The sequence below is a fragment of the Vigna unguiculata genome, chromosome 8, assembly GCF_037176805.1.
Source record: "Vigna unguiculata cultivar grain cowpea cultivar isolate G323 ecotype 2 chromosome 8, ASM3717680v1, whole genome shotgun sequence".
NCBI classification, from domain to species: domain Eukaryota; kingdom Viridiplantae; phylum Streptophyta; class Magnoliopsida; order Fabales; family Fabaceae; genus Vigna; species Vigna unguiculata.
Window position 1 is genome coordinate 35,944,081 of NC_140799.1, and position 119,133 is coordinate 36,063,213.

Sequence of the window (119,133 nt, forward strand, 5' to 3'; positions counted from 1 at the left end):
TACATGAATTTGTTAATTAGAGTTAGTCACGATAAATATGAAAGTAAACTCAATTTAGATTACTAGTAACTTATAAAGGTAGATTCATTCATGCTACCCAAGTAAGTAATGAATTTATTAGAAAAAATGGAGGTTGATATGACAAAAATAGTGAAAAAAAATAAAACCACAAAGGTAAGAAAAAGAGATTGAGATTTACTATACGATATATGGATATAATGATATTGAAGTTGAAAGATTTCAATATCTTTTTAAAAACATATTTAGATGGTCCATATATATATATATATATATATATATATATATATATATATATATATATATATATATATTTACATGCATTCTACAAACAAGTTAATAAGTAACAAATAATAATAATACATATAAATTAATTTTAATAATTTAAATATTATTTTCATGTAAAAATTATTTAAAAAATAAATTAGTTACTTTTACATTTTTTTAAATATTCTAATATTAACACTTATAATTTGTTTTTATGGTTAACTATGTTTTTATTCCTCGAACTTTGACCCAAAATTGGAATTGGAATTTGATCCCTATTCGAAACTTCGATATATTTTGGTCCCTATAATTTCATAAATGAATACAGTCATTTTAACCAAAATACGTTAATTTTTGTTTACGTGTCGAATGTGTTTCCTATTAGTATTGAAGTTATTTACACCGTTTGACACATTCTCAGTTCAATATCTGTTGAAAAATACGTTCGACACTTTAAAAGTAAACGTAATTAGGTTGAAAGAATGTTTAATTACTTGGATGGTACCCACTTTGGTAGAGGTGTGTCAATCTGGTATCCGCTTTTAAAAAAGTGTCAATTGCATTCTAACTTTTGAAAAAGTGCTTCAATTAGGTCCTTTCAGACGGAATTGACTAACGTCGTTAAGGACGTTCCACGTGTCAGTATGTGGTTTTTTTAATTTTTTAATTTTTGGTATAAATATACATTTGGTACCCAAACTTTTTCGGAAAGTTCAATGTGGTACCCGAACTTTAGGAATGTTCAATTTGGTACCCCAATTTTCTAAAGAGGTTCAATTTGGTCATCTCCGTTAAGTTAGAGTTAACACTGTGTCCGTACAGGACACGTGTCAAGCCATGAAATTTTTATTTTTTTTTTAATTTTTTTTCAAAAAATTAATTTTTTTTTTCAAAAAATTTAAAAAATTGCCACGTGTCAGTTTATCATCGTGCCACGTGGCAGCTTACAAGCATGACACGTGGCAGTGTAATAGTTGTTTTCAATTTAGTACCCCAATTTAAATTTTTGGTTCAATTTAGTACCCAAATTTTTTAAAATGATCCAATTTCGTCATTTCCTATTTGAGACCAAATTAGTAAATAAGCTTAATTATAATTTATATAAACATGTTAAAATAATTGTTTTGAATTTATACATCAAATCACTACACCTAAATATTCAAATTATTTTATTTTTTACAAGTGTAAAAAATTTCATGTATAAAAAATTACAAATGTTAAAATGAAAAAATTAAAATAATTTAAGTATTTAGGTGAAATGATTTGATGTATATATATATTATAAAAAGTTATTGTAACATGTATATATAGATTGTAATTAAGCTTATTTACTAATTTGGTCTCAAATGGAAGATGACGAAATTGAATGATTTTAAAAAATTGGGTACTAAATTGAACCAAAAATTTAAATTGGGGTACTAAATTGAAAACAACTATTACACTGCCACTGTCATGCTTGTAAGTTGTCACGTGGCATGATGATAAACTGACACGTGACAATTTTTTAAATTTTTTGAAAAAAAATTTAAAAAAAAAATAAAATTCATGGCTTGACACGTGTCCTGTACGGACACGGTGTTAACTCCAACTTAACGGAGATGACCAAATTGAACCTCTTTAGAAAATTGGGGTACCAAATTGAACATTCCTAAAGTTCGGGTACCACATTGAATTTTCCGAAAAAGTTTGGGTACCAAATGTATATTTATACCTTAATTTTTTTAATTTTTTTAAATTTTTTTTAAAATCTTTTGAAAAATAAAAAAAAATGTTTTTTCTTAATTAATTTTTTATAAGATTAAAACTAATTAAGTATAAATATTTTTACAAAATTAAGTACTAATATTTATATTTTTTTGTTCTCAGTTTCAGACCAAATTTATTATTTGTATAAATGTTATACTAATCTTTTTTATTTATTGAAAATGATATTTACCACTAAATTTTAATATAAATATCTAATACTTAATTTCTATAAAAATTTTACACTTAATTACTTTTAATTTTATAAAAAATGATTTTTAATTATTTAAAAAAATTAGGTCAAAATTAAATCAAATGCACATAAGTAGGTATTAAAATGAAACAAAAAGACATATATGGGAGCTAAATCGAGATCAACACATCTAATAGTGACAATGTCACGTGACACTGACAATGCCACGTATCACACATGAGGACCTGTGACATTTTTTTTTCAAAAAATTAAATAAAATTAAAAAAATCACGGACTGACATGTGGCACGTCGTTAACAACGTTACTTAACTCTGTTTGAAAGAGACCTAATTGAAGCACTTCTTCAAAATGTGGGATGCAATTGACATTTTTTAAAAACGGGTACCAGATTGACATACCTCTACCAAAGTGGGTACTATCCGAGTAATTAAACTTGAAAGAATTATATTCATTCATTTTTAAAGTTTAGAGACCAAAATGTATTAATGTTTCAAACATAAACGAATTCCAACATTGAATCAAAGTTCAGGATTGAAAACATAATTAACCATTGATTTTATTATCTTATATATCAATTTTACTACCCATTTTTTTCTCATACATTTTGGCACATTTTACATATCAATCAATTTATCAATAAAAATATTAAAGAATGTAATTTATCTTAATACTTTCAATAGTATTAAAATATTAGTTTAGTTTCGAAAAATATTCTAAAAGTTAATTATTTTCTTTGAAAGTTTTCTGAAATTGATACGTGAGAAAACTTATTGTTTTATTACCAATATATATATATATATATATATATATATATATATATAATTGAAATAAGTTTTACGTTCCAATATATTATCTAATTTTCTTTCGTGTGTATAATAAATTATTTTCAAATTGTGTATCTAATAAATTTTAGTTTAAGTTCATAAAAAATATTTATTTGTATTTTAATTCTAATATTATATTATATTTTAACTAGTTCTTACGATTTTTTTTTTAATTTCTCTTTTTATCTATTAACTTATGTTTTTTTGGTAACTGAAATGCTTTTACCTTATATTATACTAGTGTAAACACAGGCGCTATCGCGCCTGCGTGTACGCATTTTTCGAATTATATTTATAATTGATGATATTGTAATGTTATTAAGTTAATGAACAAAATAAAAGTATATTTATAAAAATTAAAGTGAAATGTATGGAAAAAATATGAAAAAAATAATTGTTGATGAATAGTATGAGAAAAAAGAAAAAGGAGATAAATAAATATTTTTATAAAAACTTGTAAAATTAACCGTTAATTTTTAAAATTTTAATAAATAATTAAATTGTAAAGGGTAAAATTGGAATTATGAAATGTGGACACAAAAGAGGGAATCCCCTTTATATATAGTTATAGATGTGTATTATAGATAGATATATGTAACAGAAATAAGTTAATTTATTAACAATATAAATTACGTGATATATGTTTTAACTCAATTGATATATAAATAGTAAAAATTAAAAAGGAATTTAAATAAAATAATTTATTCTATTATATATCTAACTTTAGAAAAAAAAATATTGGGTACGTAAATATCAACTATATATTAGAAGTGAATCTTATTGAAGTGTTTATATATGTATTTTTATATTTATTGATTGATTTGTACACACATATATATATATATATATATATATATATTGATATTGATGATTAATTTTTTCACATTTACTTGTTCACAGACCTACTCCGTTGAAGTGGACCTGGTATCGGCCGAAAAGAAAACCTATTGACCCAAAGCACCGTGGGACGGTTAGTATAGAGCAAAAGTAAAACGCAAATTCAATTAAATTAAAGTAACTAACTCCCTGTGTCTAAAACCCAAACCCTCAATAGTGAATAGTAGTAATACTAAACCTTGTGCTGCCGCGCTTCCTCTTCTGCGCCGAACCATGGCGTCCGTGGATCCTCCAAGGAAGAAGAAGAAAGGACGATACGGCGTCGCAGAGTTGAAAACCCTAGGGAACCAGCTTCTCTCATCCGCCTCGCACATCAACAACCTCCCTCTTCTCCTCACATTCCTTTCCCCTTCTTCTCCTCCTCACCACGTCCTCGAATCCCTCCTCTCTCTCCACTCCTTCTTCCTCCCTCTTCTACCCAAGCTCCCTTCCTCCTCCGCCGTCGCTGCCTCCGCGGCTGCTCCCTCCGCCGCTGACCAGTCCGAGTTCATCTACCTCACCTGGCTCCGTTCCAAATTCGATGAGTTCCTCAAGTCACTCCTCGACATTCTTGCCTCGCCACAGTCCGACGAGACGCTCAAGGAACTCGTGCTAGACACGCTCATGGAGTTCGTGAAGGTGGCCAATGGCGGCGCCTTCCACTCTGCTTTGTACCACAAACTTCTCCTTAGCATTGTACGTTATGCCAATTTTGTTGATAAATTTTATTGTTGTTGTTGATGTTGTTGTTTCGATCTGATTTTGTTGGTTTTGGACTGTTGCTATCAGGTTCGCTCCACTAGTCCCGCTACGTTTTGTGTGGATCTTCTGGAGTCGAAGTATTTCAAATATATTGATGTCCGGTATGGTTGTTATGCTAACATTGTTTGTCTACTCTAACTATTCGTTCATTTCACTTTTTTTAGCATGGTTCTTTTATATTATTATGGTTTATGGAATATATTGTTTCGCTCTTGGCCCCTGTTATGGAAGGCTGGATTTATGTAGCTTGTGTTATGGGGATGAATTTGTTAGTCCTTAATTCACTGACACGATATTCTTGTTATTTTAACCTGCGCGAGTGTTTAGTGAATAACTTTGGTTGGTTATGGAGTTTTGTTTGTTTGCTGAAATATCAAGTTACTTGGTGCAGCTATTTTACATTTATAAGTCTAAAAAAGCTCGCTACTACTTTGGAAGGCAAAGATGACTCAGGTGCTTTTCTAGCCTTTCTTTTGTCTTAGTCGCCCAGATTTTAGCATATGAAATTGCAAACAGGAGACTTGTGTATTATATTTTCAATATCCCACCATTTGAATATTAGTCCATTGGATAATTTGTTTGCTTATCCCTGTCAGATGACAAAATTGCAAGCGCAGATGGCAACAATGAAAGTCAATTGAGCTCAAAGTTAGTAAGACCTATGACCATTGCTTTGAAGCTACTTCTATGGTTTTTTATTTCCTTCCTTATATGTTTGTAGATCATTGTTGTTTGTAGCCTAATATTAGTGCAAATTGATTTTTTCTTTCCTTTTTCCTTGGTCATAAACCATGCTTACAACATGCTATAGCCTATAGGCAATTTATTTAGCTTTGCAACTCGATGCTTTATAGTTCAAGTTAAAAGTTGTAATTATCTGAATTCTGCCAGGCAGTTTAGGTCCAAGTTATGAAACTAGGAGATGAATACTTTATTTTAAATAACTTGTTCTGATGATAAGTTGAAAATGTACCATTTTCAGCACGGAATGTTTCATCCGCAACATGTATTATACTATATCACACGTTCCCCCTCTCCAAGGTTCAGATGATACATCTGATTTGGAAATGTGGAGCAGCTCAGGTGAGTTCTCATTTACTTGTTTGACATTTTGTTTTTTAAAAAGCTATGTATCACAATATTTAGTGCCTTCTTGCCCCCTCCTCCTTTAATACTCTGTAGTTAATGCTATTTTATTTTAGAAAAAGGAACTATAAAAGTGTACCTGTATTTTTTATTTGGGTTTTTTGTCCATAGAAAGTGACCAAAAGCAGCATTCCGGAGATGTGAGTGTTGATGATAAGCTGCTGAAGTCCAAGAAGCCTAACAAAAATGTCAGTTATTATTCCATACTCTTTGCTAAGTTAAATCTTACTCCCCATTCTGTTTCTTTTTTTCATTATTGAGCATCTCGTATCCTCCAATTTCCTAGTAGTTTTGTTATCTTTATTTTTAGGATTTTATATATCATAGAACCTTCTCATTTAAGCACTCTTCATTATTTGTCTACTGTTTCTTACTCGTCATGTTTCACTTATAGGTATTGTCAGCAGCAAAAATTGCAAAGAAGATGAAGTTAAAATTTACAAAAGCTTGGATTGCATATCTTAGATTGCCACTTCCACTTGATGTTTACAAAGAGGTAATGTAAAAGTTATGCTTTTGAAATTTGAATATAGTTGAAACATGGTTAAAATTATATATTTAAGATATCTCAAGGCTTTCATGAGATTCAATGTAGGGGAACAAGTGGGAAGAAACACAAATGGTGGGATTGTGACATGGGTTGTATCATCCTAGTAGAAGTTTGAAATATGTGTCTGTGAAAAACTTTCTTTAAATCTCAACCAGTACTTAAGCATACAAATACTGATAGTAGTTCTCACTTTCCATATGCTTTCGTTGTTTAGATATATAACGAGTTAAAAAAGGAGAACTGTTAGTTGGATTAGTTAGAAGAGATTGGTCATAAACAGGGGAAATTGTATTGATTGGGGCATTCTATGAATTTGATAGTTTATGCTAGTAAAAGGAGAGATCCTTTTTGAAGGGAAATCCTAGGAGAGAATTCTAATTTTCATTTTCTGTTCCATTCTCCAATAATTTTCTGGGGACACAATTTCAAAAAGGAGGGGAGCTGCATTTGGATGGTGTTTCACATGCCAAGATGAATGATTAGGGCAAAATGATGATTTGTTCTTTTTTTTTTTTTTTTTTTTTTTTATAAAAGAAACCATTCTGGACTGGTTTGTAAAACTGGATCTTTGTGTTGAACTGAGAAGTGTGGATCCCTTGATTTCGCATGTTTACCTGATAATCTTGCAATGAGAACCAAAATGGATTTAAAGTCTTTGGCTCCTATATTCCTACAATTAACATTAAAGTTTTAACAGCAATGAAACATAATATTTGTAAATATAATGGCGTGGTAACGTTTTTACTTATATGCCATGCCTTGAAAATTCTAGTTTCCCTTCCATTTAAAAACTGGGACCTTACTTTATTGATAGGTATGCCAGTAAGTTTCTTTAACCAATAGAGTTGTGGTTCGTTAAGATGGTTTCTATATGTACTGTGTTTCCTTATTCCTAATACTCTCCAATTTTATTACAGTAAACGTCTGATAGCTACACATTAGTTGGGCAGTTACAACATGTTAGGTTAGTTGATCAAATAAATGACGCTTGTTGCCTATAAATAAGAAGGAAGGTTACGAAAGAGGACATCTTGTCATTTGTGAAGAAATTATGGCCTTTATAGTAACGATACCAACTTTCTATCTCTCCTTAATCATCAGTTCATACATTTTTGCTGTTTTCTGCAAGAGAACAGATTAATTCAGTTTGAGGCATTATTTTTTTCATTCAGAACCTTTATTAATCTAAGGATCATAAATATTCTTGTGGTTATGAACACCTTGGTTGCGATAAGATTATTAAATCAGCTTTATGTCATGGGTAATGTTAAATGAGCTACCCAATTAAATTGTAATCATGGATAGGTTGATAATAGCTTGTCTTTGTTATCCTAATACTAAAAACGCTGTTCTTCAAGTTCATCGAAGGTAAACTACTTCTGTACTTCATATATGGGATGGGCACTGGGAGCATATAGAATACTGTTATTTGGGTGTAATCTTGATTAGTTGAGGTTAGTATGTCCCAAGTTGGTTTGGAACACGGTTATATATACTCCTTATAAGACTCTTCTTTGAGCTAGCTTTTGAGATAGGCCTAGTCCTTTCTTATGTGGTACCATAGCCTGTGTAATTTTCATATTTTGTTTCTCGTTGTGAAAGTTTAGTCTTTTAAATTTCACTTCTTTGAATTTAGAAGTATAGTCTGGGGCATGAGGCTGTTGTATTGAAAGGTCTCACATTGACCAAGAATGTTACTAAAATACTCTTATCAGACTCGTGTTATCCTCCTCTTTTGAGTTAGCGTTTGGAAGTGAGTTGGGACCAGTACATTTCTAATATGGTACTAAGGCCTATCCAGATATGATACTGTGCCAACTACAAATGTCCAATCATGCAAATTTCACACTAGATATTCAGTCTTGAGTATGATAGGATGTGTTAGATATTGATTTTATTCATTATTATTGTATTTCTTCTTCATTGTAACTAGGAATACTAATATGTGTACACAACATACGAAATTCATTATATTCCTCTTCGACTTCTCCTTCCCCAACATGGTACTAGAGCAGTACTCTCTTCCGTGACTTTTTTTTTTGTCTCTAACCCTTTCAATAGCATTAATATGTGCGTAACTTTTATTTGCAGGTTCTTGTTAATCTTCACCAGGCTGTTATTCCTCATCTGTCTAATCCCATCATCTTATGGTAAGCATCTATTGTGCAACTAACTTAGCAATTTATTATGATAACAAGATGTTGAATCTGGCATCATGTTACTTTTTATTGTGTGCAGTGATTTCTTAACAAGGTCATATGATGTTGGTGGTGTAGTCAGTGTGATGGCTCTTAGCAGCCTTTTTGTCCTAATGACCCAGTATGGTTTGGAATACCCAAATTTCTATGAAAAACTATATGCCCTCTTAGTTCCATCCACCTTCATGGCAAAACATCGAGCAAGGTTTTTCCAGGTAGTTTTTTGTTAATTATTTTTACTTATGACAGGTAAAAATAGACAGTAGAATTTTGAATAAAAAGATGCTTTCTGTTGAGATGTTTGAAGGAGATATTAATATTCTATGAAATGTTATATTTTAATTATAATTTTTTGAGCTTTCAAATCTGGATGATGGAAATTAAGTGAGTTGGCAAGCCAAATTTGTAGAGATTAAGTGAATGATTAAAAAGGTTTTGTCCTATGCAAATTATATGCATGAGCTGTTTGCTAACAGTATGCAACTTCCTAATTGCAGCTTCTTGATTCTTGCCTCAAGTCACCTCTTCTTCCAGCTTACCTGGCTGCTTCATTTGCAAAGAAACTGAGTAGGTTGTTGCTTTCAGTTCCTCCTTCAGGGGCATTAGTTATTACGGCTCTGATTCACAATATTTTGCGTAGACATCCTTCAGTCAACTGTTTGGTGCACCGGGTAAATATAGTTTACTTTCATCTGAGTTTGTTGTATAATGCTTTAAATTTCGGTTTCTTGATTGCATCTTCAGTGTTAGAGACCATGTTGATAAAAACAAATTGGTCATTGAACAGCTGGAGACACTTATTTAAGACTTGATGGCTGTTAACACTAAATTAAAATAAAACAATTTATAGTTTCTTAACATTTAAAGTACACATTAAAGACCAAATAAAATATATCTCAATACTTAGGTTTATGTTTGATCAAAATACAGTAGTGTCCATTGACAATGACAAATTTACATCTAGAACAAAAAAAAAAGACCACAAATTACTATAATATAAATTTTAGAGAAAGGAAGATATAAAAAAATGTAAATTAACGAGTGACTAAATAATGTTTTATAAAATAAAAATTAATAATAATTGGTAAAATAATTTATTCGTATGTGTTATCCTTATTAAATGTGTTTTTATTTATTTTTAAAATGTTTTTTTAAATTAAAAAAAACATTTATTTTTAAAAATACTAATTCAAACCGGCTTTGGACCAGTTTTCATTAGTTGAGTAGAATGAGTTTTTTGGTCTAACTGAACTTGTTCCTAGTTGAACCAGCCTGTTCAGTTTTATAAACAGTGGTTTGAGATGTTTTTAAGGATCACATGAAAAATACTAGGGCGCTAGGGAAACGGAGTAGAGCAGGGATTTTGAAATCGTAGTCTGTTGGACTCATTATATCGCCGCTTCTTCATTTGAAAGGCAGTATATGACTATATGTCATGTTTTGGACTGACTTTTCTGTTTGTTTCAAGTTATTATTGCATTCAATGAGGTTGTTCAACTGTCGTGTTATGTTTGTGGATTGGATTGTAGCTTAATCATGCAATGGCTGAGATGTGGAAAAAAAAGTGTTAGCCGTGGCCTATAACGCATGATCATATGAAATTAGTTTTGGGTTGGCTTGCTTGGACAACCATATATTTTGATGAACTTTTTTTTTTCCAGATTGGTTGTAAATAGAGTAGATGATTGCCACTGTCCTTTTGTTTGCTCAATTCTTTTTCTTTTACGGGTAGCTAGGACACTGGATTCTTGGTTAAGAATGGTCTGACAAGGCTAGGTGACTGAATCTGGAGTTGGTCTTATATGGGACATTATAAGAGAAATGTAGAGGATTATGAACGAAGAGAGACTTTATAAAAAATGGTACTGCCTGATTTCTTTTAATATGTCAAGGGAGGAATTGCGTGAGGCTATGAATGTTTTGGGTTTTCTTTTACTTCAGCTGTCATAATTCGGCACTGGGTTTCCCTAGAAGACTAGACCTTTAGAGTGGAATTTGCAAAATTGTACATGTCAAGAAAGTAGTTAGGAACCTTAGTTTCATATTTTTTATCACACTCTTCTTCGGGTGTGTTTTTCATGTAAAATTTCAAAATCTCCTTCCTCTTGGAAGATGGTTAGGATATGTCTGTTAATGTGTTGAAAAATATTTCCTTGTTTCTATTTTGATTTGATTCATAATTTCTGATATATGAGCAGGAAGATGGTGTTGACGAAGGGAAAAGTGACCATAGAACAGATGAAGGAACAGCTGTCAACTCGGAGAGTGTTAAGACTAGTGCCGTACCCTGCCAGAAACCAGGAATTGACCATTTCAACAGTACTGAAATTGATCCCAAGAAGTCAGCTGCTATGAGTAAGTATCTTTGATATTTATTTTCCAATCTAACTTCAGTCTATTCTCCGCTCCAAGTCAGACCTTGCTTATGCTGGAAAACTGTGTGATTGTTTTATTGTATTGTGCATCACACGCACTAGACAAAAACACATAATGTTTCTTAGTTGTATACTAGAAGCAAGCATGACAACATGAATCACAGATTAAATTTTCTGTATCATTGGATTGATGATATATTCGGATTTCAATTAGCGTGAGTGTACGTAGTATTTATGGATTTGTTTGATTAGGGGGGGAGAGGAGAGAGAGTTGAAGTGGGATTTTAATTAGATATCTTGTTCGGTTCACAGGAAGCGGAGGGATGTTTTAAAAATTAAATTTTATATCATTATAATAAAATTTTAATTTTGAATTACAAAACATAAATAGGGTTATTGGGCAAAATATTTTAAATCTCACCCCCTTTACTCCAAAGCCTCCAATATTAGAGGAGAATGATAGAGATATTTTTCTCTCCTTTTGCCTTTTTGCCTCCCTTAATTAAATTGAACCAAACAAAGAAAAGTTAAACAAAACCTTCCCTCCATTTCCCTCCAATGAAAAGGTATGTCAAGTTTGAATTGTCTGCAGAGGATAATGTTTCTCACTTAAAAATTCTATTGCCATAATTTTATATTTGGTTTACCAGGAAAAATTCTGGGTTAGTCGGAACTTCATGACCTTTATAAATTTCTATATATATATATATTTTTTTTTTTTTTTTTCTTTTTTTAGTCTAAATTTATAAATCTGGACAGCCATAGATCTGAGTTTTTTGCATCGTGAGGGTGGATCAATTGCACTGGTCACATGATATTCTGCCTTAAATCCCTTAGTTTAGTAAGTATTTAAGGAAATGAAGTCAAGTAGTCAACTACTTTCTTGGTAAGAGTTACATGATATTTCCTGGTTTTATTGATGAGATCTGTTGGAGCAGGGAGTTCTCTTTGGGAAATTGACACTATTCTTCACCACTACTGTCCTCCTGTCTCAAGGTAAGTGTTTTGAACTTGTTACTTTATTAATATTTTTTTTTTCCTCTTTCGCCACTTTTATTTCAACTGTCGTATCTGGATCTTGACATACTAACCTTAAATGTTTGTACTTTGCCTGTGCTCTTAGGTTTTCTTTGTCTCTTGGGAATGATTTGACAGTGAGGGCCAAAACAAGTGAAGTTAATGTCGGCGATTTTAGTGCTGGTTCATATGCAACAATCCTTGGAGCAGAGGTGATATAATAATTGCTCTATTTTTCCTTTGCTTCTCATGACGTGCTTGTATTATTTGAGAATTGTAAGAGAAAGAAGAGAATGTGCCTATTGCTCGTTGTCTTATATTTGTCACATTGCACCATTGCAGATGACGCGGAGGGTAAAGCAGGTTCCCTTAGCATTCTACAAAGCAATTCCTTCCTCTTTGTTTTCAGAGACTGATTTTGCTGGTTGGACTTTCAAAAGTGAAGAAACCCCCGAAATGATCAATGAAAATAATGAGCGAAGTACTAAAGATCTATCGTAACCTGAACTTTGTTCTGTGAAACATCATAGAGAGTTTGCGATTCATTTTGTCCACTTCATTAATTTGCCTGCATTTTTGGCGAAGATTAGACTCGTTTGCTTTGTTTATGCTTGTTTATTCGAGGTAGCATAGAAAAGGGAGAAGGAGGGGTGGGCAGGGGAAATCTTGGGTTCGCTTGTGACCCACAACTAGGGCATAAGCTTAAATTACATTGAAGTGTTAGATGAAACAGTCGGAAGATAATTCTAGTGTCATTTATTATAATGTAGCATAATAATGTTTTGTTCACTCTGTAGCACATCATTTGGATCATTTTTTGACGTTTGTGGTAATGGCTTGTCAAGGCTGAGGCCAATTTTTACGCTGGAGTTCACGGTATTCTTGAAACATTACATTGCTACGTTATACTCCATAAATATGCTATCCAAATACTTGAAATTTTTTTTAGCGCCAATGCCATAACGTGCCAACTTTTTGGGAAGTTAATTTACTCATTATAAACTAGTTAAACGCAGGTATTAGGTTGGCATTCTATAAATAAATTATATCTGATGATTGTGTTTTATAGCTTTACAAAAATAAATGTAAGTAGGAATGCATATGAAATATATGCAAAAATAAAAAATTATACCTATAGGTATTGATATATATATATATTGAAATAATCAAAATTACATATAGTACTTTGAAGGCATTATTCTTTTATTAAATATTTCCTTATAGAATTTATATCTCAAATATGTATATATTAATAAAATATAAAATAAATTTATCTTATTCTATGATTATAAAAGGAAGTGCCTCATTGGAGTTTAATTTTTTTATGATTATTACTGGTTTTGGTACTAGTTTTTTTTTTTTTTATTAATCACACCGTGTCACTCACTTAAAACCAATATCATTCGTCTAAGATCATGCTGTTGTTGAACATATTTGTGACCAATTTACCTTTCTCTACTCCTTTAATTTTTTTTTTATCGACAATGTTAGAGAGTTTCATATAACCTATCAGAAAAATGTATTTTAGCCCACAATTAACAGAAGGATTGCCATAGACGAGACTAAGTATTGAGAAATCACGTCCACGACATTCAACATCTCACGGGATAAAACTCAGAAGGATTACGTGTAAGAGAAATATAAAATTAGTTTGGGTAGATTAATTGCACATACGGATTGTGATGAGCGGATTCGCAGGATTACTAAATGTTTGTTTTCAAATATTTTTTAGTGAGTAAATAAAAGAATTTGCTGATGCATATCTCACTAAAATGAAAAGATTTTTAGGATTAAATTAAATTTTTACCACAATATTTCTAATCCTAAATTCAGGTATCATAATATTCTAATTTATATTTGCTTCCAAACAATTTATTAGTTAAGTAAACTAGTTCCTTATAATCGATTAGATAATTAATGCAAGTCAAATATAAATTATGTTACCTCTTAAATATATAACTATATGTTTCTCTCCCCTTATTTATATATATATATATATATATATATATATATATATATTAATATATATATATATATATATATATAATAATAATATTATGATTAAATAATAGTAATAATAATATAATATAATAATAATGTTAAATAATAATAATATTTAATAATAATAATAATAATAATAATATTATGTTAATTTTAACTATGAGGGTAAAATAGTAATCATATATTTTAATTTATTAAAATATTTTATTTATTTATTATATCACTTACAAAATTTTATAAACTTCATCTTTAAATTCACTCATTTTACCTTTAAATTATTTTAAAAAGTAACTAAAATTCATTCGATCAAATTCATCCAAATTCACTCAGATATTTTTCGAATTTACCCTTAAAAAAAACCTAAGTCTCTATTTGAAGTTTGTCATTTACTGATGTAACATTTACATAGTTATATATTTTATTTAAACAATATTTCAACTTTTTTAGTTACGTTAGAGTTTGTCTCTGATTTTATTTATTTGGTAATTTAATTGTAGTTTCTTTTGTTAAAAAAGTGGTTGAGCACTAAACTCTAAGAAGGGACATTGTTGGAAAAAAAAAATAAAACAAAGCGCTGTGAACTCTGGAAACATCTTTGGATAAGATAGTAGAGACTGACGTGGCACGCTCTCTGACCATCTCATGCCTTACAATATTTAAGGCAATGATGTTAGCTTCTTCTTTTTATATGAATAAATTTTAGGTTCATAAACACATGAGTTCCGTTTTTTTTTTTTAATTTATTCTATTTTTGTAATTACAATGAACAATTTATCATGAGAATTTTAGCATGAGTATCATCATAATTGACTTAGATTTTTCATTTCTTTTGTTTAACTCATAAAATATAATATACTAATTATTTTTAAAATAAAGATCGAGAATAAATTCAATCGTAAAAAATCAATTTTGTAAAAGAATTGTTTTTCACTTGTATATATTTTTTAATTCTAGATTTGACACATAATAATACGATATGTAACTCTTTTTAATAGATCTAATAGATGTTGATACCATCTTTTATGTTTATCTCAAATTCATAAATTTGATTTATATAAATCATACCTTTTGTTTTAAAACTTTATTGGAAGTAAATTTGAGAGTCGAAGCTTTTATTGTACATATAAAAAAAAGGGCCTTCTTGTTTCTGGAACTAGATTTGCCATTTTTGTTGCTTGGTTGGTATTTTTTTTATTAATAGGGGGACGGCGTTTTCAGAGGAAGTGGTTGACAAAAGAGAAAACGATTGGTGACAGTTTGTAGCAATATGAAGTTGCTTTTCTAGTTAAAAATAATAAAATAATATTTTGCTTGCCACCTAATTAGGTCACCAATACTTTACTATAGTACTTTAATTATTCATTAACATATATTTTAATCTTCTAAGAATATCTCCAATGAAAAATTGAAAATGAAAAAGAGGATTGTAACTAGTAAGAATGTAGTGTTTGAGGAAGAGAAAAGTTGGGAGTATTGATGTTAGGAATGAAGAAATGATATTGATGATTTGACTTATATCAGTGATGATAAAGACATGATGGTTAATAGTAAGACATTCAGGGTTAAATATGTTTTTTTTTTTTTAATTCTCAGTAAAATTTGAAATTAGTCATGTTTCAAATTTTTGAGCCAATTTAATTCTTCATATTTAGAGATATATAGATTTAGTTTTCTTAATCAAATTTTGTTAAATTTATTTAATGTTTCAAACGTATTTCAAGATTGTATTTAAGTTGTTTATACTGTTTGACATATTTTTATTTTAATATTAAATCAAATACTATTATCAAACATGTTTGAAACATTAAATAAATTTAACAAAATTTGGTTAAAATGATTAAATTCACACATTTCGAAAGATAAATGACTAAATTGATTGAAATTCTTGAAGAAAGACTAAAAAATCAAGGGACCAAAAACATATTTAACCTATAAATTTAGGATGCAAGTTTTTAACATTTCTAACTTGGGAAAATGAGATTCTTCCTTAGTTTTAAAGTTAATCAGAACATGTGTAAAAGAATGTCATTGATATCTTGGAAAAGTTTAAAATATTTGGAGATTAAATATGTAAATTGTTTTAAGTTTTGAAATTAACAAAGATATCGATGTGCAGTTATTAATGACACTTATTTACAGCAAATTATTAGAAGTTTGATGCATTTTTACAACTACAAGCTTCAATGTAATGTTTTATGAGAGTTTATTGTTCGGTATAAGTCAAACCCAACTCAATTATTATAAGTTAAAAAAAAAAATTAAGGTATTTAAAGTTTGGAATTATAAGAAAGGAAATAAAAAATATTTACCTTCTAGTAAAGATTATGATTATGTAGGAGGATACGAAAAACATTCTAAAAATATATTTGGTTATGTTTTCATATTAAACTTTACATTATTGTGTAGACACTTAAAAGACAATCAATTGTTATTCTTTCAATTAGTGAAACATAACTTATAGTTATGTTTGTTTATATCAATCTTTATTGACGAAAAACTTATTAGAATATATTGAACTTAACACTTCATCTATCAAAAATAAAGAAACAAAACATAAAAGTATTTTTTCATAAGATCTTGTAAAAAAAAATAGAAGAACAAGTTAATGTATTCTATAATCTATACTATAATTAGACTTCAATTTTAAAACCTAAGATTTTTGTATCATAAAAAAATATGAATAGAAAAATATATTGCATAAAAAATAGTTAGTTGTTATTATTATGACAAATTAGGACATAAAGAACTTTTTTGAGATAATTTTTTTATATTATAAAATTAATAAAATAAATAAATTTATTACATCATAAAAAAATAATTTATTATTGTTATCTATAAATTTGAAGATAAAGAATTTTTTAGTGGTAGGTACAGAATAACTTGTTTTTTATGCAATTAGTAAAGCAGTACAATTACTTATTGTGCTATTGGATAAGGACGTTGGGAACAAAAAAAAAAAAACAGTGGTCCAAAATGTTTTGACTTTCCTCACTCATTTTTTACTAATATCCAAAGACACTATTACAGGGTTAAAAATTCAACCAATGTAAACCTGACTAAATAAAAAATAAGGACCCATTCAAATTTGATTGAATTTCAATATTTACTCTTTTTATTCAAACTTTATTTAATAAATTTTAAACAATATGATGATTCAATAGATAATTAATTATAAATTTTAAATTCATTTATATATTATAAATTTAAGTAGTTTGATAGACTTCACAAATAATTAGCTTTCTTAAAATAGATTTTAAATAACTTTAATAATGTAACAAATAAATTTTAAATATAATTTAATTTTATTAAATTGATTAATAAATAAAATTTAGAGTTCTTTATATATTTACTCAGTAAAAACATAACTAATTCTTATTTATTTAATTTTAAAAAATAATTAAGCAAAAAACGGTTATAAAGTTAAAAAAATAAATATGGACCTAAAAAGTTGAATTCATATGGAATAGTATAGATATATTAATATAATAGTATATACCAGGATTAAATATGTTTTTTAATAAAATTTAAAATTAGTTATTTTTTAAATTTTTGATTTTATTATTCATATTTAGAAATATATGAATTTAGTTATTTTAGTTAAATTTATCTAATGATCAAGTATATTTCATAAATTTCAAGCATATTTTATTATATTAATCAAATTATTTACTTTGATTGACATATTTTTATTTTTAATATTAATTTAAATATTATATAAAACATCAATTAAACATAACAGAATTTAATTAAAAAAATTAAATTTATATATTTAAATTAGGTTAAAATTAAAAAAAATTTTAATTTTTACCGAAAATTAATTAACTTAAAAACATAGTTAATGCAGTAGATTATACTTATGTAAAACCATCTTTTTGACCGTGGATATGTGATGGATAGGGTTGTTGCGTCGTTGTCCCAAGAAACAGGGCAATTATGAAGCATGTCTGAACCGAAATGACGTGGAGCTTCATTTCACTCTTCTCTTTCTCTCTCAAACACTCTTTGCTCCATCCCTTATGGTCTCTATAACACCATTCTCAGTTATTGTCTGTTACTTCGTTGTTGGCGTTTAAAGGACCACACCCTCACTTTGTGGTTCTCATTCCTCCTCCATTTTTTCTATGGTTTTTCTCTTTTCCTTCACTCCCCACTCTCCATCACTCACTCTGATATCATACATATAACATCATGCTGTACCTTCACCCACTATAATTCTTCCTTCCTGTTCCTCCTTTGTCTTTCTCCCACAAGTAAGTTACTACCTTTCCACGCATTCTACCATTTTTATCAATTGGGTATCGTCATTTACCCTGCTTCTTGGGGATGTGTTCAACAGTAAGTGCTTTTTTGTGTTTTGAAAAACAAGGGCGTCATAGGGGGGCGACTACGATGGTGTCGGAAATTTCCCTATTTTTTGGTGATCTGTCTGATTTTTCGATGTTGACGTGTTGAGGTTTCTCTTGCGTTGATGAAAATTGTTGCTGGGCATGCCAATTTTGGGCTGATTTCATTGAAGAGTGTGGGATTTGTATTTATGAAAATTAGTGATATAATCTGCATCTGTAGTTTTGAACTTTAAACCTGAAGTCTTTGTAATCAAAATAGTGGTGATATTGTTCGAGTATCAATATTTACTACTGGATATTGAAAAAGGGACGAACAACATTTTCATCTGCTGCAGGGTTTTGGTTATCAACTGACTTCAAGAGTTTTATGATTATATAAAAAATAGAAATTGCGCTCATTCAATTGTTTAGATCCGTGTATTTCAAACATTTGAATTTTCTTTCGTACTTTAAATTTGCAAGTATATGTGATCAGAACCAAAACTCTCCATCAATATGTTGCTTTGAAATAAGACGATTGATTAATGGGAATTGAGACTTGACCGTGGCACTTTATCGAATAGATGTGTTTATTGGAGTATAGGGTGCAGACTGTTGCATAAATTCTGATATTGTCGTGTTTGAAATAACTCTTACCACATGTGGATAGGCAGAATTAATTAGAATAACCATAGAAGGCATGCTTAGTTTTGATTACTCTTTATTGAGCTGTTATTTCTATAAATAATCCACTAGAAGGTGGTATTGACTTCACCAATACTTTAACCTGTCCAACATACTCTTAAGTATGTATGAAATGAAACTCTTTCATTTATACCAGCCTTGATTTGATGATGATGATGATCCAGTCATGATTAACGCTGATGGACTTCTGATTATTTTTTCTTTTTTTAAATCAATCCTCAATTGCATTTTTTAGAAGACAAAGCATACCTATTTTCCTTTTTCTTTTGATATTCCTGTGGCAGAGTGAAAATTTTGGTAAGATAAGTACTCATTGTAAAATGCTCTAGTTCTATGTTAATTCTGACTTCTTTCTTTCAATGTTTGTTACAGAATTGAAATATTTCAAGTGAAATGAACGCCGCGCCTATCTCATTCTTCCCTTGATCTTTCCAATGGCACTTGCTGCAAACAAAGTTTCAAGCAGTCCTATTTTGACTAAAAGAACAGCTCTCTGTAAATCACATGAAAAACATTATTTTTCCTCATCAACAAGGATCAATAGAATACAGTTTTCAAGGTATAGGCTGGAACATGGACATCTGAACCATAGATGTCTCCACACACAGAGATCAACCATATTCAGTGACTGGTTTTGGTTCATTAATGGAAAACCAGTTGGTTTTATCTCCAAGAAATCTTCTATCTCATGTAAATCAACAGGAGCAAATAATACTGAAGAGAAAGAATGTATTAGAACATATGATGACATCACTGATTTAACTAGGTAAGAAAATTAGATAAAGATGGTACATCTGTTGAAATTTTTTCTGCTTCCTAATTCTGAACCTGTACCCCTTTATTATTGTCTTTCAGTTGCCAATTTTATTTTATGTCAAACTAGAAGATATCTTTCATACCCTCACAATGAAATATCTGAGATTCCAATTTACATATTAGAGATCATTTCATGTGTACAGGCCACATACCAAAGACGATAAAAATGATCACACTCTTGTTGTTCATGGCTTGGCTGATGCATGTAGATTTGTTTGTAACGATGCAAAGTTTCTCTCACGGTACTGCCACTAACCTATTTTTGGCCATATACAAAAAATATGATTTTTATTGGAAATTTACTTCCACTACTTCTCATGATTCCGCTTTTTATGAATCATCACTATACATTCAATTACTTAAAAAAAATAACTTTTTTATCTGGTTTAGAAATTTTAGTAATCAAGACATGAGGAATTGTAGCATGGAATGGAATATCTAGCAGACTTAACCATGGGCTCTGATGTAATTGTCGGTTCCTGTAGTTGTATAATTTGCATCATTAACTATTTCTCATTCAAGAAATAACAGTAAAAATTAATTTGTCTTGATGCAAAAAATAATTGTTAAATACTTGTTTCGTCAGAGGCATAATGAGGCTTGATGCTCGTGCACGCCAAGATGTTGCTTTTCTTGGAACCGAATTTCTCAAACTGGATGGTTAGCTCTCTACCTAAACAATGTATTATTGTACTTTAATTTTTTATTTCACTTTTTCCATGCAATGAAACAATTTTTCTTAGTTAATGATGATGATTTTCCAAATATCTGCACTATAAGTCATTGCATTTCATATACAAGGACAGCAATATCCTCCCTGTCCTTCCCCTCTTTCCAACAAAAAGGAAGGGACAGAGAAGTTAAACGATATAGGCAGTTTATCAAACAAACATCTGTAGCTCAAGTATATAATTCGATCATAGTGAATGGTGATTACTTATTGTAATTCTTCTTTCACTGGATATGTGATGAATTTCTCTTCCAATGATTTCCTTTTCTTAAGTGGAAGGTTCAAGAGATGCAACTTTGTATATAATATATTCACAATGACCCATTATGAGGTCCACTAACATTTACTTTTAATTTGATGCACAGCTCGTGCTAGAGAGGATACTGAAAAAATTGACCGTGATGTGAAGGAAAAAGCTAGCTGGCTTAGTCGTATTGCTACTGTCCGTATCATCTAGATCTTTAAATTTGCTGGTTGAAGATGAGAGTAGAGACATGTGTTAAAGTTATTTTTTAATTTATAGTATTTGCTCTTCAGTTGTTGAAGGATAAAGCTCAGTCCAGATTGAAAAATGCTGCTGATGAGCATTGGAGTGATGGGGCTTTAGAGGTAAATTTGTTCATTTAATCGCTTAGTTTTCATCTATAAGATGCTATTTGTGATCAGTTTGGTAGTATACAATCATTAATGGTAAAAATTGCATAATTTGATATTTTTCTTTTCTATTATCTTGTTTGTACTATATAAGATAAGATTAAGAGTAAAGGCATTAAAGAGAAAATTAGATGGCATCTATTGTGGAAAAAATGGTTGAAGTATGCTTAGGGAAGATTTATAAAATTATTTGTCATGATTTTCATTAGAACATTTTGGTGCCGATAAAAGACAGAACATTTTGGCATTGTTTGATCTATGCAGTGTATGTATTGTAGCATACTCCATTGTTATTGTTTCCCTGGCACTATCATTGTTGTTGTTTTTGAAACATGTATTGGGTTTGTGATTGTCAATGTTTTTTCTTGCACTATTATTTGTGTTATCATTTAGAATTATTGTTGAAAACATTTTTTCTAAATATCTTAAACATGGACCTGTTTTTCTCTTCCGTTGACATTAGTATTTTTATTTAACAAAGAACTAAATTCATTTGTGGACATAAATGATAAATGTAAGACAAGGTCTTTTTCTATAAAATAAATGTGAAAATAAAATATGTTGATACTGTGCATAATGTATTAAGAAATAAAGTTCATCCATAGCAGTTATAGTAACTTGGGGCAACTATAGCCTTTTTCCACGCTCTCAACTTATAGTTCAAAATTATTTGAAAAGAGGAACATCAAACCATTTGATCTCTAACATATTTTTGTTTTAACTTATGTTTGCACTATCTACACGGAATTACTGTTAGTTCTTGTCGGATTGACCAAAATCAATATTTGAGGAGATTTTAGGGCCCAAATGTTTTAAAGTTTGCTCGAGTTGTTTTTGTTGGAGTAATTTTAAAACATTGAATGTAATTGAGATGTGTTCCCGAATTTTTTATGGGATTAATTTTAATCTCAATCATAGTCTTTACATTGGAAGGGGTGCCAAAGTGAGAGGAATTGATTGGGGCGTGTATCTTAAATTTTATATCATTATCATCTGATCCCAATTCTATGTAAAATATTTATATACACACACAATAATATATGTGTAATGCCATATGTTTCAGTTTAACCCTTCAAAACATATACTAAATAAAATGATGCTTTTATCTTTTTTAACTGAATATAGCAGAGCTGCTTAGTATAGAAACTCAGTTTGGTTTGCTTTCTATTGTATGGATATCTGGATCCTTTTGCAAATTTACACCATTAAAATTCAAGAGTGTTTGATTACACAAAATACGTATGAACAGCCAGGAAATACTAGACTTCTATTGACATAACTCTTGAACTGTCAGGCTGATTTACGTCTCGCGGACTTCCGTGCTAAGCAGCGTGCAATGGAAGATGCCTTTATGGCCTTGGAGGTGATAGTTTATGCTCCAAATGTTTTGTGTTGAACTTTCTTGTGTTTAATTTTTCCAAATTACGAGTTTGTGATCCCTGCTAGCAAGCATTATTCTGCATATGCTATAGTAGTTGATAAACGTTCTAATTCTTTGCTTATTTCTAAATATCATGCTCATTTTTTTATGCTCCGAAGGAATAACTCTACTTTCTACTGTTTGTAAATTTTGCAGCTTATCAAAAACATCCATGACAGGATGGTGAGCAAGATGTATAACTTGTAAGTCAAGAAACATTGAATTCTTGCTTATATATGCATAATAAGCTCTAAAATGTTTCATATGATGTTGGCATGTAGTCCACTTCGCAGAGATAAAGGCTCACTTTCAGAAAACAATGTAAGAGGTCGAATAATGCTTGAAAAGAATGGAAAAACCACAAATTCCTTTCCAGGGGATGTGACCACAGAAAGGATTGCTGCTCTTCAGGTCTTTGTCTTTTCCATTTTGTTCTAGTTCTGTTTATATGTAACGTGGTCCACATACATCAATCATATTCTAAATTTTTAAGGCGTGCAGGAAGCATACTGGAGTATGGCATCAGCACTTTCTGAAGCAGATGGAATAGATTACACTAATCCTGAAGAGGTTTGATTCTCCATTAAATTGCTTCTCTGATCTTAATGATTATTTAAGTAATTACATACTCTTTTGTACTGGGAGCAGCTTGAGTTGTTGATCAGAACTCTTATAGATCTGGATGCAATGGACGGTAAACAAAGTGTATCTTTGTTGGTAGAGTGCTCTAGTTCCCCTGATGTCAGCACTAGGTATGTTTAACATGATATTACAATCTTTCTAGGAATGGATTAAATTCTTTAATGTGCAGGCTTAAAAGTGAAAAGCCATGTTTTTCTGTGTCAAATTCTTTGTTTTTATGGTATGTTTGGAAGGCATGAAAGTGGAAGAAATAAAAAGGGGGATGGGAGGGAAATAACTAATTTTTCTTTTCTTCCATTGTTTGGTAGTACTTAAAAGGGTAATGATGAAAAATGTTGTGGGACCCACCTAAATATTCAATCCTTTGAAATTGGAAGGAAAAACAACTTTTGTAATTATAGGATATATATATATATATATATGTTTAACTTTCTATCTCACTAATCAAGATACAAAATCATTTCACTTTCTACTCCTTTTTTTTCTCTTTCTTCTTGGAAATTTTTGGCAATGTATAACTAATAGGAAGGTTATTTTGTTAGTGGTTCCATACACCGTGATGATTTGGTTGGCTTCATGATTGATTTTGTATTCTTCATGTTTAGCATCTTTTCACCGTTCTGTCTTAGCGCTGCAAACATTCTCAAATATTGAACTAAAATTTCGTTCACATTGAGTTATGCAATATTTGATTTAAATAAGATTGTAATGAAAAAAAGATGAATATATGATGCAAAGCTTCTCGCGAATTCTCTCTACTTCTAAAGATATATACGGTAATAAAATTCACTTGCAAAAGTAAAACTACCATAGAAAAAGAATGCAAGAATGCAACCTTAATCAATGCCTTAATCATGCTTTTCCTTGTTTATTTTCATTTTCCTGTTGCCTTTTTTCTTGACTATGTGCATGTGTGTCATGTGCATTTTCTAGGCGAGCTTTAGCCAATGCACTGGCAGCCGCACCATCCATGTGGACTCTTGGAAATGCAGGGATGGGAGCCCTACAGGTAAGTGATTATAATTTTATTGCAACAAGTACTTTTCACACCCAATATGGCTTCATTTTTTATTTTTTTCCTTTGGTTTCTATTGCAGAGACTGGCAGAAGATAGCAACCCAACTATTGCTGCTGCAGCATCCAAAGCTATCTATGAACTGAAAAAACAATGGGAAATAGATGAAGGTGATAGCTGGAGGTTTATGATGGATGAAAACACCACCATGGAAGAAAAAGGAAACAGAGAATCTGATAATAAAGAAGATAACAAATGAGAAATAATTGAAACACTGCACTGTACAGCATAGTTGCCTCCCAAATATACTAACTAGTATAGGATTAACCCTCGCAATCACTGGAAACAAAACTATTGCTAGTGCAAGATGGCAATGTGTTGGGTATGTGCATCATAAAATGCAGAGCTTTCCTCATATATTCATAGATCATAGATGCATATTTGTGATTATACTTGTTTGTATGAAGGAGGTTTCCGTACTCTACACATTGCTCAGTTGCTCTTTCATCTGCTACAGTACAGCACTGGGTTTAGGCCGTTCATTGTCATGATATTTATGATGGAGGCACCTTAAACGCTGCATAGTGGGGTTTTGTTTGTAGTAGTACAACAGTACCAAGGTTGTTTAAGCATTGCAGAGCAATTTCTTCCCTTGATGTTGATTATTTGAACATCATTAGATTGATGCTTGGGACAATCATTCTTGAAATAAATGTCTGTCAAAAACTGGGGTTTTGTATCACCCCTTTCATTATGTTACTGAATATTGAACATAATTCCCAAGAAAATTGTTGATCATACTGCCACCGTTGCTGATAAATCATAACCAGCCACTTCGGCTAATAGGGTAACAATCATATCAGGTTTTTGAGAATCTCTTCAACAAATTTCTGCAACCTAGAAAAAATAGTTTCTGAAAAGATTATGAATAACACCAGTAGGATATACTTTTTACTATTACTTGAAAGACAGCATGAAAGTTGACCACAGGATTACACATTCTATGAATGTTATGCAATTATCGTTATTTAGAATAGCTTAATTCATCTCACCCCCTGAATGAGTTGCTCTGGGTTCATGTGGGACAGGTATTGTTCTGCTATGTCATGGTTTTAACATAATCCTAATCATGGTTCCGGACTAGTAAACGTGGCCTAAAGTTGTCTTCACCATTCTTTAATTTCATTAAGGCATCAGTTGGTGAGATATGATTTGATTATTTCACTAACAATCTCTTTGCATCTTAAATCCAGGAATGAACTTTTCAAAAGCTAAAGAAAACCCGGACCTAAAAAGCAAAAGCTGTGCGAGGCATGACCCTGATCCCACATTACATTATTTCCAATCTTTATTCATACAAAAGACCTTAAATCACTGTCACAGCCTCCCAATTTGATTCAATCCCTTCCCTCCTTTCAACTCACTTTTTCTTTTCATTTTAGCCTTTTTATCATGACAACCACTGTTGCACCCTAGTTCCATCATTTCTGCCCTTCACTTTAAAATTTTCAATAGAAGAATCCCAAGTTACCCACGATTCCATATGATGTTTTTTTTTCCTCATTACAGAGAGTATTATGTATATTATCCTCAACAAAATGCTTACATAATCTTTCTTAGATAACTTCTGAGAAAAAATATTGCTTATAACTTTTAGTGTATCACTACCTTCTTTCTAACCATGTTTTTTACCGTCTATAATATGACTACAAGACTTAAGACTTTGCTTATACTCAAACCAACTATTTGTTTATCTTAACTTAATAATTTGAATTAAAAGTTGAATGAGTGTGTAGAGAGCCTAAACTGAAGAAACCTAATTAGGGCAATGATAGCAAACATGAAAAGGATGAAACATTAAGGAGAAAACAGCACACATTTTGTTTAGAAAATGATATTGAATAATGAATTGTAGAAGTTTATGCCGTTGGTAAGAGCGTATGTTTTATGAATAGCAATGGTTGTGGGGCAAAGTAACACATCACATATGTGTAAGACCTACCAGCCATTTTCATGGATGGTGGTGGGGACCATCTTGCGCGTGGTGTGGCCCAACCTAAATTCATCCAACAACAACCACTGTCTTCGCTTTGTTTAGTGTTTCTCTTTCTTCTCTTTTGCTTTTTGCAGTAATTAGTCGTGTCTTAAGAGACTGCGTGGACAACCAAAACATTCACCTACGTTGGATAATCAGATAGAAAAACAAATACCTTTCAGTGAAAAAATTAGATTAATCTAATTCTCCCATTTAATTTACACAATTTTCTCTTAAATTACTTTTATCATATCTATTTTCTTTACATAGAGATGTTAAGTTTATTCATATGTAATGAATAATGTTGATAGTTTAGGTGAGGATCTCGAGGTTAAACTTTACTTCTTTTTTTTACAATGATGTAAAATAAATTGCTGATTTTTATAAAAACTGTTATAAAACTCGTACACAAGATGATTTTTAATTTGCACACATGTTTACATAGACATTGTACGAGTCCATAGTTATTGCAAATTTAATTAAAATACACTAACAATGTCAAATTGTTTTATATTATCACTTACAGAAAAAAAAAACTATTTTAACAATTATGATTAAAGTGATAATTTTTTTATACCCAATGTATCAAAACCAGGATCTTGTTGAAGAAGGAGAATTTTTTTTGTTATATAATAGTACATTTTAAAAACATGAAGAACATATAGTTCCAACAATGACGAAGGGAAACACTGATTAACATTTGCATTAAATCTAAATTGCATAGTTTATTTTGGAAAGAGGCGTCATTGCTGTAATCTCACATCATATCCAGCAATTTCAGCACTGTGAAAGCGTGCATTAATTTTTGGATGGATAAATGAGCATAATAGAATATGGTGCTGACAGATGAAAAAGAGTATTTTTTTTTTTTATACATAAAACAGGTTATTATATCATGTCGGGTTGCCGCTGAAACAACCTCAGATAATAAAATATAATATTACGATCAAGGTCACTGCGAAGATCCACTTTAACGGTGCATATTACTGATACAGTGTGACAGAATCAAACCACTACTTGCACGTTTATCAGACTCTGCTTCTCTTGACAATTACTCATTCCTTGTTCTTCTCCAAACCAGAGAAACATACACTTTTTTTTTTATCTCAATCTTTTTTCGCTTCTATTTTCTACTTTTCATTCCCAATATCTGAATCTCTCAGTGTCACACACCACACAAGTCACAAAGGTTGGAAGAAAATCTATGGCTACTACCAGTAAGTTTGCAACCATGCTGCATAGAAACACCAACAAGATGGTGGTGATTCTAGTTTATGCAGTGCTTGAATGGGTCTTGATTGCACTCCTTCTTCTAAACTCTTTGTTCAGTTATCTCATCACAAAGTTTGCCAAATGGGTTGGCCTTCAACCACCGTGTGTTTGGTGTTCAAGGGTTGATCACGTGCTGCAGCAAGAAAATGGCGCCCACGTGCGCAAGGATCTCGTGTGTGAGGCTCATGCAGCTGAGATTTCCAAGCTTGGTTACTGCTCAAATCATCAAAGACTAGCGGAAACGAACAGCATGTGTGAGGATTGTTTGGCCTCTCGGCCAAACTATCATGAAAATTCCTTTCGAATGAGGCACAGAATCGCTTTCATTTCGTGGGTGAGTAGTGGTCAAGGCAAACATGAAAGTGGAGAAAGCTTGATAAGAAGGTGTTCTTGCTGCAATGAGAGCTTGAGCAGCGAGCTTTACCCTCCTTATTTGCTGTTGAAGCCTTCATGGGGCGATGAGAAATACACGAGCAAAGGGTCCCTGATTGTGGAAGAGGCAATAGATGATGAAAAAAGTGATAAAGACCTCGACTTTGAGAGAAACAACGAGGTGGGTCATGATGATGAAGGGGTGGCAGATGAACATCAGATACTTTCTGATATCGAGAGTTTTATCCTCAGAGAGGTTGCTGAGGATCGTTCGAGTTCTGTTTCAAACTTGCACTCGGATGAAAAGGATGCGGAAAAAGATGAGAAGGAAGATGATCTCACCATCACTGAGCTGGATCCAAGTGGTGATGACAATTTTGCTTCTCAATTCTCTTCCACTGTGCAGGGTTCAGTCTGGGAAGATACATCACTTGAACTCATCAATCTGCATTTTGAGAATTATATGGCTTGTGATAGCCACCGCTTGGTGCCTGTCAAGTTAATAGACTCTGTTACCTCTTTGAATTTTGAAACATGCAAACTGAAGGAGGATTTGGGGGAGAGGGAACAAAAGACTCAGACTCAGACCTTTGTTGATGATTCACCAGTTGAAGCACAATCAAGTATCTTAGAAAGGGAAGGATTACTCACATTGGATGAGATTAATGCAGAGGAAAAAAGTGTGAGAGAAGTTGAAAGCTTGGAAAATTCTGTAACTTGGGAATTTGAAGGGTTGAAATTGAAACCAAATTCAGAGATTACCACTACAGAAGCTCAGACTTCGCTGAATAATGACAACAGTGTTGCAGCAGCTACTGAAGAACTAGATGATACACAAGGTACAAGGAAGTGCATGATTTGTAGAACTTCTGCTTCTTTACTTATTAACACTAGTGTTGTTCACGTTTCCCATTTCTTCTTTTTCTTATTATTAAAGTCAGTCCTAAAAAACAAAAAGGCACTGTATGCTTCTGTTGAGTGATCTTATTATGTATTCTATGACTTTAAAAAATCACATTTTTTCGTCATGCAGTCGATCTGCCTCGATCTCAAGAACCAGTCTGCTCTAGTGACTGCACACAAGAAGATGAATCCTCGTCAAGTGAAGATGATGGTGAAATTCAAAATGCCTTTGATGAATTCATTTCTCAGAATCATCTTAGTGAGGCTCAAAGTTTATCTAATGATGACAACAGTGTGGAAGCATCTATGCAAGGACCAGAAAGTCCACCAGGAGGTATAAGGAAGCACATGAATTTTTAAAGATCAAACATTGTCCATTTGCAATTTTTTAGCTTCTTGTCTCATAGTTGGCTTGTTCATTAATAATGATAGCATATTTAGAAGAAAAAAGCCTTAGCATACTTAATCATACGTGTTTATGTGACTTCAACATTTTCTCACAGTTAAGTTGCCTCCGTCTCAAGAACCAGCCTGCTCTGTTCAATGCATATCAGAAGACGAATCTTCTTCATCAAGTGATGATGATATTGAAGTTCAAAATGCCTTTGATGCATTTATTGCTCAGAATCATCTAATTCAGCCTCAAAGTTTATCCAATGACTATAAAAGCATAGAAGCAGATATGGAAGAACAAGAAAATACACGAGGTACTTGAATGAATCTTGTTTCATGTCTCCTAGTTGGCAAGGTCGTTAATTATAACCTCATATGCAGTGGGAAAAAAAAAAGGAAATTAGTTGAACATAAGAGACAATGTCTAAACATTAATGTTTTCAGTATTTGCTCACACAGCTAATCATCCTCCGTCTGAAGAACCAGCTAGCTCATCTCAATGCATACCAGAAGAAGATCAATCTACCACACGTGAGGATAACCCTGAAGCTCCAAATGCCTTCGATGAATTCATTACACAGAATAATCCCTGTAAGTTTTGCTATCTATTGGCAACAAAAGAACTTTCTATTTATTGATTCATTGGTAAGCAATGGTTAATATAACAGTTTTCTCTTTACCTTCTCTAGTTCTCTGAAGCACTTAATTCTAAAAAATGCAAAGATTTTCCTTTTTCAATTCAATGTCTTTAAACTCTAATTGGACTATGACATTGTAGGTCCAGATAAAACAGGTGCAAATGATAACGAGAATACTAAGATGAATGAGAAAACAACAGCAGTTGAGAAAAATCATGAAGAAACAAACAATGAATCTTCCAAGTGCTCAGAGCAATATGAAGTAGAAGAAGATAAACTTCCCGAGACTCCTAGATCTGTAGATGGCCTTCAGTACCTGCTTAAAAGAGAACCAGTACCAGATGATTCTATGGATGGTATTGTTGCAAGTGAGGTAGAATGTGGCGATCCAGCATCAACAATTGATCGGCTAAAAACGGTTATAAAAGCTGAAAGAAGGGCCCTAACAGCTGTATATCAAGAACTAGAAGAAGAGAGAAGTGCATCAGCAATAGCAGCAAACCAGACAATGGCAATGATTACAAGGCTGCAGGAAGAAAAAGCAGCAATGCAGATGGAAGCATTGCAATACCAGAGAATGATGGAAGAACAATCAGAGTATGATCAGGAAGCTTTACAGCTTTTGAATGAGTTGATGATGAAAAGGGAGAAAGAGAAGCAAGAACTTGAGAGGGAGTTGGAAGAGTACAGGCAGAAGGTAGTGGAATATGAAGCAAAAGAGAAACTGAGAGTGCTGAGAAGAATGAAAGATGGAAGTGTAAGAAGTAGAGACTCCTCTTCTTCTTGCAGCAACATGAACTACAGTGATGATGTATCCATTGATCTTAATCGCGAGGTTCGCGACGAAGATAATAATGTTTTATTAAGCAGCCACAATAATGCATCTGAAGAAACAGTTTCTAATTTGGAGGAGATGGCACTAGACTGTGTAAAGCATGTGAGTAATCTTGATGAGACATTAGCAGAATTTGAGGAAGAAAGAGCTTCCATTCTAGAACAGCTGAAAGCATTAGAGGAAAAAATTATTTCGTTGGGAGATAACGAGGAACTCCTTGATGATATCAAATTGATTGAGCATTCATCAATATTGCATGGTGGTGACAGAGACTTGAGTGAGAATGGATATTTGAATGGGTTTTCAGATGATAAACACTCTCCAATAGGTTCCTTGGCGAAGAAGCTACTGCCATATTTAGATGCAGCTGAAAATGAGACTGAGGAAGAAGCTTACACAGTTGAGAGAGAAATGGAGTCTGAATCCTCTGATTTGCGAAACTCAGTTACTGTGCTTGAAATGGATAGCATGAAGACGTCGATTGAAGAGGAGGTTGATCGCGTTTATGAGAGGCTACAAGCTCTTGAAACAGATAAGGAGTTTCTGCAACACTGCATGGGTTCCATACAAAATGGTGGAGAGAAAGGAGTGGATTTGCTTCAAGAAATCTTACAGCATCTTCGTGATCTTAAGGATGTGGAACTCCGCCTCAAGACCTTGGGAAATGATCCACTATAGTTGTTATTGCAATCACCAACCAAAACATGCAGCCATAAGGTACTTATGATTGATGGAAAATTAAAAGTTGTTTATGTTCCAAACAGTTATTTGAACTTAAAAAAAAAATAGATATAATTTTCTTAACCTAATTCCATTAAATTGTTTTAACATGTTAAACACGTCTCAGAATAATATTTTAATTATTTACCCTATTTGAAACGTTCAAGTTCAAGTGTCGACCTGAAACACGGTTTAACAAGCTTTAAAATTGAATTAAAATGATTATATTTATTCATTCATTATTAAACTTTAGGAACTAAAATACATCAAAATTTGGGACAAGGACAAATAAATTGTTCTTGACATGTTAAACACATCTCAGAATGATATTTGAGTTATTTACACTGTTTGACATGTTTAAACTCAAATGTCGACTTAAAACACGATTTAACAAGCTTTAACTTTGAATTAAAAGAATTATAGCTATTCATTATTAAAATTTAGAAATTAAAATACATCAAAATTTGAGACAATAACACATTCCAATTTTGTATTCAAATTTAAGAATTAAAAACATATTTAATCCACTAAATAATCATCCCAAGTTCCCCCTCTGAATGTTGCAAAATACTGAAATGTTTCACTCCCTGTTCAATGCAGATGTTGTTGCTTCATGATGAATGTCCAGGTTTAGGGTTTGTGAGAAGCCATTGCTCACTCTGCACTGTGTAGACCTACCTTAACCAAATTTTGTTGGAAAAAGTCAGAAAATTTCTCCAATGGAGGGAGGAATTTCTGGTATGAAATGATGGTTTGTTAATTTGGTAAGAAGAGAGTTGAAGTCTGTTCATACATAAGGTGTCAGCTTGATGGGCTATCTGCAAAAAGTTGTGTGGCCCAAAATTTTGCAGGACTAAGGAGAACATCATTTGGTCTCCTCAACTTGGTCCTATTTCTCAATACATCACATCTGCATATTTTGTTTTTCTTTCATTTCCTTACCCTATTTTAGGTTTATTAGGTGGGAGAAGGAAAGTAGTGATGTTGTAGGTGAAGAATGGGGTGTTCAAAGTTTGGGTTTGTAAACTTCAAAGCAAAATCATGTATCCAGCATGATGTATAATCTGTATCTATTTCTTATGTTGTTTATGGTTTATTTATTTATTTTTTTGGTGTACATTTGTCGTCTGTGGTAAGCCATGTTTCATATTCTTTTAGATAAGTCATACTACTATAGAATAATTTGAATTATTGACACTGGCTTATCCAGTTAATTTAAATCTAAAAGAAGAGATTAGGTATATCAATTTTATTCTTAGATATTATATGTGATTGAATTGAACCGGAGAATAAAATAAATACAATTACTTAAATTAAACCATATTTTATGAAAGGAAACCTGATTAAATAGACCTAACTAAGAAATGCACAAAAGTCTACACTCCCTCAAGGCTTCATCAACAATATTTATTTCTAGTTTGTTTTTTTGTTTTCATTCTTTTGAAAAATTCTTAAGTGATTTTGCAGTCATGGACTATTTGTAATACTTCTATTCAATCTAAATTAGGGATGAAAAAATTTATGGCACTTGATTGAGTTAGCTTTTCATTAATTTGGCGAAGCATTTTAGTAGCATTAACTCACTGATCTTTGTTGACTGGTTGTCTCGTTTGTTAAAAATTAAAATTAGTTTAAATAATTAAAATGTTGGATTATATTATTTGAAAGATATAAATATACCATAATATTATAATTTAAATAATAAATAATTTATAAATTTATAAATTAAATTTTAATTATTAATTATAATTAAACAATTTAATATATGGAAGTGTCATCTTAATTGAAAATATTAATGAACTAGTTTAAGACTAACAGTATTACTCGAGTAAATTTATATATATATATATATATATATATATATATATATATATATATATATATATTTTATGGGAAAATAACTTGTATTACTATTAACTAATGCAGTGCATATATATATATATATATATTTTTTTTTATTTTCAAGAATCTATGAGAAGCAACTATCAAAGAACAACAATAATATATCACTACAATCATGAATAAAGACACCAAAATTTTGAATGTGAAAAACTCCTCAAAGTAAGAATAAAAGTCACGAGTCTTCCATATCTAAGAAATAGTTTCACTATGATCAACAATAGTACAAGTAAGTCTTAGTTAACAACACAAATTAGTGCTAACACCTAACCAAATAGCAAAGCAATAAAGCTTTGAAAAAAGAGAAGAATGAAAAACCTATAAAACATGACTGTAGTGTGAAATTAATTTATCCCAACTCGGATCTCATATCGACGATCCAACCAGTCAAAATAAAGAATAATGTGTTCCAAACCTGCTTTAAAATTTTCAGCACAATCTAACGGTGAACGAAACCGCAATGCTAACTTTACAATGGAATTTTATTGAAAAATGTGAATAGAATTTTTCATCGTCCTTCCTTTTACTGTGTGCTAAGGTTCTTAGTGGATTTTGACTCTATTTTTTCTATCTCACTTTTTAAACCCTAAATTCTAAATCCTAAACCCTCTCTCCACAAGTGAGACATGTGCTTTTCAAATTTTGTTGTGTTTTGTGGAGTCAAAATTTGACAAGTTTACTTAACTATTTTTATCATCTTTAATTTAAATTTCTTCTGCATCTAACCCACATGCCAACATTATCATTTCATCTTTTAGAAATCCATCCCATAAAATAAAAATTTCATCTATTAAAAATCCCCTTTTAAGAGTTTTACATATCTACCCATTCTAGAACCAAAAATCCTTTTACTTTTAAACATATATTAACACGATGATAAAGTCTAATTAATGATATTTTGCCCATTTTATTTTTAGCTACATAAATTAACACTAGCATAATTCAACCACTTTATTTTATTTTAATGAATATAAAAACAATCTATTCGTGTTAATCTAAATATATTTTAAATCCAATTAGAACATATCATATTAGAGAGTAAAATGAAATAAATTATATTTATTTTATAATTTTTTTTCTCTTATTTTACTTGTGATTTTGCCATCAATCTGGGTAGAGTCGATTGAAAAAAAATATCCTCTTAACTTGTTTTATACATATTGCAATTTTATTATATTTATTTATTTTATTGTAACTACCTAATTTTTGAGTAGCTTAATCATTAAGATTATAAAATTTTACTTTGAGGATAGACATTGCAAGTAAGGGAAACTATTTATGTTTTTAATAGAATTATGGGATAAATGATCTAGATTTGAAGGTGATGTAGTCACAATATTTCGAGTTGTGTGCAAGGTTATGTGTTGTTTGAACTTATTTTTAATGTTTGTGATAAAATTTGTATAATTAAATGAATTAAATTTGTTGTAAGTTGTCATTTGTGTGTTATATTACTACTTTTGAGACAAACTAGTTTGAGTTGTGATTATTTATAATAAGACTTAAGTACTCCCATGGTCCCTAGTTTGTTTGAAAAGTTTCAAGTGCGTCCTCACTTATATTTTTGTTTCAATTGAATCTCAAATTTTGTTAAAACGCTTCAATCAGATTCATTCCATTAGATTTGTAAAAAATGACGTTAAGAGGGTGGTGGTGTGGCAAAATGTAGCGGATATGTGTCAAAAATTTTAAATTTGATGTGCAAATGCAACTATCTACATGTCAAGTTTGACCTTTTTAGGAAGAAGATGATGTTTGCCCTGATGAATGGTGTGGGTTGTCCATCATGTGTCTTCTCCTTCCCAATTGTTGGTTGTTGAAGTCTAGTCCTTTCCATTTCTTGGTTATTGAAGTATGTTATGTCTTGCGGTTAGTCGTGTTCATCTTGTTCATGAGGAATAAAAAACCACAACGTCTCCTCTCATGGTAGTGGGTATAGGGGAATGGGTGTAACACCAATTTGCCACTATGGGAAGGTTGCAATGTTGAGAATTGTTAGAACTGTTAAGAATGGCATGACATAATTTTAGGGTTGCCCTAACTACAAGGTGAGATTTATGGATTTTTTTTTTGTTTGGTTTATGATTTCAAAAATAAAAGTTGTTGATGGTAACAAATTCTGATTGTTTTTTGTTTTATTTTTAAGAGCATAGTGGAAGTGAAGATTTTAAAAGATGCAATTACTTTAAATGATGTGGTGAATATAATGGGGATGAAAATGATGTTACTATTGTGAGAAAAATAAAGAAGACATATAATCTAGAGAAATCCCTTAAAGTTGTTGAAAAATGGATGAAGTTGTTAACCGAGATTATGTGTTTTGTTGGTTTGATTGACATAATCTTTGTGTCAATGTTGTTGAAAATTCCATGATATGTAAAAGTTAGATGGGTTGTAATTAGCATGGTATGTACACTAGTGGAAAAAGAAGAATTAATGACGACTTATTATGACAAGTGTAGTCCACTTGTCATAATAAGTTGACCAGTAACATTTTTGTAATAAAAGTAATAGTTATTATGACGCATAAACAAGAATAAATTATAGGGCATACCATTTATTGGTTTGATATAAAAGTACATGTTTAACACAATTCAACCCCACCAAGGTCTTCAATTAACCACTCAAAGAACAAAATCCATGTTTCCTTGTTCTTAACTTTAACAACAACATATGCCAAAGGCAACATATGGTCATTACCATCTCTTCCAATTATAGGTCGACATAACATAAAACTGTCTCTGCATGCCTTCAAACATACATACAATATCATGAATATTGGGTTACCTTTATTTTCTTCAACATTAGAACCAAGATTTGATTTCAACAACTCATTTGCATAGTCACATATTATTTTGTACTATTCTTGAAATGAACTATCAGCATGGATGGATGCCATTGTTTTTGCCCTAAAAGCAATAAACCTAAAGACACCAATGTTCCATTTCCTACCAACTTTGTTACGAATGTCTGCCATCTTGATATTTTGATCTTCTCTTATTGTCTTCTCTACCTTCCCACTTAACCACTTTAAATTCATTAAACTAACATCACATATAACTACATAACTACAATAAGCATACCACTGACATTTGCCTTTTGCCTCCAAGCATTTCACCCTCACTCTCCATTTATCATTCTTAAGAAATTCAAACTTTTTCCCATTTTGCACATTATATGTTCTTGTTGCTTGAATAAATTCTTCCTTTTATATGAAGTATGTTCCAACTTCCCATTTATAGTCATCCAGAGTTTTGAGCATTGAAAATGTCTCAAAGTGTCCACAACTATTTCTATATTCACCCATTGATTCATTATCTTCATCATTGTCCAAAATTTCAAATTCTCATTGTCAAATTGTCCTCTAGAATATATGTTGTATTGGACATTTTCATCATCAACTATGGCCTTTGACTTTCGAGTGGATGACTAAGATGGTTCAGTCACATATTCTTCATCAATTCCAACTTCAACTTTCAAATTATCTTTTCATAAATTATATTCCATTACATCAAAAATCAACTAATCATTCTTCATTGAAAACGTTACTCCAACTAGCATCATCAAAGTCAGCCTCACCCTCCTTTCCACCGCTCAAACTCACCTCACCCTCATCCTCATCTTCACTTTTATCAATATTTTATTTATTTATCTATATATATATATTATATTTATTTATTATTAATAATTTGTTTGAATATATTGTTTTGGGTGTTTATAATATAATATTAAGAGCGGTTTTAAACATTGAATATTTACTTTGATGATCAAACCGTTTTTAATATTTGCTACCTTTAATCTTTTTATGTAACTGAATTAAATAGTATTTAAGTTTGTAAAATAGATTTATTTAGTAATCAACAAGTCAATTAATTTAAATAAAATGTTTTTAAAATAAATAAATACTAACCTTGAAAAGTTAATAAAGTCTAATTATTTTAAAATCATGTAGGTTTCTAATAATTAAATTTTAATAATCCAAAAAATATATAAATTTCATTTATATAATGAAACCTACATGATTATATACCGGGTTAACTCTATAAAACATTTTTAATCAATTAGTAGTGAAAATTAATATATATACATAAACATATATATTTTATAACCGATGCAAACTATTAAATTTAGAATAATAAATACTGTAAACAGACAAACATATTCTGGTAGACTTTCAATTCTCAACTTTCCTAAAATTTAAATAAATAAAAAAATGAAAAATGAGTTAAAAGTTGAGATGGTCTCCATCAGAAAACATCATGGGTAACAAGAAGGAAGCAAAAGACAACGGGCTACCTTCAAATATTTCTGCGAACTAGCACATTCCTGCCACGTCATCGATCCGAGTGACCTTCCGCATAATATATCATCAGCCGTCGGATAATCATCTTTTGCGATATTCCTAACCGTCCATTTTCTAAAAAAGATGAACAAAGGAGAGTTGTAAAAGAGGCATGAAATTTTTTCCTTTATCTTTTTAATTAAATTTCTTTCCAATTTTTAATTTGTTTATCTTCCTTTAAATTCAATCCTCAGATCTTTGCAAGAGTCATCCATATCATACTCTTCACTTTCCTTTAAATTTTTTTAACCATCCTCTGTTAAAGTTTGCAGATTTTTGGTGGGGTTGGTTCAGGGTACTGTGCAAGCTTTTCAACATCTTCACAACCGGCAGCATCAATGGCCACTGAAGAGGTTAATAAACCTCAGTCACTTCCTCCATACCCCGAGGTAAAATTTTACACCAAAATTCAGATTCTATTTTTGAGTTTTTTCTTACCATAATCAAATTTTCGAACAAATATCTTAACAAACCCGGTAGATTTCTCACTGATCTAACTGATCTGTACATTTTAACCGACTTGGGTTTCTTGTTTTGTCTACCATGCTCGATTTTTGGCACTTTTGGGAAAGAAGTTAAGAGTTTTGAGGAACTTAACAAATCAGGAAAAAAGGGTTTTAATATATCTGGTCTCGAATGATTGTTTTGTATTCTTGCGAACTCACGACACGAGCCGTGATTTTCAGATAGAGACTTCGTTTTTATGGCAATTGTATTTTTTTTAACCTTGGGAGGTTTTGATTTTCTTGATGTAGCTGATACTGAAAGCGCTTGAAGCTCTGAATGAACCAAGTGGATCCAGCAAATCAGCAATATCAAAGTACATAGAATCGACCTATGGTGAGTTACCAGACTCAACCGTTTTGGGGAATCAACTGAACAAGATGAAAGATAGTGGAGAACTTGTGTTCAGTAGGAACAACTACCTAAAAGCTGACCCAAGTGCCCCACCAAAGAGGGGCCGTGGAAGGCCACCGAAGGCAAAAGCCCCAGTGCCACCAGGCACCGTCGTGTCCCCGCCGCGGCCAAGGGGTCGTCCACCAAAGGACCCAAATGCCCCTCCGAAGTCCCCAAAGCCCAAGCCCACCCCTGGAAGTGGCAGGCCGAGGGGCAGGCCAAAGAAAATTCCTCGATCTCCGGCAGCGGCGTCGGTGTCGCCGGCCGCCGTCTCGAGCGGAAGGCCCAGGGGCAGGCCTCCTAAGGTGAAGCCTCAGTTGACAGAAGTGAGTGTTGAGTTATAGAATTGTTTGTTTATTTGGGTGGCAAATGTAGTGTTCCTACTCTGTATAAGTGGTGGGTGTGATGTTAGATTCTGTGTTGATGTAATCTCGTTGTAAAATTATGTAGTGGTAGCTGACTTACTACGAGGCTTTCTTGTTTGTTTTCCTTTCTAATTATCAAAGAGAACAGTGACTTGGACTAATTCTTATCTTGTGTTGTCAGACATTAATTTTTAGTTCATTATCCTCGGTGGATCTCACCAAAATTTCAATGGAAAATTGTGAAAGAAACTAAAATTTATAATAGGTATTTTTGAAAACTAGGTTTTATATGTATGATTTTAAACAAGGGAATGGAGAGGGTAACAGGGTCCCCAGAGTGATGATGTAATAAATTTGACTCTATGCTTGATATCTGGCACCAACCTATGGAGAACCACCTCGTACGACACAATCTATATTCCCATGTCTGTGTTGATAAGACATCTCCAGTGTTGTGTGAAGTCGTTGTTGTTTCCTTGAGGGGGGTAATAGGCTGGCATGGTTTGACCACTAGGCTAGTGCGTGTTATCTCTCCATCAGCTTAACTGTCAGAGTGACATAAATTTGAAATCTCAGCAATGTAATTGATCTGCTTAGTCACACATTTTGCAATTAAAACTTAGGGTTTTGATAGGCCAAATCCAGTTAAGGTTGAATGATATGGTTTTATTACTATTTTTATTGTTATAGTTAATTGTGTTCTTTTACAAGCTTTTATAGGATTGGTTTGTGTTTTGTGTTATGTTTTGGATGTGACACAGTTTCATCTCTTAACCTGCCAGGTCGAGTGGTAGCTACAATTTTTGAGTTATGAGACTATATGTTATATTCATATACGAATTCGATGCCAAGTACTATTTCTTGAATTGTCTTTATATTCAATTACAAAAAATAATGATAAGTTGATCATTTAAACGAATCATTTATTTGTATGTACGTTTTTTTGTGAGTAATATTTTACAGGGAATGATTATTTTTAACGAATGAATTTTGTAAGGATGTACTTATTTAAAAAATTTTAATTAGAGACGTGTCTATAAGATAAATTTAAATATTTTTTATATATAAATATCATCAAACTTTTATTTATATATTTAAAACAATTTTATTATATGTAAATTCATACATAATTGAAAATTAGTATCATACGAATTTCTTTCGATTTCTTTTTTTTAAATAACATCATGAACTTCATCGAGATATCATCTCACAACTTATCCTATTTTTGTTGCAACATCACATTTATTATATAGCACGTCATATACCTATATAATGTTAATATAAATTTTGAAAGAAATTTAATATATATGTTATCTGGCTCTATAGTTTATACGTACAATTTTTTCAATTGTGCCAATAAATTTGTTAACATCTACCCATTATTGTGATGTGCTACAATAATTTAGGAAAATGCTATTGTCACTGTAACCTATAATTAAAATATTTAATAATTGAATGTTGATATGTCATTATATTTGTTATATGTGATCCAATCAAGTAAGAGAATTTAAATTTCAGTACATAATATTCAAAAGAAATAATGTATGTATCTCCTTATCACCTCAATCATGAATGTGATAAAACTGAACATGTAATTCAAGAACAACAATCTTTTGTAATTTTTTATTATAATAATTTACTATTTATAATTATGTAAGTTAATAATTTGATTATTTTTTTAACTAAAAGTTGTTCAATAATATTAATAGTATGAGTATTTATTTGTATTTATATAGGTTCACATTTTGACTTTCACTTATTATCTTCATAAAAATGGATACTAAAGTATGTGAATACTTTAATTTAATATCAAAATGATATATTCAAACTAAGCGTAATTTTAATATCTAATTTTCATACAAAACTACTAAAGTTTATATTTATCGGTTATAAGGAAGTGTTAACCAATTTCTCTTACTACACCATTTTTATCTTGTATATGAGCAAATGGAACAATTACACCTTTCTTAATCATCACCAACACTAACCTCTACTTCTCCTCTTGGATTTTTTTTTTTAAATGGTTAGGCTAGCAACAATAGCCACGTCAATCCATTTTGATTGTACAACAAAATATATAAAATCATGAACAAGGTAGAAGGAAGAAAGGAGTGAAGTAACCTTAAGAAAGATCGAGGTTATTTTACATTTTTTTTGTTATGGAAACATTAACCATAACGCAATGAATCTTAATTATATATCAATATTTTGCCATTGCATGAAGTTGTTAAAAAATAAACTAAAAACTCAATAAAGAAAATATTAAAATTCTGAAAATATGTTTGCACATAATTTAAAAATAAATAATAAAGATTGATTTTGATAAATAAAAATAAAAATAAAAACTTGCTTGTAAACACGATTTCTAAAATCATAAAAGTGTTTTTAAACACAATTTCAGCTCAAAATTTTTACTTTGACTCAAATTTGTACTTGAAAGCACAAATACTTCAAAATTGTGATTCCAAACATAATCTTCAAATGCTTATTTTCTTTTTAATAGTGACCCATTTACGTAATATTGGAAGAAAATTAGTAATTATGTAAAAAACTAATGTATGATTAGTCTATTAGGTACTATAAACTATTTATAATAATTACTTCTGACTTTTGTCAAGTAATAGTTGAAAAAACTATCAAAAACGGGTAATAAAAAAATAATTACATAATAGGTCATATAATGGGAAAGGTCACATATAAGATGAGTTCTTGTCATTTTATAAACCTAATTCTTTGTTTGTTTTTATAGGAATAATACGAGGTGGCATTAGAAAAAAAAAAGTTGAAAAATGAGATTAAAAATAAATAAATTTTAAGTAAAATTTTTATTAAATTAAGTAAATTTAAACATAATATATAATTATTATATATTTTGCATTATGCATATAAAATAATAAAATATTTAACAACCATGTAAAACAGCAAAACTGTTGTATAAATGTGTTATGTTTCAGTCCATTTATATACTTGGAAGTATCATTTATTGCATTTGTAAACAGGTAAGGTAACAATTAATAAACCTTTTAAAGCTTAACTTGAACCTAGCTGTGCCATTAATTGCCTTATTTTGTGGGCTACATTAAATTCATTTATAACGATATGGGATATACGTACATGTTGGTGAATTTTGAAATGATTAAACATAAAAAGCTGGTGATACTTTGTACGGGAAACATCAATCTTTTGAAATTATTATGAGACCTCCAAACTCTACCTTCTTTATGCAGAAAGACTTTGGAAAGAAAGAGAAATTCGTAAGAAAATTATTAAACATGTAATTCATTTGGTTGAAAAATAAATAAGAAATAATATTAAATATGAAACATAGTTGATTGAATAGAAATGAAACGGAGAGATGATTTAAAAATGATGTGATTTCATTGATTTAAGAATAAAAATATTGTATACAAACAAAAGACTTAAATACACATTTGTAGAAATATTGTATAAAATTAAAAATTAAAAAAATTAGGAACTGATATATAATATGCACCGTTTAAAAATGTAAACTATTTAAAAACATTAATTAAAAAACCAAATTAAATAAAATTTGACAAAAATAAAAATTTAATTAAACACAAAATAAGAATAGGATTAAATTAAACAAGTGAAAATTATTAAACCTAAAGAAAGTTACAAATTTTACTAAACATTTTGATTTCTTTGGAAAACGCAGAACCTCACAAGACTTGGATCATGGTCTGACCAAAAGCAAGAAGTACACATCCCTTTTTTAACCCGTGAGTTGGAGGGTAGGAAAGTAATTTATTCAAAAGTTAAACAGTAGTTTTTGTACGCCAGCCTCCAATTTCGGTCATGATAATAGCTAAATTTTGACTTTTTACAAAATATTTAAAATCATTACTTCTGGACTTTTAATGGATTTTACTTTTATGTTCCTATTGTATCTTCAAATAAATTATATTTCTGTATGCTTTAAGAGTAAATAAAAAATATTGAAAGAATTAGTTTAATAAAAATCTTAAAGTCATGAAAGAGATATTTATTATATGATAAAACTATAGTCTCCCGTTGGAAAATGAAAAGGAAATCCGACTAAGTCTTTCATTAACTTAAGAGCTAAACCAAAAAAAAAAAAAAAAATACTACGAAGGGTAACCTATGGCAGAATAATTATAATTAAGATCTTTTAGTTGGTTTTTTACCTTTCTATTTACCCTTTCTGTGTCTCTGGAACTCACTTACGATTCAGTAACAGTAACTCTACTTTGACTTAACAGTATCGGGAATCTTGGTTCATCTCACTCTGATCTCTAACTGGGTGCAAACCATTGGGCGCGACTCTCCACGCGGACGAGGCAACGACTAGCCTCGTGTGCCACCCAAGCAAGAGGCACCCATTGTTTTCTTCCACTCTGTACCCTTCTCCCCCCTCATCGTATAGGCCCAGTAACATCCTCGCTTGTCTGAACGCGTTCGAACCCATGCGAACCGGTTCGAACCCGCCCAAACCGAACCGTTCTCTCCACTGACCCAGCGTTTCGTGCCTCTCCACGCGTTCATCCCCCTCACACGCCACCACGTTACATATCTGCCTCCCTAAGTACATCTCCGCCATCACCAGCGCCTGTTCACTCGGCGCCGCCATCGATCCCTCCATCGAGTCAAACAAACTCGAGTAATAGTACAATGCTTCCGTGAACCGCTCTAGAAAAACCGGACCGTTGTGATTCGCTTCTTGCTCCACCACTGTAAATATCTCTGGTTTAATCGTCTTAACCGTGGCTAACACCTTTTCAATGTCAACAGGCCGCGCCAGCAAGCGGTGAAGCTCGAAGATGGAGTTAACCGCCACGAATTCTCCGGCTCGGATCTCGAGCACGGACGGATCTAGGTCCGCTAAACTGTTACACACGAATCCGCGGAACTCGAATGGAATCCTAATTCTTCGAGCGAGTTCCGCCAGTCTCAAACCGACCTGACTCAGCGAGTCCGAATCGGGGTCGTCGAGCCGCGGCGGTCCGATCCCGCTGAGGCGGAACGCTGGCGGACCTCCCGGACGGACCGCGAGTGCTTGCATGAACGCAGGCCACTGCAACCCCTGCTTCAGGCCAAAATCGATAACATGCACCGTGTCCGCGGTGGCTAATGCTTCGAGGATGGCGTGGTTCGCCGTGAAGTGCGCGAATTTCAGGTACGGGCTCGATTCGTAGAAATGTGTGTGAAGCAAGTCGGAGTAGGAAGTGTCTAGAGTCTCGTGAGGGTAGAATCCATAGATTCTTCGAGCGAGAGCTTGAGCGAAGAACGATGCAACCTTCCCCATTGAACCTCCTTGTGACGCAGCGAGGTTTCCTGCATGCTTCACGAGGTCTGACGCGAGGCTCGCGTTTCCTAATTGAATGGCCTCCGCGCAGGCCATGAGTGCATGGACGAGATGCACGCCGGCTTCCTCCACAAGAACCACCGGAAGCACGTTGTCCGATGAAATCGCGGGCCACAACGGAGACGGAGACGGAGAACTCTTGAATCGCTTGTGGCAATTCTGATTTTCTGTTTGTGGATACGCTTCGATGTATGGCAATTGAATCGCTGTTCGATCGTTCTCGGGGACAGTGATTAACGGCGATGGAATGGCAGCGTTGTTACTGGCGGTGGTGGGGGTATGATTGGGCGCGTTGTTGAGAATGTTCTGGACCCAACCGTAGAGATCGGTTGGGTCGTAATGCACAGTGTCGGAGGCGAGATTGGGAATTCCATCTTCCTCCATTACCATCTCCAATTGGTCGAGCTTGTGTGCCACGTCAACCATGTCCGAGGAACACACTTTGTATCCTACCCCTGCCAACAACTTGTCTTCATTTTCTTCTTCCTCAAACATCTTCTTCCTCTTCTCACCGCCCGAACGTTCCCCTTTCACTGCATTTGCGTCTCCCATTCCTTCCCACTTCGTCTTACTAAGCGCGCTACAGGAAAACAACAAAAAACAGAGAAACTGTTGTTGGTGCTGTTTTTTTCTTGGCTTCCCAGATCTTAAGTACTGTTACTTTTGGGCGGTGTGTGTGCGAATAATAACATAATGTGATGATACGTGTGTGCTAGAAATGAAGCTTTGTTTCAGGGATATAGAAGAGCCGTGACAGCACCGCAATGCTAAGAACGAAAGATGCTGGCTGATGGAGATGACACAGTTGTTCACATTACGATCTATTTCAGTCTTTCAATCACGCTCTACCTCACGCGCGTGCTTTAACGTTCCTTGCGTTAGTGATTGATTTTTGATAATTTGTGTGGATTAGGCCAATCAACAATGTCCTAATAGTAACACCACCATTTATGATGGTGAGAGAGAATCTCTTCTCTCGCCCCACATTTGATTAGGCATAGTCATAATCATTAATTAGTATTGAATTTGAGCAATAAGTGGTCTTAATATCTTCTTAATTTGCTATATACTTTCTTTTGGTATATGATAGCATACATCATTGGATCAGCCGCTAACATTTAATAGATGTGAATGCTTTGTGTAGGGACAGCATGCATGATAATACAGTGATGAACTCGAGAGAGGATTTGGAGAATAAATCAACGTCAGTTTGATAAAGCAAACGGTTTTTCTCATTAATGCTGCTGTTGCGATATGCCAGTTCCATCACAAGTATGGAGTCCAGCATTAATTCTAACTCACCATGAACTAATCATGTCAGATTTTCTGTTTCTTACGACTCTAATTCATTTTAAGCCTTGCATTCTCCACACAAATATGTTATTATGTTTGCTTATTTGCTTTACTTTTTCTATCCAATTCTTAAGCTTTTTTAATTTTATTTTATTTAAAATGAAAATTTGAAACTACTCATTTAAAAAAGAAAACTAAGTAATTTAATATTTTGAAATAAAAAATTGAGAAAAAAAGGGATGATTGGGCTTCCTTAATAAAACCAGTGAACTGTTATCTTTATATATATATATTCATTAAATTTGTTTGTATGTGTATGAATGAGTTAATAAATTTAATTGATATGTAAGAGTACATTTAATGCAAGATATTCTCTTGAGATCTTATAAGATATCGTCTTTACAAGATTTCCTATCAAGCAACGTTCAAGATCCGGTGCATGGAGGAGGAGAAAAAGAGTTCTTGTAGAAGAACTGCCAACATCTGAAGAAAAATATTCTTTGTTTATTTTTATACTAGCAAAAATTAAATTGTGAGACTTACAAAAGTGTAATTAAGATTTAAAAATGTAGATAAAATTACATGAAATTTTCTATGCTATCTTGCACAATAAGACTCGATAAAAACTAATACAAGATTTCAAAATATAAAACCTTGTATCAAAGATATTTCAGCGCCTTGTATTAAAAATACTCTAAGATATCCACGATAATAACAAATATTATGAATAAATGTTACTAAATTTATGTAAGTAATAAAAAATATTTTCTCATACTTCAATTTGATTATTCCATTTTCTCAGGGTTGCATCTATTTCACAAATTTACTCAGTTCAATTATAATTCAATTTATTTAAATTTAATTAAATTGGATTGGATGTTAATAATCTACCTTGAATTACTTATACTCCTTATTTTCTAGTACATATTATAAAAACAGGATAAACATGTCCAACAAGAGAAATAACACAAACACATCATAATAAACAGAAAAAAAAAATCAGAAATAATATATCAAACTTTTATATAACTGACAATCAATTAAAAAATCGGATTTTTACTAGGAAACTTCCCGTAATCTTCTAGTCCTACTAGTGATGGACTTATTTGATCCCCAAATGTTGTATGATTAATGATAAAATTTGTCTATGCAGATTAAAATTTAATCTAAAATTGTCTTGCATGTGGAAATCGCTTGCATTAAAGTATAACATAATTTAAAGAAGCAGACGATAAATAGAGAACAGTGAGGGATAATAACGGGTGGGGGCACAAATAGTATCTATAATTTAACTCGCAAAAAAAATCCCGTTACTTATTCATTTACTTTTTGTACCCGTTTGAAAAATATTTACGAATTTTTTTAAAATTAATGGGTACCATAAATATCTGCATATAGACAAATATTTAAAAAATATATATATTTAATAAAATTATAAAAATAAAATAAAATTAAATATAAATTAAATTAAATATAAATGAAATTTTAATTTTGATTAAATTTAACCTAATAAAATATAATTTTAATTTTAATTAAATGTAACTTAAGAAAATATAAATTATATATTAATTTTAACTTTTTGCGGGTAACAGATACCTGCGAGTAAATAGTATGATACTCGCCCCTGATCTATTTATAAGTGGGTATTAAAATATTTGCTACCCATTACCCACTATGCGCGGATAATAAATATCTGCGAGTACTAACTATCCATCGCGAATTTTAAGTGCAAATATCCGCAGACACATGTACTTTTCTCGTCCCTATGAACAACAAAATACCTTAAAAATTTATTTGTTTCGATGTTCTATTCTTAAATTTTATAACCTTACGTCGCACATAATTCTATGTATATACCTCGATGTGAGGGGGTGTGTTGGAAGTCCCACATCGACTAGAAATAAGGTCAATTTACAATATTTAAGTGGGGTGTAAACCTTACCTTGCAAGTCAGTTTTGAGTTAGGCTTAAAACCCACTTCTAACATGGTATCAGAGCTGATGGTTATGTAAACCTAACAAGTGGTATCAGAGCTAATTCATCTTACAGTTTGTAGAGCTATATACTTTTTTTTTTTCAAAATAAATCATAAGTACTTCAAAACATAAAATAGAAACTTAACACAATGTTAACAAAAAAAAAAAAAGAACAAAAAAAAGTTAAACGAATTCTCTAATATATTCCTACATTAATCCTTTAGTTACTTGTTTCAGCTCTCCTGCTACTGTCACCCTCAACTCTTACCACTACCCTAAGTTTTTACCACTGTTCCCGTACATAAATTGTTTTTGCTAGAAACTAATCCTTAACTTAGTCATTCTCATTCCTTTCATTTATATCACTCCATTACTTTAGTCCAATAACCCATTCAACAATACATTCCATTTCATGAACCCGCCCACAATGAAAAATTGTTCAAATTCATTAATTTAATTACCAGATATCAACCCACATGGCTCAAACAAGCATCATTCCAAAGCGACTCAACAAATAAAAATAAATATAGAGTTTGCTTCCAAGAAACTTAAATGGACTCATAAGACTTTGTACCTGTCATGCTTACTACAATCTCATTCTTTTCCACAACTTGTATCAAATGGAACTCATGTATCTCATTTAGTCATGACTAGGTAATCCTCACTAGCTTCCTATGTATGATCCTTTTTCATAATTTGTCAAATGAAATGAAATCTCCTTTGACTCTCACCAGTTATCTTCCTCTATGTAAGTTAGATACTAGTAGGGTCAAGATAGTCTCATATAACAAATCTCCTTGAATACACTTTGACCCTAGATTAATATTTCTCCCTTGGAAATAATTAATTTAAACTACTATATCACAACCTAAATTTCTCAAACCAGGGTACATCAATGGACACAACTTGATTACCAAAGAAAGAAGATAACATGTGTATCCATGCTCCTAAATTAACTCATCAATTAAAGAGAATTTCAAAATCACAGATTTTAATTATGTAACTCAAATCAAATTATGCCAAAATAGATTCATAAATTTTTCAACAATATATACCTCGATAAACTCCACGTTCCTTAATAATTCAATTTCTCATATCTTCAGATCCAAATTTTTCTATGTTTCTACTCCTTTCAAGCCTGACCCTTCATATAATAATAAAGTCATAACTATGATCACCTTAGTAAATTATTCAAACAACCAAACCCAAAGAAATCACTTAGTCATGCAATAACAAAAATCACACTCAATTAATAAAGTTTTTACTCATTTAACTCTTCCATCACTACTTTCATACCAATTTTATAATGTAACGACACTGACCATGACTCAACACATTCAAACAGACAGTTTCACCCCCACTTGGGAACTTCACTGCACAGACCTAAAAATATTTTTCTCTCTCAAATTCTTAACTTTCTCTAGTCCACGGAAAATATCATCACATATTTTATGCATTAAACTTATACTTATTCTCATTTTTGCAACAACAATCATACCATCAATTAATACTTTTTCAAAAATAAAACATTAGATTTCAAAAGAATCAAAATAACTTCCCTTTCCGGATAAAATGTATCTCTTCCCCTAAATGGCATCACACACGAAAAATCACTATGTCCACAAAATCAAAGACTTAGATCAACGATTAAAACATCAGAATCATAAATAGAGATTCAATTAAGAATGAAAGAGGCGACATGAAACTGAATATGTACTTGCATATAAGAAAAAACAAATTGATTTGAGAGAATTGATAGAATTTTCAAACTCACAGAAATTGACTGACTTAAGGATCTGATAGAGTTCTTCGTATAGATTACTCTAACAGTGTTATTCTTCAGGAAAGATGGAAGCTGATCTAAGATTTTAGAAAAATTGTAGAAGAGGAAGGGATGCTTTTTGGGAGAGGGAAGAATAGGGTTTTCTGAAAAAGGAATTTTTGGGTTCTCAGGAAAGCTTCCAAAGAGTAAGCAAAATTATGGACAAAATTGTACTTGAGCTTTGCATTCCGACCTAACTAATCCAAATATAATATTTTAACTTTTATATTTCACTATTTGATATATTTGATATATTGTGTTAGTCAAATATGAATTAATTTTGATGGATTATTTGATTTTTCCAGGTTGATATTTGATAATTTTCTTAAAAATTTTATTTTTATTTTTAAATAAATGGAATATATATATATATATATATATATATATATTTAAAAATAACTTGTATGATTTTCATAATAATATATATAATTTATTATTAAATTTTAATAACAAGTATCATATTAAAAATAAAATTTAAAATTTAAAATATACTTTCAAACTTTAAATATTGAAACTTTACTTTTAAATTAAATTAAATACCACAAAATCATAATCCACTCAAATTTAACCGTTATTGTGTATTTTACCAACTTTATTTGTTTAATATTGCCTTTTTATTTATCCCATATCAACCATGCTTAAAATTTTGGATTTATTGGAATAGTGAGTTTTATTTATTCATGCTACAATAAGTATACTTGTACAGGCCACCAATTGAAATTGAGTATGGGCCAGTCATATTCATGTGTTTCACAAAATATTATTCCTTTTAGTCATCACCCTCCTCTTGACAAACTAAATGATGAGTTGATTTTTTATGTTTAATTTCTGACTAATGCTAATAACATATTTTCCAACTCTCTTCAAATTACAAAACCATATAACTCATTTCTTATTTGATAAACTCCATTAATCGTTTTTATTTATTTTTTAAAATTTTAATCAATGATAAAAAAAGTATTAGAAAAAAAAACTTTAAAAAGAGTGACACGTCCACTGACGAAACATCCTATGACAGGCACCCTCAAAATTTTAAATTTTATTTTTTATATATGTCTTTATATATTTTAAAATTATATTTATATATTATTACATAATTTATATTAACTTTTAAAAAGTTTCCTATCATTTTATTTATTTATATATTTTTATTGTTTAAAAAATAAAAAAATAAAATAAAACATAATTTAATAGACATTAGTTAACAAAAATGAATTAAGATTTTGTATTTGGTTATAAGGTTGTTTCTCGGTCATGATAATAAAGTATGAGTAGAAGGAGAAGTAAAAAGATTAATCAGAGATATTGAAAAGCACGTTATCATAATATCTCTCATGAATTAAGATTGATATTTTATTATAATTTATGAACTAATTATGATTTTAGAAATTATTTTATGAGATTGACATTAACCCTAATTATATTTTTCGCCAAATTAGTATAACCATAAATTATGAAATGTAGGAATTTTTGTATTTTCTGTTGCATATGGTAAAATTTGTAAAATTTTATAAATATATTTTGGACTACATTACGAATTTTGTTGCACATAATGAATTCGTTGAATAACCTTGAATTATAACAGAAATTAGAATACCAATGTCACGTGAATTCATTGAATTATAAATATTAGAATTTGAAAAGTGCATTTGTAAATCACTCTATAAAAATACTTTAAGCTTAGGAAATGAATAATTTTATATTTAATTAGAAAAAATAATTTATATATAAAAATATTGACATTCCTAATTTTTTTGTCCAAGTTCGCCATTGAACATATATTTTATCTTCTTATTGTGAGAAGATAAGTCTCGTACTAAGGGAACTTGCTTTTCATGGAAACAATGTTATTTTAGAAGAACATCCATTTCTTTTTTTGTGTTTTAATGTTTGAGAGATAAATTAAGAGAGAGAAATCTTTCATAAAGTTTTCTTTGTAATTATATTTTCTATTTTAAAGAGAGAATAGGGTAGCAAAACGGTTTGGGTCCGACGAGCCGGTTTGTCCAAAATAGGACGGACCATGTTGAAAACGTTAATAAACGTTTTCAACAAAATGATTCGCATGTGACAGGAATTGGGATTTTAATAAAAACTGGGCTTTTAAATTTTTTCCTTTTTAATATCAAAGTCTAGTTAAAATCATTTCCTTTATTTTAATAATCACAATAAAATAGAGAGTAGGAAAAAGAAAAATTGCATAAGGATATTTATACTGGTTTGGATCAAAAAGACTCAACCCAACGTCCAGTTCAGTTGTTAATCTCTTAAACCCGAGATTAACTCAAATACTAAAATTAACTACAAATACAATCAAGATAAGAAAGCAAGTTTAGGGTTTAGAAAACATCTCCCTCAAAATCTACATGGGATGAACACCTCTTTTGAATCACACAAAGGATGAACAATTTTTCTTAGTAACAACGACAACACTCAATCACTCAAAATTTCACTTCATGAAAGTTATCGCTCTATCCACACTAGGTTTTTCAAAGTCTTTCCATAGAGAGTTTTCAAGTATTCAAATTTCTCTAACTTGTGTATCTTTTTAAACGAAAGTCTACCACTTGATTTATAGAATCCTATTTCGAGATTAGATTAAGACTATGAAAAGTTATGTCATAACTGTCATTTATGAAAAATTGTTTCCAGAGCAATTTTTGAACAATATTGTTTCGTACTGATAATCGATTATCCTCTAAGATAATCGATTATTCCAGAACCATTTATGAAAATTAAAAAAAATACTTATGATAATAGATTATCATAAGTCTTCAGCAAAATGGAGTGGGTCTTTTTAAAATTTTCAACCCACTAACTCGTTTTGATCCGGCTCGATCCATCCCTGACCCACTAACCTATTTTGTTTTTTATTTTTAAAAATAAAAATAATTAAAAAGACTAAATTTTCTATAATTTATTTTTGTAAATACTTAAATATACAATACTATTATAGTTTTAATCATTAACACTTACCAATTAAATTCCAACTATTATATGTAATTTAACTTCTAAATATAATAATTATTTTAATTTATTCAATTAAAAATATTAATTAATTAAAATTTTATTTATATGACTAAATATACTTTAAATCTTGATTTATAAATATATATGCAAAAAAATTTCTAAAACAAAATTAAAATAAATTTAAAAAATTAAAAGAAAAAGTGAGGGGCTCACTGTCTATCCAAGAATTGTAATTTCTGGTCCAATTTTTTGTGGTGGAACAGCTACCCTGCACATTTTTGGTAGATCGGGCCAAAATGGTTGGACTTGTTCATTTTGTGACCCAAATAGAGAAGTAATTTTAAAATTTAAATAATCACCTTACAAATAATAATTATTGAATGTGAAAGATATTCACGTTCACTTTTATATTTTTTGTAATAAACTTTAAATATTTACAATATTAGTTAATCCACTGATAAAATGAGAACTTTTTTATCGTGACATTTTGTTCAACTAAAAAGAAAGTTTTTTTTTTCCACTTTCCATCAAAATACATTTCATGAAAAAATATAAAAATTTCGAAAAATTGTTTTTTAGAGTGTTATTTTCTAAATATTCTCCAAAAAAATTTTAACATTTGAAAACTTATTTAGATTTATGAAAAAAATATTATGATATGATGTTATTTCAATTGTTAATAACTCATTAGAAGTTAACAAAAATAAGATGAGAAAAACTAGAGACAGAAAAAAGAGTTAAGATTTTTTATAAAATAATCTTATGGAACATGATTTTTTTTTGAAAAATAAGTCATTAAAAGAATATATTTCTTTAAAATACTTTTTTTTTCTATTTTAAATATATATTTTAAAACCTAGATGGTTTAATCTTTCAGGGTCTAAATGTAATAGACTACCTTTGTACTTTTGTATTTTGACAAAAACAAGTTTTTGCAGTACCTGAAAATGTAATAAAATTTCTTTAATTAATGATACATGCACCTTTATTTTTTAGCAAATAATGATTGAAAATGATAATTTAATAATATAGTCGAGAACGGTTTCGTGAGAATATTTAAAAATTTGTTAAAAAGTTATCATTAACCTAAATACTCAATCAAATATTTAAATATTAAAGACAAATAACTTTTAATTATCATATTTAAAAAGTTTCAATTATCACTTACTTTTTTTTAGAAATGGAAATAAAAGTGATTCAAAATAAAATAAAGACAATAGATTAAAATTGATTGCGTGTTAAAACAAAAATACCAAATATATAAATATAAATAATGATAAAAGATAAGTATCCATACATTTCTAAACAATTAAATTTAAAAAATTCTTAAATATCATATTCTTAACAATATATACAAATTTATTAATTTTTCGAGGCGTTATGGAGTTTTTATTACGCTATTAACTATATAAAACTTTTTACAATCGGGAAAAATTAAACTCTTTTCTGTTGTTTGTGTGTGTTATCTGTTAATTTTGTTTTTTAAGCTCTACCAAAAACTAGTGACAAAAACGCCACGGATAATGCAAATACAGTGTTGTAATTGAGTGATGAAGTGATGTCAAACTTAAAAAGCAGAAGGAAACGCCCACGTGTATTTTTTTTTCCACACATGAGAGTGCCTCTGTATCTGTGTTCTGTGTCATCATCTTCTACTTAATTACCCTCTCTCTCTATATTTGTCTCTCTCTGCCTCCGATCTGTCTCCAACGACGCCGTCTCGATCTTCTTCCTCTGCATCGTAACAGAGCGCGATGGATGAGACTTCAGCTCTCATCGAAGCCATTCTGAGGGAGCAAGAGGAAGAAGAAGAAGCTCACAGAAGAAGAACTCGCACAACGCAAAACACCGCCGCTAAAAACAACACTGACGAATGGCAAACTGTGTCGTATCAGAAGCGAAACCGCAACAACAAGAAGTCCTCCTCCAAGCAGCTCCTCGCCAACGATAATTTCGCCGCCGATCATTCCTCTGATGTCTTCAGCTCCGTCGAGCGACATTCCGAAGAGCGCCGCCGCCGCCTCCTCGAGTCTCAGATAGCTGCCGCTGCTGTGGCGGCGGAAGCCTCTCCGAGCAGATCGAAGCAGCATTCCGACGACGAAGACGACGGCGATGCGGAGCCGGATGCCGGCGCCGTCCAGAACGGTTCTTCCGAAGTGAAGAAGGCGAAGCAGAAGAAGCCGAAGAAGCCGAAGGTGACTGTGGCTGAAGCTGCTTCCAGAATCAGCGCCGATGAACTCGACACGTTTCTCGCTGAAATTACCGTGAGTGTTTTGATTTCACTACTGATCTGCTGTAATTGCGATTCGTTTTTGTTAGCTGTATGTGATAGATAAGATGAATCCTGTTTGCGTAGGCTTCATATGAATCGCAACAAGATATTATGATGATGCGATTTGCTGATTACTTCGGTCGCGCTTTCTCGTCGGTGAGTGGAGCTCAATTCCCGTGGCTGAAGACGTTCAAAGAGTCCACCGTTGCGAAGATTGTTGATGTGAGTTGTTTCTGTTCCTTTTTATTTTTTAATCCGGATTAAAAATTTGGAACCTAAGTTTTATGGTTTTGTGATGCGCGTGATATATGGTAGTATGGTATAGAATTTTGAATTCCACGAGTGAACTCGATCTGATCATTGTTGTTTTGTGTTGTTTGTGAAAAATGTCGCTGATTTATGTGTCTTGAATTTCTGTAATGATCATCCTAATGCATCACTTTTTTACAGTCACTGTTGTTTTTGATGGTTTGGATGCTTTGTGGTCCTTGGTCGGTGATAATTGTTAGTGTTTCTTATCATTTTTTCCTTTCTCAACAGATCCCTCTTTTGCATATTTCTGAGGATGTTTACAAAATATCAACTGATTGGATCAGTCATCGATCATATGAAGCCCTTGGTTCCTTTGTGATATGGTCGTTAGACAGCATTCTTGCAGACATTACAAGTCATCAGGGAACTGTTAAGGGATCTAAGAAGGTCGTCCAACAATCATCATCGAAATCTCAGGTACCCTTTGAAATCACACCATGACTTTATGACAATTTGTCGTGGTTCTGTAAGGGTGTTCTATTTCTTAAATTTTTGTGTTGATGAGGACATTACTGCGTTTTTCTGCATTTTTATAGCACGGAAATAAACTTTGCATCTTTGTTGATTTGTGACTCCATATGAGCAAGTATCTCTATCTTAGAGATGGTATCTGCATTGCTGGCACCATTTAGTGACTTAAAGCTGGGTTGGATAGTGTTGTTCTAACCTTTTTGGATGTCATCGATAATGATAACTTTTTCTGAATGTTGATGAATTTCAATACTTATTTTAATTACCATTGAATTTTTTTTAGTTTGTTTAACAATTTGTTTTCTATTTAATATGAAATATAGAAATATTCAAATAAAATGACCATTTGTCAAGTAGTATTAGATTTGATATTTTTCTTATGGTTCCTTAGTTTTGTTAGCACTAGTGAATGACTAGTTTTTCAAACGGCACAAATGTTGGTTAATTATTTAATGTTTCCTATGAGTCTGAAATGCATTAAGATTTAAGGATCGCAAGGATGTAGGGGGCAAGTTTGGACGTGGGGTATACCTTCTCAGACAGTGATCTATTACAGTCTGATCCTCAGCTTTGAATGGTTGTGCATCTGATTTTCTGTAAATGTAGCCAGATATCCATCTTAATAAGGAGATTTCGTAAATGTGGCCCTTTCAATAAATTCATTGGTGTTCTAGGATCAACTTGACTCATGTCAGACTTTTTCAATGAAATTTGTATATTTTTTTTTTTAGTTTTTCTACTTATTGATGATTACAATATGCCCTCCAAATTTGATTGAATACTTATAAACTCGTTGAAATATTAGTAAAAAAAATCTTATAATGTTATTCTAATTCTGTAACTTGTTTACATGAGTTATAATTCATTCATTGAATATTTGGTGTGAATATCGTATATTACTTGAACTACAGGTTGCAATATTTGTGGTTTTAGCAATGGTGCTTCGACGAAAACCTGATGTCATGATTAGTTTATTGCCAATAATCAAGGAGAGTCAAAAATATCAAGGACAGGATAAACTCCCTGTGTTGGTTTGGGTGATAACTCAGGTAGCCTTTTTCAACATGATATAGTGCCCCCATCCCAAACACATAAAATTTGTTATATGGATTTGTAACTGGATTAGGATTTGTGTAGGCTTCTCAAGGAGATCTAGTTATGGGGTTGTACTTGTGGGTATCCCTTCTCTTACCCATGCTGAGTGTGAAGTCTGGTGGCAATCCACAGTCAAGAGACTTGATATTACAGTTGGTTGAGAGGTTAGGAACCTCTGATTCCACACTGACTTCCCGTGATTTATTGATTGTAACTAGTGCAGAATTCCTAGCTGCTCATTCTTGTCTTCAATGATCTATCTTCATCATTCTTTCTTTTTTAACAGAATTATAACATTTCCTAAAGCTCGTTCTATTTTACTAAATGGGGCTGTCAGAAAGGGGGAGCGTGTTGTGCCCCCGTGGGCACTTGATTCGCTATTGAGAGTTACTTTCCCTCTTCCTTCTGCCCGGATAAAGGTAGAATTTTAAGAGAATCCTGTATATTTTCTAATCACTTGCATTAAAATCATTGGTTTAGCTGAGATACTCATCTGTAGTTTTATATATTTTATTTAGGCCACTGAAAGATTTGAAGCCGTTTATCCAACATTAAAAGAAGTTGCCCTTGCTGGTTCCCCTGGAAGTAAAGCAGTAAAGCATCTTGCGCAACAGATACTTAGCTTAGCAATTAAAGCTGCGGGAGAAGGTATTTCTAGTTAATGTTGATGGCCATAACTTTTTTCCTTTGCAGATGTAATTTATGTAGTGCTGTTACGCAGGGGCAACAATACATTAAAGATAAAGTTAATATTTTATTTATAATATAAATGTATATTAATCTAATTCAATTCAACTCTTTTTTGTGTGTAAAAAATCCTATAAAAGAAACCAAAAAGAATAAAAATAAAAAGAATGTGAGGAAACCTTTTTTCTTCCACGAAAAAGAATACTATATATATATATATATATATATATAATCAGAGCATTTGGGGTAGTCCAACCCATTTACAAAATATGTAGGGGTAGAAGACTTTAACATTTAGCATCTAAAGATCAATTCTTGCTTCACCAAAACTACAATACTTTCCCGTCCAGATATAACAAGGAGAGATATGCTTTCCTACACTACTTCCACCTTGCATTTAGATGATATTAGTTGTGTATCATATTTACAAAATGTGTGGAAACTTAACATGGTTCCAAAACTGGGCATCTAATATTCAAACTGAACTAAAGGAATAAAACTAAAATAGGTACATCCATCAATGACCTATCTCAATTAATCTATAAATATAAAAAAGGACATCAAAGCAATAAAGGGACGACCTCAAGCCCCTGGATTCATGGTCTCTTCTGGTGAGGTCTCTGAAAATAACACTAAACAAATGAAACCTATAATCCTGTATATATATATATATATATATATATATATATATATATATATATATTACAATTTACTAGTTATTTGCTTTCTGTGCTGTCTCTCGAGTATTTAAGTATTTATTACTAAAAGTTTAGAGTGCTGGTGTTGTAATTTTGTTTGAAAACTTAAATGCTTGAATCTTTTACAGCTAATCCTGACCTATCAAAGGAGGCAAGTGACATCTTTATTTGGTGCTTGACTCAGAATCCTGAGTGTTACAAGCAATGGGTGAGTAGTATAAGGGAATGCTATTTGACAATTTATTTTCATTCCTTTCCTACACTTTTTCCCTTGGGACTCCTTTCGTATTTACTAACACAAACATGTGCTTTATACTGGAAACAGGATTTGCTTTATATGGATAACCTTGAAGCAAGTATTGTTGTATTGAGAAGACTTTCTGGTGAAAGGAAGGAATACTTTGTCAAACATACTACTCTTGATCCTTTGAGGGAAACTCTTAAGAGCTTTTGTAAAAAGGTAAACTATTTTTATTTTTAGTAAATACAGTTGCACACTTGCACAATGTTTTGAGACACTCAACCTTTCTAACTGTACTGCTGCTTTTTATGTAAACTTTAATGAACACATTGGTGTACACATTGAAGCTTCTTCTGTAATAATTTTGGATAAATGACTTAATTGAGTGCTTATTAAATAAGAGTTTGTCACCAAGAGACTCATAAACCACCTTCTGTTATTTTGTCCACTTTAGTCTTCTGTTTTTCCTTTGATATACTAGCAGAGGTTTTGGGTTAGCTTGTGGCTGACCTTGATCATCTTTCCTAACAATACGTACCCCCCAAACAGAACTTTGTCCTCAAGGTTGAAATTCAGAGATTGTTGTTGTATATTAGTTCTATCTTCCTACGTTGCCTCCTCTGGCGATGTATCTTGCTATTGAATCAACAATTGATGTACTGATTGTAGTCCTAGTTCCCGATACTTGATATGATCATAATCCAGTGGAATGGTCTTGTAATCCGACTGGCAATTCTGCTTCTACTGGATGATCTTCTATTGCCAACTTGAGATGAGAAACATGAAAAATTGGGTGAATTCTGGCCTGCACTAGAATCTGTAACTTAAAAGCCGCTACTCCTATTTGCCTGATCACTTTATAGTGCCCATAGTACCTGGTTTCTAGTGTTGGGTGCAGTCTTGTAGGCATTGAACTTGGTCTATGAGGACGAATTGTTAAATATACCCAATCTCCCACCTTTATTTTAGATGTTACTCGATGAGCATTAGCAAATCTTGTCATGTGATCCTGCCCCTTTCTTTTTAATTAGAATAACTGATCTTGAATAGGGACTATATCCTGGCCTAATAATTCCTTGGACCAACATATCTTTAACTTGTTTTTCAATCTCATTCTATTTAATGTAAGAATATATGCAGGGTCAAACATTCGCTGGATCAACCCTTGTCTTTATGAGAACTTTATGGTCAATTTCTCTACTTGGCGGCAAACCTTGGGGTTCCGCAAAAACATGTTGATACTGATCTTAATATTTGTTGTAGTTGCTTTTTCTCTTCAGTTTCAATCTGTCTCGGAATATTTGAATTTGCATCATCCTCGATTTCCACCACCTACAGTAATGGCGTTACCTCCACCGCTGTTACCTTCATTAATGCTTGAGAAGAAGCCAAGGTTCTGTATAAGCCTGGGTCTCCTTGACTTCTATTATGTCCCTGATTTTCAAACGTCATTGCTAAAGTTTTCCAATTCACTTCAACTAACTAGACAGTAGCTAATCATGCTTTTCCTAAAATCAAGTCCACCCTTGCCATCTCAAACAAGAAAGTTTTCCAATAATGCGTACTCTCCCATCATTACTGCAATATGTTTGGAACAACCTTGTTCTCTTTTTCTATTCCCACCTCCTAGCCGCACTACATAGTACTAAGTTGTACTAATCTAGAAGAAATAAAATTGTGACTCACGCCACTGTCAACTAGAATCAACACCTTTTTTCCTTGAATTATTTCTTCCAATTTCATATTTCGGGGTTAAGTCAAACCAGCAGAAAACAAGTTAATTTTCTGAACCCTATTCTTCATCGTCACTAGTTAATTTTGTAATTTCCCTTCTTCATTAGTATGCTCATCCTTTGCTAAAATTACAATCCTCGGACTATTCTTTGGACATCTGCGTCCATGTTACATGTTTTTCCATGTCGGAAACAAAACTTCTGATCCCTGCTTCTAACATATTCTAGATATGGTAAATTTCGCTTAGTGCGACTTTGTTGTTTGGTTTCGTCAATTTTTGTCTTCTGGTTATGAATGGCTATCATGGTTGTAGTTCCTCTTAGTGAACCTTTACTTTGATAAGTGTGGACCTTGGTTCCATACCAGAGCTATCACTCATCCACCACCATGGTATCTCGAATTTGCCACTGTGTTATGATTTTGGGCCTTCCCAAAAATCTTCGCTTATTCCAAGTCACAAGCTAATTCCTTATCTCTCACCAATTCCTTTGGATCATGACTGTGAATATTGGCTATAATATCTTGTTAAAACCCGTCAAGAAATACCCTAACAACTGATCATCTGAGGTCAAAGATGCTTGTACCACTAACGACTCATTCTTTCTAGTCGTATCACTACTGATTGGTCCAATAATGGAACCAAGGAACAGTGTTTCCTCCATGCTAATGAAAGCCAATTTTAGTTTTCCATCCAACCTTAAGGTTTGTTTCCCTCGAACATGGGTAATTTCACCTTCTTCTAATGGTGCTCACCATCTCCCTCTGGTTTGAGCATTTCACTTCCCACTGCAGTTTCATGGCCGATTTGTTATCCAATATGAGTGATGCCTTGCCTTTGCATCCAGTCTTTAAGCAAATCTTTGATCCGGTCGATGCCTTCTCGCTTTTCATTATTTCGGCTCTGATGCCTTCTCGCTTTTCATTATTTCGGCTCTGTGTACCCGTTGTTCACCGGTTGTCTTCTTCAACATTTTTCCCATTGATTTCAAAGTAGAAAACCTGGTTTCTTGTTTATCCATTGTTTTCTTTTGAACCCGGCAGGTTGAACCAATTGTTAGAAACTTTAATTGAATGAATATAACGAGTACAGAGGCTCTACAAAGGAAGCTGCTCTCCTTTTGGACAAGGCCTATCCTTGTCACAAAAATGTAATCTTTTCCTATCCTCACAAACCCTTAAGTGCTCTATCCATACTCTTCCTCTCTAGCTGTCATAACTGACTCAACAGTCCTAACCATCTTCTGTTATTTTGCACAGCACCGTCTTCTATTTTTCCTTTAATATGCTAACAAAGGTTGTGGCTGGCCTTGATCCTCTTTCCTAACATCATAACTCATTAAAAGAAGCTTACAAAGGGGCATCATTAGCCACTTTCATATGATTAATCCAACACCTTAAAAATTTTCCACCTAAGTATTTGAATGATAAGCCCAAAATGCTCTGTAAAAGTTTTTTCCAAAGGCTCCCAAAATGGGTTAATTGATTTGGCAGCAATAGTATATTTAGGCTGTTTAATCTCTTGCAGCATATCCTAATGTTTCTTAACACGTTCTCAAAATCCTTAGGCGAAGTGACATTGTTCCAGCATCATTTAGAGAATGGACTTATCTTGAACCTAATTTAACTACATATTTTAATCTTATGACATCTCACTCACTCTGTCTTTGCAGAATGAGAAGGCGTTTGCTAATGTGGATGACGGTTCTCGCCATGCATTATTAAAGGATGCAGACAAATACTGCAAGGTGATTTTGGGACGATTGTCTCAAGGCCATGGATGCGTGAAGAGCATGGCAGTTTTTTCTGTTGTACTTGCTGTTGGTGCCGTTTACATGTGCCAGAACATGCATCTATGGGATTATAATAAACTGACAGAAATGTTGAACCTGTCCTAGGTTGCCAGAGTTATCCTGTGGCTTAGTCGGTGCTTATTCCCAGCGTGAATCACTTAAGCCAATAGTGTGAGGTGTGAGGAGTATTAATTTATTTTAGTCTTCAACTTAGTGAAATCAAACCAAAATAGGAACAAAAGCATGGAAGCTTGTGCTGCCCATTTATATAGGTGTTGATGTGTGTTCTCAAATTTTAGGTCAATTTGACAATTTTTTATTAAGAAATTTTATAGTGGCTTGTTATATATTGATTTTCAGATAAAGTGCCAAATGGCTATAGAGAAATGCAAATGAAGGTGAAATTGAGTTGTGCTTGAATAATATATTTATTTGCGGTCTCATAAAAGAAACTTCAACGTGCAGTTAGTATTATCTTTTGTTTAAAGCATTGACAACTTAAATTTGTTTGTATTTGGAATCATGCATTTATATTATTCTCATTACCTTTGAGACTTGAAATATTATTAGTCATATTATCGCTGCCATGATGATTTATTTATTGTAGTCCTCTAGCGTAATTTTCACGTTCCCGTATTTCAAGCTTAATAAGTTTATTACTTATCAGTACTAGCAATATAATAACTTTATCAGTACTAGTAATTCAATTGTATTATATACCATTCACCATGTTTTGAACTTAATAAGCTTTTTGTTAGTTTTAAGAATACATTCATAATAAGGTACCAAGAAAAAGTGATAATGATGAAGATTAAATAATAAACTAAGATCAATATGGAACTTTGGATTAAGTAAAAATAAATAATCAAGAATTAAAGCCATAATTTAACACCTGATTTTCATTATCTCACCATTACGTCTTGATACTAAATTAAGACATAGTTGTATATATTTACAGTAAAGTGCATGTTCACTCACACGTGGATCCGTACATGAAAACGTGATTTGGGGGAACGTAGAAAATAATAAAAGGAAATGTGTGGCCCACGAAAGGTAATCATACCATAAACAGAGTGATAAAAGTGTCGTGCAAAACTAGTTTCAGCATTGGTCCCTACTTCAATTTCTTATATTTATTGTATTTATTATATTTCGAACCACTCTTGTGAGGATTAACGATTGTACATTGCAGGAAACAATGGAGAAATGGGGGAAAAAGGGTAATTAAACAGTGATAAGAAGAAAAAGAAGAATAAGGAGCATGTTGGTGAGTTGACAAAAGGGAATAAAAACAAACACAACAAAAGATATGGCGCTGTTTTCGCTCACTTTCTCATGCAACTTTTTCCAATCAACTCCCACCACCCTTTTCAACGCCTTAAACAACGGATTCCACTGCCAATTAATTTCTTTTTCTTCTAACTTTTCATTATTAGGTTTCTCTCTTATGTATTCCTATAAATATCCCTGCAATTCCCAACCGAGAAGTAACAAAAATTGAGATTGTTTTTCTGTAAAAAAAACTGTGGCATTCTGACTTGACACATCATAGCCATGGCAGCAGCTTCCTACAGCCCCATCATGCTTGCGCTGTCTCTGCTTCTGTTGGTGTCATTCTGGAATGTAGCTGAGGTACATTATTACATTAACAGCAACAACACCTGATCGTAAGTGCAGTTAATGATTCTCTAAGAAAGTGTGTTTGTGACGTTTGAGCAGGCTTATACGCGCAGCGGAACACTTCGGCCTTCAGGTAAATATGGAGTGATGAAAAAGATGTTGGTTTAATTTGTATTATGATGATGATGATGATGATGATGAATTTGTAACAGATTGTAAACCGAAATGCACATACCGTTGCTCAGCAACTTCACACAAGAAGCCATGCATGTTTTTCTGCCAAAAGTGTTGTGCCAAATGCCTATGCGTTCCTCCTGGTACTTACGGCAACAAGCAACTCTGTCCTTGCTACAACACCTGGAAGACCAAGGAAGGACGACCCAAATGCCCTTAAACCCATCAAACTTCTTTCGCAAGTTATGATTTTATTTTCATGTACCAAATGGAATATTTGATTTAATGTTCAGAGTATTATCCCTTCTTTTATTTAAATTCTATATTCTGATTGACTTAAGTATTAAGAGGGTACTTACTTTCGGACATCTTAGTTTGGTCTCCATTCTTAATAAAGTGTCAATTACATGTTCTAATTTAAAGAATTGCTTTATTAACATTGTTAACCGTGTATCACGTATCAATTACCGTTTTTCTTAGTTTTTCAATTTTTAATTTTTTTTAATTTTTTTTTTTTAATTTTTTGCTATGTATCAGATTATTAGTGTGACACGTGGCAAGTACTGTCACTACTCAAGTATCATTATTTTGATTTCAATTTAATTTTAACATATGTCTATTTGTTTCAATTTAGTCCAATTTTATCACTCTTAAGACTAAATTTATTATTTATATAAATATTATATTGATATTTGTTATTAAAAAATGACTTACAAAATTCAGTATTGAAATTTATGTTAAAATGTAGTGGTTAAAGTCATGAATAACAAAATATGAGTTAAGAATTAAAAGAATGTAATATTGTTAATAAAAATTATGAGTATAACATTTATATAAATAATAAGTTTGGTGAGGGAGACAATATTGTTCTATTTAAAAAAATGATGTTATAATATATTAAAATTTTTTAATATAAATATCAGTACTTAATTTTGTAAGTTATTTTTCATAATAAATATCAATATAATATTTATATAAATAATAAATTTCGTCTTAAGAGAGACAATATTTTTCTATTTTGAAAAAAAAAATTGAGACTAAATTGAAATAAATAGACATATGTGAGGAGTAAATCGAAATAAGGATAATGACATTTGGTAGTGAGATTGACATGTGGTAGTATGTTGCCACATATTACTATTAGTATCACATGTCACACCAAAGACCTAACACGTGGGAATTTTTTTTTTTAAATTTAAAAATATTAAAAAATAAAAAAAAATGAAAAAAAATAGAGATTGACACATGGCACGCCATTAACGGCGTTAATACATTTTTTTATGAAAAAAGATCTAATTGAGATACTTTTTCAAATGTTGAGACGCAATTGACACTTTTACAGAGACTAAATTGACTGATCATAAGGAAAGTGAATACCATCTCACTAATTAAACCTAAGTATTATATATTATTTGAAAGAATGCATTTTATTGAAAAATATTTAAATAACTTAATTACATTCTCATAGTAAAAATAATAAAGTATATATTATTATTTTTGTTCAATTTAGTCCCAATTTTGTTTAAAATTGAGCAATTTTGTTCTTCTTGAAATTGAGACCAAATTTAATTTTTATATAAAATTTATAATTATGTGAATTTTAATATATTTAATAAAAATATTGAATAAAAAATTTAAATTTTAATATAAAAATTAAATTTGGTCTCAATTTGGAGAGAACAAAATTGGTTCATGTTTAAAAAATTGGGACTAAATTGAACAAAAATAAAAATAACGAATATAAGGACCAAATTGGATATAAAACATTGACTCTGACATATGGCATGCTGGTTTGACACGCGAATATTTAAAAAAAATAAAAAAAATTAAAAAAAAATTAAAAAAAAATCATGAAACGACACGTGGCAGTTATCCTTCATGGCCGCGGTGTTAAAAAATGACCAAATTGAACGAAATTAATCAAAATTTGGATCTATTTAAACACAAAAATAATATTAAGATTGATTTGATAAAAACTTTACAAAATAAATTTCTAAAAATATATTTTAACCTTTCTTTTTAACTCGCCGATCAACTCTCTCATTTTATTGAATCTACTTTGAGTCACTTTTGTAAAAGAAGAAAATAAGTTGACTCGGAAGTTCAAAGAGATTGATGACGGAATGAACAAATTGATTGCTGAGTTAAAAACACGTAACCTTTATTTCATGAATCCAAATATTCCTGAATGTTTATTTGTTGAGAATATACCAATAAATGTTGAATTAAATAGCTTTTGTTTTCAAATTTTTTAATTTTCCATTTTGTTGTTCATGCGTTAAAATGTTCTCACTCTCTATTATTTTGGATGATATTTACATTTTAGGTAGGCACGTTAAAATTTAAAAATATTCTAAAATAATTAACCGTGTAAGTAAAAATATTGCAAAATAAGAAATAAACCCGACACAAAAATATTGGGCGGCTACGAGTACCTAATTCAATTTATTCTGTAAGGCCCATTTAAAATATGGTAACTTTTCTGTCCTAAAGTTAGTGGGCCTAAGGCCGGCCCAACGTATAAGGTCCTAAGGTCTGCCCTAATCTCACTCTCACTTTCACTCTCACAGAAACGCAGCAGCCGTCAACCCTTCCCCTTGCTCTCACGAAAAGCTCTGCTAGAGTTTGCCCTAAGGTCCCCTTCCTTCGAGCTCGAACTCTGTCCCTGTTCACGTAAGTCACTCCTCAGCCCATGCTCCTTCCTTTCATGGTTTGTGTTCTCTGTAACGTTAGGGTTTGGTAATAAACCGCTCCTTTCTTTTGTTCTACCGTTCAGTTCAGCTGCTAACCGCCCTAGGGACAGTCCTACCTTCGTTGTGCGGGTCGGAGCGTTTGCTAGCTTAAATCCCAGGTACGGGAAGTTAGAGTTCATGTTCTTCAGTGGTTTTGGTCTGTAATGGTGTTGTTTTCGGCTTGTATGATTTAACTCTTCGATTTGGGGTATGAGAATGCTTGTATGCTGGTTTGGCTTGATTATCATGGTTGTTGCAGTGAAGGACAGTGGCGAGACCTGTAAATCTCGCCCAAGCGAGTCAATCTCGCCCAAGCGAGATGAAACAGGGAGCTCGCCTAGTGCTTTTGCACGAAAAGTCGCCCAGGCGACTCGCTCAACTTTTGAGCGAGCAGGCAACTCGCCCAAGCGAGATCCTGCGTTGCTCCTGCCCATGTTTTTGCGCTCTCGCCTAGGCGAGGGGGAGGCTCGCCTGAGCGAGCATGTCTCGCCTGAGCGAGACCCCTCAGCCTGAGCGAGATGCTGGGCGAGACAGTGCTGTGTTTTGGATGTTTGATGTTTCCCGAGTGATCCGTTTTGGTTGTGTATGATTGTGTGATGATAGACATGAATACAATGGAGCATGAAGTATATTTTTGGCATGATTCATGAATTGTGGATGAATGGGTTGGTGTGAGACTTAACATGTGAAATGAATGCGTGGTTGAAATTAAAGGAACATGGTATTGACATGAGATGAGACCCTAGACTCATGGGACGGTGATGATCAGAGGTATGGATTCAAAATGTGATGCATATGCGGAGTAAATCCCACGGATGAGTATGGAATTGTAAACATGCTTTTGATGTTCTCTTAATGTTGTTTTATGAATGTTGGTCCGTGTCAGCGTGTAATTCCTTGGGGTCTCTAGGTGAGACCTCTGGGGTCGCGCTTCAGTGGTCGGGATGTAATTCCATGGCCCCTGTTAGTGGGTGCCCATGGTGGTGCCCCATCTGTATAACTAGGTAAGGATTCAAGGTAAGGACTGCATCCTGACACTCTAAGGGGCCAGTTAGTCTCACTTAGAGCAGACTGACCCCTGTGGTGAGAGTAGCAGGAGGCCTGAAATTCATTAAGGGCTAACCTTGTGGTGAGAGAGATTTGATTCATCGTAACACTTATAACACATAGCTCGGAGATGAGCAGCTCAGAGTCGAGCAGGGGTATTCACCACAAGTGCGAGCGTCCGCTGAATCTGACCAAGTTATACGTATCCGGATGAGTCGAGTCGAGTCGTAGTGTATTGAGTGAAGAGTCATAACATGTTTGATTGTTATGTGGATATGAGATGAGGAAAAATATATTTGATTGCATGATGAATATGTTGTTGGCATCTAGCTTACCCGTTTTGTTGCATGGTTGTGATGTATGTGGCTGTTCTCTCTTGCGATGATCATCAACTTGGTTGATGGGAGCAGATGGGCGAGGTTCTCATGGGCAACAAGGGAATGGCGACTCCGCTACTTAGCCATCTGGGCTGAAGCTTACACTTCTCCTCTTCATGTCTTCTTTAGGGCTATGGCCCTTGTATTCGTAGTTTTTAGATTATAAACTCTTAGTTAAACTGTTATCCCGCTTTTGTTGGCATCGTGGTGTGCCTAGTTTTGTAGGGGTGATGTTGGGAACCCCAGGACTGCGTTATTATGCTATCTTACACGTGACGTTTCCTTTAATTGCGTTTATAAATTAAATGGGACGTTACATATTCAATTAAGACAAATAAATAAGTATCTATACTATTATACAAAAGAGGATCGATCATTTTGGTGTACATTGCTTTTTGTTAAATTTAACCTTTAATAAAAACAGTTTACCAATTTTACTCTTTAATAAACTGTAATTTAAATTTAACTATTTTTCTTTTAATTTACACTTTTTTAATAATTTTTTAAAATTTTCTTATCATTAAAAAAAACACATGCGCGTAGTTGTAATAAACTATATACATACAATCTCATGTTAACTTTAATAATTGGCATTTATAAATAAATATGAGTGAATTAAGTGTTATTTTAACTTTACTAAGAATGATATAAAATTTTATATTTTATACTTTAAACATGTTTTGAAAGTTAAATTTAAATACCGCTATTTTAGATATAAAATAAATTATGTCCAAAGATAAGTATGTATATGCTCAATACTTTCAATATTGAAAATAATTGAACGAATAATTCATATCGACAGCATAATAAAAGATTATCGGTATAATTACTTATTTAGTCATCTAATTTTTTACATTTGGTTCATTTTGATCTCCTAATTATTTGTTGGATCAATTTAGTTCTACAATTATTTAAAAAGATTTAATTTGGTTCTTTCAATTAAGTTGACTTTAACACTACGGTCGTACATGACACATGTTAAGTCGTGAAATTTTTTAATTTTTAAAATTTTTAAAATAAATTATTTATTTTTTCTAAAAATATTTAAACTGACATGTGTCAAATTACAATCATGCCACGTGACAAGCTACAGTTGTGTCACTTGGTAGTGATAATAGTTCTCTTTAATTTAGTCTTCTACTTAATTTTTTGTTCAATTTAATTTCTCTTTTTTAAAATAATCCAATTTGGTCCTCTTCAATTTGAAACCAAATTAATAAATAAGCTTACTTACAACTTATATATACATGTTAAAATAATTTTTTTGAATTTATACATCAAATCACTCCACCTAAATACTCAAATTATTTTATTTTTTACATTTTTACCCTTCTAAATTTTTACACTTTAAATTTTTTACATTTGTAAGAAATAAAAATAATTTGAATATTTAGTTGGAGTGATTTGATGTATAAATTTAAAAAAATATTTTAACATGTTTATATAAGTTAATTAAGCTTATTTACTAATTTGGTCTCAAAGTGGAGAATGCAAAATTGGATCGTTTTAAAAAATAGAGGGACTAAATTGAACAAAAAATTGAAACAAATGAATAAATTGAAAACAACTACTACCATTGTCATGTAACACAACTGTAACCTGCCACATGGCATGAATATAACCTAGAGTTGTCAAAACAGGTAACCCGCATTGGCATGGCTCGACCCACCACGGGCTGGTCACTTAGTGAGTCAACCCAACCTGACTCACTTATTAGCGAACAAACAAAATTTGGACCCGACCTGGCCCACCACAAGTTGGTGGGTTAAACGGATTGATTCACTGAGTCACCTAATTAAAAAAATACATTCTCTTCAATCTCAAAAACACTAAATTATAATTCTAATCAAAATCCAAATAAACTTCAATAGAATTCAAATGCAATCCAAAAGGATGTTAAACTCCAATTGCAAACCAAAATCACAAAAATACCAATGTGTTGGCTAAAAAAAACAACTTTACCCGACCCAAATGCAAAGCCCACCATAATAAAAAACACTTGTGTGACTCTTTATTTGCGGGTTGGTAAGCTAACCCGACTCATCACGGGTTCAACCCGAGTGAGCCGGGTTTTAAGTGAGTAGGGTCAAAAATTAATCCATATTAAAATTTGTAAAATAATTTCAATCCAACCCGACCTGAACCCGTGGTAGACCGGGTTGACTCACGGGTTCCAACCTATTTTGACAACTCTACTATAACATGACATGTGGCAATTTACATATATTTTTTTAAGAAAATAAAAAAATAAAAAAATTAAAATCTCACAAATTGACATGTGACATGTAAAGACACAATGTTAATGTTAACTTAAGTAAGATAATCAAATTGAACCTTTTTAAATAATTAAAAGACTAATTTATACTAATAAATAATAAAGAGACCAAAATAAACCAAATAAAAAAATTAGAGAACTAAATTGGTATTTGTATAACTATTTTGTCCAACTTTATTTCTGAAATGGATAGTATTTTGAAAGCTACAAAGATAGAAGAGATAATGATAAAAAAAGTAAATGACACAAAAGCAAAGATGGATATTTTTCAACTTCATATAAAGTTTAATTATAAAAAAAGTTAGTTTCCACAATTACCTCCGGGTCCTCCAAACTGGAGAACACTTCCAAAAAACTCTCCTTGATATCCAAAGTATTTAACACCAAAACACTCAGTTTTGTCACTGAAAGGTAAAATTTGATTAGGTTTTGGTCCAAAAGTGCGTCCTGAAGCATCTTGAATTAATGCAGATCTAAAATAGCACGCATGAGAACTGTTTCCATCCGCAAAATAACCAGATCCCATTGGAGGACTAGGAGTACCAACCTTAGTTTTTGTTCTCCCACCCCACCCTACAAACTCTGCTGATCCTAAGTTCGAGAACAATGCTTTTGGATAATAACCGATGTTTATATTTCCCAAAGTTATCCACCAATTTTTTGTCACTGAATCCTGAAAACACATGTCACCTTTTTCAAAATCAATACTAATCATGCATTTAAGAGTCATATTTAATCTTAAGTAAGGTGAAATTTAATAGCATAACTATTTACCTGAGTAATAGAAATGTGACTCTCATAAGTTGGTCCACCATACACAGATACATGAGGAAAACGTCTACCAAGATAAATACCACTTTCAACTTGAACAAAACCTGGACATCGAACATTATAGCATCCTGTTTTCTTGTAATTATCTGACTGTAAATTTTTAATGTTGACTTAAATTTAAAAGAATGGAATGTGAAGAGTAAAATAATGCACAATATATAACAAATAAATAAAATAAATTTTTATTTAGGAAACTTAATTATAATCTTCCTCAAGCGTTGACACTAACATTCATTTGTCCTATAGAAGAATGTGAAAGCTAATAAAAGAAAAAGAGAGGAGAAAATGGAAGTATAAATTAAGATAAAATGAAATATAAATACATCTCTTCTTACCGTCCATGATGAATAAAAGTGGGTTCCTTGATCACCATATAATTCTGGATGTATCTGGTATCAAAGAATGAGACTAATTAGAAAGTACTTTATGTTTTTATCTATCTTTTAATATTATATTCATTAAAATTAATAAATATGATATATTTTCTTCATAAAAATTTGAGTTAAAATCAATAAAAAAATATAATTAATTTTTAAAATAATTATTTAATTTAAAATTAAAAAAATAAAATATGATAAGTTTCTAAAATTAAAGATAAAAAAGAGTTTTTAAAATAAATAAACTATTTATAAAATAATATTAAGGGTAAAACTGAAATAAAGATATGTGGACACAAAAGAATATCTCTTTATATATTGTTATAGATAAAATAGTTATATTGTTTTTATTTTATTTACTCTTATTTACATCTAACATATATAGTACATGTATGGATATAATAAGAAAAAAAAATCATAAATATATTCTAAAAGTTATAAAATGACAAAAAAGTAGGTTCGATTAAATTTTAAATATTTCATAAATTTAGGTATTTTCAATTAAGTTTTTATTAGAAATTTAATTGTTTTGAATATTTAAAAAATGTCTTTAATTTTTTAAGTACCTATGTTTGATTATACTATTAACAAATTAATATGATAATTATTTTTATCTTTTGTCTTAACTCATTGGTATACTCTTGCGTTCTACCAAATTTTGGTTCAACTGAATCTTGAGAAAGGAAAAGAGTGAATGAATCAATGAGTTAAAGACGTGAAGATAAAAGTAATAATTATATCATCTTGTTGATAGTTAAAATCAAATTACGGGTATAAAACAAAAATATAATGAAATATTTTAAATACTCCATAGAACAACAATCTTTAAAAAAACACAATTAAAAATATTTAAATTTCTTTTATTGAGATTTAAGACAAATTAAATCGCTTCCATTTTTTCTCAAATAAATCATAAATGCAACCGTTACAACTTACATGCCATCCAATAGAGATTTTGTTGGTAGATTGTACGGGTCCGTTCTCAACCCATATATGAGATATTGAGATTTGACTCTTTGTAACAGTTTGAGGATTATAAATACTATTTATTCCACTAACTTTATAATAAGGACCAGAACTTTTTCGAACTGATACTTCTGCAAGCTACAAAATTCAACATATTCAAATAACTAATCAACTTAAAATATAATGTATTGGAATATACATTATAACTAATCACCAAACACAAGTACAAGAAAAAGAACAATATATTCATCATTTCTTTTATCAACTATCAATATATATATATATATATATATATATATATACTTATCATTGTCACTTCTACGTTACTCTATCACTGTCACGTGGTACGATGACAGTTTGACACGTGATAAATTTTTTTATTTTTTAAAAAAATTTAAAAAAATCAAAAAAATCAAAAAATAAATAAATAAAATTAAAAAAATTGAGGAACTGACACGTGGTACCCCATCTAACGCTATTATTGTACCGGAAAGGACTATATTGAGATCAAATTTCCAAAATAGAAACCAAATTGAGATGAAAAAGATAAATAAAGGATCAAATTGAGATTTAATGTTAGTCAGGCTTGTTCTCATATTCTTTGTCCAGATTCCGTGTACATAATATTGCAATATTTATATACCTGTGGTACTGTGTGTTTATTTTCTAATCCTGAAAGGTTGTTATAAATTTTTATTAATATTTCATATACTTTAGTTAATTTAAAAATGTTATTTTTCAAATCGAACATATTTATTTATTTTGTTTATATCTTCGACTTACATTCTTTAAGATCTCAAATTTTATTTAAAAAACTTTGAAAATAAAATTAATTAATTTTTCTCATGTACCGGAAATATTTTCAAAACTTATTAATAAAAATATCTAATTTTAAAATAGATAATCATAACTGTTCAAAGATTAATAAATGATATTCACTAAAACCATAAATAAAAATTTAAGACACTAAATACTATACATTAAAACCATGTAACAATTCGTCTGTAATAAATATCGTATAATGATACGGACAATGCTAATTAATGAACACTAATTAATGTATAACCAATGAGCATAAAATTCATAATTAAGTGTGTTATAAAATGAATTCTGCCTCCCATAAGTATTAATGTAATTTTATATTAGTTAAAAGATAAAAATATATATAAGTGTTATAATGATTAATAATTTATTTGATTCATAAAAATAAAAGTTAAAATAATTAAATAATATTAATGTAGTTGTAATATAATTAAATAAAATTATAATAAAAATATGAATATTATAACAGTGTTTTAGTTTAAAGAAATATAGTACAATAATATTTAAATTAAATTTAGAACTCTATACAATAAAATTTTGTAATGAGAATGACTGATGCAGTATCATTTAATAATATATTAATCACTAAATAACTTTATTACGTAATTAAAAATTAAATAAAAAATTAAACTTTTGATGACATTAAATTTTATTATATTATTTTAACATTACAACGTTAAAATTATTTTATTATTTAATTAATTTTTAACTTTTTTTTCATCAAATAAATTATAGATGAAAATTATATAATATTTATAACTACTTTTGTCCTTTAAATAATATAAAATTACATTAATAATATTAAAGTTAAAATTTATTTAATATTAAAATTAATTATAAACTTTTGTAAAATTTAATACATATTAATTATTTTTAACTGATAAGGGACTTAGTGACAAAATGAGTTTAATAATAATATATTAGAAGGTTTATCATTTTAATTAATTTATTATGTTAGTATATTTTATTATAGTTTCTAAGAAATATTTTATACGTTTTAAAATATTTTAATAACATTTTTAATGACCTTATACATGTATATATATATATATATACATCATCAAGTCATTTTGTTAGATAATAGAGTTCAGGAAAGATGATGAATATATTGTTCTTTATCTTTTGTTTGGTGACTAATCATATTCATAATGTTTGTGCTACTGAAGATAGATTGAAGGAAGATGTGAAGCTTAGTATTGATTCTCCTGTCAAGACTATTCATGTACTTCTTAATATTTGAATATTTTTTTTATATACTTTTTTTTCTTCTTTGATTGAACATGATATCACATTATGAATAACTAATTTTTTTCTTTTTTGGATTTTATAGACAAATTTTGGAGACATAGTTGATTGTGTAGACATTTACAAACAACCAACTTTTGATCATTCCTTATTAAAAGATCATAAATTGCAGGTATATAATAAAAGTCTTTGATGACATAGAATAAGTTAAACTGTATAATATTTCAGTGCTTTGATTTTAATTTTCTATCTTACTTTGATTATATTTTCAGTAAACTTTATAATTTGTTTGTTTCTTTATTTACAGCTAAAACCCAACTTTGAAATTGAAAACATAACCGAGAATAGTTCACAAAGAGACTTCGTGTTTGGACTGGTTGAGGAGAATTGTCCAGAAGGAACAATCCCTATTCTTAGATCAACAAAAGATAATTTCACTCAAAAAAATAATTCATTAAATGATCATATGTTGATGCAAGGCATTATTGGTGTTCATGTAAGATATCTTATACAATGTTATTTACATCAAAGTTATATGATATTTAATTTTTGAAGTTATTAATTATTTGACATATTTAATTTTGTAGGTTGCAGAAGTATCTATGAAACCAGATTTTGGTCCTTATTATAGAGTTAGTGGAACAACTAGCATCTATAATCCTGTAATTTCTAAAACGAGTCAAATTTCTATGTCTCATATTTGGGTTGAGAATGGATACGAAAACAAGGTCAATAAAATCTCTGCAGGATGGCACGTAAGTTACTATAGTTACATTTTTTATTTTCCTACAAAATTAAGTAGTTTCCATTTATGTCTTAATTTATTTCTTATTATATACATACATATGTTATGTCTGAAGGCAAAGAAAAAGAAAAGAAAAATTTATTTATTATAATCAAGAAAACATATCATATTTGTTGGTTTTAGAAAATAATTTTAAACAAAAAGAAAAAATGAACATAAAAAGTTTCTAATTATTTCTGTACTCTTATATCAGGTGTATCCAGCATTATACGGTAATGATTTTGCAACCCGTTTTTATATTTCATGGACGGTAAGAAAATATATTATTACTTTAATTTACAGAAACTAAAGATGAAGAGAATATAATTAAGCTTTCTTTCAAATTTTTGTACACTACAGTCAGATAATTACAAGTGGACAGGGTGCTACAACCTTAAATGTCCAGGTTTTGTTCAAATCGACAGACATAAGTACATCGGTTCACATTTTTCCAATGTTTCTGCATACGGTGGAGCAACTTATGAGGTTCGCCTTGCTATTACACAGGTAAATCAATATTAAACATAATTTTTATTTGTTTATTATAAAAATATATGTTTGTTTCTAATTAAACTATAAAACATTTAGTTTATATATTTTATCAAAGTCTAGGTAAACTATTTTTCGATGTATAAAATATATTTAATCTAATAAATTGTTATGTTATTAACCTTGAGTTTAATTAGAATTGAATATGAGTCTTAAATGCATTCGGAGTTTTTTTTTTATTTCAGACTTTTTTTAATTATAAAATTGTAAAATAGGATTCGTTGATTTTTTTTTTAAAATTGGGCCAAGTCGTTATATGGAGGACGACATTCAGGCCGAAGTCATCCTCCATCCTACCAATTTTGTTTTGTGTCTTTCTTTTTTTTTAAACAATGTCATCGTTGAAGATGACGACTTTGTTTGAATTGAAAAGTGAAGTCGTCCTCTAACATGACGACTTCACTTTTCATTTTTTATTTCAAAGTTTTCAGTTTTAACTATTTTTAATTTTTCTTTTCAAAATTTTCACTTTTCATTATTTTTTTTATAAATATCTTAGATTTTTTCTTTTTTCTTTTTTTTCAGATATAACAGTTTTTTTTCATTATTTTTCCTTTTCTTTTAATTTTTCAGTTTTCATTTTTTTCATTTTTTAAAATTTTTCAGTTTCGTTATTTTTCCTTTTTTTTATAAATTTTTTCGGTTATTAATTTTAAAAATAAAACAAAAAACAAAAATAAAATAAAAAAGTGAAGTTGTCAAGTATGAGGACGACTTCACTTTTTCTAAATAAAAGATAACGTCATGTTAGATGACGCACTACTTTTTAAAAAAAATAAAATAAAGAAACCGGTCGGTGGAGGACGACTTCACTTCCAATGTCGTCCTCCATCCTGACAACTTGACTCATTTATACAAATTTGACTTCTAATGGACTCCAAAATACAAAAAAGCCGCATTTGGATTATGTAGAATTGTGAAAACGGATTATTTGAATCGGTTTGGTCTATTATGGATTGGTCATCTAGTGAGTCAATCCAATCTGGCTCATTTATTAACAAGTTAAAAAAAATTAAATTTGACTCGACCTATGATGGGTTGGTAGGTTAAACAAGTTGTTTCACTGACTCAATTAAAAAAATACAATTTTTTTTCTTTAGTCCTAAAAAAAACTAAAGTATAATTATCATTAAAATCTAAATAAACTTCAATATAGTCCAAATACAATAAAAAATAATGTTTAACCCCAAATATAAACCAAAATTATAAAAATATTAGGTTTGCATTTGTCAACCCAAAATGTTGGCTAAAAAATGGTTCAACCCAACCCAAATATAAAAAAATTGTGTGACTCTTTATCTGTGGGTGGGTTGGTGAGTCGGATTCAACTCCGGTGAGTTGGATTCTCAGTAGGCTAAATCAAGTAAAAAAATTAATCCATACTAAAATTTATAAAAGAAATTCAACCCAACTCAATTTGAACTCATGATGGATCAGATTTACCTAAAGATTCTAATTCACTTTAACAACCTTAGGTATGTTACTCACGCAAAATGACATGTGTTTTCAGGACCCCGGAACGAAAAATTGGTGGTTAAGAGCAAAAGATATAAATATTGGTTATTTTCCAGCGGCATTGTTCAAGGACTTGAATTCAGCAGTGATAGTAGGTTGGGGTGGAAGAACAAGAGCTGATATAGGGAGTGATAGTCCTCCAATGGGATCTGGACATTTTCCTGATAAAATCAGTAACCATGCATGCTATTTTATATCTATGTTGATTCAAGATTCAACAAAAAAAGTTTTTGCACCTAAACTTGATCAAACTGTATCCTTCACCGACAACAGTAAATGTTATGGTGTTAATTACTATGGAGACCAAGGAAGAGGTTATGGAAGTGCTCTTCAATTTGGAGAACCGGGGGGTAAATGTGGAATTTAATAATTGTGTTTTATATCAACTTTAAGAATAACCATCTTTTATGTAGTAAAAATTTTTTCTCTCTTCTTCTCTCTTTTCTCTTACCAATTTTCTTTAAATCAAGTTTGTCAAACGATTTATGTATAATAGTCAATTATTGAAGTTAACATCGAATTGTGTAACTTTTTAGCGTGTAAAACCAACATGAATATATAGTTTTGTATATGTAAATAAATATATAAACAACATACACAAATACTTTAAAAAAAACTATATATTTATTTTAATTGAATAAAATGAGCTGGTTACTAATAGCCTTACGTATTATAAAAAGTTACAACATTTCACGTTACACTTTTTAGTGTTGACTTTTTATTTTCAATTTTTTTAGTCAATAGATTTAGCTGTCAAATACTTTATATTTCATTTTTATTTATAACGTATTTATTCAAGAATTATATATTATTCTAAATAAAAGATAGAGAGAAAATTTTAACATACATATTAACAAGAAAAGACATTAAGATGCATTAAAGTTAATAGATTTAAAAATAGAAATATTCATCCGCTAATTTTGTAATATTTAAACAATACGATGGTTTCATTTATAGAAATAATATAACAAGTTTTATCTGCTAATTAGTTTAAAATAGATATTGATAATGTAACTAAGAATTGTCCTAATTTACCTTCGTATATTACTAACTAAGAATAATAAAGTTAGATCCAATCAATCATCTAAGCCACAACACAATTTCATACAATATATACACTACATTATATAATATGATACTTTTCCTTAGAAATGACTAGATACATACAATTTACACAAATATAATATCATTCAATCACATTTATCAATATATTTTCAAAATTAAAGCCTAGGTTCCTTCAACCTAACCCCTTGCGTGATTCGAGTACATGATATAGCAGGGGTGGCTCCAAAATTTTGATTTTTCTTTTAATTATATAATAAATATATTTGAAATTTATTAAATTTTTTTTAAATTGTAGTTAGTAGATTTTAGAAATTGATGAAAATTAAATTGTGTATCTTTTTATTTCTTTTATAAGGCACAATCTTTAATATTAATAGATAATAAAACATAAAATTAAATATAATAAATAACAAAAATATTTAAGTATAATTCTTTTAGTATCTGTTTTTGTCAAAAAATTGACAATAGAATTATGTTAATTACACTAACAAAAACAAACCATCCATATTAAGAGTTTCAATTTTAATGAAAAAGTCATTGATCTATTTCAAGAAATTTAACGAAATTTATCGTAAAAGACCAAATTGCGTAAGTTTTAAAAAGATCATGACTAAATTGAGACTAAAAAAACTAGAGGACCAACTTAATATTTTTAAACGAAAACATGAATAAAAAAATAATTAAACCAAATATTTATTAAGATAATTTTTATTTTCGTTCTCGTTGTCTTTTGAGTTTTTTTCACACATTCTAATCATCTCTCGTTCTCATATGTTTTCTTTTATTTTTTGAAGAAAAATAAAAGTTAGACACAAATTTATTAATTTTTCTCTCATTTCTCATTTATCCTCATTTTCTTGTCTCTTGTCTCACTTGATAATGAAAACATTATGTTTATCTAATGAGCTTTTTCTATATTCATTTCTTTATGAATATAGAAGAAAAATAAATAATGTATTCATAACCAATTTTTAATTGTGACTTGACTAAAATATATTTTTATTTTAATACTTAGTTGTCTCAATTTTTATTGGATTACGATAAATTATTTTTTAATATTATTTATAAAAAAAAAGGTATATTGATAAAGAATAAAATAATAATTATTTTTTAAAAATGATAAAAATGAAACTATTGATAAAAACAAAATAGACTCTACTTCTTCATATATCTTGAAGCATTATACTAATAATTAAATTGTTTCAAAGGAATGATTTCAAAATTATATTATTTGACCCTCCAATACTTTTGTTCAATATCTCCATTGCATGATAGGATAGGGATTCGTGAAACGAAATACTCTTCATCCAATCCTAATCTTTGACTATATTTTAAAATGATTATTTACATTAATCAGATAATAAATGCAATTACTTCTTTTTAGAACATCATTAATATTTTTTCAGCAAATTTTCTCTCTTTCATATTTAATATTGAATTTTTATGAAGAATATTTTTAACAAAAATCTTACTTTAATTTATTAAAATTGTTAACTTTGACAACATTTATTTACATTTTAATTAAATTTTTAACATCTAAAATTTATTTTTTAATAATAAAATTTTAATCCTTTAAAATATTAATTAAATGTTATAAATAATTATATAATAAATTTTAATTCTTCATTATATGACATATTTATTTAAAAAATATATATTCTTTTAAATAATATTTCAACATATCAACAAAGAAAGATATTAAGATGCATTAAAGTTAACGAACTTGAAAAGAAAAACAATTCCAGTAGAAAAGGTTCTTATAACACACTTACACACATACACTAATTTATAAAACGAAACAAATTTTATTATTAAAATAATTACCGTTATAAATGAAAAATTATAATAGTAAATATTTTAGTGATAAATAACTTTTAATTTTATAATTTTCCATTACTATAATTCATTATTATAATGATTAACTTTTTTGATTTCTTAATTTAATTTTAAATTATTATTTTTTTGTTGTGATCAATTTATTTATTATTACTGTAATAATAGCAACAATATTATTTATTATTAGAATAATAATAATAATAATAATTATTATTATTATTATTATTATATTTTTTAATTAATTGATTACTATGTAATTAATACCATATAATGATAATACTAACTGTGGACAATGTATAATTAATAAACATAAAGTTGATAGTTAAATATGTTATAAAATGAAAGAAAATAATTTTTTAACTATTAAATTCTAACAACTTTCACTCTTACAACCTTGAGGTATCATCTTTAAATGACTTCCCATTTCTTAATTTTTTTATTTATGTATATTCCACAATCACTTCAAAGATGTGAAAATGTCATCTTAGATTGTGAAAGAAAATTGTCATAATTTACGTTGTCAAAATATTATTGTCCTAAAATGAATTTTGTTTTCAATAATTATTAATGTAGTTTTATTTTATTTAAAAGACAAAAATATTCATGTAATTGATAATTTATTTGATCTATAAAAAATTAAAAAATCACTATAGTACACTAATATTTAAATTAAATTTAGAACTCTATACAATATTTTTTTTATAATGAGAATGACTAATGCAGTATTATTAAATAACATAAAAATCACTAATAACTTTATTACGTAATTAAAAATAAAATAGAAAGTTAAAATTTTGATAACATTAAATTTTATTATTATATTATTTTAATAGTACAACTATGTTAAAATTATTTTATTATTTAATTAAATTTTTTATCAAATAAATTATAAATGATAATAATATAAAATTACAGGTATTTTTCTCCTTTAAATAAAATAAAATTGTATAAATGATTATTAAAATTAAAATTTATTAAATGTCAAAGTTAATTATAGACTTCTGTAAAATCTTATACATATTAATTGTTCTTAATCAATAAAGACATTTCTTAGCAGGACCTTAATGACAAAATGAGTTTAATAATAATATATTAGTAGGTTCCTCATATTAATTAATTTATTATGTTAATATATTTGACTATAGTTTTTAAGATATATTTTATACTTTAATTATTTTCAAAATATTTTAATAGCATTTTTAACCACTTTATTATACATGTATATATATACATCATCAATTCATTTTGTTAGATAATAGAGTTCCGAAAATGACGATGAATATATTGTTCTTTATCTTTTGTTTGGTGACTAATCATATTCATAATGTTGGTGCTATTGAAGATAGATTGAAGGAAGATGTGAAGCTTAGTATTAATTCTCCTGTCAAAACTATTCATGTACTTCCCAATATTTGAATTTCTTTTTATATATTTTCTTTTCTTTTATTGAACATAATATCACATTATGAATTATTATTTGATTCTTATTTTTTATTTTGGATTTTATAGACAAGTTTTGGAGATATTGTGGATTGTGTTCACATTTACAAACAACCAGCTTTTGATCATCCACTGCTAAAATACCACAAATTGCAGGTATATAATAAAAATATTTGATCACATAGAATTAGTTCAACTTTATAATATATTAATGCTTTGGTTTTAACTTTCTTACTTTGATTAAATTTTCAATAAAGTTTAAATTGCTTGTTTATTTATTTACAGTTGAAACCCAACCTTGAAATCGAGAACACAACTGAGAATAGTTCAGAAATTGAAGTCATGTTTGGACTTGACGAAGAGAATTGTCCAGAAGGAACAATCCCTATTCGTAGATCAACAAAAGATAATCTCACTCAAAAACAAAATTCATCAAATGATCATATATTGATGCAGGGCATCCCTGGTATTCATGTAAGATATCTTATATAATATTATGCGTCAAAGTTACATGGTATTTAATTTTTGAAATTGATTAATTATTTGACATATTTAATTTTATAGCTTGCAGAAGTATCTCCGAGGCCACGTCTTGGTCCTTATTATAAAGTTAGTGGAACAGCTAGTATTTATAATCCTATAATTCGTAAAAAAGGTCAAATTTCTATGACTCATATTTGGGTCGAGAAGGGATCTGGAGATGCTCTCAACAAAATCTCTGCAGGATGGCATGTGAGTTACAATGGTTACATTTATGATTTTCTTACAAAATTAAATAATTTTAAATTGTGTTTTAAATTTGAGCAAAATTTTAAATACTTTTAAATCTCTTTCTAGTAATCAATCAATTGGTCATTCTTCTTTGCAATAAATTTAAGAGTGACTTGACTGAATTAGAATAATTTGAAGAAAAGAATGACCGAATTAATGGTCAAATTCAAGATTCAAAGATGAGATAAATGATTAGGTGGATCACATACTTCTTTTTATTAATTTAAAGTATTCAAATTTTTGAGGTAATTAAAAATTAATTAATTCTATTTTTTTTATCTATTTTTCTTTTTTTATTGTATACATATATATACATATGTTATGTCACAAGTAGAAGTGTCAAATGGGTTAGAACCCGTGAGACAATCCGGTTTATCATGGGTTCATATCGGGTTAGGTTGAAATCCTTTTACAAATTTCAATACGGATTGATTTTTGACCCGACTCATTTGGAACCTAGTTCACCAACCTGCAGATAAAAGGGTTACACATTTATTTTTTATTAAGTTAAGCTTTACATTTGGATCATGTTAGGTTGTTTTTTTTAGTCAATGCATAAATAATTTGTATTATTTTATTTTGTTTTATATTTTGATTGTATTAAAGTTTATTTAGATTTTAATTAGTACAATTTAGTTTTGACTGAAAAAAATAAAAAAATAACATTTTTTTAATTAAGTGAACCGTGTGTTTAATTATTTAGATTTTAATTATTTATTTATTATAATCAAGAAAACATATCATAGTTGTTGGTTTTTAGAAAATAATTTTAAACAAAAAGAAAAAATGAACATAAGAAGTTTCTAATTATTCCTTTACTGTGACATCAGGTGCATCCAGAATTATATGGTAATGATCCTGCAACCCGTCTCTATATTACATGGACGGTAAGAAAAGATAGCAATACATCTTGTTTTACTTTAATTTATATATAGAAACTAAACAAGAAGAGAATATAATATTCTCTTTTCTCTTTATTGTCTTAGCTTTTCTCATTTCTATGATAGAAAATAATTAACCTTTCTTTCAATTTTTGTATAATACAGGCAGATAATTACATAAAGACAGGGTGCTATAACCTTAAATGTCCAGGTTTTGTTCAAGTTAACAAAAATATTTACCTTGGTGGACCTTTTTCCCGTGTTTCTACATACGGTGGACAAACTTTTGAGCTTTCCATTTCTATTACACAGGTAAATAAAGGTTAAATATATTTTTATTTCTAAATTATTATAAAAATATATGTTTGTTTTTAAATTAAATTATAAAATATTTAGTTTTTATATTTTGTAAAAGTCTAAATAAACTATTTTCCAGCATCATGGGTATGGTATGTTACTCACGAAAAGTGACACATGTTTTCAGGATCCAAGTACGAAAAATTGGTGGGTAAAATCTGGAATTACAAATATTGGTTATTTTCCAGCACCGTTGTTCAAGAATTTGGATTCGGCATACATAATAGGTTGGGGTGGAAGAACAAAGGTTGATATTAGTCATTCTAGTCCTGCAATGGGATCTGGACATTTTCCTGATAAAATCAGTAATCATGCATGCTATTTTAGATCTATGTTGATTCAAGATTCATCAAGAAATGATTTTGCACCTAAAATTGATCAAACTGTATCCTTCACTGACAACAGTAAATGTTATGGTGTTGATTACTATGGAGATCAAGGAGGGGATTTTGGAAGTGTTGTTCAATTTGGAGGACCCGGGGGTGATTGTGGAAATTAATCTTCTTTATAATTATCTTTTATATCATCTTTAAGAATAATAACATTTCTATTTAGTACAATTTTTGTTTTTCTGTTCTTCTCTCTTCTTATCTTGGTAATTTTTCTTTGGGTTAAATATGTTTTTTATCTCTCAAGTTTCAGTAAAATTTGGAATTAGTTTCTCATCGAAATTTTTAACTAATTTAATCCTTCATTTCTAGAAATACGTGGATTTAGTCATTTTAATCAAATTTTGTTAAATTTATTTGAAGTTTCAAACACGTTTTATAATAATATTTAAGTTAACATTTAAGTGAAAATGGGTCTAACGATGTAAACAATTCAAATACTATTATGAAATGCGCTTGAAATGTTAGATAAACTTAGCAAAATTTGGTTAAAAGGACTAAATCTATAGATGAATGACTAAATTGGTCAAAAATTTCAAAGAAAGACCAATTCCAAAATTTACTGAAACTTTAGAACCAAAAAGATATTTAACTTTTTTCTTTAAATCAAGTTCAACTTATATATAATAGTTGATTATATCGAAGCTAACATGAAATTGTTTAACTTTTTAATGTGTAAAAACAACATAAATATTAAATATCTAGTTTTGTATATATACAAATAAATATATAATCATTGGAAGAATAAGAAGAATACATAGACAAATATGTTAAAAAAATTATATATTTATTTTAATTGAATAAAATGAGCTAGTTACTAATAGCCTTATATATATTATAAAAAGTTACTACATTTCACGTTACACTTTTTAGTGTTGACTTTATTCTTCTTCCTTTTTTTTCAATTTTTTTAGTGAAGAGATTTAACTGTCAAATACTTTATATTTCATTTTTATTTTATAACGTATTTATTTCAAAATTATGTATTATTCTAGATAAAAGATAGAGAGAAAATTTAAACATATCAACCAGAGAAGATATTAAGATGCATTAAAGTTAACAAAAGTTGAAAACAATAAATTATTTATTTCAAACTATTAAATATTGTATTTTGTAAACTATTTTTAATAAATAAACAATTAAAAATATTTGAGATTCGATGAAAAGAAAGCACTAAAAGATAGGAAGACACCAATTTCAAACTCTGCGTTAAGTTTGAAATTACTCATGTAATGTTCGAAAAATCAATCACAAATTATTTCTTACCTGTGGTGACGGTATACAATGTATATATAGTGACAAAATTAAATAAATAATTCTTGTCAAAAGTATCCTTCAATCTTTGCATCAAAATTTAATTTTGATGTATATGTTGTAGAAGAATTAAAAGATTGTGAAAATCTTTCACTTGAAAACAATTTCATAAGCAACAATAATTAATTTCAAGGTAAAGGTAAAGGAAGCGAGGAGCATGGTAAATCTAAGAGAATATTTTACATATAGTATATTTGGTCATCATGCTTCTCCATGTTATACCAGATTTTGATGATAAAAACAAAAGACAGAGAATTGCAATATGGCTAAGAGGAAAGAAATGAGCCTTTACTTATGGTTGTTCAAGAAATTAAAATTGTTAGAATGATATGTGGATATAACATATAGCTGAGTTGGCCCTAATCAAAATTTGGCTTAATTTGGCCAAGTTGACTCTGGCCGAAATTCATCTTGGTCGACCTGACTGAAATTCGGCCGAGTCGATTTGGCCAAATTTGACTGAGTCGTTTCCAGCAAAAATTAGCCAAATGCGGTGGAGTTGGCCTCACTAAAATTTGGCAAAATTTGATCGAGTTAGATCCGTCCAAAATTTGATCAAATTTGGCCAAATTTTGTTTAGTCGGCATCAAAATTTGACTGAATTTAAATATTTTAAGTTGACAATTATAATTTTTAAATTTATTTCAATATTTTATATATTAAAATAAATATTGTTAAAATGATTTTTTTTGCTTATAAGAGAAATTCAATTGTTTTATCCAAACTAGTAATTGAAATGTAAGATATTCTAATTACTCTATACAAAGAGATTATTTAAGAAATGAAGTAAATTCAATTGCAAGAATTCCAAACGCAATGCATTTCAATTTCTTAGAATTGTTGAAATGTTTCATCCAAACACAAGGTGAAAGTGTCAAAGAAGGTTTAGATAGTATGAAAAAGTTGATCGGTGATAGAAACAAGAAAATAAAAGTAACAATCACATAATTTATTGATACTAAACTCAAAAGACAACTACTTAGAAGAAAATAAAAATTATTTTAAGCATTTAATATAATGAAATATTTGTTAATATTTTGTTAGTAAAAAAGTTGAACCCACCATCTTTTCGATCCTCTAATGATAAATCAGGAAGTATGACCGTTTTGATATTTTATTTGAGAAAATGACATGATCTATGACTTCTTTTGAGTTTTCATAGTATTTATATTTGAATTTGAGTTTTCATAGTATCTATATTTGAATTTGATGTATGAAATAATGATTCATATAATGGGTATTAAAACAGTATTAATGAGTATTAAATATTAATTATTTTAGAATTAATATGAAATGGGAACTTTGGGTTTATTAAATATTAACGATTTCAATAATAATAATATATGTAGAAGGTTTCATACTTTAATTAATTGTAAATTATCTTTTATAACATTCTTAATTACCTTATCATGTATATATAATTCATGACTCATGAGTTTTTCGTGCTAGATAATAAAGTTCAGGAGAAGATGATGGATATATTGTTCTTCATCTTTTGTTTGGTGACTTGTCATATTATGACGTTCTAAATTTTATTATTATTCCATGTATTTTAGTTAATTTAAAAAAGTTAATTAAAAAACTGAACATATTTATTTATTTTGTTTATAATTTTAAAATCTTAAATTTTATTTTAAAAACTTTAAAAATAAAATTAATTAAATTTTCTCATGTACCAGAAATATTCTCAAAACTTATTATAAAAATTTCAAATTTTAAAATAAATAATCATAATTGTTTAAAAATAATAAATAATATCCAACAAGCGCGATAAATAAAAATATAGGACATTAAATATTATAAAGTAAAACCATAACATAATTAATATGTAATAAATACCATATAGTGACAAAATGATTTTAATAATAATATATGTAGAAGGTTTCACATTTTAATCAGTGGCGGATCTTGACCAACATTGTTGGGGGTGCCCAAATAATACATCCAAAATTTATACATTTCATTATTGTCACTAATACAATAAAAAATGAAGTATACGAAGAAAATTGAGAGACATAAATACCAAAAATGATTTATCAATATACCTATTTAAATAATCTATTCCTTTATTCTTCATCAATATACCTATTTTAAAAAAAATACTAAAAAATGATTTATCATAATCTAATAAAAAATTGAGAGACATAAATACCAAAAGAAAATTCGATGATAATCAAACCACACTTAAAATTCAATTATAAAAAACACAAAGTACAATCATGTTTTCTTCTATGTTGATAAAATAAAAAATTAATATAAAAGAGACTCATTAAATAAATTATGAAACTAGTATTTCACTATCAAGTGAGACAAAAGAGAATTACCTTCTTCTTTATTTCTTCGAATGGAAGAGAACAGTTGAGAGATGAAAGCAAAAATAATTGATTTTTTTCTCTTCCGAAAGAAAAGAAAATAGGTAAGAATGGAAGATGAGAACAATTTGTAAGAAATTCAAGACATAGACATATAAAATAGGCTCATTAAATAAATTATTGAATTAATATTTCACTATCAAGTGAGACGAAAGAATTACTTTCTTCTTTTCTTCCTTGAGAAGGGAAGAGAATAAAGGAGAAATAAGAGAAAAAATAATAGATCTTTTTCTTTTCAGAAACAAAAAAAACAGATGAGAATGAAATATAAAAACAATTTATGAAAAACACAAAAATAAATAATTAAAAATATCTTGATAAATCTTTTTAATATTTATTCTTTATTATATTTGATTTTATATTTTATTATTTATTAGTATTAATTATTATGTTTATAAAAGAAATAAAATATTTAATTTAATATTTATAACAAAATAAAATTAAAATACATGATATTTATAATAAAAAAATCAAAATATTTATTGTAAAAAAAGTTTCAAAATTTTGGGGAGCCGAGCCCCTCCTGCACCCTTGATCCGTCCCTGATTTTAATTAATTTATTATGTTAATATATTTGACTTTAGTTTTTAAGATACATTTTAAATTATCTTTTATAACATTTTTAATCATCTTATACGTGTATATATAGATGATCAAGTACTCTTGTTAGATAATAGAGTTGAATAAAAGATGATGAAGATATTATTCTTTATCTTTTGTTTGGTGACTACTCATATTAGTTATTATGTTGATGGTATTCGAGTTACATCAAAGGAAGATGTGAAGTTTGAGATAAAAGCAAATCCCATTACTAATTCTCCAATCAAGACTATTCATGTATTTTATAATTTTTGAATATTTTTTATGTAATTTCCTTTTCTTTTATTGATATCGTATTATATGAATTACTAATTTAATTTTGTTTATATTGGATTTTGTAGACAAAATTTGGAGACATTGTTGATTGTGTTGACATTTACAAACAACCAGCTTTTAATCATCCTTTATTAAGAGATCATAAATTACAGGTATATATAATAAAAACATTTGATGACATAGAACAGCTTCAACTCTATAATATTTCAGTTATTTGGCTTTAACTTTCAATCTAATTTTGATAACATTTTAATAAACTATTTATTAATTTGTTTGTTTCTTTATTTACAGTTAAAACCCAATTTTGAAATTGAAGAAACAGCTGGGAATAGTTTAGAGATTGAATCCATGTTTGGACTTGACGAGGAGATTTGTCCAGACGGAACAGTTCCTATTCAGAGAACAATAAAAGATCATATCACTGAAGAAAAATTGTCGTTAAATCATCATATGTTGGTTAAAAGCAATCCTGGTGTTCATGTAATATATCTTATCTAATATCTAATGTTGATCGTTTGTTCCTTAAAATTATATGACATTTGATTTTTAAAGTTGATTAATTTTTTTAACATATTGATTTTTTAGGTTGCAGAGGTATCTCTCAATAAACGTTCGGGTCCTTATTATAAAGTGAGTGGAACAACTAGTGTTTATAATCCACAAATTCATAAGAATACTCAAATATCTTTGGCTCATCTATGGGCTGAGAATGGATCTGGAAACGGTATCAACAAAATATCTGCAGGATGGCATGTGAGTTACAACACTTGAATTTATGATTTTCCTACAAAATAAAGTAATTTTAATTTATGTCTTAAATTTGAATACTTTTAAATCTCTTTCTAGTATCAATCAATTGGTCACTTTTCCTTCCAATCTTTTGTAACCCCTTAGTCAACTCAACTTTCTCAATCTTTCTTTTAGAAGTGTCTTGACTATAAATAACAAATAAATATGCCTTTCTAGGTATTATTCAAATTTATTTCTATTTTGATCAAAAATTCTTGAATTGGCTAGATATGAATATGGATAATACTTGATTTTTTCAATTGAACACGAGGATAGAGATGAGTTTGTACATATCGATTATGTCTTTGTCCCTATACCTACCCTAATACTCATTCCCGCTCGTATCCTCATCTCCGTTTAAATTACTAAAATATTCATAGTTTATTAGGTAATACAATATATATATAATTATTAGTGGTTAGTTTTATAACCTTTCTTTCATTAACTACACATTTTTTTCTCTCTTGTCTAATTGTTTGGCCGCACCATGAAATCAATTCACATCTTTAATATACCTTCTCTCTAATAAGAACCTTTATACAGTTATGTTCAAATGATATATGAAAATTAAATATTTTGTATGTCTAATATTTGAATATTTCTACTCTTTTATATAAACACTTCATTTGTTAGATAATAAGAAATTTATCATTTACTATCATATACTTAATTTTTGTTTCAATTTAGGAACTCTTTTTGTTTTTTTTTTTTCTGAAACAATCTTCATTATCTCTCAACAATTCGACTAGTTTAATATTTGAAAATTTTTGTTAGATCTCTAAAATATTTTTCATCTTATTATACCCTTAATTAAACATTTTTTTTTCTTAGTGAAATTTCATTCAATAGTATATTAAATTGTTTTTAAGATATACATTTGATTATTTTTATTTCTTTTTAATATTTTTATTTGTTGTTTATTTTTATAATGTAGAACACTGTTTTGATATTTTTTATATAATTACTTTTATTTTCTAACTCATTATCATAAGTCATATGTGTAATTCTATTAGTACAATTGTATAAAAAAAGATTCATTTACTATAATACAATAATTTAATGTCATTGTCATGAATATTGTTTATTACTATCCAACATATGTTGAAGTTCAAAAGATTTACGCTAAATTTCAATTTTTATCAGTTTAATATTTGTTTTTTGTGTTATTTCATTCAAGTAGTGTATTATAATTTTTATTACTGTGAAAAAATATATATTAGAATTTTAAGAAAATGAGTATAAAGACATTTAAAATATTTTTAAATTTGAATATATGTTTTGTTTTTGTAATTTCTTAAAAATATTTTTAAATTTTATCAACTTTGTCTCATTAACATTTACAAACTTAATAAATATTTTGGTTTACATTAAATTTTATTTGGTACTCTAATTTGAAATGTAAACAAATATAGTTTATTTCTAAATATATTTTCTTAACAATATTTATTATTATTTTATAAAAAAATAACTAATTGATATTAAAATAATAAGAAATCAGTACAGATATGGACACGAGTATAAATGTATACCGGTTATCTTGTGAGATAGAGATAAAACAAAAATTTCATACCCATTAAATTTAGATATAAAAACCGAGATAAATTTTTTATTTAAAAATGAGTATAAAATAATAAAACGTCACATCCTGTTACCATTTCAAGACTTACCGAAGTAATGGTCATGTTTGAAGATGAGAGTAATGATAGGTCAAATAATTTTTTTATTAGAAGTTAATTAGAAATACTCAAGTTTATTAAGTACTTAAAAATTAATTAAATCTGTTAATTTTTTATCTATTATTTGTTTCTTATTATATACATACATTTGTCGTGTTAAAGGAAAAGAAAAATAAATAAAATAAAAATAAATAATTATTTTATTACAATTAAATCGTTGGCTTCTAGAAAAATTTATTAAAAAGAAAAAAGAAAAGGGATCATAGAATGTATCTAACTATTCTTATTCTTTGACATCAGGTAGATCCAATGTTATACGGTGATAATGCAACTCATTTTTATACTTCATGGACGGTAAGAAGAGATATTGTTACCTCTTGTTTTACACTTTTCTCATTTTTATGAAAAAAGATTATAATTAAACTTCCTTTTCTATTTTTAATACTATAGACAGATAATTTTTGGAAGACCGGATGCTTCAACGTTAGATGTCCAGGTTTTATTCAGATCGACAAACGTAAAATCTACCTTGGTGGACGTGTGTCCAACATATCTGTATACGGTGGACCAATTTTTGAGATTCCTATTACTCTTACTCTGGTAAATATATTTTTTATTTTTAAACTATTATAAAAAAAATTATTTTTGTAAAAGTTTGTGTAAAGTAATTTTTTCATATACGTGAATATGTCTATTTTAGGATCCGATGACGAAAAGTTGGTGGTTAAGTTCCGGACAGACAAGTATCGGTTATTTTCCGGCAGCATTGTTCAAGAACTTTGAATCGGCAAGCGTAGTAGGATGGGGTGGGAGAACAAGAACCGATGTCGGAAATACTAGTCCTGAAATGGGATCTGGATATTTTCCTGACAGAAAAATGACTCATTCATGTTATTTTAGATCAGCATTGATTGAAGATGAATCAAGAAAAATTTTTCCACCTAAACCTGATCAAACCTCATCCTTCAGTGACGTCACTAAATGTTATGGTGTTAATTACTATGGAGATCAAGGAGGGTATCTTGGGGCTGTTCTCCTGTTTGGAGGACCTGGTCGTGTTTGTGGAGATTAATTTTTTTTTTTTTATAATTATGTTTTATATCAACTTTAAGAATAAACAGGTTTATTATTAAGTACAATTTACTTATCCATTTTTCTCTCTTTTCTTTGCTATTTTTTCTTTACATCAAGTTTGCAAATGATTTATATGTATAATAGTTAATTATGGACGTTAACATAAATTGTTTAACTTTTTAGGGTGTAAAACTAACATAAATACCTCGTTTTATGTATATAAATAAATAAATGTATAATTATTGAAAGAATAAGAAGAATAAATAGATAATTATGTTAAAAAAAAGGAACCTATATTATTTTAATTGAATAAATTGAGCTAGTTACTCTAATCACCTAATAGGCTAATATGTATTACATTTCACGTTACATTTGTATTGACTTTATTCTTTCTTTTTCAATTTTTTTAGTACGAGACTTAACTGCCAGTCTATTTTATTTTATTTTATAACGTATTTATTTCAAAATTATATATTATTCTAAATAAAAGATAGAGAGAAAATTTTAACATATCAACAAGAAAAGGCATTAATATGCATTAAAGTTAAGAAACTTGAAATCAAAAAATTATTTATTTGAAGTTATTTATTATTGTATTTTATAAACTATTTTTAATAAATAAAAAATTTAAAATATTTGGAATTCAATGAAAAGAAAGTACTAAAAGATAGGAAGACACCAATTTCAAACTCTGTTAAGTTTGAAATTACTTGTGCAATGTTCGAAAAGTCAATCACAAGTTATTTCTTACATGTGGTGACGGTATACAATGTATATATAGTGACAAAATTAAATAAATAATTCTTGTCGAAAGTATACTTCAATCTTTGCATCAAAATTTAATGTTGATGTATATGTTGTAGAAGAATTCAAAGATAGTGAAAATGTTTCACTTCAACAACAATTTCATAAGTAATAATAATTAATTTCAAAATAAAGGTAGAGGAAGCGAGGAGCATGGTAATCTAAGAGAATATTTTATAGTAGATTTGGTTATCTTGCTTCTCAATGTTATACCAGGTTTTGATGATAATAATATAAAAAGAAGACATAATTGAAATATGGCTCAGAGAAAAAAAGTGGAGACTTCGTTGTTATGTTCATTTGTTTTGAATTAATTAATTTTCATATTCACTGCTTAAATTAATAAATAAGCATAATTATCTAAATAAATGTAAATCCCTTGGAAAAATAACATTTGGACTTATCATTTTTACTATTTGTACGATTTGTTATGCTTGCCAAAAAATTAACATGTGTTTTTTGCAAGTATTCTTCAAACTGTATAGACGGTCGACAAAGCATAAAACTTGAAGACTATTTGAAACAAGAGACTTTCAATGAGTCTTTGAGGACTAACAAAGTGGATGTCGCTTGGTCTTACCGAAACATTTTGTATGAATATGGTAGGCAAGGCGTAAAACTTGAAGACCAGTTGGAGCAAGGGATGTCCAGTGAACCTTGAAGGACCAATAAAGTGGATGTCACTCAGTCTTACCAAAATAATATGTAACACATGATTTAAAATAAAAATAGTACATCATATCAATGTAGTTATTTTCTTAATCTTTATTACTAATTATAATTAATGTTCGGTCCAAATATTGGCTTGACTTCTTACTCGGTCCAAATGCTAGCTTGACTTCTTGTTCACCCAAAATCTTAGGAAGCCACTTCGACTCATGACAAATCTTGAATAAAACTCAGTTGTTTTATGACAAATCTTTATCAAGTCAGAATCAAAACGATCACGTTGAGGTTGGCCATTCCCTGAACAATATAACATATAAATAAAATATTTACATAGTTGAAACTAAATATAGACACAATTTTTTTCCTTTATGTGTAACAGATTTCCCAAAAAAAATTTGAGAAATTTGTTAATAGGAAAGGGTCTTATTAAAACCAGTAATGTAGATTTCTCAAAAGATAAATATTTTAGACACTTAAAATGCTTAAACTTTAAAAAATCTTTAAAATATGATAATTTGATGGATCTTTTGATAAATCGGATCGAAAAATGATAAACAAATTCTTTCTTGCTTAATTCTTCTCTTCTCGGTCAGTCCTGAGTTTTTCATTTTCTCAACTCATTTATTCAATCTTCCCTTGACTTTCTCTCACCTCTCTGTCATTTCTTAACCCTAGTTTTCTATTTCACAGGCTTGTCCTAAATCTATTACCTTGAAGGCTTGCAGACGAAGATGATAAAATACAATTGAAATTAGTAGGATGATTAAATGGTTAAAGGTTTCACAACAACCGCTGGTGCATCTCGAACGATATTTGTTAGGAATAAAAATTATACCATCAAAATTTATATATTTAATTATTATCGATAATATAATAAAAATAATATATACTTTAATGTAATTGTAATGAAAGAAGCTACACATATATAAAAAAAAATTATACTATGACTTTCTTTTTTGACTTTTATCATTTATTTTTAAACGTGACTTAGTATGGATCATTGATTTTTTTAAAAGAAAAGATAATGGTATATTAATTAATAATTCACCCTAAGCCATATCAGAGAATAAAGAATGAGAATAAAAAAATAGAAATCATAGTATAACTATCCCATATATAAAGGATTGTCCTTTATTCCTTTAGATATTTGTTAACGGATCAATAATATGGTAGTGTCTCTTGTATCACTTATAAAAAATAAATCTATTCTTTTATTTTTCATCAATCTATCTATTTAAAAAAAAATTAAAACTGAAAATTAATTTATGTAATCTAATCAAAATTCTGAAATGTTATTATTAAAAGAATATATAATAATCAATCACATCTAAAAACCATTTATGAAAAAAAATTAAAAATACTAAAACTTTTATATAAATGTATAAACTTTTTTAAGATACAAAATATATAAAATTATAAAATTATATCAAAGTTTTAAAAAAGATATTTGAAATTATATATCAATGAATATATAAAAAAAGTTGAGGACCGAGGGCCTCCTCTCTCACTAAGCTATGCCATTCACAACAAAAACTAAAAGTAGGTCGATTGTTTTAATTGAAAAGTCTTGAGTTTTTTTTTTTCATTCACATATTTTTCCTATGTTCGAGGCTCTATTCGTTTGAAGAGAGATAATAACAATAAACTAGTTTACGAAGATGGATATAAATCTTTTTTTATGTTCTCATTGAATAATTTAAGTGAATTAACAAAAACGGATTTGTGCGTTCTCTAATAAAATTCATCCACTCATCTTTGTGAATATTTGAACAAATTTATATTCACTTTACTTTTATGCCCTTTTATATTATATATAATTATTAATCATAATATATTATTATTATTATTAATATTGTTTATTTACTATTATATATATATATATATATATATATTTATTATGTAATCGGTTATATGTATATAATAATAAATAATATATATATATAATAATAATTAATATTAATAAATTTATTAATAGTTAATATATCTAATAATAATTAATAATGTATATTAATAATTAATAATATATTTATTTATATATATATAATAATTAATAATATATAGTAACTAATAATATATTTGTATATAATAATATGTATAATAATTTTTATAATTAATTAATAATAATAAAAAAAAATATGTGTAATAATTAATTATAATTACTATATTGTTAAATTTTAATATTTGTAATTCATCTAATAATCATTTAATTTTATTTTTACCATCAAGGGTATTTTAATAATTTTCAAATTTTATGTATTAAAACTTTTTTTTAATCTATTACATCAATTATATCATTGACTAACTTTTACAAAATTTATCTCTAAATCCACTTATTTACTCTCTAAATCCACTAAAAAGCCATAGATATTCGTTCACTCAAATCAACATAAATTCATCTTCACACTATCTCTCGAATTTACCCTACTAAATGAACACAAACTAAGATTCGAAATTAGTATATTCTATTTTGGTCTATATAACTTAAGTCTTTTATTTTCCAACCTTTACCCAAATTTTCTTATTTTGTGTATAATCTATTTTCTTATTTTAAGATTAAAAATTAGTATATGATATTTTGTGTATAATTCTAGAGATATTATCTTTTATATATATATATATATATATATATATATATATATATATATATATATATGTATGTATGTATTGTGTAAAATATTCGCTTTAAAATGTTTTCTTTTATTTATTTTTTCATATATCAAATCAAATATTATTTTTTTTGTTATTGTACAATTTGGTTCCTCTTTAACAAATCGATATCTAATTTTAAACTTTAATAAACTAAATTATAAACGCTTAAACTTTAATTTACAAAATATGGATGTAGAGTAATACAATGTAATTATTTGAATTGAAATCTATAAAATCCAAATTAGTTTTATTTTACCCGATATAAATCTGTATTTTATTTTATTTCAATTCAAATTTTAGATAGTTTGTACTATATTTGAATTTATTTGAATTTCAATTATTTAGATTGTGACAGGATTTTTCAAAACAAAAAAAAAAATATTAAACATGAATAATGAAATTGTATAAAATATTGTGTCTTTAGTAAGGTGCATTGTAATTTGAAGAGAATATCATACTTTGTTTATCAGTATTTGACATTTTACTCTTAAAAATGAAACAAATAACAACGTGCTCTATCAAGCATTTCCCGGAACAACTATTTTGACCATTTTAAATATTTAAAATTATTTATTCTTATATTTATAGACAATGGAGAACAAATTATAATGTATTATTATAGTACATGTAAAGAAGTGAACAAAATATAGTATAACCAAGAAATATAACAAATTATAAATTACACGTGAGTTTAATAAAAATATGAATATACTTTTGTAATTCATTAATATACTTTTAAAACACGTAACATATACCTATATAAAAAATATCAATTTAGTATTATGATACATACAAACAATATACATACTAATTAATTAAATGAAATACTAAAATATAAAAAATAATTAAAATTTTCTAAAAGACGTAACTATTATTCTTATGTAATTTAAAATTATTTTTTTAATCAAAATTTTAAAGGTTAAATATATTTTTTGTCCTCAACTTTTAGTAAAAATTATAATTAGTCTCTCTTCGAAACTTTAGCCCATTTAGTCCCTCAACTCTAAAATTGCGTGAATTTAGTTATTTTAACCAAATTTTATTAAGTTTATTTGACATTTCAAATACGTTTCATGATAGTTTTTTAGCTAATATTGAATTAAAAATGTGTCAAATGATGTAAACATCTCAGATGCTAGTTTAAAACGTTAAATAAGCTTAACAAATTTTGTTTGACATGACTAAATTCACGCAGTTCTGAAGTTGAAGGACTAAATTGAGTTAAAGTTTCAAGGATGGACTAATTCCAATTTTCATTGAAAGTTGAGGGACCAAAAACATATTTAACCCAAATTTTAATTATCTTTTTAAATTGTACACAATTTTATAAAATTATACTATGATTAATTGTACATAAAATGTACAATTAATAGTTTTAATAAAAACTTTATATATTAATAATATTAATTATGAATATGAATGTTTAATAAACAATTAATTACATAAATTAACATAAAATTAATATATCATATTATATATATATATATATATATATATATATATATATATATATATATATATATATATAATGTTCATTGATATATAAGTTATATACATTAATGTATAATTAATCATAAGATATATAAAATTGTACATTAATGATTCTTATGTGTATAAAATTGAAAAATCAATTAATATACATATTATCCACATATATTTTTTTATATTAATTATACAATTAATATACCTAATTTTTTTAAAAATATTTCCCATATTATATACATATCAATTAAAAGAATTAATAATGAAACTAAAATAATAATAACAATATGTAAAATAATTAATATATATATATATATATATAACTGTTATTATTAACATACAATTAATATATCATTACATATATATTTAATGTATAAGTTAAATAAAATTGTACATTAATGATTCTTATGTATATAAAATTGTAAAATTAATTAATATACATATTTTTCACACATATTTTTATAATAATTGTACAATTAATATACCTATGATTCTTATATTACTTTTTAAAAACTATTTCCCATATTATATACATATCAATTAAAAAAATAATAATGAAATTAAAATAATAATAATATGTAAATAAATCATAAAATAAATTATTAATAATGTTATAAATATAATTTAAATATATTTTTAATCTTATAATATAATATAATATAAAAAATATAAGTAGAAAAGAAGAAGATGTGTGTTTATCTAGTACGTCCTATACTTTACATATATTTGTCAATAAACTCTCTCACGTATAAAATAACAGTATTTTTATAATGATAATAATTTATAATTCCTTATGTTAATAACTTTAATAGATATAATTTTAATTTAAAGTTATACAGTAACAAATAATCATGTATTTATTATATTTTTTAAAAATTATTGTATATTTTTTAGTATATATATATATATAATGTATAATATATTATTACTTTTATATTATTTTTAAAATTAATGTATTAACGTATTATTAAATATGTTTCATATGTAATACACATACATAGATCATATAGGTGCTCATCAGAGAGTCCAAAAACTTCATTGTTTTCCTAACCTTGAGCGGCTCCTCTTTGGTCCACAATCCTTACATAATATTGTAATATTTATATACCTGTTCTAAGCAGTTATTTTTTTATTTCTTGAAGGACCTTCTGAATTTTATTGAATTTTATTAATATTCCATATGTTTTAGTTAATTTAAAAAAATTATTTTTGAAATCAAGCATATTTATTTATTTTGTTTATATCGTTCAACTTAAAATTTTCAAAATCTCAACTTTTATTTTAAAAACTTTGAAAATAAAATTAATTAATTAATCTCATGTCTCAGAAATATTATCAAAACTTATTAATAGAAATATTTAATTTTAGAAGAGAAAATCATAACTGTCCAAAAATTAATAAATGATATGCAAAAGAGTCATAAATAAAAATATAGGACAGTAAATATTATACAGTAAAACAATAAAATAATTACTATGTAATAAATACCATTTGCCATTTTAATAATAATATATGTAGAAGGTTTCACATTTTAATTAATTTATTATGTTAATATATTTGACTTTAGTTTTTAAGATACATTTTAAATTATCTTTTATAACATTTTTAATGACCTTAGACATGTATATATAGATGATCAAGTACTCTTGTTCGATAATAGAGTTGAAGAAAAGATGATGAATATATTATTCTTTATCTTTTGTTTGGTGACTACTCATATTAGTTATTATGTTGATGGTATTCGAGTTACATCGAAGGAAGATGCAAAGTTTGAGATAAAAGCAAATCCCATTACTAATTCTCCAATCAAGACTATTCATGTATTTTATAATCTTTGAATTTTTTTTATGCACTTCCTTTTTTTTTATTGATATCACACATTCATAAATTACTTGTTTAATTTTTTTTTTCTTTTTTATTTTAGACAAGATTTGGAGACATTGTTGATTGTGTTGACATTTACAAACAACCAGCTTTTAACCATCCCTTATTAAAGAACCATAAATTGCAGGTATAGAATAAAAAGCTTTGATCACATATAATATTTTAATGTTTTGGTTATAACTTTTAATTTTACTTTGATTATATTTTTAATAAATTTTTAATTTGTTTGTTTCTTTATCTGCAGCTAAAACCCAACTTTGAAATTAAAAAAACAACTGTGGATAGTTTACAAATTAAATCCGTGTTTGGACTTGATGATGAGGAGAATTGTCCAGAAGGAACGGTTCCTATCCAGAGAACGATAAAAGATAATTTTAACGAAGAAAAATTATCATTAAATCCTCATATATTGGTTAAAAACATTCCCGGTGTTCATGTAAGATATGTTATTGTTCTTTAAAATTATTTGACATTTAATTTTTGAAGTTCATTAACTTTTGAATCTATTGAAATTTGTAGCTTGCAGAAGTATCTCTGAACGGACATTTTGGTCCTTATCATCAAGTTAGTGGAACTACTAGCACTTATAATCCACGAATTTATAAGAAGAATCAAGTCTCTATGTCTCATATTTGGGTTGAAAATGGATCCGGAAACGGTGTCAACAAAATTTCTGCAGGATGGCATGTGAGTTACAATGCTTTTCATTCATCATTTTCCTACAAAATCAACTCATTTATATCTTAAATTTGAACAAAAGTTTGAACACTTTTAAATCTCTTTCTAGTCATCAGTCAATTGGTCACTTCTCTTTCCAATCCTTATTAACTCCTTAGTTAACTTTCTCAACGTCTTTTTTAAGAATGACTTGAATTGGGATGATAAATAAACGCATCTCCTAGTTAATGTCCAAAATCATCCCATTTTGACGAGAAATATGCATTCATCGAGTTTTTTATGGATAATAGCTAATTTTTTAATTGGCTACAAGAGATGTGTATGTACATATCTATGTCATTATATCTATTCTAATAATAACAATCCTGTCTTTGTTTATGTCTCTGTTTATTAAGTAATCTAATATATATATATATATATATATATATATATATATATATATATATATATATATATATTATTCTTAGTCTATAGTTTTATAATTTTTTTTAGTTACACATTTTTTTCTTTCTTTACTAGTGGTTTGGTTTATCATAAATCAATTTACATCTCCAAGTTAGGTGGGAATGAGAATGAGACAAGATTTCTATACCAGTTGGACTTGGATTTGAGAATGAAGATAAGTTTTTTTCTGTAGAAATGTATGAGATATTGAAACTTGTTCCCGTCCTATTAACATTTCTAAACTTGACAAAATTAATGGTCAAGTTCAAAATGAGAAGATAAAGATAATAATTGACCACATAATTATTTTATTAAAAGTTAATTAAAAATACTAAAATTTATAAAATACTTACCACTTAATTAAATTCATTATTTTTAGTCTACTATTTATTTCTTATTATATACATACATTTGTTATGCTAGAGGCAAATACAAATAAATAAAATAAAAATAATTAATTATTTTATTATAATCAAGAAAAATATCAAATTTCTTTGAATTTTACAAAAATAACTTAAAAAGAAAAATAAAATGGAACATGAAATGTTTCTAATTATTCTTATACCTTGATGACAGGTGGATCCAGGATTATACGATGATTATAATACCCACTTTTATTCTACATGGACGGTAAGAAAATATATTGTTACTTCTCTTAATTTATGAAAACAAAACATAGAAGATAATATACTCCAAGATATACTATTGACTTTTCTCTTTATTATTTTTAAAAAAAGATTATAATTAAGCTTCTTTCATTTTCATTTTCTGTATATTACAGTCAGATGATTTTGGGAAGACAGGATGCTACAACCTGAAGTGTTCAGGCTTTTTTCAGATTGACAAATATAATTATCTTGGTGCACATATCTCCAACATATCTACATATGGTGGACCAACTTATGATATTCAAATGTCTATTACTCGGGTAAATGAAGGTTCAATATATTTTTTATTTCTTAATTATTATAAAAAATTATGTTTTCTTGTTGAATTAAATTATAAAATGTTAAGTTTTTAAATTTTATAAAAGTCTGTATAAAACATTTTTTCCAAAAAAAGAGTTCTATATGTAATAAAATAAAATATGATCTTCAAATATCGTTTCTTAGAAAAATTCTTTACATTAACTTTTACAAAATACAGATACTAAATATTTTATAATTTAATTTAAAAATCAACCAATTGTTATGTTTTTAAATTTCAGTATTAGAATTGAATATAAGTATTAAATATATTTATAGATATGGATATGAATATGGATATAGATACGAGTATAATAGGTTATTCACAAAAGGTGACGTGTGTTTTCTTTCAGGATCCACATACAAAAAATTGGTGGTTAACTGTTGGAGGTAAAAACATCGGATATTATCCAGCAAAATTATTCTCGAACTTGGATTCAGCAAGCATAGTGGGGTGGGGTGGGAGAACAAGAGCTAATGTTGGTGATACGAGTCCTGAAATGGGATCTGGACATTTTCCCGATGGAAAAAGTTCCCATGCATGCTATTTTAGATCAGCAACGATTGAAGATGATTCAGGAGACATCTATGGACCTAAATCTAATCAAATTGTATCTTATAGTGATGCCACTAACTGTTATGATGTTCATTTCTTTGGACATCAAGGAGGGGATGCCGGAATTGTTCTCCAATTTGGAGGACCTGGGGGTAGTTGTGGAACTTAAATTTTTTATAACTATATTTTATATCAACTTTAAGAATAAAATCATCTTTATTTAGTATGATTTATGTGTGTTCTTTCTTAAACTTTGTTAATTTTTCTTTAAATCAAGTTGGACAAATGATTTATATATTGAATACTTAAGTATCGAAGTTAACATGAAATTGTTTAACTTTTTATTTTTAATTTGTAAAAAAAAACATAAATACCTGATTTTGTATAAATAAATAAATATATAATTGTTGTCTAATTAGACATTATTGGAACAAATAATCATAATTAAGTGGCTATTAAGACCCTTCTCCTTTGTTAAGATCACGCGTTAATGAACAATATTTTGACAGTATAGATAAGCCTTAATTATATATAAGTGATTATTATCATAACCAATACAGCTTAATTACAAGATTAACCTATAGACCCTATTTATATTAACATTATTCTCACATTTCTTTTGCTAATTAGAAGTTGTTCAAATGGTCTTAGAATAATAATAGATTTTAACGATGATTGCTAGTGTATAAATAAATGTTAAAGTAAAACTTGTCTTTCATTTTTAGACAAAATTTTATATTCTAAACGCAGGTTAGGTTGTGAAAAGGTCTATTCTCTTCTCTACCTAAACCTCAATTTTGTCTTTTGGATGAAACATATTAATAGTTTTAAGAAATTGAAATGTATTTTCTTTGAATTCCTTATAATTAAATTTATTAATTTTCTAAATAATCTGTTTGGATAGAGTAGTTAAAATATCTTATATTTTAATTTCTTCTTTGGATAAAATAATTGAATTTCTCTTATGAGATAAACTTTCATTTTAACAATATTTATTTTAATATATAAAAATTTAAAATTAAATTTAAAAAATACATTAACCAACTAAAAATATTAAATTCGATCAAATTTTTATCAGTTCGACTCGACGAAATTCGGCCAAATTTCTACCAGCAGAAAGTCAATCCAATTTGAAAAAATTTAGGTCAAGATCAACTCAGTCAAATTTGGCCAAAATTCTAAAAGATCCAACTCAATTGAATTTTGTCAAATTTCGGTCAGGACCAACTCTACCGCATTCAGCCAATTTTTGTTGGGGACGACTCAATCGAATTCGACATTCAGTCGGGGTCAACTCGACCAAATTTCGGCCAGGGAAGAAACGACCAAATTTTGATTGGGCCTGACTCAACTAAATTCTGCCAAATTTCAGATGAGGTCAATTCATTCAAATTTTGGACGATGCTGTTTGGGTTGAATTTTGGTCGGGGTTAACTCGACCAAATTTTGCAAAATTTCAATCGAGGTCAACTTTACCAAATTTGGCAGAATTTCAAATGGGGTCGTCTCGGCCAAATTTTATTGAATTTCTCTAGGCTGACTAGGTAAAAATTGGAAAAAAATTTGATCAAGTTCGATTTAGTCAAATTTGGCCAAAGTTGACTCTATTGAATTAAACCGACTAAGGTTAACTTAGACAAATTTGGCCAAATTTCAGACATGTCTGACTTGGCAAAATTCAGCTAAATTTCAGCCAAGTTCAACTTCGGTTGCATTCGGCCAAATTTATTTTTCGAGGATGACTTAATTCGATTGAATTTCATCCGAGGTCAACATGGGGAATGCAGCCCAACTTCAGACAAGGTTGACTCGACTGAATTTCAGTTGGGATCAGCTTGGAAAAATTTGACCGAATTTGATTGAGTTAGTCCTTGTCGAATTTCGGTCGGTAGCTCCAATCGAATTAGGTCAAGTCGGTCCGGACAAAATTTGGTCGTACTCGTCTTCAACCAAATTTCGATCATGTTGGGTTCAATAGAATTTCGATCGAGTTGACTCCGACCAAATTCAATCAAGTTGGCCCTTGCCAAATATTTGGTCAAACTCGGTCGAGACGACCCCGACTCAAAATTTGGCCGAATTTGGCCAAGTTATCCCGAACCATATTTCTGGTCGACTCAGCCCTGACCTATTTTTATCATGACCAATGAGAAATTCTACAACTTTGTGAAATTTAGAGTGAATTTCAAATTTTATTATTTTAGTTATTTGATTTTTTTTTAAATTCCTCAATTTCAATTTTCTTTTAATTCTCATCATTCAAACAAAACCATTTTACTTCAAAAAGATTTAAATTTTCCAAATAAATTAATTATTCTCTTAAATTGGTTCATCCAAACATAATCAAAGATCTGGTTGCTTTGGAGACAATTAAAAATATTGACTCGTACATCCATATATATATATAAAATTAGCAACAGAAAGTAGAATCTTGGAAAGAAGTTTGATGGGTTTAAGGGCATTTGGGTCGTCCTTCCTTGGTCTTCCAGGTGTTGTAGCAAGGACAGAGTTGCTTGTTGCCGTAAGTACCAGGAGGAACGCATAGGCATTTGGCACAACACTTTTGGCAGAAAAACATGCATGGCTTCTTGTGTGAAGTTGCTGAGCAACGGTATGTGCATTTCGGTTTACAATCTGTTACAAATTCATCATCATCATCATCATCATCATAATACAAATTAAACCAACATCTTTTTCATCACTCCATATTTACCTGAAGGCCGAAGTGTTCCGCTGCGCGTATAAGCCTGCTCAAACGTCACAAACACACTTTCTTAGAGAATCATTAACTGCACTTACGATCAGGTGTTGTTGCTGTTAATGTAATAATGTACCTCAGCTACATTCCAGAATGACACCAACAGAAGCAGAGACAGCGCAAGCATGATGGGGCTGTAGGAAGCTGCTGCCATGGCTATGATGTGTCAAGTCAGAATGCCACAGTTTTTTTTACAGAAAAACAATCTCAATTTTTGTTACTTCTCGGTTGGGAATTGCAGGGATATTTATAGGAATACATAAGAGAGAAACCTAATAATGAAAAGTTAGAAGAAAAAGAAATTAATTGGCAGTGGAATCCGTTGTTTAAGGCGTTGAAAAGGGTGATTGGAAAAAGTTGCATGAGGAAGTGAGCGAAAAACAGTGCCATATCTTTTCTTGTGTTTGTTTTTATTCCCTTTTGTCAACTCACCAACACGCTCCTTTTTCTTCTTTTTCTTCTTCTTATCACTGTTTAATTAACCTTTTTCCCACTTTCTCCATTGTTGCCTGCAACGTAGAATCGTTGATCTTAACAACAATAGTGGTTTAAAATGCTGAAACAAGTTTTGCACGACACTTTATAACTCTGTTTATTGTTTGATTACCTTTCGTGGGCCACACATTTCATTTTATTATCTTTTACGATCCCCCAAATCACGTCCTCGTGTACGGAATCACATGTGAGCGAACATGCACTTTACTGTTGCTGAATGCGTAAATTTAGTGACAATAATTAATGGATATTTGTTTCCCATAAACATAACCAAAGAACAACTATGCAAATTGTACACTAATATGTATCATAGGGACAGGGGTGGCAACAGGTTGATCAGACACGGACAATCTCCATTCTCGTCAACAAAAAATATTCACAATATCTGACATATCCACGAATATTTAAAAAGTATACATATTTTATAAATTTTTATATAAAATTATAAAAATATAAATATATTATAAATTAATTAAATATAAAATAATTTTAACTTTAATTAAATTTAACTTAATAAAATATAAATTAAATTTTCATTTTAAATTTTCTGTAAATAACATATACTCATGAATACAGATAGTATGATTTCACATCCAACCCGTTTATAAATGAGTATTAAAATACCCACTACTTGCATATATTAAAATATTCACTACCTGCTACTTAAGAGTACTAACTATCCACTATATGAATTTTATTCATAGATACCCACAAACACAAATATTTTTTGTCATTTCTAGAGTTAGTGCTTTATGCAAAGGTAAATGTTATTTGTATTGTTTTGTTTTTAAAATTTATCTTGGAATGAGTTAGGTTAATCTGAGCTTTTTTAAAAGAGATAAAATTTTATTGAGATATCTATCTCAGAAATTAATCTACCAGTTTTCAATTAAAATACTTTTTTTTTCAAAAAAAAAACAAAATACACTATGTAAACACTGGCATATTAATTCTTAAATTTGGTCAAGTTTTCATTTCTAAGCAGTTGACACTACTACATTTGTGATAGGATGAAAAAATTAAGAATTTAGGAAATTTGAATTAAATAAACTTCAGTACTGAAATATATAATAAAGTCTAAAATAAACTAACAATAAAATCTAAAATAATTGACAACAAAGTCTAAAATATAATTTTAAATATTATATAACAGTAGCTAAAAAACGAAAATAATATTTACGTATTATTTGTATATATTTGGTGATGGGGTTAATTAATCTAGGCCACACTGAAATTTTAGGGTATTGAGGTGAGATAGGAGGGGTTGGTGGGCCAAGCCATTTATACAAAACAAGTGAATTAATACAAAGAAAAACTCTAAAAATATTTTTGTTCTGGCTAACCTTTCGGACCAAAATTGTTGGATAAACAAAAACAATTATTTCCTGCACCCATCATTTTCTTTCCGCACCTTATTATTTTTGAAATTTCTTTTTCGAAACATAATAAAAAATTCCAATTTATTTTTTCCGGAAGTCAAACAATTTCTCCTTTTATTGAAAGTATTTTTTCGGAAAAATCACAAAATTATATTTTATTCAACTCGCAAAAAAAAAAACAATATATTTTTTCAGAAACTTAAAAAAAAGTTTGAGAGGTATTTGATAATGGGTCACAATCCATAAAAGGAAAAGTCACATTTTATTCAACTCGAAACTTAAAAAAAATAAAAATTAGGAGTATTCTCATTTATATTTTTTTTCAGACTTACATATTTTTATACAATATATTTCATCTCTCGTTTTAACTAAATTGTTTGATGGTATAGCTTATAAAGGATAGAGTTTATAGAGGCAGTTCTGGTCTCTAATTCTATCAGTAGATGCATTATTTTCGAAGTTTTCTTTTAATAGTAGAGTTTCGGGTTAGTGTTATTAGTGATTAAAAAAATATAATTATTTCATATTTTTGTTTGTTCACACTACTCAGTAAAAAATAAACTCTAGTAATTTTATATAAAGATTACAAATTAAAACCACATTTAATTTAAGTATATCATTTTAATCTCAAAATTATTTCTCAAAATTCATCGTTGTATTTATTAATATCTTTCTAATCACAAAAATTTCACTAAAGTGCAGAACAATTCCTTAATACTTGAGTCAGTGTACTCACGATGTGTTAAAGTGTGATTTTGGATGCATAAGATACCAAATGATGTCCAAATTTCCACAATTATGCAATCCTAATTAGTTAAACACTATAATGTACTATCAATGATTTGCAGTGTCTCTTAAAAAAACATATAGAAGAAAAAAAAATGCTGAAGTATTATCTCAGAAAAAAAAAACTCTTAATACCACTAATAACAAAATTATCAATGCACTTATTTTCTGCTTAGCAAAAAAAAGTGAGTAATTCGGTCATTCATGTTCCTCAATAATTTTATCATCGATTTCTTAAGCATAAGGAATAAAAAAACTATTAACAAAGACCTTAACAACTAGAATAGTAAAAATCACTCTTTTCGATCAACAAACTCTATAAAATAATAACTCTGATCGCCACATCTACAACTTATCCAACTTGAAAACTTGCAAAAAATCACCCATCTTTTTAACTAGAATTTATAAATAAATACAAATGAATTACAATACGTTATGAATATAGATGACATTAAATCAAAAAAGTAAAATCAAAATTTATTAATTTGGGATGTCTAAGAATGGACAGAACAATAAATTGAAACTTACATTGCATCGTTGATTAAGAAATTGACCCAAACTATTTCAACAAAGAAAAAAAAGTAATTTCTACTAATGAGTTGAAACATAATTCCAATTGGTATTGACAGAAAAATACTACGTACACAGACTAAATAAATTCTTTTTAACATATATTGATAAAAAGTATTGACATATATTAATTAAAAGATGATGTCGAAGTTGATTACGATAATGTACTTAGGTTTTCCTATGTCAAATTATGCTGCCAATTTTTCCTTTAAAGCTTTTTTTTTTCCATTATCTTTAGAATAATTATGTCATCACATAGATTAATGACAATGTAAATTTACTTTTATTGGAGTGGTTTATGAATAAAGTATGATCTCTTTAGTTTTCCTTATATATTAAAAAATTATTTTTTTTTTTAATTAGTCGGATGCTATCTAATTTTGTTCAAATATGTCAGTTTGGTCTATATTTTTAAAAAAATGTCAATTCTGTCCCAACTTTTGAAAAAAAATGTGTCAATTAAGTTTATTTTAGAAAAAAAATTATTAACACGGTTGACGATGTGTCACGTGTCAATCTTTGATTTATTTTTTTTATTTATTTTTTATTTTTTTTGCCATGTATCAGGTTTTTAGTGTGACATGCGGCGCTAACAATGTCACATGACAAGGTACTATCACTATCAAGTGTCATTATCTTGATTTCAATCTAGTCACCATATATGTCTATTCGTTTCAATTTAATCATAATTTTCTTTTTAAAATAGATAAATATTGTCTTCATCTTAGGACGAAATTTATTATTTATATAAATGTTATATTGATATTTGTTATTAAAAATGACTTACAAAATTAAGTACTAATACTCATTAATCTATTACACAAGCATTACAAGGAATCGAGATAAAAAAAAGGATCGAGAAAAAAAAAGGATCTTAGTCTACATAAAAAAATGAATAAATAAATGGATTGAGAAAAAAAAAAGTTCCGAAAGAGACACTAACAACGATGAATAAAAAAATCAAAAGTTCAAAAAGTAACTCACATGGAGATGAATGTAGAACAAGAAAAGGAAGAAAAGAAATTGTCTCCAAGCAAACAATATGAAACAAGAAGAGAAGGAGAACAAAATGAGTAATTGTTTATCGTGGATAGGTAGTTGATGAGTCCGAGTTCTCTGCTGAGTTTTTTTATGATGTCTTATGATGAGTATTAAAAACACACTATTTTGATACTTTAAAGATAATTTTAGTATATTTTAAAATTTTAAAATTAATGGTCATCAGTGTATTTTGAAGGTACAGTAGAAGAACAATATAGAAAACCCAACAAAATCAGTACAGAATCCAAACTCGTAATTGATAATCACATTGCTTTATTGTGGGTAGTTGGAATTTAAATGAGAAGAGAGGAAAACCAAAAATCATTCAATGGAAGAGCACCCTTAAAATTGCTTTCAATGCAACAAACGTTTTGCATATTTTAGAATTCAATAAAATGAAAAATAATTTTGCAAAACGAGTGAGTTCAACTTTGGAAGACTTTTTAACTAATAGGAAAACAAACACACCCTTAATCATTAATTATACTTCTTCTTTAAAAGTTTTCATAATAGACATGAAAAAAAAAAAAAAACTTACTGAACACACCTTTGTTGTTTCACCTCTATAAGTTACACAAAGAAAATAGAGTTCTAAAAATCGAAAATTTTAATACCAACAAAAAGAGAAAATAGGATTATTTTATTACTATCAATCATATTTATTACATTATCATAATCTCTGTTAGTAATAACCAAAATTGTAAAAAATATAAAATTAAAATATATTAAAACAAATTAAAAATATTTTTTCTAATTAAAATAGAAAATATTAAAAATATTTTTTTATCCTAATAGTCTTCTATTTACAATAATTAATTTAAACATAAAGTAATCTCAATCAAATAAATCCTACATACAACAATTAATTTAAATTCGAAATTAAACTCGGTCAAATATAATCCCCAAAATCTATAGTAAAAGTAAACAATACAATGATGAAGTGAAACATAATCCCCAAAATCAAAGTAATCAATACAATGAACAATAATATGTAAAAAGAAAAAGGCATAAAAGTAATCAACAAAAATTAAAATATAAAAAATTTTGTTGATATTGTGATAATTTTGTAAAATATATAAGCATTTCCTAAGTATTGTCGCTGCAGATGAAATTACAAAGTATAAAAAAGATCAATAGAAGAATCACAAAAAAATTAAAAAAAATTCGTCAAAAATCGCTAGAAGGAGGGCTTGAACCTCCGACCTTGTGGTTAACAGCCACACGCTCTAACCAACTGAGCTATTCCAGCTTGACGTTTATATAAGTATAATATGCTTAATCAAATAAAAAACAACTAGTCTTTAGCAAAAGAAAAAACATTGATAGAGATATTATGAAACGCTTGAATGAGGACTTGAATAGTTTATGTGGAATATTGATAAGAAATTAGTATTTACAATTAAACAACGTTGTAAGTAAATCATTTGAAAAATAAAAACTAGTTTCAATTATTGTAATTATTGTAATTATTGATGAAAAAAATATTTATATCAAGATTTTGTATATTGTGATGAATTTTTTTCTTTCAAATTAAAAAAAAAATGTTTTTTTATCCTTATGTTATGTTTTGAATGAAAATAAATAGGAAGCAAGATTAATCACTTTCGAAAGTAAGAGTCTGATGAATTTGTGAAGTGTTTACACGTTACGAGTTATATACAACACTCTGTATACTACAAATTAAAAGAAAGATGGTAAAATATAATACTTGGTCAATATGACAATATGCAAAATTGTGATTTAAGAAAAAAATAAAGACCTTAAAAACCAAAAAATATGAAATAGTTTTCTCACGTCGTATACAAGTATTGTTATAATAGTAATATATTGTTTTTTTCTAATTCTTTATGATATTTATTTTGCCATATGTATATTAAATCAATGGCATTAATGAACTATGTGACTATTTTCTTCTTATAAGTTATTTTTAATTAGACATAATTTAAAATATACAACAACACTTTAAAATATATAGCAAGCGGAATTTCATTAGAACCGAGAGAAGTCACGTTTTTCCAAAAGAAATTAATTTTATTATATATATATATATATATATATATATATATATAAATTATATTTATATACTATTATATTATTTATATTAAATTTATGAAAAAATGTCATCTTTCTTTTTTATATATTTTATTTATTTATATAATTTTATTATTTAAAAATAAAATAAAAACTAATTTGATAAATAATCTATAACAATATATAAAGAGAATTTCTCTTTTTGTGTCCACTTTTCATTTTCCAATTTTACCCTTAATTATTATTTTATAATTAATTTATCTTTAACCGTTTTTTTAAATCTTTTTTATTTTGACCGTTATTCTAAAACCCTTTTTTAACAGTTATTTTATTTAACAACTATTTGAAATTTTATTATATATGTTTTAAAAATAAATATTATTGATCTTATAAAAATTAAAAAATGCGGACACACAAACGCTGTCGCGCATGTGTGTTCGCTAGTGAATAATAATATGGATTCAAATTTGGTTTAACCAGAGTTATTTCTCATATAAGTTAAGATTCAAAAATTCGACGATAAAATGATAAAGATACTAAATAACAAATTATTATAATATTTTTATAAATTAAGATTAATATTTTATTATAATTTATGTATTTTAGATTTATGATTTTTCTATCATGATATTATTTTTAAATTAAATTTTCTCTATGTCATGAATCTAACTATATTTTTCTCTCGATTTAGTATAACATTAAATTATAAAATCTAAATTTTTTTGTATTTTTACGAATGTAATTGCATATAATGAATAATATTCAATTAGAATATAAATTAAATTAACTCTGTTGCATGAATTTTGTAAATAAAAAAATTAAAAAATACACAAGAGAATGAAATTGTAAAAATAATTTAAGGAAAGGAAATAATTTGTTTTTATTTAATTAAAGATAAAATTTATATAAAAAATATAGTTTGATACATTTTTTTTTCTTCAAATTCCGTTAACATAAATAGAGGAAATTTTGTGTTCGTCTACATATATAACTCTTAAAATGGACATGTTTTACTCTAACTTGAGTAGTTTTTGTCTTCAAAGAATTTTTTAAATTCATATGCATGTCAAAACGAAAATATCTAAATAATTTTAATTTATACTTAGTGTTGCAAAACTAGTCATGCGGTTTATGGGGCAAGAATTGCATAGAATCTCACGTCACATGTAAAACTAATCGTGATTATAACTACACTATAAATCAAATTAGGCTAAAATATTCCTTTTTTTGTTAGAAAATCTCAAATAGGTCCATAAATTTTTTTAAGGCTTAAATATATATTTGGTCCCTATTTTTGTTGATTTTATTCAATTTGGTCCCTATTTTCGTTTTATGTTCAATTAGATCCTCATTTTCGTCAAATTGTGGTCAATTTGGTCCTTTTCACTAACGGTGTTTAAATAGTTAACGTTTTTGAACAGTACATGCCACGTGTCAGCTCCTGGTTTTTTTGATTTTTTTTTTTATTTTTTTTGATTTTTTTTTAATTTTTTTTAATTTTTTTAATTTTTTTTTTAATTTCAAAAAAATGGTCCACGTGTCAAGTCATAATTGTGCCACGTGTCAATTTGTGGTAGTATTATTTTTTTTGTTCAATTTAGTCCCTATATTCGTTATTTTTGTTCAATTTAGTCCCTATATTCGTTATTTTTGTTCAATTTAGTCTGACACTAAATTTAATATCTTTTCTAAAATTGATCTTTAAATTTATTATTTTTTAAATTCAATTATAAATTATTAAATTTAATTATAAATTGAATAAATTCTTATATTTAATTTTTAAATAGAATATAATTATTTAAAATATTATGAAAATATAATTATTAATTTTTTTCTAATATTTATATTCTAAAATATTTTTAAAATTGATATATAAAAATATTTTAAATATTCAAAATATTTTAGAAAAATAAACTAATATTTGTAAAATTAACATTTACATATAAAATATTTTAGATTTTAATATCTAAAATGCAATAAAAATATTAAATACTTTAAATTTAAATGTAAATTTTACAAATATTAATATATATTTTTAAAATTTTAATAATTATATTGTAATAATATTTAAATAATTATATTTTAATAATATTTAAATAATTATATTTTAATAATATTTAAATAATTATATTCTATTTAACAATTGAATCTAAAAATTATATTCAATTAATAATTAAATATTATAATTTATAATTAAATTTAAAAAATAAGTAATAATAATGTCAATTTTAAACATTAAATGGTTCTATTTTCACAAAATTTGGGACTAAATTAAACAAAAATAACGAATATAAGGACTGAATTGAACAAAAATAACGAATATAGGGACTAAATTGAACAAAAAAAATAATACTATCAGAAATTGACACGTGGCACTAGCATTGACACGTGGCACAATTGTGACTTGACACGTGGACACTATTTTTGAAATTAAAAAAATTTTAAAAAAATAATAAAAAAAAATTTTTAAAAATTTAAAAAAAAATTTAAAAAAAAAATCAAAAAAACCAGGAGCTGACACGTGGCATGTACTGTTCAAAAACGTTAACTATTTAAACACCGTTAGTGAAAAGGACCAAATTGACCACAATTTGACGAAAATGAGGACCTAATTGAACATAAAACGAAAATAGGGACCAAATTGAATAAAATCAACAAAAATAGGGACCAAATGTGTATTTAAGCCTTTTTTTAATCTCAATTTGGTCCATAATTCTGCAAAATTGATTCAATTAAGCCCAATTCGTTAACGGCGTTAAGTTGAGTAACGATTTTTTGTATAACACTGTACACGTTTCAATGGATGGATGATGTTGATTTGTTTTTTAATTTGAACAGTACAAGGTGGAAAATAATTTTTGAATTAAACAAAAATGTTTTTGAAGGTCGTCGTTTTGTTTATTAATTTCGTAAGTATAACGTCGTTTTGGGATGATTTTAAAATTAGGGATTAAGCGAAATAAGGATTGCGAGTAGGGTTTGGGATTGCGAGTAGGGTTTGGGATTGCGACGAGGGATTGGGAACGCAAAGCGGAGGAACGCAAGACGGAGGAAGGCGCTGCCATTTTTCAACATTGATTGCAATCTCCAGGCTTTATCGTGACGACATTGTTGAGCGAAGGTCATCTACATTGAAGGTTAGAAGTTGGATTTGGGAATTTTGTTTGTTATTTTCGTTGATTGGGGTTTAGGGTTTTTTCGACTTCGGTTTTTTGTTTGCTTTGTTTTCATGGATGGAAGTGTGGGAGTGTTGTGTGATTGGGGTTTAAGGAGTTTCATTTTCCATTTTGTGTGTGGGTCTGTGGTCCCCCATTTGCTTTGAGTAGTGTAGTTTATATTATTTGTGGTCCCCCATATTAATTTGTCGGTTTGACGGTGGTATGGACGGTAATATGTGTATCCTTTTGTGGGCATTTTAGTTTCAGGTTGGATGTCCGAAGATCGTTTCGAAGTGGTGGTCCACCACTGTGGGCATTTTGTCAGTGATGGGAAGCTACGGTATGACGGTGGGGAAAGGGTGTCGTGGTTCTGTGATCCCGATACGTGGAGCTATTTCGAGATTCTGCATGAAGTACGAGAATTGGGACATCTTAATCCCAAAGAGTTGTGGTACTCTGTTGGAGGAGAGTCAGTGCTAGAAGATAGGTTGGTGCAACTAGTTGATGACAAAGGCGCTATGCATATGGCCACTGATAAGGAGGATGTGCAGGAGGATGTGCAGGAGGTTCATGCTGAAGTTGAAGAGAACTTACATGAGGCAGATGAGGTGGAGGTGGTTGAGGTTTATGACGAAACCGAAGATAAGTCAGATGCAGATGGTGAGGATACAAGGAGTGATGTTGCTGCAAAGTAGTTTTGTGATGAAGGGCTTGTTGATGTTAGTGTTGAAGCTGACGAAGAAGTTGAGCCATGAGATGGTCACGTGGAATGTGAAGTTGGTTGTACTCCAGAAGATATTGGAGGAGCAGGTTCTTGCAGTCAACCACAGTGTAGTAATTCAAGTGAGGATGAGGTTGTAGGAGTAGGATCTGGTGATGAATTTTCAGATATTGAGTGGCACTCAGATGAATTCCTTACTGCAACCGACACTGATGAGGAAGACAATGATAAAGAGAGTTATGGAAGCTTTCCAACCTTCTCAATGCCAAAAAGTATGGACCAATACAAATGGGAAGTTGGTACCTATTTCACAGAGAAAAAGGAACTTACAGAAGCTATTCGAACATATGCATTGGCAAATGGAAAGAATTTAAGATTTGATCGAAATGACAGGACTAGAGTTACTGTAAAATGTTTTGGTGCGGAGGGAAAGTGCAATTGGTATGCTTACTGTGCATATATGTCTGCAGTGAAGTCTTGACAACTTAGGAAAATAATTGATGAGCATAGCTGCAATAGAGACTTTAATGTGAAGTTAATGAATGCAAAATGGTTGAGTAAGAAGATGGAAAAGACTGTTAGAGAAAACCCGCATACGAAGGTCATGGATATCCGTGACAAGGTATCTAGGAAGTGGAATGTCAGTATATCTAGAAATATGGCTTTCAGAGCAAAAGCAATTGCAAGAGATGCTGTTGATGGATCATTCACGGAGCAATATAGAAGAATATACGATTATGCACATCTGCTTCATCACATTCTGCTCCTCCACAATCTGCTCCACCAAGCCAACAAACAGCAGGGCCATCAAATACGCGCCCAACACGTGCAGTCCAACCAATGAGGACCAAGCTAAAAGCTAGAAGGGGACGTGTTTGGAAGCCATGAATTTGAAGGGGACGTCTTTAGAAGACATGTTTTGATAGTGTTGATCCCATTTTGATCTTCTGCATCTGTTGTAATGATCAAACAAATGCCATTACTCTGTGTTGTTTTTTTGGTTGATTTTATGCATGTGCTGTAATGGTCAAACGAATTGATGTTTTGTGGTTTTTTTGGCTCTGTTAAGAGCATGGCTCTGTTATGTATTCTTGCAGTACATTTGTGATCAACACCTATATAACAGTTTGGATATTATGTTGTCAAATTCGGTCTGATATAGCAATTTCTTTATTCAATTATGATATGGTGTATGAGGCCAAAAGTTTGGGTCTGTTATAACAACACCAAAATTATGTGCTTAAATCAAACTTTCTCATTCAATACACAATCAAAGTTTTACAATGCATTATGGATTTTTCATCAACAACGAAAATAATATTACATTCAATACACAAACAAAACAAACCCCCCAAAATAACACCCTTATCCTATTTTCCAAATTCATGACAGATTTTTCTAAACTAAGAATTTTCATCCTTTGCCCGTACATTTCTTCCATATTCAGCACACTAACATCCCTTTCTTCATTCTTCGTGACTGAACCAACAATTTCTTCATCTCCACTGAACCAACTAAAGTAATTGCAGCCAACCAATTGTTCAGAACCCCTCTGTCCAAAAACCATACACACAGTCGTCAAATATCTCCTGCTTAACTTAAACGAAAAAAATCAAAGTTCCATGGATCTTACCTTATACTTAGGACATCCCCATAATTGTTTCCCCCTATTTTTAGGGGTTCTAGCAGTTCTCAAGACAGCTTTTTCACCACAATAGCAAAAAGGCATTGAACCCAACCTCTTTGACCCACCTCTATGACAAGAATCACTTCGATTTTGCACCCCCAACCCATTGCAGGAGCACGTCAACCATGAATGAGAAGAAGCCATAAACAAACTATTCTCTTCTCTCCTTTCAGTTCCTGCAACCCAAAATGCTAGGGCAAACTACTACATCTTACTAAATAGGAGAACACCACATCATTTGCACTGCTTCTCACAATTAACTGACAGCAAAGCATGTACAAAACTCCAGCTCATCAGCAGTAAACGCCGTTCATGAAGAAATAACGGAATGGGCTTAATTGAATCAATTTTGCAGAATTATGGACCAAATTGAGATTAAAAAAAATCTATGGACCTATTTGAGATTTTTCAGTGAAAACATGAACCAAGAGAGTATTTTATCCATCAAATTATTATTAGTTCATGATACAAGACTATATATTTTATTTTAACATAATTTAATTACTTCGTACAAATATAACTTTTTGTCTTCATAAAAAAAAAAATCTATCTTTCACAATGATTATATTTTATCTAACATGAATGTAACAACACAATCAAAACAATTAACAATGTTCTCAAATAAAATTTTGATTATGCAAACTAAAATTGTTTTAGATGCGTTATAAATGCATAATCTCTTTCAAAATTTCTTTTTATAATTATAAAACCAAATATAAATAACTGTTAAAATCTTATTATTATAGTTTTTATTTATTTATTTTTATTACAAACAATTATTTTGTTTAAAAATTAAATTTAAAAAGATAGTTAAATTTAAAAGGATGGTTAAATTAAAAAAAACAATTAAATTTCGAAAAACATATACTTAAAGGATAAAATTAATAAAAATATATATATAAAAAATACATAATCCTTAAAAGATTATTATTTCCATATAAGAAAGTAGCATTATTTGGATATGATTGGTAGGGATGGCAACAGGACGGGAACAAGTTTCACTATCCCATACCCATCCCCGTAAAAAAAATTCATCCCCATACTCATACCCAAACCCAACGGGTATCAAACTTTTGTCACACCCCATCCCCACCGAATAACGGGTGTAATCTCGTACCCATACCCATACTCGATTTCTTACTACTGTAATATTAATTTTAATTAATTTTTAAAGGAAACATAATATTATTAAATATTCAATATTAGGAGTATGGTTGTTTATTCAATATCAATTGTTTTAAAATAAATTATAATTGTTTACATTTTAGAATATAATACCAAATAAAATTTGATGAAAACCAAAACATTTATTAAATTTGTAAACCCTAATGAAACCTAGTTGATAAATTTTAAATTTTTTTTTCAAAAAATATAAAAGGAAAAACATATTTTTAAAAAAATATAAAAGGAAAAAAATATTTAAATTAAAATATATTTTAAATGTTTGTTTACTTCAATTTTTAAATTATAATGAATCTATTTTTTATACACTAATAAAAGTTATAAATGACGCAATGAACAAATAATAAACATAATAATAAAATTTTAACATAGATCTTGTATCTTTTGAACCACAATATATGTTGGATGGTGGTAAAAAGATATTCATGGCAATTACATTAAATTTTTATATTGTAGTAAATAAAAATTATTTATACAACTATAGTGAAAAAATTAAAGTATGATTGTAATGAGTAAGAAAATAAAAAATAATTAGATAAAATTTATCGAAATAGTATTATACATGATGAAAATAAAGAAAAAATAAAAGTATTAAAAAATTAACAAATGTGTGTTTTATAAACAATTTGGAGACTATTGGAAGGAATCACACAAAGTAAAATAAATATATAATTAATGGTATGACAAGATGAAAAATATCTTAGAAATCTAAGAAAACTTTTCAAATATCAACATATATACTCAATGGTTGATAAAAAATGACGCAATAAATAAATAATAAACATAATAAAATTTTATCATAGATCTTATATGGTGATAAAAAAATATTCATGACAATTACATTAAAATTTTATATTGTAGTAAATAAAAATTATTTATACAATTATAGTGAAAAAAATTAAAGTATGATTGTAATGAGTTAGAAAATAAAAAATAATTAGATAAAAGTTATCGAAATAATATTCTACATAATGAAAATAAACAAAAATAAAAATATTAAAAAATTAACAAATGTGTGTCTTATAAACAATTTGGAGACTATTGGAAGGAATTGCACAAAGAAAAACAAATGTATAATTAAGGATATGATAAGACGAAAAATATCTCAGAGATCTAAGAAAACATTTCAAATATCAACATATATATGCTCAATGGTTGAGAAATAACAAAAATTGTTTTAGCGAAATAAAAGAGTTGTTCAAATGAAACAAAAATTAATAATAATAAGTAAAGAATTTTTTTTATATTATTTAGTAAATGAAATGTTTATCTTATTAAGCACTTAAATTGAGAGTATTAAACATTCTAATATGAAAGAAAATATACAATAAATAAAAATATTAAAAATAATAAAAATATTCAAATG

At 28.9% G+C, this 119,133-nt stretch overlaps 13 protein-coding genes, 2 long non-coding RNA genes and 1 other non-coding gene across 18 annotated transcripts; 11 read left to right on the forward strand and 5 right to left on the reverse strand.

The window, feature by feature from the left end:
• Nucleotides 1-4,071: 4,071 nt before the first annotated feature.
• On the forward strand, nucleotides 4,072-12,779 carry EMB2762 (CCAAT-binding factor). The gene is made up of 14 exons (XM_028085070.2): nucleotides 4,072-4,638; nucleotides 4,732-4,805; nucleotides 5,096-5,157; nucleotides 5,301-5,352; nucleotides 5,687-5,787; nucleotides 5,962-6,038; nucleotides 6,245-6,346; nucleotides 8,492-8,550; nucleotides 8,639-8,813; nucleotides 9,096-9,269; nucleotides 10,797-10,953; nucleotides 11,912-11,969; nucleotides 12,097-12,202; nucleotides 12,333-12,779. The coding sequence occupies exons 1-14, from the start codon at nucleotides 4,177-4,179 to the stop codon at nucleotides 12,489-12,491; spliced, it is 1,818 nt and encodes a 605-aa protein (XP_027940871.1). The 5' UTR covers nucleotides 4,072-4,176; the 3' UTR covers nucleotides 12,492-12,779.
• Nucleotides 12,780-17,974: 5,195 nt separating this feature from the next.
• Nucleotides 17,975-25,052, forward strand: LOC114193333 (senescence-associated family protein). 2 transcript variants are annotated; one of them, XM_028083080.2, is made up of 13 exons: nucleotides 17,975-18,241; nucleotides 19,394-19,787; nucleotides 19,981-20,079; nucleotides 20,424-20,497; nucleotides 20,933-21,009; nucleotides 21,105-21,176; nucleotides 22,516-22,584; nucleotides 22,798-22,844; nucleotides 22,923-23,052; nucleotides 23,143-23,211; nucleotides 23,290-23,393; nucleotides 24,217-24,292; nucleotides 24,381-25,052. In XM_028083080.2, the coding sequence occupies exons 2-13, from the start codon at nucleotides 19,456-19,458 to the stop codon at nucleotides 24,555-24,557; spliced, it is 1,326 nt and encodes a 441-aa protein (XP_027938881.1). In that variant the 5' UTR covers nucleotides 17,975-18,241; nucleotides 19,394-19,455; the 3' UTR covers nucleotides 24,558-25,052. The 2 variants fall into 2 exon arrangements, with proteins under 2 accessions (XP_027938881.1, XP_027938883.1); XM_028083082.2 differs by lacking the exon at nucleotides 19,981-20,079.
• Nucleotides 25,053-27,269: 2,217 nt separating this feature from the next.
• Nucleotides 27,270-32,583, forward strand: LOC114193332 (myosin-binding protein 3-like). Of its 2 annotated transcripts, none has more exons than XM_085665443.1 (6): nucleotides 27,270-28,816; nucleotides 29,011-29,214; nucleotides 29,384-29,587; nucleotides 29,718-29,864; nucleotides 30,052-31,463; nucleotides 32,067-32,583. In XM_085665443.1, the coding sequence occupies exons 1-5, from the start codon at nucleotides 27,538-27,540 to the stop codon at nucleotides 31,422-31,424; spliced, it is 3,207 nt and encodes a 1,068-aa protein (XP_085521569.1). In that variant the 5' UTR covers nucleotides 27,270-27,537; the 3' UTR covers nucleotides 31,425-31,463; nucleotides 32,067-32,583. The 2 variants fall into 2 exon arrangements, with proteins under 2 accessions (XP_085521569.1, XP_027938880.1); XM_028083079.2 differs by having other exon boundaries at nucleotides 27,271-28,816; nucleotides 29,733-29,864.
• Nucleotides 32,584-37,808: 5,225 nt separating this feature from the next.
• Nucleotides 37,809-39,130, forward strand: LOC114194364 (HMG-Y-related protein A-like). Its single transcript, XM_028084532.2, has 2 exons — nucleotides 37,809-38,096; nucleotides 38,463-39,130. The coding sequence occupies exons 1-2, from the start codon at nucleotides 38,046-38,048 to the stop codon at nucleotides 38,946-38,948; spliced, it is 537 nt and encodes a 178-aa protein (XP_027940333.1). The 5' UTR covers nucleotides 37,809-38,045; the 3' UTR covers nucleotides 38,949-39,130.
• Nucleotides 39,131-42,957: 3,827 nt separating this feature from the next.
• LOC114194363 (DELLA protein 1-like) lies at nucleotides 42,958-45,248 on the reverse strand. The gene has a single exon (XM_028084531.2). The coding sequence runs from the start codon at nucleotides 44,863-44,865 to the stop codon at nucleotides 43,204-43,206; it is 1,662 nt and encodes a 553-aa protein (XP_027940332.1). The 5' UTR covers nucleotides 44,866-45,248; the 3' UTR covers nucleotides 42,958-43,203.
• Nucleotides 45,249-53,982: 8,734 nt separating this feature from the next.
• LOC114194368 (uncharacterized) lies at nucleotides 53,983-62,099 on the forward strand. Its single transcript, XM_028084541.2, has 10 exons — nucleotides 53,983-54,638; nucleotides 54,731-54,868; nucleotides 55,187-55,375; nucleotides 56,341-56,478; nucleotides 56,567-56,688; nucleotides 56,811-56,943; nucleotides 57,043-57,172; nucleotides 58,038-58,117; nucleotides 58,235-58,369; nucleotides 61,555-62,099. Exons 1-10 carry the CDS (start codon nucleotides 54,129-54,131, stop codon nucleotides 61,777-61,779), a joined length of 1,800 nt encoding a protein of 599 aa, XP_027940342.1. The 5' UTR covers nucleotides 53,983-54,128; the 3' UTR covers nucleotides 61,780-62,099.
• A 987-nt stretch (nucleotides 62,100-63,086) lies between these two features.
• Nucleotides 63,087-63,914, forward strand: LOC114194369 (protein RSI-1-like). The gene is made up of 3 exons (XM_028084542.2): nucleotides 63,087-63,306; nucleotides 63,394-63,427; nucleotides 63,507-63,914. The coding sequence occupies exons 1-3, from the start codon at nucleotides 63,229-63,231 to the stop codon at nucleotides 63,686-63,688; spliced, it is 294 nt and encodes a 97-aa protein (XP_027940343.1). The 5' UTR covers nucleotides 63,087-63,228; the 3' UTR covers nucleotides 63,689-63,914.
• A 2,110-nt stretch (nucleotides 63,915-66,024) lies between these two features.
• Nucleotides 66,025-67,888, forward strand: LOC114195117 (uncharacterized). The gene is made up of 3 exons (XR_014984055.1): nucleotides 66,025-66,141; nucleotides 66,245-66,319; nucleotides 67,658-67,888. It is a non-coding gene; the product is annotated as an uncharacterized LOC114195117 (long non-coding RNA).
• A 2,312-nt stretch (nucleotides 67,889-70,200) lies between these two features.
• On the reverse strand, nucleotides 70,201-72,542 carry LOC114195119 (protein neprosin-like). The gene is made up of 5 exons (XM_085665989.1): nucleotides 72,525-72,542; nucleotides 72,044-72,211; nucleotides 71,066-71,119; nucleotides 70,674-70,820; nucleotides 70,201-70,572 (listed from the first exon to the last, which is right to left on the reverse strand). Exons 1-5 carry the CDS (start codon nucleotides 72,540-72,542, stop codon nucleotides 70,201-70,203), a joined length of 759 nt encoding a protein of 252 aa, XP_085522115.1.
• A 1,444-nt stretch (nucleotides 72,543-73,986) lies between these two features.
• Nucleotides 73,987-77,456, forward strand: LOC114195609 (protein neprosin-like). Its single transcript, XM_028086136.2, has 7 exons — nucleotides 73,987-74,117; nucleotides 74,226-74,312; nucleotides 74,448-74,636; nucleotides 74,728-74,895; nucleotides 75,139-75,195; nucleotides 75,285-75,431; nucleotides 76,984-77,456. Exons 1-7 carry the CDS (start codon nucleotides 73,992-73,994, stop codon nucleotides 77,353-77,355), a joined length of 1,146 nt encoding a protein of 381 aa, XP_027941937.1. The 5' UTR covers nucleotides 73,987-73,991; the 3' UTR covers nucleotides 77,356-77,456.
• Nucleotides 77,457-81,164: 3,708 nt separating this feature from the next.
• On the forward strand, nucleotides 81,165-83,957 carry LOC114195120 (protein neprosin-like). Its single transcript, XM_028085511.2, has 7 exons — nucleotides 81,165-81,287; nucleotides 81,399-81,485; nucleotides 81,615-81,803; nucleotides 81,894-82,061; nucleotides 82,931-82,987; nucleotides 83,147-83,293; nucleotides 83,466-83,957. Exons 1-7 carry the CDS (start codon nucleotides 81,165-81,167, stop codon nucleotides 83,835-83,837), a joined length of 1,143 nt encoding a protein of 380 aa, XP_027941312.2. The 3' UTR covers nucleotides 83,838-83,957.
• Nucleotides 83,958-88,096: 4,139 nt separating this feature from the next.
• On the forward strand, nucleotides 88,097-91,905 carry LOC114195587 (protein neprosin-like). The gene is made up of 7 exons (XM_028086107.2): nucleotides 88,097-88,250; nucleotides 88,355-88,441; nucleotides 88,581-88,769; nucleotides 88,875-89,042; nucleotides 91,055-91,108; nucleotides 91,205-91,354; nucleotides 91,455-91,905. Exons 1-7 carry the CDS (start codon nucleotides 88,104-88,106, stop codon nucleotides 91,824-91,826), a joined length of 1,167 nt encoding a protein of 388 aa, XP_027941908.1. The 5' UTR covers nucleotides 88,097-88,103; the 3' UTR covers nucleotides 91,827-91,905.
• A 7,200-nt stretch (nucleotides 91,906-99,105) lies between these two features.
• Nucleotides 99,106-102,150, forward strand: LOC114195121 (protein neprosin-like). The gene is made up of 7 exons (XM_028085512.2): nucleotides 99,106-99,252; nucleotides 99,357-99,443; nucleotides 99,561-99,752; nucleotides 99,836-100,003; nucleotides 101,015-101,068; nucleotides 101,220-101,366; nucleotides 101,757-102,150. The coding sequence occupies exons 1-7, from the start codon at nucleotides 99,106-99,108 to the stop codon at nucleotides 102,126-102,128; spliced, it is 1,167 nt and encodes a 388-aa protein (XP_027941313.2). The 3' UTR covers nucleotides 102,129-102,150.
• Nucleotides 102,151-104,329: 2,179 nt separating this feature from the next.
• LOC114195330 (protein RSI-1-like) lies at nucleotides 104,330-105,003 on the reverse strand. Its single transcript, XM_028085752.2, has 3 exons — nucleotides 104,794-105,003; nucleotides 104,673-104,706; nucleotides 104,330-104,593 (listed from the first exon to the last, which is right to left on the reverse strand). Exons 1-3 carry the CDS (start codon nucleotides 104,869-104,871, stop codon nucleotides 104,412-104,414), a joined length of 294 nt encoding a protein of 97 aa, XP_027941553.1. The 5' UTR covers nucleotides 104,872-105,003; the 3' UTR covers nucleotides 104,330-104,411.
• A 5,160-nt stretch (nucleotides 105,004-110,163) lies between these two features.
• TRNAN-GUU (transfer RNA asparagine (anticodon GUU)) lies at nucleotides 110,164-110,237 on the reverse strand. The gene has a single exon. It is a non-coding gene; the product is annotated as a tRNA-Asn (tRNA).
• Nucleotides 110,238-116,130: 5,893 nt separating this feature from the next.
• LOC114195630 (uncharacterized) lies at nucleotides 116,131-117,965 on the reverse strand. Its single transcript, XR_014984263.1, has 2 exons — nucleotides 116,532-117,965; nucleotides 116,131-116,450 (listed from the first exon to the last, which is right to left on the reverse strand). It is a non-coding gene; the product is annotated as an uncharacterized LOC114195630 (long non-coding RNA).
• Between the last annotated feature and the right edge of the window lie 1,168 nt (nucleotides 117,966-119,133).

Bases quoted from the DNA above. Each gene is read 5' to 3' on its own strand.
- EMB2762 (XM_028085070.2), top strand. From the start codon at position 4,177: ATGGCGTCCGTGGATCCTCCAAGGAAGAAGAAGAAAGGACGATACGGC. The intron at 4,639-4,731 runs GTACGTTATGCC...TGTTGCTATCAG, and splicing joins ACAAACTTCTCCTTAGCATT to GTTCGCTCCACTAGTCCCGC. The intron at 6,347-8,491 runs GTAATGTAAAAG...TTTTATTTGCAG, and splicing joins CACTTGATGTTTACAAAGAG to GTTCTTGTTAATCTTCACCA.
- LOC114193333 (XM_028083080.2), top strand. From the start codon at position 19,456: ATGGCACTTGCTGCAAACAAAGTTTCAAGCAGTCCTATTTTGACTAAA. The intron at 21,010-21,104 runs GTCCGTATCATC...TTTGCTCTTCAG, and splicing joins GGCTTAGTCGTATTGCTACT to TTGTTGAAGGATAAAGCTCA. The intron at 23,394-24,216 runs GTATGTTTAACA...TGCATTTTCTAG, and splicing joins TCCCCTGATGTCAGCACTAG to GCGAGCTTTAGCCAATGCAC.
- LOC114193332 (XM_085665443.1), top strand. From the start codon at position 27,538: ATGGCTACTACCAGTAAGTTTGCAACCATGCTGCATAGAAACACCAAC. The intron at 29,215-29,383 runs GTATAAGGAAGC...ATTTTCTCACAG, and splicing joins ACCAGAAAGTCCACCAGGAG to TTAAGTTGCCTCCGTCTCAA. The intron at 29,588-29,717 runs GTACTTGAATGA...TAATGTTTTCAG, and splicing joins AGAACAAGAAAATACACGAG to TATTTGCTCACACAGCTAAT.
- LOC114194364 (XM_028084532.2), top strand. From the start codon at position 38,046: ATGGCCACTGAAGAGGTTAATAAACCTCAGTCACTTCCTCCATACCCC. The intron at 38,097-38,462 runs GTAAAATTTTAC...TTCTTGATGTAG, and splicing joins CACTTCCTCCATACCCCGAG to CTGATACTGAAAGCGCTTGA.
- LOC114194363 (XM_028084531.2), bottom strand. From the start codon at position 44,865: ATGGGAGACGCAAATGCAGTGAAAGGGGAACGTTCGGGCGGTGAGAAG.
- LOC114194368 (XM_028084541.2), top strand. From the start codon at position 54,129: ATGGATGAGACTTCAGCTCTCATCGAAGCCATTCTGAGGGAGCAAGAG. The intron at 54,639-54,730 runs GTGAGTGTTTTG...CTGTTTGCGTAG, and splicing joins CGTTTCTCGCTGAAATTACC to GCTTCATATGAATCGCAACA. The intron at 56,479-56,566 runs GTAGCCTTTTTC...GGATTTGTGTAG, and splicing joins TGGTTTGGGTGATAACTCAG to GCTTCTCAAGGAGATCTAGT.
- LOC114194369 (XM_028084542.2), top strand. From the start codon at position 63,229: ATGGCAGCAGCTTCCTACAGCCCCATCATGCTTGCGCTGTCTCTGCTT. The intron at 63,307-63,393 runs GTACATTATTAC...ACGTTTGAGCAG, and splicing joins CATTCTGGAATGTAGCTGAG to GCTTATACGCGCAGCGGAAC. The intron at 63,428-63,506 runs GTAAATATGGAG...AATTTGTAACAG, and splicing joins CGGAACACTTCGGCCTTCAG to ATTGTAAACCGAAATGCACA.
- LOC114195119 (XM_085665989.1), bottom strand. The intron at 70,821-71,065 runs GTAAGAAGAGAT...AAAAATTTACAG, and splicing joins ACTTTTATTCATCATGGACG to TCAGATAATTACAAGAAAAC. The intron at 70,573-70,673 runs GTAAATAGTTAT...ATGTGTTTTCAG, and splicing joins GTCACATTTCTATTACTCAG to GATTCAGTGACAAAAAATTG.
- LOC114195609 (XM_028086136.2), top strand. From the start codon at position 73,992: ATGATGAATATATTGTTCTTTATCTTTTGTTTGGTGACTAATCATATT. The intron at 74,896-75,138 runs GTAAGTTACTAT...CTCTTATATCAG, and splicing joins AAATCTCTGCAGGATGGCAC to GTGTATCCAGCATTATACGG. The intron at 75,432-76,983 runs GTAAATCAATAT...ATGTGTTTTCAG, and splicing joins TTCGCCTTGCTATTACACAG to GACCCCGGAACGAAAAATTG.
- LOC114195120 (XM_028085511.2), top strand. From the start codon at position 81,165: ATGAATATATTGTTCTTTATCTTTTGTTTGGTGACTAATCATATTCAT. The intron at 81,288-81,398 runs GTACTTCCCAAT...TGGATTTTATAG, and splicing joins CTCCTGTCAAAACTATTCAT to ACAAGTTTTGGAGATATTGT. The intron at 82,988-83,146 runs GTAAGAAAAGAT...TGTATAATACAG, and splicing joins GTCTCTATATTACATGGACG to GCAGATAATTACATAAAGAC.
- LOC114195587 (XM_028086107.2), top strand. From the start codon at position 88,104: ATGATGAAGATATTATTCTTTATCTTTTGTTTGGTGACTACTCATATT. The intron at 88,770-88,874 runs GTAATATATCTT...TTGATTTTTTAG, and splicing joins AAAGCAATCCTGGTGTTCAT to GTTGCAGAGGTATCTCTCAA. The intron at 91,355-91,454 runs GTAAATATATTT...TGTCTATTTTAG, and splicing joins TTCCTATTACTCTTACTCTG to GATCCGATGACGAAAAGTTG.
- LOC114195121 (XM_028085512.2), top strand. From the start codon at position 99,106: ATGATGAATATATTATTCTTTATCTTTTGTTTGGTGACTACTCATATT. The intron at 99,444-99,560 runs GTATAGAATAAA...CTTTATCTGCAG, and splicing joins TAAAGAACCATAAATTGCAG to CTAAAACCCAACTTTGAAAT. The intron at 101,367-101,756 runs GTAAATGAAGGT...GTTTTCTTTCAG, and splicing joins TTCAAATGTCTATTACTCGG to GATCCACATACAAAAAATTG.
- LOC114195330 (XM_028085752.2), bottom strand. From the start codon at position 104,871: ATGGCAGCAGCTTCCTACAGCCCCATCATGCTTGCGCTGTCTCTGCTT. The intron at 104,707-104,793 runs GTACATTATTAC...ACGTTTGAGCAG, and splicing joins CATTCTGGAATGTAGCTGAG to GCTTATACGCGCAGCGGAAC. The intron at 104,594-104,672 runs GTAAATATGGAG...AATTTGTAACAG, and splicing joins CGGAACACTTCGGCCTTCAG to ATTGTAAACCGAAATGCACA.